Consider the following 141,086-nt stretch of genomic DNA (forward strand, 5'->3'; position numbering starts at 1 on the left):
GACTCTCAGCATCACCGGGTGGGAGGGGGCCTAGAAGACTTTCTAATCCAGCCATAGTTAACCCAGAACATCCTCCACAGCAGCCCCCAACCTCTATTGGAAGTCCTCCAAGAGGAGGGAGCTGCTCCCCCCACCAGCCCTACCCACAGCCAGGCAGCCCCCACCGCTCCAGAGTGGCTCTCTTTGTTCAGAAGCTTTTCCTACTCCCAGCCTAAAATTGCCTTTCTTTAGGCGCTTCTTATTCTGCCCTCTGGGGCCAAGCAGGAAAAAATCCCATCTGAAGGTCCTCCCCACACTGGAAGAGAGCTTTCAGGCCTCCCTCCCCTCCCCTTTCTCTTCTCTGGGCTAAACATTCCCAGTCCCTCAGCCAATCTGGATACGTCTGGGATCCAGGGCCCTTTATTCCCCTGGTTGAATTCAAACAATTTAAATTAAGTTGTTAAATGTTTTTATTGACATCTTTTTCATGTATCATATTCGTTTTAAAAATACATTCTTTCCATCTAATGCAAAAATAAGAAAAGGGCAGTCCAGTGTCTTAGTGGATTAAGGGGCTAGGCCTAAAGATGATCTGGGTTCAAATCTGACCTTAAATACTTTGTAGCTGTGTGACCCTGGACAAGTCACTTAGCCCATGTTGTCTAGCCCTTACCCCTCTTCCACTTTGGAACTGATACACAGTATTGATTCTAAGATAGAAAGTATAGGTTTAAAAAAAGTCACTTGCATCTGGGCTTCTACTAGAAAGAAGATGCTCTTGGAAAGACTTGTACAAACTGATACAAAGTGAAGTGAGAAGAACCAGGACAAGATTGTGCACAGTCACAGCAGTAATGTACAATGATCAACTGGAAATGAAGGAAGGAAGGAAGGAAGGAAGGAAGGAAGGAAGGAAGGAAGAAAGAAAGAAAGAAAGAAAGAAAGAAAGAAAGAAAGAAAGAAAGAAAGAAAGAAAGAAAGAAAGAAAGAAAGAAAGAAAGAAAGGAAGAAAGAAAGAAAGAAAGAAAGAAAGAAAGAAAGAAAGAGAGAAAGAAAGAAAGAGAGAAAGAAAGAAAGAGAGAGAGAAAGAAAGAAAGAAAGAAAGAAAGAAAGAAAGAAAGAAAGAAAGAAAGAAAGAAAGTAAGAAAGAAAGAAAGAAAGAGCTGTTCAACATCGCCAATCAATATGTTAACAAAGTCAAAAAGGCTAAAACAGTATTCCTTACCCACAGACCCCACCTCTGCCAAGAAGATGGAATTGGGGCATTTTATCTGCCCTTCTCCAGGGCCAAACTTCTTCAACAGGCATTCAGGAAGTGCTGCTCCCCAGCTGGGCAGAGGACACAGGCACACACACAGTAGGACCACACCCCTCAGGGGCAAAGATACATAAGGTCAAAATCTATACAAAAAGAAAAGAATTTGGGATGAGGGACTGTCCTGGAGGGGGAGCACAGCCGCCCTCCCCCCCCAGTTGCCTAGCCCTTGCCACTCTTCAGTCTTAGAATTGATCCAATAGAAAGTAAGAGTTCAATCCCTTATAGGGTATCTCCTTGCTCTGGCTTGTGGGTACTAATTCTCAGATGCACATCCCTAATCCTGGCCAGCCTCATTTGTAAATGGGGGTAATTTCTGTGCTTCCTCCTCCCTTCGGGGTATAGAGAGGCTAAAGGGAGCTAATGGAGGGTTCTGGAAGCCTGGAAGTGGCCCACGCACGGCAGCCATTGTTATTTCAAGTGCTGTCAGATGGGAGGGGGGTTCAATTTCATCTGTTTGGTCCCAGAGGCCAGAACTACGAACAAGGTGGGGTGGGGGATGGGGAGCGGCAAAGAGGCTGCTCCAGGCTCCCGTCGGATTCCTAACAATGAGAGCAGCCCCCAAGCTGCCCGGGGAGGCGGGGAGCTCCCCAGCCTTGGAGGGAAGCCAGCAGAGGCCGGCCCATCGCGCCGGGAGAGATTCCTTTCACGTCTGAAACGGACTAGCAGAGGCCAAGGTGCTTCCCGAGTGGGAGCCGCCGCGATCCCGCGAACGTTACTTTGTATCTCTTTGTATCCCAGCGCTGGCCGCATAGTAGGCTCTTGGGAAATACTTTCCCTCACTGTATCCAGCGCCTTTTGCGTCGGAGGGATACGGCGAGTCCCGCCTGAATGGCATCGATTCCTACTTACCTGAGAGCAACTTCCTGCGAAGGGAGGACGAAGCTCTGGGCTCGCCTTTCCGCCCCTGACCACCGTGGGAGACTGGGAGGCTCTCTTTCAGGCTAGGGGGAGGAGATTCCTCCCTTTCCCGGCCTGCCAGGGATGGAGGTTATTTCCTTGTAGCCGCCCGCCCATGTGCGGTCCCTGGCTGCCTTGCCTCATTAGCTTATGTTTCTTTCCCAGGGAGCTCTGGGCCAGGCGGATCCAGGCCCCGAGCCTCAGGCAGAATTCCGGCCTCTGGTTTCACCCAGACAGCTTCTCTCGGGGCTCTGCAAAGCTCAATCAGCCGTGGATTCCCCCGACTACTCGTCCACCCCACCATCGTTCATCTGTTCCCTTTAGGGTCCCCCCAGCATGTAAACTCTTTGAGGTCTGGAAGAATTCTTTTCCCTTTTCCCCTAGTGCTTCCGCACAGTGCCCAGAGCATGGGGAACCTCATGTATCATGGGGATACCTGATTAGATCTCTGTCTATCTTGTCAGGGTAGCTATATATCCTCTCTCGTCCTGTCTGTCCATCCATCCATCCATTGATCCATCAATCTATATAGCTGTCTGTCTGCCTGTCCATCCATCTATTCATCCATCCATCCATCTATCTATCTACCTATCTGTCTGTCTGGTTGTCTATTTGTTCGTCTATCTATCTATCTATCTATCTATCTATCTATCTATCTATCTATCTATCCATCCATCCATCCATCCATCCATCTATCTATCTATCTATCTATCTATCTATCTATCTATCTATCTATCTATCTATCCATCCATCCATCCATCCATCCATCCATCCATCCATCTATCTATCTATCTATCTATCTATCTATCTATCTATCTATCCATCCATCCATCCATCCATCCATCCATCTATCCATCCATCCATCCATCCATCCATCTATCTATCTATCTATCTATCTATCTATCCATCCATCCATCTATCTATCTATCTATCTATCTATCTATCTATCTATCTATCTATCCATCCATCCATCCATCCATCCATCTATCTATCTATCTATCTATCTATCTATCTATCTATCCATCCATCCATCCATCCATCTATCTATCTATCTATCTATCTATCTATCTATCTATCTATCTATCTGTCAGTCCATCTATCTAGCTATCTGTCTGTCTGTCTGTCTATTTGTCCATCCATCCATCTATATAGCTGTCTGTCTGCCTGTCCATCCATCCATCCATCCATCCATCCATCCATCCATCTATCTATCTGTCTGTCTGCCTATCTGTCAGTCCATTCATCTATCTATCTATCTATCTATCTATCTATCTATCTATCTATCTATCTATCTATCTATCTATCTATCTATCTATCTATCTATCGATCTATCTATCTATCTATCTGTCTGTCTGTCTGTCTGTCCATATGTCAGTCTGTCTGTCTGTCCACCTATCTGTCTGTCTGCCTATCTGGCAGTCCATTCATCTATCTATCTGTCTGTCTGTCTGTCCATCTGTCAGTCAGTCTGCCCATCCACCTATCCATCTATCTATCTGTCTATTTGTCCATCTAGCTAGCTAGCTGTCTGTCTGTCTGTCCTTATCAGATCAGGCCCATCTGGAGTTGCCAGCTCCTGCCTTCTATACCGACTTCCTCGGGCCACACCTTTTCCTGCTCCTGCTTCCCTGAGATGAAATGACCTTCCTAAGCAACCCCTCCCCACACACACATTCAAAATCCCCATTGCTACTAAGCTGGACCTTGAGGGAAGGCCTTGAACAGTCTGATAGCTTGTCTTTTTCAACTGACTGGTAAGCCTGACTGGTCTCATCCCTCAAAGACTGGCACACCCCCAACCCTACCTTCCTACTGGCCCCATCCCAGGAATCCTGCCCAGTCTCTTGTTCCATCCTCTCCCATCTCTCCTCCCCGACATCTGGCTCCAGACCTCTCGGGCCTTCCACTCTGCTCCCCGGAATGCTTCCTCCACAGTTCTCACTCTCTCCATCTTCTGACTCTTGTTGAAACCAGAGCCTTTCCTGTTGTTGGAGCTGCCCCGGCCCTTCTAATGCTGCTTAAACCTTCCCCCAGTGGTGGTAAGCAAACCGGAAGCCTCCTTGCCTCCCTTTGCCAGATTTTTCCTCTGCCCCCATCCCTCTCCTCCTTTACATCCATTCAATCCAAATTTACCCTCCAGTGAAGATTCCCGTAGCTGCTCTCTGCTGACCCCTGGGACAGTCTCCTGTATTCCTCCAGGTGGTCACAGTTCTTCCTGTTTCCAATTCCTGACCTCGGCATATGTGCTAACACTCTCTCCCTCAAGCATTTGTTAATAACTCTGACCTTCCACCTTAGAATCAAGACGGTGTTGGTTCTGAGCAGCAACGAGGAGTAAGCGGCTTGCCTATCACAGAGCTAGAAGTATCTCCAATCAAATTTGAACTCAGGACCTCCCATCTCCAGGCCTGGCTCCTCCCTTCTCAATCACTTTTAATTTCCGGGTTCCTCTGGCTTTTGAGTTGGGGATTTTGAGTATTAGAGGAGCCAAGGAAGTGGCATCATCTCCCATAATGTACTTCTGCACTCCAGCTCAGCTATCACAGTTATGAGCATATCCTTGATCTTGCCATCATGTTCTACTTCCCTGTTCATGATACTTCCCAGTTGTGTCACCCTGGGCAAGTCACTTAACCCCCATTGCCTAACCCTTTACACTCGTCTGCCTTGAAACCAATACACAGTATTGATTCCAAGAGCACAGTAGATAGAAAAACAATCCTGGAGTTAGGATCTGGGTTCAAATTTGGCCTCAGACCCTTCTCAGCTGTGTGACCCTAGGCAAGTCACTAGGGCAATCCTAACACTTTCTGCTCTTCTGCCTTGGAACCAATACTCAATACTGATTCTAAGAGGGAAGGGAAGAGTTTAAAAAAAAAATAAAGATGGAGAGAATCACAAAATTGTCCTGCCTGGGGCCAGGTCCTAGACTCTTCTTCAGCAGAATGCACCTCTGTGATCTCTACTCCTTTCTTAAGTTATGTGTCTGTGTGTGGTAAAACCCTGACCTTCCATCTTGGAATCAGTGCCGTGTATTGGTTCCAAGGCAGAGGACTAGTAAGGGCTGGGCAAAGGGAATTCAGTGATTTGCCAGGGTTGCCCAGCTAGGAAGTGTCTGAGGTCACATTTGAACCCAGGTCCTCCCATCTAGAGGCCTTGCTCTCCATCCACATAGCTGGCCCCTCTCTCGTTCCTTAATTTTTAATCTCTCTAATAACCTGCCCATGTATCCACATCCTTAAAAACTCTCGCTTGACCTCAGCATCCCCAGGGACAATGATCCTGGATTTCTTCTCTCTTCCATGTTTAGGTTCTTTGAGAAAGTCATCTCTGACGAATGAACGCTTCCATTTCCCCTCCTTCCCCTTTGACATCCTCAGCCGCCATCAGGCTCCTCTCCCAAGTCACTAAGTCTTTTCGTGACCTCATCTTCTGGCCTTCTTAGTCCTTCTGGACCTCTCTGCAGCCTTTGGCAGCGGCTCCCCTTCTTCTTCATCCTCCTTCCTCTCTAGGTTTTCATGACACTGCTCTTTCCTGGCTCTCCTCCAATATTTCTCTCATGCCTCAGTTTCCCTGGCTGGATCTGCCTCCAGATCATAGCCACAAACTGGGGATTTCCCCCAAGACTTTGTCAAAGTTCCCTTTCTCTTTTCCCTCTATGCCAGCTCCTTTGGGGATCTCCTAGCTTCCGTGGATTCAATTATCCTTTCTGCAGATGATTCCCACAGCTGTATCCAGCCCTAACCTCTAATCTCATATTACCAACTAATTACCCATTGACATCTTGAACTAGATTCCTTGTAGACATCTTAGACTCAGCATATCCAAATAGAATTCATTATCTTTTCCCCCAAAGCCTCCCTATTACTGGGGTTTTTAACCCTTACTTTCTGTGTTAGCATCAATTCTAAAGGAGAGTGGCAAGAGGTAGGCAGTCCGGGTTAAGTGACTTGGCCAGGGCCATACAACTAGGAAATGTCTGAGGCCAGCTTTGATCCCAGGTCCTCCCATCACCCTGAAGACAAGTTGTTGGGACACTATTGTTTGCCTGTTGATTTTCCCATCAGACTGGGAGCACCTTGAGGACAGGGGCCATGAATGGGCTTTTCCTTGTGGCCTCACAGTTTAACACAGTGCCTGGCACCTAGTAAACACATAATTGATACTTGCTTCCCAATTAATCTAAGAATAGGTGACCCCACTGGGATTCTGAGAGATGAACAGCCCCAGAATGTTGCTACCTTGGGCTCCTCAGGCAGAGCTAACTGGCTACTGCAGAGCATTTTGCAAATATTTCCTTCTTAGAAAAGCATAATACACCTGAGCCATGCACTGCTTCATCTATCACAAGATCTAAGCTAGGGGGAAGGAAGCTGGGTTGCTCAATGGTTAGAGAGCCAGGCTTGGAGTTCAAATCTAGCCCCAGACACTTCCTAGCTGTGTGATAAGTCACTTAACCCCTATTGCCTAGCCCTGACAGCTCTTTTGCCTTGGAATCAATACCTAGTATTGATCCTAAGAAAGAAGGTAAAGTTGTTTTGTTTTTAAAGAGAGATCTAAGCTGGGAGGTGAGAGTTGCTGAGTTCTGCAGGGCTGAAGGCAAGGTGTGTTCTAGTTTATGAAATATCACCACCCACTTTGATGTTTGATCCGCCTGCCTTCAAGGAGAGTTCGGAATGACCCCCTTGTGGTTTTTTGTTCATGTCTGCTTATAATAAACTGGCCCAGGATCAACTTCAGAATGCTGCTTGGTGCTCAAAGTCCTTCATCGCCTGCCCCCTCCTCCTTTCCAATCTTCTTACATCTCTCCCCCAGCTCACACGCTTCAGTCTAGTGACCCTGGATTCTTGGCTGTTCCCCGGACAAGACACTCCATCTCTCAGTAGGCAATTGCTCTGGCTAGCCTCCTTACCTGGGACACTCTTCATCTCTTCCTACTGATCTCCCCGCTTCCTTTAAGGCCCGCCCCCAGGAAGCCTTCTCCAACCCCTCTTAATCCTAGTGACTTCCCTTTGTTAATTGTTCCCTGTCTCTCCTCTCTGCAGTTTACTTTGTACATATTTATTTGCATTTTGTCTCCCCCATTAGGTTGTAAGCTCCTTGAGGGCAGAATCTGTCTTTTACCTCTTCTTTTTTTTTTTTAAACAGTGCCAGGCACGTAGTAAGTGCAACTAAATGTTGATTGATCAGAAGTCTTTTGTGTCTTAAAATATTTTTGTATGGAGGAAATAAATAGCTGTCCCATATCTGATCTACAGTACACACGCAATAGCTTTTTCTCTTGTATTTACTTTCTTTTTACTTTTTAAATGGATTTATTGAATGAATGGATTCAGACTAGTTTCCCATGGTTCCATGATTCATGTGCTTCCCCTCCCCTCTCCCGCAGCCAATGAGCTCTTCCGCTGGGTTTTACATGAAGCGCTGAATAGCTTTCAGATCTCTTTGGGGAGATGCTAGACTTGAATCGAGGCCCAGCTTTCCTCAAAGTGCTTTCCCTGGGTCCCTGATGGGAGTATACAGAGCCACAGAAGGCCAGGGAGGAGAGTCTGAGCCCCCTTGGGAGAGGCCTGGCAGCCCCTAAATTGAAGCCAGCTTTCTTGAGCTCATCGAGGCCCCAGCGGGAGAGAACACCCCATCACCCTGTTTCCCCATCTCCAAGGCCAAGTAATGGCTAACACAGACGGAAAAGGAACCGGCTTGCCTGTCCATCTGGATAGAATGGGCCGGCTTGGGGCAGAGCCTCAGGTGCCCAGAGCCCTCCTATGCCGGTACCCATTGGAACTGCTCATGCCTGCAGTTTCCACAGAGCTGTCCTCGGTGCTGCATCCCAGCAGAGGTGGCCTGGGCGCTGGAAGGCTGGAAGGCTGGACCTCGCTGCGGAGAGCTTTCCAAAGCCCTGCCTAGCTCAGACTCTGGGGGATCCCCCCACCCCCAGGCTGGGAGCACTGAGTGATGAATTCTTTGACCAGGGCAGGAAAGCTCTCCGCAGCAAGGTCCAGCCTTCCAGCCTTCCAGCGCCCAGGCCACCTCTGCTGCGATCACAGAGTCATTTAATACATGAATGAAGACTAGCACAAGTCGGGAATAAGTGGGTGGTGGGCCCTCGTCTCTCCTCCCCACAAACCTGGGGGTTCTTAGCCCTGCTGCCACTGCTCCGAAGGCCGGAGGGGAAGAAGGATTGCCTGCCTCAAGTCTCTCATCTTCCATTCAGCCCCTACCACACAGCTCCCCCAGCCCCAATAAACATCAGTGGCTCCCTATTGCCTTCGGGAGTAAATACAGAATTCAAAAGGGCATTTAGAGCCCTCCATGGCCTCGTGCCGCCCACATTTCTAATCTTCTCCCCTTCAGGCTCCGCCTGCATTGGGCTCCTCGATCCAGGGGCTGTTCCACAAACCAGACCCCCCAGCGCTCGGCTCTGGCTGTCCCCTCCAGGCTTACAGGCAGCCGGCCTTCCCCAGCGCCTCTCCTTCCCAGCGCCCTCCCCCAATGCCTACTTCCTCCCTCCCCCCTCCCCCCAGAACGCTGGCTCCCCCCTGGCTCGCTCTGTAGGTGTTTGCTGGCAGACTGGAAGCGCCCCGAAGGCAGGGACTCTCTCAATGCCTGTGGGCTCCAGGGAGATGGAGAGGACGTCCGGGGAGCCTGAGCCTTCCTCCGTCCTCTGTTATCATCCTTATCTCCATCTTCATTCCTAGTGCTGGGGCTCCGGGCATGGACCCGGCCACGCCGGGCAAAGGCCACGAGAGGGCGCTGGGCCCACGGCAGAAACAGCCGCGGGATGCCAAGTCCTGGAAAGGGTGGGCAGGGCCAGGGGCCTCCCCCTTCCCTCCCTCCTCGCCCCCCCCCCCCCCAGGCCGGGGCTCTGGGGGCAGCTCGGCCGGCCCCCACCTCCCTCCCTCTGCAATCTTGCCATCTCCAGCCTGTTTCCTCCCGGCCCCTTCACCCCAGCTTCCTTCGGCCTCAAGGAGTCAAATTTCCTGGGCTTGGAGAGCTGCTCTCTCATTTCCGAGCCCTCCTCCTCCTCCCTGGGGGGCTGGGGCTGGTTCTGCCTGACCCTTGCCCCCGGCCCCCCGCCTCTGCCTTCTTGGGGAAGGGGCTGGGAAGCCCGGCACCTGGGCCGGGGAGGAACTTTATTCTGCTGGAGCTGGGAGGAGGGGGAGGGCTCCCTCGGGAAGCCCCAGGCTGGGGAAGATGCTCCTTTGGGGCAGGGGTCTGGGCCCCTCTCACAAAGGCTCCAGGCTCTCTCTAGGACCTCCCCTCCCCTCCCCCAACGCGCTGCCCTTTGCTCTGGCCCCTGCTTTCCAAACTCCATCCCTGGTCCCCTGGCGGGACACCCCTCCCCCTCTCCTGGCCAGCCGCACGACTCCCCGGTGCTGGGGCCTCCCCTGGACCACCTCCCATCCCCCCTGCATCAATTACCCTAAATGCCCTTCTGTCTGGGCTCCCCCATCTCCCAGCAGGCAGGCAGTCCTCTCTGGCTCCCGAATGGCTCTCCATCTCCTCCTGCAGCCCCCGCCCCTCCCCTCTCCCCCTAATCACCCCGCAGCTCCCCCTCTATTCATGCCCAGCTCCTTCCCGCCCTCCTGGGGGCCCTTCCGGCGTCCCCCTCCCCAGAACCCCGCTTCCACCTCCAAGAGATGGTGCTGTGGAATGGCAGAGGCGGCTTTGGGGGAGGGGGGCCCTGCTGGGCCTCAGTTTCCTTCTCGGCCAGGAAGCCTCACATGGCTCCTGCGGGAAGAAAAGGAGCCAAATGGTGACCCCACAGTAGAAAGGCGCTGGGAGCCGGCGGCAGGCAGCCCGCTGCTGGGCACATGATGGGCCCCGCAGGAGAGCGCTGCGTCGCGGGGGTGTCTGGGAGCCTGGAAGCTCGCTCCTCCTCAGGCCCAGTCTGGGGGCTCCGAGGGGCCGAGGAGAGGGAGGTGATGGCGAGCCAAGGCTGGGGGTGGGAGGGAGCCCGGAAAAGCGGGAGGCGCAGCTTCAGCTGAGATGAGGGGTCCCCGCGCCCCCTCGGGCCTTCCCCGGCCCGTGGGTGGGGTGGCTGGGAGGTGAGGAGGGGGTGCTGTCCCTTTAAGAGCCTCAGGGCTGCAGGGAGCAGATGGCCTGTGCCTGGGGCCCCTTGTCCTTTGTGTGGCTCTGCACAAAGGAGGGGGCCAGCTGGGGGGGCTGCAGCAGGTGGGAAGGGGTGGAGTCTGCCTGCCTCCCTCCTCATCCTCCTCCCCCCCCAGAGTCCCGGCCCCAGATCTCGGGGTGCTGCCCCCTCCCAGCGCCGGGCCCAGGTTTCAGCATCCCTGCCAGCCGCTTAGCTCTGGCTCCACTCTCAGGGGAACAACCTCCATCACTCCGGAGGCCCTGGGGACCAGGAAAAGGCCGAGGTGGCCTCGACTGCTGGGGAGGACAAAGGGAGCTTGGGGGGAGCGGGGAGGGCTTCGCCCATGCCCTGGGGGAGGGGAAGGTGGGGGTGGCCGGAGTCCTAGAGAGCCCCTGTGGGGAGGAAGGGACCCCGGCAGCCCGGCTCCTGGCCGCGGGACACACACGGCAGACCAGAGCATCTCAGCCACCCGCCAGGGAGAGAGGAGGGGTGGGGGTGGGGCAGAGCCAGTTGTTCTTTTTCCCGGAGGAAGAAGCAGCTGCACTTTGCTCTGAGCCCTCCATCTGCCCCTGCTCGCTCCCCCTCATCCATCTTTCCCCGGCCCCCTCCCCCCGCTGCCCCGTCCCTGCCTCCTGCCCCCTCCCCCCGCGCCTCGCTCTCGGACCCGGGCTCGGGATTCTCGCTCTTTGCCAGAAAGGCTGGCTTCTCCCCAATCCCTGTCTGGGCTCTGTCCTGTGGGTGTCCTCCGCGGGTGTAGACATGCCCACGTGGTGGTGTGCGGATGTGGGACGACTGTAAGGCTGCCCGCTGGCCGGGCCGGGCCGGGCCGGGCTGGGCTGGGCTGTGTGTCTGGGCACCTCTCTGGGCACCCGGCCCGGCGCACTCCCTCACACTGGCCCTGTGTCTGGGGCTCCCCTGCCGCTCCCGGGTGGGGCCTCCCTGGGAAATCCAGCGGCCACAGAGGCCGGCCGCAGGAGGGGGGGCGCCCTTTCCAAATATAGGAAGTTGATTATAGTGTGGCCGGGCCCAGGGAAGGGGCGCAGGCGGCACCCACCGAGGCTGGGGGCGGGGGCTTGCCTGAATGTGGGTGTCCTGGGCGGTGGGGGGGGCCGGGAGGGGACATCAGCACCCCTTCTGCGCTCCGTGGGGGGGGAAGGAAAGCCTCGAAAGACCCCTCCGCCGCCGCCCCCCAGAGCCGCCTGCCTTCTCCCCCCAGGAGCCCAGGATGCTGAGCCGCCAGGAATCTTCAGTTGGACAAAAGCTTATCAGGCCCCTCGGAAGGGCCAGCTCCAGGGTTGTCTTCTAGGGAGGCAGATGAGATAGGAAGAGACCCCAGAAGTCATCTAGGCCAACCCCATTTGACAGATGAAGAAACTGAGAGTTCACAGAGGTAAGGGGTGGAAGATCCCAGACGCCCAAAGCCGTGACCTCTCCATCCACAAGCGTTTACGGAGGCCTGTCGCCGGGGAGGGGGAAACTGAGGCCAGGGGAGCCGTGGTCTGGCCAGGACCATACGGGAAGAGGCGCTCTCTGCGCAGTTCATACTTTTCCCATCAGGGTGTCCCCCCTGAAAGCACCCCATGGAGGGTGCGAGCCGAGGACGTCCCCAGGAGACCCTCGTGAGGCCCACCCTGCGCTAAAAGGGTCCGTGGGGAGATCCGAGGGGCAAGGAGGGAAGCCCCCCCCCATCCTCAGGGGGGCCTTCGGGCGCACTAACACGTGTGCCGCTGCTGGGCAGGCGTCTGGGTGGCGGGGTGCCGGTGCGACTTCTTGGCTATTCCCGCTCCCCGTTCTGCGCCCCCCTCTCAGCTCAGACCTCCAGGCGTGGGGAGGCCCTTCTCTTCCCCTAAGCAAAGTCGGGGTGCCTCAAGAGCAAAAGGGGGGAAAGCCATGAATGGAGACACTGCCCTCCCCCGGGCCTGACCCCACCTCCAGAGGAAGGCTTAGCCCTGGCCCCCAGGCCCCGCCCCCGCCCCCCCTCCCAAGCCCTGCCTCCCACCCCAGGGCCAGATGTTCAGCTGGCGGAGGCATCGGCTGGGGGAGGGGTGCTGAGGCCACAGCCGGCACTACTTCCCTGCCAGCAGCTTCATTGTGTGAGCGAGGGAACGAGGGAGCCGGGGAGCCAGGGAGGGATGGAAGGAAGCGGCGGCGGCGGCGGCAGCAGAGGCAGCGGCAGCGGCAGAGGCAGCGGCAGCGGCGGCAGCGGCGGCGGCAGCAGCAGCAGCGGCCCCAGCGGCCGCCTCCTCCCCGGCTCCCTGCAACTTTGCCCCCAGCTCTGAGCGGCGGCCCCCTGGGAGAGCCGCGTCCAGCCAGGTTCCCGCCTGCTGCCGCGCTGCCCTGCCCTGCCCTGCCGGGGGAAAGGGACTGATCTAGGAGGCAGAGGTCCTGCTCTCTTGGGCCAGGGGGAGAGGCAGCCGGCCCGCAGAGCTCTCTCCCGAGGGGCCCCAGGGGCGGCCAGCCGTCCTCCGGGAAGGCGGGCTGGAGCCCGGAGCGGGGCGAAGCCAGGGACCGCCTTCCTCGCGCTTCTGCCCCCCATTTACCTGGCCTTGACCCCAAGGCGGCCGGGACTCGGCTCCCCCGGCCCGGAGGGAGCCCAGAGCCGGGGGCTCGCTCCTTGACTTTCCCGGGCATCCCAGCCCCTCGCCCAAGGGGGAAAGGGAGTCCGCCGTCCGCCCGTTTGGGACCCAGGTAGCCCGGCTCCCCAGCTCCCTCTGGAGTCCTCTGGAAACTTTTTGCTGCCCTCCCTGGCGGGGGCACAGCGCCTTGGCTGCCCGCTGCTCCCCAGAACCCCAGTGGCGACCCCCGCACAGCGGGCCGGGGAGGGACCGGGGAGCCGCTTTGCCCAGTCCTCCGGGCCGACCCTCGGGGACCTGCTCCTTCCTTCCTTCTCCCGCTGCCTCCCCTTCCCCTTAAGCTTGGGCCCAGGGCAGGCGGGAAAAAGCCAGGATGCCGTCCGTGATGGAGAAGCCCAGCTCGGGCTCTGGGATCCTGTCCCGGAGCCGGGCCAAGACGGCGCCCAACGGAGGCCAGCCCCACTCGGAGGATGACAGCAGCGAGGAGGAGCACTCCCACGGTGAGAGCCTGGGACTGCGTGGGGACGAGGGGGCGTGGGGGGGCGGCTAGGGCTCCTGCCGCCGCCGCCGCCGTCCTGGGGGCGGGGAAAGACGAGGGAGAGCTGGCCTGGGGTGGGGGTGGGGGGTCCTCGAGAGGCAGCTGAGGAGAGACACGTGGGCATCCCCCATACCCCCCAACAGACATGGAGCGCGCCCGGGGCAGCCTCCCGGGACCCAGACGGGCCGCCTCCTCTGTCCTGGCCTCCCGGCTTTCCCCAGCCCAGAATGCGGGGGACAAAGGCCGGGAGGGAGCGGTGCCTTCTCCTGGGGATCCTGGCGCCGCTCCCGCCAGGTCACAGAGGGAGCGACCCCTCTGGTTCCCCAAGCTAGAACAAAGGGCTCGGGGGAGACGGGAGAACACCCAACAAGGCTCCCGTTTCTAGACCGCTTTTCCCTTTACACGCTCCCTCTGGGGGGGGGCACTCGCCCCATTTTGCGGATGAGAAAACTGAGGGGAAGGGGGTTCCGGTGACCTGGCCGGGCTCCCGCCTGACCCTCAGAGCGGCCAGCAGGATGGGGCAGGGGGCGCCGCTCTGGGGCCGGAGGCTCACCCCGCCTTTGCTCCCGGCTCCCCAGACAGCATGATCCGAGTGGGCACGAATTATCAAGCCGTGATCCCGGAATGCAAGCCCGGTAAGGAGGCGCGGCGGCGCGGGGCCCCACGTGGCTCGGGGAGGGGGAGGGGGAGCCGCGGAGTTCCTCCCTGGTCCCTGCCCTTCCTGCCGGCCATCAGCGTGTCCTTCCCTCGGCACAGAGAGCCCGGCCCGCTACAGCAACAAGGAGCTCAAGGGGATGCTGGTGTGGTCCCCCAACCACTGTGTGTCCGATGCCAAGTGTGAGCGGGGCTGGGGCCCGGGACGCCTGGGTTCAGGCTCATCCCGGGAGGGGCCTGGGGGCTGGGCTTTGTTCTCCCCTGGGGGGGGCTGCCCTGGATATCTGGGGGAGGGGAGCCCAGGAGGCGCCCAGGCTTGCTCCCGCCCCAAAGGGTCTCTCCTTACCCATGAGCCCCTTCTTCTCCCGCCAGTGGACAAGTACATCGCCATGGCCAAGGAGAAGCACGGCTACAACATCGAGCAGGTCAGGGGGCTCGCGGGCGGCCAGGGGGGCGGGCGGCCCGGGGGGCAGGCCCAGGCTCAGCCCGCCTTTGGCTGCAGGCCCTGGGCATGCTGCTGTGGCACAAGCACGACGTGGAGAAGTCTCTGGCCGACCTGGCCAACTTCACCCCTTTCCCGGACGAGTGGACGGTCGAGGACAAGGTGCTGTTCGAGCAGGCTTTCGGCTTCCACGGGAAGTGCTTCCAGCGGATCCAGCAGATGGTAGGGGCCTGGGGGGCCCTGCGGGCGGGCTCGGGGCCCTTCGCCGGCCCCTTCCCCTGCCAACCCGCAGCCCTCCCTCCGCAGCTGCCGGACAAGCTCATCCCGAGCCTGGTGAAGTACTACTATTCCTGGAAGAAGACGCGCACCCGCACCAGCGTCATGGACCGCCAGGCCCGCAGGCTGGGGGGCCGGAAGGACAAGGACGAGAGGTGGGGCTGCAGGCGGCGGCGAGGGGGGCCGAGGCGGGAGGGAAGCGGGGGCCGCGAGGCCTTGCCTGGGATCTCACCCGCTCCCTGGACCCTCTGCCAGCAGCGATGAGTTGGAGGAGGGAAGAGGAGCCGCTAGTGAGGGAGAACCAGATGCTGGGGACCCCAAGAGAGAGGTGAGGTCCGGCCGTGCCCACCGGCCCCTCTGCCCCGCTCCAGCCCCTCCCCCGTGGCCCGGCCTTCACGCGGCCCTTCTCCCCGTTGCCCCGACAGCCGCCCCCGACTCGACCCCTGAACGCCCGGCCTGGCCCGGGGAAGAAGGAGGCCCAGCTCTCGCAGTACCGCCACCACCCGCTGCGGACCCGGCGCCGCCCCCCCAAGGGCATGTACCTGAGCCCCGAGGGCATCACGGCCGTGTCGGGCAGCCCCGACCTCGCCAGCCTCACCCTCCGAGGCCTCGACGCGCAGCTCATCTCCCTCAAGCGCCAGGTGACCGGCCGGCCGGGCCAGCGGAGAGGAGGGGGGCGCGGGAACCCCACGGGCCGAGTCCTGGCTTTGGGAGTCACTTCTCTGGGCTCTTTTCCACGGGGATCCCCAGGACCTGCTAGCGGACAGACCCAGGGGAGAGGCCGGGCCTTCCCTCCACAAGAAAACGGGGAGACTAGCAGCCAGGGAGCCGGGCGGCCCGGTGGAGACTGCCGGGTCTGGAGGAAGGACCCAAGTCTGAATCGGGCCTCGGGGGCTTCCTAGCCGTGGGACCCAGGCGATGCTTTCTCCCTCGGCCTACCTTTCCTCGAGGGTAAAAGGAGCTGGAGGAGGGCCACGGAGTGGGGCCGACCGAGCAGTACCCCCTCGAAGGGCTGAACGAGACCGTGTGCATGCAGTCGGCACTTAATAAATGTGTGTTCCCTTCCCTCCAGGTACAAAGTATGAAGCAGACCAACAGCAGCCTGCGCCAAGCCCTAGAGGGCGGCATCGATCCACTCCGTCCCCCTGAGGTGAGCCCGTGACTGGGGTTCCGTGGACTGGGGGGGGCCTTGTGTAGTTCCTGTGGGAGGAGAGACCCCATTTCTTGAGTTGAAAAGGGGCTCCTTCCCGCCAGGCCAACACCAAGTTCAACTCCCGATGGACCACGGACGAGCAGCTTCTGGCCGTGCAAGGTGAGGGGCCCAACGGAGCTGGGGTTGGAGGGGAGGCCACTACGGGGCTCCGTGGGGAGAGTGCCAGGAGGCCCCGGGTTCCGGTCTCCCCCAAGAAGGGCTGGGGGGCCTCCGTCTCCTCGGCCGTCAGGTCTCCAGGGCCCCTTCTTTGGAGCACCATCCCTCCTGCTGCTGGGGGGCCGGAGGGGCTTCCTAGGCCCCCCCCCCCCCGACCATTGCTCCTGCCCGCAGCCATCCGCAGATACGGGAAGGACTTTGGGGCCATCGCTGAGGTGATCGGGAACAAGACGCTAACCCAGGTGAAGACCTTCTTTGTGAGTTATCGCAGGCGCTTCAACCTGGAGGAGGTGCTCCAGGAGTGGGAGGCTGAGCAGGACGGGGCCGCCGGGGCCCCGGCTCCCCCAGAGGAGGCCCGAAAAGGAGCCCCGGGCCCGGCCGCTGCCGCCACAGCCACCACCGCCACCACCGAGGAGGAGGAAGAGGTGAGGAGGCCGGAGCCCTGGACAAGTCCCATGTTCTGGGCCCCTTTCCTGCTGTGGCTCCCTATCCCCCAAACCTCCCTTGGAGAGGAGGGCGAAGCTTCGCTAGAAGGGAGGCCCCAGGTTCCAGTCGCAGCCTTCTCTCCTCCTCCAGGTGCAGATCACGGCAGTGTCTCGCTCTGTGCCCCCGGTGCAGCCGACTCCCCCTCCTCCCACCTCCCTGTCCCAGCCACCCCCGCTGCTGCGCCCCCCCCTGCCTACGGCCCCCACCCTCCTCCGCCAGCCCCCTCCCCTACAGCAGGGCCGATTCCTCCAGCCCAGGCTGGCTCCCAACCAGCCGCCACCCCCCCTCATCCGCCCTGCCCTTGCGGCCTCCAGACACAGTGCCAGGAGTGGACCTCAGCCCCCCCCTGCTTTGCTGGGGGGCCCCTCCGAGCCCCTCCCCCCTTCACTCTGAGCCCCTGCTCCCACCCCCACCCTGGGCACCACCTGCTTCAGCGAGGACAGATGGACGGGCACTTCGGCCGGCGTCGGGACGGGTCCTGAGCAGGGCCCTGGGCTGGTGCCCGCTTCCCGGGGCTGCCTGTGGCCGGACTGCTTGTCTGGCATCTGCCCCCTCCCTGGTAGTGGCTGTTAGTGACCGTAGTGTAGAGCTGAGCGAGGGGCCCGGCGGCTCCTGCCTGTGGGGTGGGGGTTGGGGTGGGCGCCGAGGGAGGGAGGGAGGGAGGGAGGCCCCCCGGGCTCCCGACCCTGGGCCTGGGGCAGGCGTGTGTGTGCGCGGATGGAGGATGGACGCGTGTGTGGACGAGGCTGCAAGAGGAGAGCCACCTGAATTTATTTTTTGTCGTTTTTAAAATAAAACTTTTTCAAAGCTCCCTGGGTGAGGCCCTCCCTTGCCCAGCCTCAGCCCAGCTCCCCCTGGGGCGGGACCCCTTTGTGCCAGCCGCCGCTCCCCTCCCTTCCCCTGCATGGCGGCTGCTCCGGGCCTGCGGCCTTGCCGGCCCGGCCGGGACAAGAAGGAGGCAGCAGCCGCGGCCCAAGGCTCAGATTCCAAACATTCTCTTTATTACGTGTGTCTGATCCAGAGGAGAAACTAAGTATGGGAAGGGGGAGCTGTGAGGGCGGGGGAGGGCAAGGGGGGCCGACGGCGGTCCCTGGGCCCCCCCAGCCCCCGCCCCTCAGAAGCTGAGCTGGTCCCACCCTGGGTGGGCTCCGAGGGGGAGGGGGAGGGGAAGCCCTTGGTCTGGAGTCGGAGCCCTCCTCTGGGGCGGCAGGGGGCTTGTGGAGGCGCCCTTCCAGGCCCCCAGAGGCTCTGCTCGCTGCTGAGCCTCGGGCTGGGGGTGACAGGGAGGTATAAAGGGAAGGCATCATAAATCAAAAACAAAAAAAAACAAAAAATAAAATAATAATAATAAAAAATAAAACCCATCACAAAAATGTACAACTCGGGTGCGGGCGGGAGCAGCCTGTGTGCGCAGCCCTCCCTCCCCCACCTCATTTCTCAAGAACAGAAACAGCAGAGAAATAAATTAAGGGATGCAGCGGCCGCCACCAGCTCGCGCCCCGGTCCTCTTCCCGCCTCCATCTGGGGGAGGCTGTGAGCTCGCCCGAGGACGCCCCAGGGCTCAGACCCGCAGCCCGGGCACCCTGACCCCAGAGCTGCAGGGCCCGGGCCAGCAACGAGAAGCAAAGAACCGAGATGGAGAGAGAAGCAGCCGCCGCTGCCGCCGGCCGCCCGGCCACTGCCCACTTAATGCCAATGAGATGGGGGAGGGGCTGTCCTCCCCGGCCCTTCCTGCCGTCCCCACACCCATGTTCCCTAGACATTTGGCAGGGGGGGAGCCAGGAATTGACCCTGTGGATGGCCTCGGAGGCCCAAGCTTCCTTAGGGGAGGGGAGGTCGAGGGAGAAAGGCTCCTCCCCGCCCCCCAACAGCAGCTTGTGGAAAGTGAATGCCCAGCGGAGGGGGGCAGGAGGAAATGGCACCGAAAGTAGACCCCCCCACCTGCCCCCAGCACCGCCCCCCTCCCAGGCCTCGATGCTGGGGCCGAGGCTAGAAAGGCAACCCCTGGTGGTTTATAGAGGAGAAGATGGGGGGCAGGGCAAGACCTCGACTGGCCCAGTCTGGCGGGTGAGGGGCAGCCAACCCCCGTCCCTCTCTGGGAAGAGGGGATCCAGGCGTGAGGAAATGCCATCAGGAGTCTGCACTACCCCAGGAGAAGGGCAAGGAGGTGTCCGGTGCTTTTTTTTTTTTTTGGTAATAAAAAAATTCTTGGTTTCGGCGAAATACTCTGTGCAACCGCAGTACCCGGGGTACCCCGCCCCCACATTCCTTGTTTCTTGTCGGGGGGCTGTGGGGGGGAGGGGGAACAACCTTCCCTCCCCCACAAATGCGGAGGAAAAAACTGGAAAGGAAAGGGGGGGCAGGCCCAGCTCCGGCCCCGGCCCCGGCCCCGGCCCTCTGGTCCTGGGGAGGGGGCGCCGCCGGGGCTGCTCCGGCCCCCCGGCAGCCTGTTAAAGCTTGAGCTCGTTGGCAATCTTGGAGGCGATGTTCTTAAAGGCCATGGAGGTGCCCGAGATGCGCTTGAAGCGCACCCCGTTGAGGGAGAGGCGCGGCAGCTTGCACACCTCCATCTCCCACTGCACGAAGGTCTCGTGGCCGGGCGTCCCGTGCATGCAGAGCAGCATGAACCTCTCCTGCAGCTCGCACTGGCAGTTGTTAGCGTCCAGCACCTTGCGGATCTCCCGCATCATCTCGTTGGGCTCCATGGAGCTGGTGGTCTTCATGCTCCAGGTGAAGCGCAGCGAGCGCGGCTTGGCCTCTCGGTTTTCGTCCTTGTCCTTGTCGCTGCCCCCGCCGCCCACCATGTGCGGTCTGCAAGGGCGAGAGCACAGGGTCAGGCCGTGCGTGCGGGCGTGCGGGGCAGGCAGGGAGGGACGGAGGGAGGGAGGGAGGGAGGGAAGGGCGGGGTGGGCAGGCGGGCAGGGACAGCCTCGGCTCTCCAAGGGGCCAGCGGGGCCTGCCTGCTCTCGGCCCTTTGCACACGAATGTCCGGCTCCCGGCGGTTCACTGGTCTTGGCGAGGCCTGGCTCCCGAGGGCGCCTGGCTCTGGGGCTGTGGCTGGGGGTGGGGCAGGGGGAGAAGACACCCAGGAGCCAAGCGGAGGAAGGAGACGGGCCGCCTGGAGGGCTTTGCCCCGGCCTGGCTGTGGCTCCCAGCTCTCACCTGAGGGTTTCCACTCGGTCTTTGCTTTCGGGTTCATTCAGGTTCCTCAAAAAACAGAGTGAGGGAGAATTTAGTTCGGGGCCTCTCACTCCTTCCGCTGCTGCCAGACCCGAGGTGGGGGGAAGAGAACAGGGAGGTGCCACCATTTTGGCGGGACACAGGACATGGGACCAGGGAAGGCTCTACCACGACGAGGGGTCGGGCCCGAGGAAGGGCTTTGCTCGACCCCAACGTGAAACCGGGAACTGCCTCGACTCTCCAAGGGGCTGCTTCCTCCCACGCCCCCAAGCTCAGGACTATGCTAGAGCTGGGCTGACCGGGGAGCACCGGCCCTGCCTGGCTGCCTGGCCCCCTCCAACTCCTCCGCCTGGCCTGGAGGCAGAGGCGGGGCACGGCGAGGGCTTCTGAGAGACCCGGAAGAACCCGGGCACCGGCCGGCAGTTGGTTTCTGCCATCCGGAGTCAGGGGGAGCCTGGAGCTGTCTGAATGGGCCCTTGGTGAACGTCAGCTGGCAGACAGGAGGGTGGCGATGGAGGGAGGAAGAGAAGAGCAAGCAGCCACCGGCTGTGGCTCCGTGGGAGAACAATCCTCCGAACCCTCCCTTCCCTCTGGCCAGCCTGAAAGGCCATCTGCTGATGCAGAGGGAAGGCCAGGACCCAGGCTGCCGAGGCATCCCTGGGGGTACCCACATCCCCATGGCCTTGAGCCAGGGTTCTTCTGGTCCCGCTGAGCGGCTTCTCTGGGCTGAGGGCGCGGGGAGTGGTGCCGGGGGCAAGGAGAGCAGGGCAGAGATGGTGAGAGGCACGTGGGGGAGCACAAAGACACACAGACACGGGAGACCACACGCAAGAAGGGAGATGGGCAGAGAGAACGGGAACACAGCACAGGCCATCTTATAAGCCGGGCCATCTGCAGGGGATCAGAGAAAGGAAGGCAACGAAACCCACTCCCTTCTCCTCCCCAAAGCCTGGGCTAACCAAAGGCCACACACCGCTCTAAGGGCTGTGGGGATCCTTTCAGGTGGGGGTGGCCCAGAGGGCAGCAAAAGAAGGCCCGTTGGCCTCCTGAGATCTCTGGGACGCCCGCAAGTCCAGTCCCTAAGAGAAAGCGCCGAGCCCTCCCCAAACTGTTGAGCTTGGGTGGCTCCCGCCCAGGGCCATGATGGACTCGTGAGCCTTGGCCAATAGAAGCTCAGGGAGAGGCCATCTAAGTTCAGCCCTTTGCGGATGAGGGCCAAGGAGGCTCCTCCCTACAGAGATGCTGCACGGAGGACATCTAGTGCCACAGGAGGGGGTGGGAGCCAGCCTCTGACCGTGGAGAGGGGCATCAACTCCTGGGCTTTCCACCCCGCCCCCAATGCCCATGGACTGTCTCCTTGGAGCTGCTCCATCTCCTAGTGCTCCCGAAGGAGGTGTCAAGATGGAAGTAAATGAGAGAAAAGACATCTGAAAGTGGAGGCAGAAGTCAGCTGTGCTGGTGCCTCAGTCAGGCTGCTTGTGCCAGCTGCCCAGTTGTGACTGAGATCAGCCTACCAGAAGAGGGTGCTCTTGCTCCCCATACCTCTCCCTCTGTCTCCCACTGGGGTGGTTGAGCATCTGACAGAGCCAGGGGATCCCAGTCCCGTTCCCATGTCCCCATGACCCACCATGGTCCAGACCCTTGGAAAGGGTGCAGGGAGGAGCCCTCTCCAGGAAACAAGGGAGCTGAGGGGTGTGAGGAGGAGGAGGAGGAGGAGGAGGGTACAAACACCGGAAGGAAAGCAGGTCAGAGATGAATGGTCCGAAGCCTCAAGCCTCCTTTCTGCATGCACAGAGGGTCAAGGGGGAGAGAAAAGGAAGCACACACCTGTGGCCAAGAACCAGGGGAGAGCAGGGTGAGACAATCTTAAAGGGAAGGTCCTCCTGGCTGGGCCCAGAAGCCTGACTGATGGCACCTCCGGGGGCACAATGCCTCTCAATCCCACCAGGATCCCAAATCCTATCAGGAAAGGCATGTCTGCACTGGAGCCAGGGACAGACGGCTCCAATGGAATGGCCTTGGAGTTGCTTGGGCCTAACAACTCATCTCCTTGCTCATGCTGACCAGCATGGCACCCGGCAGCCTGGCACTAACTAGTCTTTCCTCCTTTGGAAGCTCGGTCAGCCCAATCTCTGAGAAGTCGGGGCCATTTCCAGGCCACGGTGCCCTTGAATCCTCCACTAAAGTTCCCTGAATGGACTGGAGTCAAGGGCCAAAGAGCGATCGATCCACAGCCCCCAGGGCTCTGGGGCTGGCCTGGGCTGTCCTTCATCCTAGAGAATGAAGCGAGAGCTCCAAGTGCCCAAAGCTCTCCTCTCTCTGGTGCTGGGGGCATCCCTTTAAGATGTCTGCTTGGGAGCCAGGGGCCACACAGACTCCGTTAGCAGATGGCAGAGGAAAGAGGAGCCAGGAGAGGGGAGTTAGTGACAGAGACAGGACACGGGGCACAGACACACACAGCGGGCTCAACGCCTACCTTCTGGCAAACCTGAAAGACAGATTTCTAAAAAAAAAAAAAAAAAAAAGACAAAACAAAACAAAAAAGACAAAATAAAAAAAGAAAGAAAATAAAAAAACCAACAACAAGACATGTGTGGATAAGCAGGTAGGGAGGAGGCCCTTCTGAAGCGGGTGTCGCCTACTCTAGGGAAAGCCACTCAGCGAGACAGACTCCCAGGCCGGCCCTCCCCGAGGAGGCAGCAGCTGGCTGTCTTCAGGAGCCCTTCCCCACGCCTCCCTCTGGGGGCAGGCACTCAGAACTAGGGCCGGGCACGGGCATCCCAGAAGAACCACAGTGGAGAAAACTAACTGGAGACATCCACCTGGCAGGAAGCTCCTTCGGAGGGTTCCCCCATGGCACCTGCCCAGGCCCGAAGGAGGGAAAGGGAGAGAATGGGGCCAAGGCGGTGAGGGGAGGGAGCCCCGTCCACCTCGACCTCCCAGGGAATGGCCAGCTAGGGCCGTGGGGCTGAGAAAGGAGGCCTCTGAAGCAGCTGAAAGCAGAGGCCAGAAGGCGGCAGAGCTCTGTCCCTGCCCCAGCTCTGCCCTGCCTTCGCCTCACGATTCTGCAGCTGCGTCACCAGGATATGAGTTTCCATGGGAACTCGGGAGAGAAGAGGGGGCTTTTATTTTAGCATCCAAGTTCACACTCCCAGAGAGGAGGCGGCATTGGCCATCTGCTTGGGGCTGGGAGTGATGAGTGTGTGAAGGAGGGAAGGGGGTTGGGGAGTCTGGGAGGTCTGGGTGGTCAATGGAGGAGGCAGGATCCTGGGCCCCTCTGCTCAGGCCCGCTTCGGTCACCTGGCCAGGGCCGGGAAGGCACCAGGGGCCAAAGCCGGGCCCCACTCACCTGCGAACAAACTTGGAGGTGAACTTGCTGAAGATGCTGCCCGAGGCCCCTCGTCGGCCTTGGCTGTGGCCGGAAGGAGAGGCAGGGGTGACCCCGTAGGGCAGGTTCTGTTGATCCCGCACCTGGCGCAGCTGCCCGGCGTGGAAGGTGCTTCTGCTTGACACACCCCGGGGGAAGTTGGTCCGTTCTGGGGCTCCCCCACTGCTACTGATGTTGTGGGCTGAGGGGGAGGCCACAGGGACCCTCTGGGGAGCTGTGCTGTAGGGGGAGGGGGCAGAGGGCAGAGTCACTCACCCGAGACCCTTTCCACAAGACCTGCAGCGATGCTTGGGTTGGGTTGACAGAAGGAAGGGCAGCCATTCATTGCAAAGGGCGATGGGGGTGGGTGGGAGGGGGAGGAAGAGGAGGAGGAGGAGGAGGAGGAAGAAGCATGAGCGGCAGGGGGCTGGGGGGACGGATGAACCGAGGAAGCTACAATATGAATCTGTGCAGGGGCTGTAATGGGCACACGGAGAGCTCACGGAGCTGCCTCAAGCAAGGAGAGCAACCTTGCCCGAGAGGACCCACGAGAGGCTTAGGGGTCAGCCTCTACAGCCTGCAGCCTGAGCCGCCTCCATAACCTTGGACTTCGTGTATCTTGCTCGTGACGGGTAGGGGTGGGGTGCTCGGCCACTGGCACGCTGGGGGACTCCCTTCTACCATCTTCCTCAGCCCACTCTGGCCCCCGCCAGTCAGACTGGGACCCAACGGATCCCCCCAGAGCAGCCTCTAGGAGGAGCAGCCCCAGCACACTTGCCTGGGCCTGGGCACCTCACAGTTACTGTCTGTCGGGGGCAGCCCCGAGGCCTTGTTGGGGTGCACGGAGGCTGACATGGACTTCTGGTGTTGGCGGGGCCGGGCCGCAGAGACAGCGGCGGAGGCAGAGGCTGTGGAGGCCCGGGAGCCCGGCATGGTTAGGCTAGGAGACAAAAAGCAGCCAAGATGCGCAAGGTTGGTTAGGAGCCAGAGCAGCAGCAACAGCAGCAGCAGCAGCAGCAGCAGCCCCAGAGCCTGGCCCAGGACAGAGCAAGAGAGGGAAGGGGCAGCAAAGGAAATGGGGGCAGCAGGCAGAATTCCACGCTGGGGCAAAGGAAGAGCATGGAGGCCAAAGATGGCAGCGAGTAGAGAAGCCTTCCTAGAACCATCAGGACCTCTGCTGAGGCTCTGTCCCGACTGGGCCCCGGAGAAGTCAAGTCAGAGCCGATGAACCTCTCTGGCTAGATGACATGGAAAGAAGTGAACTGAAGGGCCTCGAATCACTACAGTCCCAATTTATTCAAGCAAGGACCATCCCCACCCCCTCCCCAGGCTATCCTGTGCACACAGCCAGGGCCTGGGCAGCACAGTCTTGGCCTCCACTCCAGTGTGCCACAAACACCTCCTATGATGAACAGGGCAAGTGGGTAGTGGCAATGCCTATGTGTCAAGAAGGGAAGAACAGAAGGGAAGGGTGCCTGAGGCAGAGCTGGGCAGAGTGGGGACAGGACAGCCAGAAGGGCCCAAGCTGGCTCGGTGGCACACTCACCTGTCCTTGCCATTCTGGACGGAGCTTTGGCCTAGGCTGGCCCGCTCTAATAGCGGGGAGTTCCGACTCCTGTTAGTGCTGGTGGAGAGCACGCTATTCTGTGGGGCACAGAAAGGGCAAGATGAGAGGAACAGAGTATGAGTCTCTGGGTTTCAGGCCTTCACTCTGAGAGAAAGTTTCCCAATCTTGTCTTCAACCCCTAGAGACGACTCCTTCCCCCAAATGAGACAAACCCCTGGGTTCGATTTAATTCCCATTGGTGGAGCCTGGCATGCTTGGGGCCTGGTTAGAGAGTGTCCGGAGATGAGCAAAGAGGGTAGAATGAAGATGCTGACTGACTCTGCCTTGTTGGGGTGGAGGCTCACCGTGGAGGGGGTCGGGGTGGTCTTCTTCCTTTCAAGGCCAGGCAGGGGGCTGGCGGGCACCTTGGCGGTGCTGCTAGCTTTTCGCCCAGATTCTCGCTCCTCGTCAGGCCGCTTGTTCTCTGCATTGTTACTCTGGGTTTTCTTTGAGTAGGAGTTGGAGGTGGGGATGGCAGGACCAGCTGGGAGCCGAGCATGAGGCAGTGTGTGAGTGGGGCAGAGAGAAGATCAGCCCCCACAGACAGCCCCCAAGACCCTCTAGGCACTCACCCTGATCACTGAAGCGCCGCTGCTTTGGGTTGGCAGAGACGCTCCGCTGTACCTTATGGGATGGGGATGGGACACTGCTGTTGGTTAATTCTGCTGACGGTCGTGGCTTCAATGTGATTGTGTCACCCTCCAACTGTAAGCCAAGCAGAGGGCCCAGGGCAAGAGGGACATGGCAAATGACTACAGGAACTCACAGTGAGACAGACCCTGCCTGGAATGTCTAGGAACAAAACTGAGTAGAGAGAATTAACTATTCTATGGCAAGGCCAAAAGGGAATGGATGTCACTAGTAAAAGGAAAGAGAGAGGGAGAGGTTATCTGGATGGGAGCAACTTCCCAGGAAAGAGAGAAGTGAGGGTGGGGAGGGAAGGGAAGGCCACAAGGAGCAGAAGCCAAAGGGGCTCCAGCTCTGGATTCCCAGGGGCAGGCCAGATCATTGGGACATTGCTCCCCGACACCCCAGTTCCAGGGCCTGTGGCTGCCTAAAGAACAGTGAAGCCCACTCACCTCGGAGCTCTTATAGCCCAGGAGCAGGTAGGTGGCCATCACCTCATTGTATTTCTGGCTCACCAGTGAGTCCTGGATCTCTTCTCGAGTGTAGCCCATGGAAACCATCAGCTCTAGAGAGGGGCACAAAAACCCAACGGGTTCAGCAGGTTCCTGGCCCCCTCTTGCAGCAGAGCTGCCCTAAGGTCACCCCCTGCCAAAGGGCCTCCTCACCTGTCCGTCGGGGGTCCTTGTAGTCTGGCAGGGGCTCTACATATGGCTTGAGCTCATCTTCCTCATGCCCCACATTCATCCACCGATCTTTCATGATTTGCTGGGAGCAAAAGAGAAAAAAGGGTGAGAGAAGAAGGCACCTGCTTGGAGAGACCTTCCTCCCACCACCCCCAACAAGGCAGCAGCCCCCTCACCTCTAATGTGCCCCTCTTGCTAGGATTGAGAATGAGGAATTTTTTAAGCAGGTTCTCACAGTCTGTGGACATGTAGAATGGGATCCGGTACTTCCCTCGAAGAACCCGCTCTCGAAGCTCCTGCAAGGGAAGCCAAGGGTCAGGAGGGTGAATTCAAGCTCAGCCAGGACAGCAGAGAAGGCACCCCTCTCCCTGCTCCTCAGCATCCTGGCTGGTCTAAAAAGAGGCCTCCCACTGCGGCTCCCATGCAATGATCCCATCCCCTTAGGGAGGAAGGGAGAGAACAGGGATGGCTGAAGAAGACCTTTGAGTGCTAGCTCCTTGAGAAACTACTGGCTGGCTGGGGATGGCAGAACCTCTGGCTGAGGAAGGGGGATAGGAGCAGCCAGATCTGAGGACACAGAGGAGGAATGACTGCAAGGATGGTTCGTGCCTGCACCTTGCCCCACCTTGAGGTTCTGGCCGTCAAAAGGCAGGGAGCCGCTGACCAGCGTGTAGAGGATGACCCCGAGGCTCCAGACGTCCACCTCAGGCCCATCGTACTTCTTGCCCTGGAAGAGTTCTGGGGCAGCATAGGGGGGACTGCCACAGAAAGTGTCCAGCTTTGTGCCAAAGGTAAACTCGTTACTGAAGCCAAAGTCAGCAATTTTGATGTTCATGTCAGCATCCAGGAGCAAGTTTTCTGCCTAGGAGGGACAGGGAGAGGCAGGAAGAAGGTCAGGATCAAGAGAGGCCTGGGCTGCTCTCTGGAGGAGTGAAGGGGACAAAACGGTGACAGGAGGATGCCAATGGGCAGGATTCAGCACTGGAGACAAGAAGAAACCAGCACAAAGTAGAACTCATTGAGGGAGAAAGGAACAAACCCCCAAGGACAATCTCCAGGGTGTGAAAAGGATGCCTAACACCAAGGTCTGAAGACCCAGAGAATGGAGAAAGACTGGGAGCCAAGAAGGGTGGGGGATGCTTGTGGCCACTTGGTGTGACACGTGCCCCAACAAGAGCTTTTACTAAGACTGTCCAAAGGGATCACTCTAAGACTTTCCAGAAGTAACTGGGATGTCAATCAAAAAAGGCACCTGCAACTTTAAAAAAACTGGCTCCCTATCGGGCCTTTTAGGTGTGTTTGACACTGCTCCCATCAAACCGGCGGAATCACGCCTTGGGAATTAGGAACAAAAGGGGGAACATCTGGCAGCTGAAGTGATGTCTGAGAGGCCTGAGAGATACTGCTGGGGGTAAAGGTGGAAAGCTTGGCTTCTCAGCCATGGCAGCATCTGCTGCAGCCCCTGTCTGGGTCCCATCTGCCCTGAGGTGGCAGAAAAGGGTGCCTTAGGGCTCTCACGCTTGATGGGGGGCTCTGTTCTGAGTCTCCTGGCTACCTCTCAAGGAGTGAGAAGCATGTGTTGGGGTCTCAGCACAAGCAGCAGAGACAGAAGTTTCAATGGGCCCCCCTGCCTCAGAGCTGAGGACTCTTACCTTCAAGTCTCTATGCACAATGAACTTCTGGTGACAGTACTGTACAGCCGACACTATCTAGAAGGGAGAGGAGGGTGAGGTCAGGAGCACCTGAGGCCCATCCATGGCCAGGCCTTGTGGGAGAGCCAAGCTGGGCAGAAGGGGACCATCAACCTAGAGCTGCAGCCATTCCCCCACGGCCCTCCCTACGAGGCTTCGACCGCACCCCAAGGGGCAGGTGAACCCACCTGTCGAAACTTGGCTCGGGCCTCTTTCTCCTTCATCCTCCCATGAGCTACCAGGTAATCAAATACCTCTCCTGAAGAAAACAGAGGCAAGAATGGGTCACAGGTCTGGGAGAGCTCGGGGCAGCAGGTGGGCAGAGGGGAAGAGAAAGAAGAAAGGGCTTGACACTCACCTCCACTAGCATACTCCATCACAAGATAAAGTGTCTTCTCTGTCTCAATCACTTCAAATAATTTAACTGCAAGAAAGGGATAGCCCAAGCTATGGGTCTCCAAAGCAACCAAGTTTGTCCACCCAGTCCAGGGAGCAGAGAACCACCTAAATAAGGCTCCCTCCCTCCTTTCCCAGATTCACAGCTAAAAAAACAACCCTTCACATTGGTCACCACAACCCCATGAGGCAAACAAGGCAAAGATATTTTGATTTTCATTCTACAAATTAAGACAACAGAGTCCCACAGCTAGCCATGGGCTGACAGAATGGAGATTCTTTAGTTGCTGGCCTCCTTCTTGGGGTAAACTAAGCTGTTCTGGCTCAGAGGCAGAAGATTCAAACCAAACACCTGTCATCTGAGGATCTGTACATCCCGGGGTTTCAGAGTCTTTACTTGTCTGTGCCTCAGCTCCCTTATTTGTCAATAAGGCACATCACATCATGATCTCTCTCCACCTCACAGGGCTGAGCAATATGCTTTTAAAAACGAGTGATGCTATGCCCACCCCAGATCAGGCCAACCCAGGAACTGAAACGGTGGAGAAGTGTCTGGCTCTCACCTATATTGGGATGATTCAAAACCTTCATTATTCTTACTTCCCGGAACAGCTGGAAAACAAAATGCTGAGGGTCACCCTTATTCCACATGTGTCAGGCAAAAAAGAGGAAATATTGGCCCCCCTCCCTCCTGGCCTTTCACTCAGCCCTGTCCCCTAGGTTAAGGCTGGATAGCCATATCAGCCACTGGGCTAGGGGTGAAGACAAGCAGCAGACCACAGAAAGACTACTTCAGGGCTCTCTAAGCAAGCTAAGGCCTGTCTTCCTCTCATAGCCTTCTTTGCTCAGAGGCCTTATGTCCAAAGAAAGGTGTTGCCACCCCCTACTATGCCCCATCCTCAGGCCCAATCCAATGGGGGCAGATAAGAGTTTAAAGAGGAATGGGGTGGAAGAGAGAGAAGATGGAAGGGAAGGAGGGAGGGACAGAGATCCACACTCTCAGCAAGAGAGGAGACAAAGACAGAGAAAAAGCACTCAAGCTCACGAGAACACATAAAACTGGGTAAGCAGCTGGCCCTGTCCCTCCCTAGGCCAGTCTAGGAGCAGGGAGTGGAAAGAAATAGGAATTCTCCAAGAGGAAGGATCTCTGATTTTCCCTTCTCATGGTGCCCCACTCTTGGCATTCCCTGACAAGCACAGAACCCTGGTCTGGTTAGAAGAAACTGCTCCTATATATAGCTGGTGCCAATTTTAATTAAATCCACCTGCACACTCATGCTCTCTCTGTGAAACAAAAGTGGGGGGGACTCTAAAACCATCAATTTCCATGAAGAAAGATGAAACGGCCAAGGTCAATTCGGCACAAGTCCAGGTTCCAGGACTGCTTCTAGGAGAGTCCAGCTTGGCTTGTTCCAAGCTAAGCAGCAGGGAGGCCTTGAGACCCTCAATTTAGAGGATGGTTAATGCTGAACCCTTGAAAGGAACCCACAGAGGATTTTCTTTTTGAGTAGGAATCAAAGTGAAAGGGCAGCTTTTTCACGCTTTCTGGCGTTTGCCTCTAATCTGGCCTCACTCTCCAGCTCCTCTCTCCTCCCAGCTGTTTCCCAGCATTCTCCTCTGGTCCCACTGAATGGAAACCAAATCTTGGACAAGGACTCAGAACAGAGAGTAGCAACAGGGACCTGTCACTCATGACTGGGATGGAATAGAATAACAATCCACAGTTATCTGTGGACTCTCATCAAACACCCTCCCCTCCCACCCCTACCCTGGACTATCAGTAACTCAAACCCAGAAAAGCCACTAAAGTGAGAGTCCTCTGGGAGTGAGGGGGTCTGGGATCTTCTAAGGCTGCCAGGAGCCTGCTGTCCAAGCATCTCACCAGACAGATAGAGGGCTAGATTCCGACTGATCTCGGTAAAACAAGGCTCAGAAAAGCCATTTAACTGAGGGCAAGGCCCAACGGGAAGTCAGACCACTCGAACTCTTTAGGAGTTCATACAATGGCAGCCCAAACTTGTCTAAAGGCTGAGGCCACATACCATGCCAGCTACAACTACTTTGGTGATGGGGGGAAGAGGTGAGAGTTAGTGAGGTACAGTCCTACAGGCCAAGTACAGTCCTTCTCTTCACTCCTAGAGAGCCCTTCAGAAAATCCTCAGTAGGGATGCCACTGAAACCCCTGGGGAGGGCAGTCAGCATTCTGAGACTCAAAGAGTAGGAAGTCCCATTTCTTGGTTCTGGCTATTAATGGGTCTGGTAAGCCAACACGGTAATCTGATTCCAATAAGCACCTCTCTTCCTGCCTGAAAACTCTTGCTTTGACCCTGGTTCTGGCTGATCTTGCAACTGTAGGCTTGGATCTCACTCCCTTCCCTTAGATCAGAAACTGAACTCCCCACCCAGAAAGGGACACGGCAGAAATGGATCAGAGCCAAGTGGGCACATTTTGGTGTTCTGGGAAATGAGGCTGCCCAGATTGGACAGACACTGAGCCTCCCTCCCCCCTCTGCCAAGGCCCTGAGGAGAGAGTTCCCACTTCTACTGTTGCTACGACAACCAGCCACTAGCAAGCATTTTCCTTCTGCAAATAAAAAACTGGCTCCCTTCGCTCCTTCCCAACAGCTTCTCAGTTTCTGGGGCCAAAATAACTACAACCTGCTGAAGGGCTCTCCCCAGTGGCTAAGGATGTCCTTAGGTCCCCAACTGCAAGGCAAGGAGGAAACAAATCCAACCCCCTATATCAGAAAAGACTCCAGTAATCCTTAACACAGAGGGGCTGGGAAAGGTCCCTAACCTCCCAGAATCGAGCTTCTAAATTTGACTATCAAGTCATTCACTGCCAGTCCCTACTCAGGCAGTAGTTGTCAAGAAAACAATGTCAACCATTTCCACTACCAGCGCCTCAGACCCACCGAAGTGCCTGGCTTGTGCAAGGAACTAGCTGTGAACTAGATACGAGGGTGCTCTAGAAAGGAGGTCAGGGAAGGAAACCGGATCAGCCAATCAGCCCACCTAAAGTTTTAGGAGAAAGGAGCCCATGTAGTAGCAAGTTAGCCTGAGGATGGAACCAAGGCCAGGTAGGCTCGAGAGGCAAGAGGGAAGGCAAGTTGTTGGTAGAAGGGGTCAAACAAAGAGGGTTTTCTCATCTCCTTTGACCCCCCCCCCCCCAATCTGGGGAGGGCCAGTTAGTGCTATTTGCTTACTTTCTGGAGGCTGGAAGAATTGAGTTGGGTCTTGTCAATGATCTTCACCGCCACCTAAAGAGAATGAGACACAAACTCTTGGCCCAAGAGAACCAAGAAATCCGAACCATCTTATTTCCCATGCCATCTCCCTAATACATTTCCCCTTTGGTGTTCAGACCAGAAAGCAGGAGTCTGAACCAAAGTCAGGGCATGAGAACCCCTGAGAGACTATCATCACCACTTCTGGGGAGAGAACCCATGACCCCTTGGGGCTCCTTCTCCCTATAGCTCACCTCCTTGCCGGTTAGGACATGCCGGGCCAGCTTAACCTTAGCGAAGTTGCCCTTGCCTATGGTCTTGAGGAGCCTATAATTGCCGATATGTGGCTGCTCGTCAGCAGAGGTGGCTGAGTTGCGGCCACGGAGCATGTTGGCCTTACTGCTGGGCTTGGCGTCCAGGTGTCCGAGGGCCGGCTGCGGAAGGAGGTACAGACATGATGAGAGGGAAACATCCTGCTCTGTTTGCTTCCTCCCCTATTCGACCCTCTACAACCAGCTCCATAGCAGGGCTAGGAAGAAGCACCAAGGGAATTTTAAGTGGGAGAATGTGAAGAACAAATGATAGATGCCGTGCCCTCACTGGCATCATGGCCTAGGCCAGTGATGGCGAACCTATGGTACGGGTACCAAAAATGGAATGCAGGGCACTTTCTGTGAGCATGTGGCCACCCTCCTCACCACCACCCCAAGTTAGTTACTAGAAAGGTAGAGGGCCTCGGGTGGAGCTGCTACCCTTCCCCTCCTCCCCCATGCCTGCTGATTTTTTCACATTACCCTCTGCCCAGCAGCCAATGGGAGGGCAAAGGGAAGAGCTAGAGAGAAGTTTAGTGCTCAGGCACTCCCCTCCCCTCCCCCTCTCTACACTTGCTGAGAACATTCTTTCACCTGCCCCTCCGCCCAGCAGTCCAATGGGTGTACTTTCTCCCTTTCCTGTGTGGAGTAAGGGGGAGGGGGGCACGCCTGGCACTGGTGGTGGGGATGGGGGATGGACGGGGATGACAAAAGATTCATCATCACTGTCCTAGGCTGTGTGGCCAAGTGTGACACCTGTGACTGGTCTTCAGCTAGTTACATGGTCTACTAAAAGGCGTTTTCCCACTCCACACTGCTACCAGAGTCATCTTCCTTGGGTACCCATCTGGTTCTAACATTCCTCTTAAGAATCTTGCAATGGCTCCCTACTAGAGCCCAAAGAGAGAAATCCAAGCTCCTTGCTTGCCATTCAGAGTTCTATCCGCTAAGGGTCTAAGTCCAGCTCCCTTCCCAAGTCTAGTCCCATTCTTCTTGTCCTCTCTACCCTGAACATATATGTATTTATGCAGGGAGGTCTGGAATTGGTTGTGCTCCCCATTCTCACCTGGTCACTCAAATCAAGTCTACCCGAGCCTCCCCAAGCTTAGCCTTCCCCCTTTGGGCTTCTAATAACTCCCTCATGCCGAGTGGACTGCATCAAATACAAATACTATAAGTGATTGGTTATATGCCCTCAGCCCACAAGCTCTAGAGAACAGATTCTTAAGTACCTTAAATATATGTAGTCTTTGCACATAGTAGGAGCTTAAATACTTGCTGAATTTAATGTTAAGTAACTAGAAGGTACAGGAAAGAGTCCTGGTTCAAGTTTCAACTCCCACATTCCCAGAACCTCAGGATCTATAAGAAGAGAACCTGCTCCAAGGTGGCACTGAGGTGGAAGAGGAAATCTGGTCCTGGACAGACATCCTTAGACAGGGGAGGTCTCTGCCATCCTGGGAGAATAAGGCCAGTAAGGTTCTCCTCATTCTTTGTATCCTCATACACTTTGATGCCCATGGCAGGGAGAGACCATTTTTCTCTCTGCCAACCCATATGTGTCCAACCCCAAACTCCAAACCACTATATTTCAACAAGCTTAGATTCAGATGGAAAGAGAACTGTCTCCTTGACCAGGCTTCCTCAACATCTGTGCTGCATCCTGGCTGGGAGAGTGGGGCTGAGTAATGGCCTGCAGGCTGGAAGGCTGGTGATTGAATTTAAGGCACTTCCTTAAACTCTCCAAGCTCCAATTCTCTCATTTGAAAAAGGAGGGGACTTGGGGGCGCAATGATTTCTCAGGTTCCGTCTAGCTCTAAATGATTTCCATGAACCCAAGGACTAAATGGGCTAGAAAATCTCTGGCCTCCAAGCCCTGGAAGGAGATTAGAAAGGGTCTGACCAGGTTGGCTGGAGGCCATATTTTATACTAGGAGTTAATTTACCATTTTGTGAGCAGAGCCTCATGGAGCCTAGTCTCCTGTGGTCCCCAACTGGAGACCAATCTGGAACTCTCTTAGTATGAACACACAAAACTGGGGGAAATTAAGAATGTTACAGGGTTCAGTGTGTTCAGTAAATTCCTTCATATCATATCTGTCAAAAAGACAAGAGTGGAGGCCCCAGAAAATGAATTGGGAGATAGGGAACTGTAAACACAAGAAGCAGGAAATGACATGTGACCGAAACATCTTTGAAAAATTCTTCTTGACCCAACCATGACAAATTTAACCAAGCAAATAAATGACTTGTTTAGGTAGAATAAAACACACACACACACATCCAAAGTAGTGGCAGTTAGGTGGCACAGTGGATAGAGAGCTTTGGGCCTGGAGTCAGGAAGATCTGAGTTCAAATGTGTCTCAGACACTTGCTAGCTGGGTCACCCTAGGCAAGTCACCTCATCCTATTTGCCTCTGTTTCCCCATTTGTAAAATGAGCTGGAGAAGGAAATGGCAATCTACTCCAGTATCTCTGCCAAGAAAATCCCAAATAGGGTCACCAAAAGTTGGACACAACTGAAACGATTGAACAACAATCCCAAGTGACCTCTCTGCTTTCCTGCTGTGGAAAAGCAGGTCCATTCTCTCTTACTGGAATAGCCTGCTACTCTGAAGTAAACTGTTTGCCTTTAGGGGAGTGACCTGAGACCCCACCCCTGGGCAGATGGCTGAAGGAATCAGTGACTCCAGATGTCATCTAGTCCTCCCCCTCCCTAGCTCAGGTATGTGCTCCCCCAATAGCTCCACAGACCCCCTCAGCACAGTTGCATCATTTCAAAGGATTGAAATTCACCTTCTTGTCATTTCGTGGTGGTTTTCCCCTTCTCCTTCAGAGAGATTTGGGGGGATAGGGGAAGCGTATGGTATCAGCCTATCTTTCTGGGTTCTGGACTCCTCAGCAGCTTATGCTACTCTTGGAAGAACGAGCCATGTTTCGCTAAATTCTTGATAACATTTCTCGTTGGGAAATTGGATCCCACTTGACTTTCATTGCCCCAAGATAGTCACTCTATCATCTTTTGAGTGCCAGACAAAGCCTCCTCTGGCCAATCAAACCCAGTATTCTCTCCTTCCTCTGGACTAACCATATCCCACACAGGGAGCTCAGTTCTGTGTCTAAAATAAATGTTCCATAAATATTTATTTAATGAATGAATAAAACCAATGAAGATTCCTACCCAGCAGAGAGAATGGAACATTGGGTGCCAGCACCTAGAGAGCTGGACTTTCCAGTTCATGCACAAGTTAGGCTCAAATTTCTCCAGGCTCATTCTAGGAGGATGTGACTTCCTCTAAGGGAGGTCCAGGGCTTCAGTACTCTAGAACCTCCAGTCCCTGAGAGGGAACAGCTTTTTTCCTAATACAGCCCAGAGCTAAGGAAACCACTGTGGCTCAGAAGACACATTTGTGTACTTCCTTAGGGACCTGGGGCAAGTCCCCCTTCTAAGACAACTAGAAATTCATACTAGCACAGGGAGCTTCCTCACTAGGAACTCGATATATAGAATACGAGGTGCATCCTCCCTCTCATTCCCACCTCTTTTTCAAGTATAAGGAATGAGAACAAAGACCTAGCTGGACCCAACCCAGAGAGAGCTGAGGAAAGGGAACAGTAGATCTTTCAGATCTACAAGACTTCCTACTGCTCTAAGAGAATAGCATTTAGAAAGTGCTTTAAGGTTTGCAAAGTGCTTTACATCTGGTCTCATATGATTTGAGAATGAATGAAAAATGTGGTTGGCCCTTGATCCCTCCCTCTTCAACAAAAAGAAAAAAATATATAAATATATAGAACAATAACAACAATCCCAAACAAAAAACCCCAACATCCTACACAGAAGGGGGCTTAGGGCAAGTCCTAGGCCCAAGTACTAGTCTGAACCATGCCCTTTGCTCTCCTGAGGCCAAGCCTGGAACTCCCCAGAGGCCATAGTTCAGCACTTGGTCGGTTAGGTCACAGGCCAGTATTCCACCCCAGATACAGGTTTTTTGGGGGACAGATCTCATGAGCACCCACTCTGACCCAGAAAGTTGAAGTGCCCTTCGGAGGAAACACAGGCCAACCATCTCCTCTGCCTCTTCTCCCTGCTCCTAAACCAGCTGGAGCCCCAAAGGAGAGCTAAACCAGAACTCTGCCCTACTCACTTGGGGTCAAAAGCCAATGTCTGGAGAACTCTCTGGGGTTCCCCATTGGCCCACAAATTACTCCATGCTTCCAGCCTTCATTCCTTCAGGTCAGAGGGAGCAGAACCTCTAGCTACTCAACATGACTACCAACCATGTCAGCTGTGGGAGTTATCAACCACAAAGTCACTGCCAAGTGACTTGGCTGGTGGAAGCCAAGCTACCAAGAAAAAGCTATTTGTGTCTCTGAAGAGACCTGGAGAAGGAGTCCTGCTTTCTTTTCTTTGATCCTCTAGCTTCCAAAGTCACCAGATCTCATTAGGGCTGTACAGCTCCAAACTCCCTCTCTTTCTCAGTGATCTCCAGCTCTACACAAGGGTGCTTTTCACTCTAGGGGCCTTTAGCTAGGAGAGGGTCCACTCAACAGTTTCCAATACTTTCTTCTCATGCCTGGTGCCCTTCTTGCACCCTAAATCTCTGTAAGGAGGGGATAGGATTTCCTATCTACTCTTCCAGCCAAGTAATTCACACTTAAATTCACCCTGAACCTTGACTCCAAAGAAAGTTTCTTTGACGAATCACAAAAAATGTTTGGCTAAGCTGGGCCTGCCATCACTATGAGACAGTAGCCAGAGCTTTGGACAGAGAATCAGAAGTGGATTCAAATCCCAACTCTGGTCATTTACAGGTGTAAATCTCAAGAAAGAATTTCTAATCTCTCAGTTTCCTCATCTATAGAATGAGGGGACTGGAATAAGGTTCCTTTTATCTCTGAAGCTTAGCAACTTGGAGAACATGGAAAACAGTCTTAAAACACCTCTATTCTACTCTCGTGGCTCTTATTTTTTCCGAAAAGAACTAGATTTCTGTTTAATTGTTTAGAAGTAGGACACAAATGGTTACTTTCTCTCAATTTCTAATCTAGGCTATACAGAAAAGGCAAGGGGGCTGGTGTTTCTCCCTCACTGGGAACTCTTTGGGAAACCTGTTTGAAGTAGATCCCAGGCTCCTGAATCAAAGTGGCCAAAAAAAGGGAGAATGCAGGGCCCAAATGACAGAATATAAAGGTTAATTAGTTGAGCTTTAACCAGAATCAGCTTTGGCCTTGCCATAAGGAAGGGGAGGAACAAGGCAGAGGATGAGAAAGAAGGAAAAATCTCGAGCCCACTGGGATCCAAAAGGGCCTATCAGCTTGGGATCCCACACCTCCTTTCAGGCAGGGTGCCAGGCTCGCCCGGAAGCCAGCTCCACCCTAAGAGGACAGGCCCTGACTCAGAGAGGCAGCGCCCTTTCCCTAATGGGAGAAGCTTTCACCGACAGTTCCTCACCTGGGGAACAGAGCTCTTTAGGGTTCCATGTGAAGGACTTGCCCAAGGTATCGTGGGGCATCAGAGAGGGGCAGAGGCAAAAGAAGTATCAGTAGGTAATCGAGGCGGTGGCAGTGATCTGGGTGCAGTATCCTTAGAATGCAAACATTCCTTTTTCTGATTTTAACCATTGTGCTACCTTGTCAATTATCTGCTTAGTAAGCCCCTCTTTTCTCTCTCTGCCTTGCTCACTAACTCCAGTTACTGTGACAGAAGCAGGAGGAGGTATACTTCTCTCTGAGAATCTGCATACCCGCTTTCCTCAGTCACTAAGTTGAACCTACCTTGCTCCAAGAAAGATTTCCCAGTGGCTCTTCCTACCTCATACAGTACCTCTGCCGAGAAAGACTCAATTCTACGGGGATTCTAGGTTGGGAAGAGACAAAAACATACCCGTTCTGAGAAAGGGGCAGGGAACCACAACGGCGACTTCCATTCAGCAGGGCCCAGGAGAACCTGTCAGGCAGCAAGGGCAAAGTACAGAGGCCTCCAAGAGCCAGGCCCAGGGTGGGGGAGCTGGCTCAGCCGCCTCCCAGTGACACCTTCTACCACCTCCTCAGTGAAAAGTGATGAAGCAGCCAGGCTGATCGGCTTCTGCCCGGGAACTTAAACTGTGTCGCAACCGAAACCACCACTAGCCGTGAGAGACCAGGGTTAGCGCAGGGAAGCAGGGGCCCAAGTGAGAGGATTTTCCCAGAGCCCTAGCAGCCAGGAAGTGAGGTCCAGGAGAACTCTACCAGGAGCCAGGTGGGAGGAAAGGGGCGGGAGAGGAGGGGAGAAGACAGGGAGGGAGGGGAGAGAAAGAGAGAAGAGGACTAAGAGCAACTTCCTGCTCCCTCCCCTCCCCCCAGGAAGTGGATGGCCCCACCCTCCTAAGGTGAGTTGCTGGGACTACAGATGACTGAGCCAGTCAGGGCCCATCATCAAGCCCTTATCTCACCTCCAGCAGGTGGGCCCTACCACCCTCGGGCACACCCTAAAGGAGAAAGGGAAGGCCAGAAGATCACAGGTTTAGAATGAGAAAGGACCTGAGTGCCATCATTTTAGAGATAACAAACAGCTGGGGCCTGAACCCAGGCCCTCTTCCTCCCAAACAAGGGATCCTTCTGCTGTACTAAGCTAGGCTATGCCATGCTGTACTGCCTCCAATACCACTTGGCTCAGGTCAGCATTGAAGAGGCAGGAAGGAATTACTTGGAACTCACCAGAGGCTAAGAAATAAGGGCTAAACACAAATCAGAAAGCCTTGCATCTCCTAATTTAGTGGACCAGCTTTGGTGGTCTTATTCAATGCATGGGAATGGGCCCCAAATCCACTCCAAGTCCCTTCCTGGATTCACTCATTGAGTTGCTTCTCTTGGGGCCTCTAATTTCTTTCTCCTCCTCTCCCTGGGCTCCACTAATAACCCAGGTCTCCCCAGATTTAGGGCCCCCATGGAGATCCTGAGGACTTATTAAGTCCCTGGGCCAAGAGAACATCCCCTTCCAACAAGTTCCTCCTGATCTCTCCTTCAGAAGCACTCTGTGACCTGGTCAAGTGACTTAAATTGCTCTCAATTTAAGTTTCCTCATGTGTAAAAATTGAGAAGTTGTAATAAATAATCTCCAACGTCCCTTCTCATAATCCGATACACTTTCCTGTTTGGCCTATTTCTATCTAATCAAGTAAACTGATAAACTCCTCACTCAAATGCCCCTCAACTACAGCCACTAGAAAATGTACAGAAAGTACTCAATAGCCAAAGATGTTCAAAGTCCTTGAGTATACAAATCAGCTCTGATGCACAGAGTTAAGAAGGCAAAGGAATTCTAGACAGCTGGATGAAATGACAGTCCCCTCCACCATCATCTGAGCAGACTCCTTTTACCCAGAGAAAGTGGAGGGAATAACCACCAGGAATAAGCAAAGGGTGGAGACTAGCCATGTTACAAATGGATGAAACTGCAGAGGGGACCCTCAAAGACAACTCATGGCTTTCTATAGAACACCAGACAGATGGAGAAGGGTTCATCTTCTAAAGCCTTGGTTCCAGCCTGTTACCCCCAATTTAACTAGTCTAAATCTTGTATTTACATGGCAGTTGGCATGTTACCTCCATTAGACTGTGAGTTCCTGAAGTGAAGCGACTGTTTTGCCCATCTTTGTATCCCCAGACTTTAGCAGAGAAGCCAACGAATAAATACCAAGTGACTGATCATTCCCATCTCTTTTCTCCAGCCCCATCACTACACTCACCTATCTGTAAAAGGGAACTTCCTTTGGGTCTTGGGCTCAAACTGCATCGTTTCAACCCATCTACGAGATGTGGTGGCCCCATGGATCGGTGTAGGGGAGGAACCAAAGCTGTGAGCTGTGACCCCAACAACTAGCCAAAGTGAAATTCAGAACCTCTACAGAGGTTAGAGGGCTGAAGGGCCCTATTTATCATTATGCTTCTAGCAGTCAAGAGACTCAGGATGGTCCTCTTTACTTTAGGATGACACAATCTGGGAAACAGAAATGGATGAAAAGATCACAGTTTAAGAACGAAGAGGATGGACCCTAGTAATTCATGCTCCAGTTCCCACATGGGGAATCCCAGAATCTCATTAATATCCAAATATAATGGAAGGTTGGGCCTAAGAAAATCAAGAACTTGCCCCTCTCTTAAAAAGGCTCTCCAGTTTCTTCAGAAGGGAAAGGCCTCACAGATGGCAAAGGTCAGGGAAAGGAGGCAGCTAGCCCAAGTAGGAAGCCCACAGCAGCCCTAAGGACTCTCCTAGCCTGAGCCATGTATGTCCTGAGGGCAAAAGTCAGATTCAACCAGAGAAAGCAAGCAGGGAAGAGGTGATCCAAAGAAACAGGGAGAAGAGAACAAAAAGCCAGCTTCAGCTTCAGTTCCAGCTCCCAGTGACCAGGAAGCTATAATGAAATTAAGCACTAAGTTCAGCACCAGTCTCCCAAGCCAGAGGAGCACTGCGCTCTCAGACAGATGTGCCCAGCTGGGGGGCATCTGGTTCACTCTTAACCTCCAGACACCCTGTTTATTGTGGACTCCTACAAACCCACAGTACAGCTGGAAACAATGGCAGCTCAAAATCCCCAGGCACCAAGGGAAGAGGAAAGTACCTGTACAGCTTATGGAGCCTCCTCCTTTGGGGTTTTGGTGCCCGTTTTCACTTTAACTCCAAGCAGGCACTTCCCTCAGGACCCCCCCCCCCCCCACTGCCCCAGGGGTGGGGATGGGGAGAGAACCCCTCCTTGGCTAACTGGCAAATCTGTGTCTGGAAAGATGGGTAAAGAAGACTCTTTCTGGCTGTTGAAAAGAGAAGCCTGAGGCCCAAGCAATGGACCTTGCCCCCTCCTTTGAAGACTTGGTTCTTGAACTCCTTCCTCCTGTGCAAAACGGGCACAATAGCACCACGTGGAACAAGGGGGTTGGAAGGTGCTGGCACACTCGATCACAGGCACTTGCCTTCCTGCACTAGTGGGTTACTGTAACCATGGCAACTACCAAGTTCCTTCATATTACAGTAGACTGCATGCTGGGGGGGGGGGGGGAGAGAAATATCGAAAGAAAGCATAAGTTTGGCTGGCATGAAGAACCTCTGAGGTGAGGTCCCTTCCTATTCTAGGCTCCAGCAGCCTCCCAAATCCCCCCTTCTCCTCCTGCCATGGGGATGCCCACGCTGCCCACCACAGCAGCAGTCTATTCTGGGGCTAAGGGAACAAGGACAACTGTCGGCACGAGGCCCTTTCGTTCTCCTACATTCCAAGGCAAGTAAAGGAAGAGAGGCAGCCTTTGATGTCCACTCAAGATCAGAGAATGTCAAGAGCTACGAAGGCCCTCAGAGATGATGGGCCAAGCCCTTGGCTTTGCCCAGAGCAGGGAGCAGGAACTGGCCCAAATTCACACAGGTGGTGAGAGACAAAGTCACCACTAGAACCAGGGTCTCCTGCCTTTTTCTGGTCTTTGTGGCCCAGCAAGCTGCGATTCAGCTCCTAATCCTATGCCGTAAAATAACCAATCCCATTTTGATGTTGGAAAAGACACTGAATATAGTCTAACCCTAGTAGGTTTTTTAAAACCCTCACTTTCCATCCTGGAATCAATACTATGTCTTGGTTCCAAGGCAGAAGATCTGTAAGGGCTAAGTAATGGGGGTTACCTGACTTGCTCAGGATCACCCAGCTAGGAAGTATCTGGGCTGCATCTGAACCCAGGACCTCCCCTTTCTAGGTCTGGCTCTCTATCCACTAAGCCACTTAACTGCAACCCCATTATTTCAGAAACTAAGGCATATGTACAGAGCAGAGTATATGAAAGCAAACCACAAAACCTACCAAGTATGAGGAATTCAGGGAAATTGGAGAAGACGTTTGAACTGATAAGAGTAAGCAGAAATCAGAGAATACACAAGGACCACAGAAATGGAAAGGAAAACAACCCTGCAAAAGTGTGTCCAAATTCTGATCCATGCTTCAACCAATCCTGGCCTTTGGTTAGTAGCAAGTGGTGGTGGGATGAGACCAGGGAGGGAGGGAGGCATGGTGCATGGTGCCTGGGAAGCATTTTTTTTAAAGGCACTCAACAAAAGGCCTGGCTACAACTCTTAACTCTTTCTCTTTAATTAAAGAAATTGAGAACATTCTCCACATCCAGAGAAAGAACTGTGGGAGTAGAAACACAGATATAGGTTGATAGAGATATGACTGGGGATGTAGACACTAAACGGATCACCCTAGTGCAAACATCAATCATATGGAAATGGGTCTTGATCAATGACACATGTAAAACCCAGTGGAATTGGGCATCAGCTACAGGAGGGGGTGGGGGAAGGGAGGGAAAGAACATGATTCTTGCAACCATGGAAAAATATTCTTAGTCAATTAAATATAATTAAATTTTTTTTAAATTAAAGAAAGAAATTGAGGCTGGGGTCATTTTTAGTGGCTTGTCCAAGTCACAGAATCACGAACTCTCACAGATAGCTCTGAGGCCACCAGGTTCAACTTGATTCTTCAGAATCTCCTAAGAGTTTTCAAGATGCCTTCAAAGTCTTATGCAAAAAGCTCTAGGGGAACTCTTACCCAGTCCTCCAAGCCCATCCCACTTGAAGCTTCCTTAAAAACAATCTGAAATCTGGCTCTCCGTAGCTTCCCTCCCATGATTCTTAAATGATATGATGTCTCTCCTATCTTTCCACTGATGCTGTGACCCCTCAGAGCTTAGAGATCTGCAGGCTGCTTGGTCCCTCCAGTCCCAAATGACCTTTGGGAAGCCCAGCTCAGACAGAGTCAGCCTCCTCTCCATTCAATAAACTCCAGAGCCACCCTATGACTTCCAGGATCTGTTTGGCACTCAGAGCCCCCTTCTTTGGCCTTTCCAGGCACCTTACATCTTACTCCCTAGTGTCAGAGGCCTCTTGGCTGTTCCTTCCTTGCAAAAGCCCCTTCCATCTCCAGTCAGTGACTGTAGCTATTATTTTGACTCCATCCCCTGCACCTTCTTTAAGAAGCCTTTCCTGTTCCGCAGTAATGCTACTACCTCCCTTCCATAGATCATCCCCATTTCATCTGTAGATTGTGGATACCTATGGTTTCCACACTGTCTCCCCCTTAGACTGAGAGCTCCAGGAGAGGGCAGGAGCTGATTTTCTCTTTTCCTTCTTTGGATCCTCAAGTCATCACTAAATATTTCTGTAGCGTCTAGTCTGTTATAGGTACTATACTAAGTGCTGGGGACACAAAGAAATTAAAAGCACAGTCTACCCTCCAGGGGCCCACAATTTAATGAAGGAGGCAATATAGAAATAACAAAGGAGAGCAGACAGAATCTTTCCACGATAAAGAGGAAATCATCAACAAAGAAAAGGCCCTAGAATTAGGGAAGATCAAGAAGATAGTCAGGGGTTGGAGAAGAGTGAATACTAAAACTGGTCAGTAGGTCATTAAGTGCCTTCTGGATGCTAGGCACCAAGGCAAGCACTGGAGACCCAAAGGAAGAGTCAGGCAGAAGGAGATGGGAAGGTAGGAAGGGGTCAGATTGCAGCAGACTTTAAAAGCTAAAGAGAAGCCATGTAGAATAATGACCATCATTCTAGAGGGTACAGCTTTACTCTACCATGCCCAGCTCTTGCCTCTGTCTGGAACACTGTCTTGCTCAGTGGGTTCTGGGCATCCTGTTTTAGGAAGACCACTGATAAACTAGAAATGGCCTGGAGGGGGGGGGGGGAGGATGACTAGACTAGTAAAGGACATGAGAATTAGAAGGGACTGGGATGTTTGGCTCAGGAAAACTGTGAGGGAAAATGCAGAGCTCCTTGCCCCTCCTTCCCCCAAGTTTTGCTTTCTGACGTTTCAGTTACACAAAGCAGAAAGGGGGCTGCTGCCAATGAGGGAGGGAGGAAAATGAGAATGGGAGCCAACCCAGGATTCAGGGACATGTCAGGGACTGACTAGGGACAGTTAGTGGGGCAAATGCCTCCTCTCTCTCACAAGGTCAGTTCTTCTGCTTTCACTAGGAGGCTATTTGTTTTATTAGAGGGGTGGGAGGGGAGAAGCAATGGTGGAAGAGTATAGAGAGTGGAGATAAGGGGCAGGAGTCAGGAAAGGGCATAGTACTACACAGTAAAGTGAACATAGAGTTCAAAGTTAAAGTAAAAAATTGTCCCTGGTTTCAGATATCCACTGGAGGGGTCTTAGAACATATCCCCCTCAGATAAAGGGGGGAAGACATAGACTATAGAATAGTACTGCATAATAATGTATGATGTACTTTATCATTACTGTATTTAATGTTGGTAATGTCTTATTCTGTGTTTATCAATTAAACTTTATTATATATATGTATGTACAAGAAAATCACATTATATATGGGGTCAGCATGTGTTTGCTTATATCTGATTTCAGTAATCCTCTGGGGGTCTTGGAACATATTCCCTGTGAATTCAAAGGCCCCATTTTGTTTGAAAGGTTGGTAGGCTAAGCCTCGGTGTGCTTGGCTGCAGAAGGAAATATTGGGAACACTAGGTAAAAACTGCACGCCACAGAACTAGGAAGCAGTTCCTAACCGAAAGAATGCTACCTTGGGAGGTAGGGGATTCTCCCTTTCCCTTGAGGTCTTCAACCAGTAGCTAGAGATCCACTAGTTGGGATTATCACAGTGGGGGGCCCTGGACTCACCTAGGGATCCAGAGCCCCTCCAACTCTCAGAGCCTCCAGGCCATGCTCTTGTACTCTATAAAATAGCCTCCTTTATCTAAGAATGCTCCTTGGAAGCCCATTGAAAAACCTGGAAGAGAGCTGGTACTAAAAGTCAAGCTTTCCTCAGGACCCAGGACAGCATCCTGAGTTGCCCTTCATTACAGGGCTAGGGTCCACAAGGGACTGAAAAAGCAACAAGAGCCTCAATTCAAGTGTACCTATGCAGAGAGCCAGCAGGGACTGGGAGTAAGAAAGAACCAAGTTCTCCTTTTGGTCTGGCTGAGTAGTTCTGAGGTCACTCTAATGGAGTTACCAGACAGCTGCCCACTTCTTCTCTCTGCAAGGTGCCAAGGGACACAGCACTGGGTTGAGATCCTTTTTCCAGAAGCAGAATTGATTTTACTCCAGTTCTTTCATTTGGAGGGGGTGGGGAGTTCTATATGTCTGCCTACCTTGCTTACCCAATTGTAAAGCTTAAATCTGTCTAGAGTCAAATCTACTAGTCCTGAATAATTTATCCATAAAAGGGCATCTATCTATGCCCTAAAGTGAGTGGGCAGGATTAACAACCACCACCAAACATGGCTGGTTTGAAATTCAACTATAAAACCTTCAAGACTAGCCAAAGCCATGTGAATGGTTGGGCCTTGAATCCTTAAACCTGTTCCTGGGTTTGTTTTTGCCTTATGATTTCCTGTATGATTCTGGTTTCTTTTTGCTAGTGAATGCTAGGCAATCCTGCACTGGACCTAACAAAGGAAATGCTCTCGTCCCCTTTTCCTGAAGCCTTGATTTCATCCTGGCTCCAGGTATTCTATCCTGATTTGGTTCTCCAGGGAAGCACTTCACCTACCTATCCTTCTGAGGACCTTTAAAGTCTTCCTCTAGTTCCAAATCTAAGGAGAGGATGAAAGCTGTTTTCAGTTGCTAAAACTAAACAGAGTTTGTGTTACACAAACTGTGACTAAATATCTGGCTGTGTATTAGGGAGAAAAAAAGAGATGAGAATCAATACATGATCTATTAACTAAAAAGGGCAAAGTTCAATCTCAGCCCCATCTCTGAGCAGGCATGGTGACAAAGAGAAGCCTGATTTCATTTAACCAGAGAGGAAAGGGGGAAGTAGGAGTCTTCGGACTCCCCAGCCTCTTGTCAGTATACAGTTCTTCCTGTATCTATGGAAAAATCTGGACATCAGCTAATCCAACTTCAAGTGAGAAGCAGGATTCATATCCAGCAGTATTAGCCTGGAAGTAAGTGACTGCTGAGGAGTCAAAAGCTGGTTCCCAGATATAGATAAGGTGCCTACTTCTGGGTGTAGTTACTGGAGGGTAACTTAGAAAAAAGCAACTAAATTGGGCTTCTTGGATATTACTGATGACCCACGGCAGTCAAGAGCTCATGGAGATGGCGACCAAGTTAAATTTAAAACAAGCATCTGGAGGACTGCTAGAGCAGCTTAGGTGGCTTCCCTACACTCCCTCTCTTTCACATCACCTTCCGTCTCTGACAATATCGGACCCTACCGTTCAATAAGAACATTTCACTATGCCTTTAAAGCCCCCTTTGCTGTTTTGCTGCCAAATACAGCCTATATTTCCCCATTAGAATTCATAGCAATTCTGGCCTTTCTTATCACTGATGATCTGGAAAAGTGACAGTACCTTGTCTAAGAAATGGAGCAGACATTTATTATCCTTCCACACGTTAAGAGCTTCAAGGCTTTGATATTTCCTGCGCAAATGAATGCTCTGATCATAAGACCTTGTCCACACCATGATGTCCCAAATAACCCCACACACACACTTACACCCCCACCCCATATACCTTCTTCCTGTCCCACTGCACAAGCAAGCACTCCCTTGGTGCCCTCCTCTCCCCACCCCCCAAGCAAAGAACCTTTTCTTACCCAAAGGCAGAAGAACTAAAAACAGCAGCTGGGGAGCTCTGTTGACTCACCCAGCATAATCATCTCCTCCCAGAATCTACAGTCTCCTCCTGGGGCTTTTGCCAACACAAAGTAAAAAAGAAATACAAGATTAAAAAAAAAATCTCAGCATTTCTGAAATAGTTTCTCCACCTGGGTGCAGATTTAACCCCCCAGCCCAACTTTCTCCAGGCAGCCTTCTGTGTGTTGGCTGGTGCTAGCCAATGTATGAGGTTAAATGGGCACCAGGGGATTGCTGGCTTCTACTCATGGCTCTTTCTAGAACTCATTTCATGCTCTGGAGTAAGACATTGCCCCTGTGTACCCTCATCTGTAAAATGGTGAAGAATGATTTATAATGCTTCCAATTTTTCCAGGAACCCTAATAAGAAAGAATAAAAAGAGGCAACAATTCAGCCCTTCAGAGTCAAGGTCAAGAACAACACAGAGGAGCCTATTTATCCTAAAGTTTGTTTATCAAGGTCAGTCGGAGCAGAATTGTCCCCCTGTGCCCACCCACACATTCTGATAACTGCTCAATTTAAGTTACAATTAATATTTCAACTGTCTGCACTTATAAAAGGCAAAATCCCACAGCACAGCTCCTGCTGACAGGCCTGTGGTTTTATCTTCTTCATACAACAAACAGGTCACTGAAAGTTTTACCAATCAAGGGTACCCATGCATCAGGGTTGAGGCTGGTAGAAACCCAGGGCTGTGAGGCCTACCAGCTTTCTAGAACTATTGATGTCATCTAGAACTCCAGAAGTTTTACCTTGTAATGCAACCAGTAAAAATGGTAATGTAGCAATAAGCTTTGGAGGATGAAAACAAGGGAGGGAAAGTCCTTATTAGAGTCTTTTTCACTTGTTGCATCAAAATCCTATAACATTCCAGAGCCTTCTGGAAGTGATCAATAATACCTCAAAAAAAGTCTAGCCTGAAGGACCTATTTGTACAAAAATATTTATAGCTGTGCTTTTTGTGGTAGCAAAAAATTGAAAAATATGGGGATGTCTCTTGATCAGGAAATGGCTGAACAAATTGTGATAGATGATGTCGATGGAATACTACTGTGCTGTAAAGAATGATGAACTGATGGATTTCTTTTTTTTTTTAAACCCTCACCTTCCATCTTGGAATCAATTCTATGTATCCAATTCTATGTTCCAAGGCAGAAGAGGGGTAAGGGCTAGGCAATGGGGGTCAAGTGACTTGGCCAAGGTCACACAGCTAGGAAGTATCTGAGGCCAAATTTGAAACCAGGACCTCCCGCCTCTAGGCCTGGCTCTCCATCCTCTGAGCTACCCAGCTGCCCCCTGAACTGATGGATTTCTGTAAAAACTGGAATGACTTCCATGAACTGATATGGAGTGAAATGAGCAGAACCAGGAAAACATTGTACACAGAAAGTGAAACATTGTGGAACAATCAAATGTAACAGACTTTGCTACTAGCAGCAGTGCAATGATCCAGGACAATTCTGAGGGACTCATGAGAAAAATGTTAGCCACATTCAGAGAAAGAACTGTGGGAGTAGAAATCAAGAAGAAAACATATTACTTTTTGTTTATATGGGTATGTGACTTGGAGTTTTAGTTTTAAAGGATTACTCTTTTATAAAAATGAATAATATGGAAATGGGTTTGAGTGATATATAATGTATGTATGTATGTAGAACCCAGTGGAATTGCTTGTCAACTCTGGGAGAGGGAAGGGAGAAAACATGAATCATATAACTATGGAAAAAAATTTTAAAACAAAAATAAAATATAAAAAACAAACAAAAAAACCAAATACAACTGACCAAATACACAGAGAGGAATGACCAAGTGGGCAAAGAATGTTTATTGTCAAGATGATAATTTGCATTTGGATGGAAAAACCTATAGAGAAATTAAATGAGACAATAGCTGCTCTAAAGTAGCAGGTTACACAATACACTTGCAAAATCAAAAGCATTTTTATAGAGTAATAACAAAACCCAAGGAGGAATAACAGAAAGAGAAGTTTCATTCATAGTAACTGTAAAAGATAATACATGTATAAGCCAGATCAAATTGCTTACCTCCAGGAAGGGGGAGGGAGGGGAGAGGAAGGAGTCAATTTAGATCATCTAACTTTGTAGAAAATTGATAGTCATGTAATTGGTAAAATAAAATATCTTTATAAAAAAAATAACTGCAAAATGTATAAAAATATCAGCGTCTACTACCTACCAAAGCACATTCAATATCTGTATCGCTATAATTCCAAAATGCTCCTTAAAGAAAATAAAGAATTTAAAATTTAGAAGAACAGTCATGGCTGGGCTGTGCCAATATGATAAAAATACTACAGAAATTAAATTACCATTTTAGTATTGTACCAAACTACCAAAAACAAACTTTACAAAATTATACAAAACAACAAAATTAATTTAGAGATAAACGGGGAAAAAGAATGAAGGGGAAATAGCACTTCAAGATTTCAAACTATATTATAAAACAGTAATCATCAAAGCTATTTGCTACCAGTTAAAGAAAAAGAAAAGTAAATCAGTGGAACAGATAACAAAAGAAAAGCAGAAACAATAAAGCCTCAGTTACCTGGTATTCCATAATCCCCCCCCTTCTCCTCCAAAAAAATTCCCTATGAAAAAAATTCCCTATATGACAAGAACTGCAAGGAAAAAAGGAAAGCAGTCTGGCAGAAATTGGGTTTGGACTAACACCTTAAACCATAAATTAAAATAAACTCAAAATGGATAAATGATCTGAATATTACAGCACATATTTAAAAAATTAGAAAAGGTATGTTTTAAAAGGGGCAGCTAGATGGCTCAGAAGATAGAGAGCCAGGCCGGGAGACAGGAGGCCTTGGGTTCAAATTTGCCTTAGACATTTTCTAGCTGTGTGACTGTGGGCAAATCACTTTACTTCACTAGTTTAGCCCTTACAGTTCTTCTGCCTTGGAATTAATACTTTAGTATCACTTCTAAGACAGAAGTTTTGGATTAAAAAGAAAAGAGAGAGAATTTTTTTTTTTAAACACATCCCCAGGGTAGTTTTCCCCAGGGTATATTGTGAGAGCTGTCTCATATAACAAATAGCATTTTTAAAGGTAAGAAAAAAGAGGGGGAAAGCCAATATAATTGATCAATATGATAAAAAGTCCAAAATTCATGCAATGTATAACCCCTATAGATCTCCCACTGTCACAAAGGGGGTTGGGTTTGGGGGCATCCTCTCATTTCTCTTCATTCCTGCTTAATCTTTAATATTTAATCACATTCACTTTTGATTTTTGGTATGTAGCTGCTCTTTTCCATTTCCACTGTCCTAGTTACTATATACATTGTTTTCTTGGTTCTATTGTCTTCACTCTGAATAATTTCTGGAAGTTCTTTACTTACTTCTCTGTTTTCATCACATTTATCATTTCTGACAGCTTAGAAATGTTCCATTTCATTAATAGACTACAACTTATTTAGTCATTCTTCCATCAGTGGGCATCCACTTTGTTTCTAGTTCTTTGCTATCACAAAAAGTGCTATTTTAAATATTCTTGTGGATATGGGGATGTTCTTTTTGTCAATGGGCTTCCTTGGGGGTATAAACCCAGTAAATGGGTCCTGGATAAAAAAAGTATGGCAAGTCACTTACCTCCCCCTGCCTAGCCTTTACCACTTTTCTGCCTTAGAATCAACACATAGTAGTAGCGATTCTAAGATAGAAAATAAGGGTTTTAAAAAAAGTAAAATAGGAATTAATTTTTTGAAGTATGGGCTTTGTCAACTTATAGAATTCCTAATTACTTTCCAAAATGTTTTTATCATTTCAGAGTTCCACCAACAATGTTTTACAACCCCTCCAACATTGATCTTTGTAATTTTTTGGTCATTTTTGCCAATTTGCAGGTCTGAGGTGAAACCACAGGGTTATTTTGATTTGCACTTTTTGATTTAAAGCATTCTTTTATGTGGTTCTGAATACTTTGCAATTGTTCTTTTGAGACCTCTGTGCATATCAATGGGGTGAATTTTTCTTAATCAAAAGAGAAGAGGAAATTACCAAAAAATATCTCATATACTTTGTAACATATGGAATCGAAACTTTTTGCATGAACAAAATTAATGCAACTAGAATAATACAGCAAGTGGTCAAAGAAAAAAATCTTTGGATCAAATATTGGGCATCCCAAAATTTTTAGTGCGAATTTCATCTTTAATACTTTAAACCTGCATTAAGACTTTGAGATATCCATCATTTCTCAAGGGTCTGATACTCTCAGGTAAAAGGCAACTAATCAGAATAATAATAGCTAGCATTTATATAATGCTTAGGCATTTGCAAAGTGCTTTACAAATATGATCTGATTTGATGTTCCTGACAACCTGGGGAGGCAAATGCTATTATTATTCCCATTTTACAGTAGAGGAAACTGAGGCTGGCCCAAGATCACAGTGTCTGAGGCTGGATCAGACCTCACAACTTTGTAAGATCAAATCCTTTGGCCCAGTGCTCTGTGTCCTGTAGAGAACTATGAGCTGATGTCAAGAGAAGGAAGTAGACTCAAGTATTTAACTCCAACAAACCAAAAAAACAACCATGTCACTTTGCATTATCCACTGGAAAACCGGAGAGCCTGAGCTTGGTTCCAAGTTTAAGATCTCTACAGAGGTAGGGGGCCACAGAGATGGAACACTACATGTAACATTCGGTTTTTATGCCCTGCTGGCTTGTTCTGCTGAGTTAGCTTTCTCCTCTTTTTTTAGTATTTGTTTTCTAGGAGGAGGAGAAATGAGAGATTCTGGGGGAATTATAGGTGATAGTAAAAACAAGAATTCAATAAAAAAGATTTTTTTTTTACAAAATTCCATAAAGAAAAAGAAACCTCTAGAACTGGGCAATTATAGCGTGCTATCTGGCCAGGATGGCTGGTCCAGGAGCTGGTTGAGAGGAGTCCAGTGGATTGTCTTAAGGAAATCACAGAGGTCCTTTCCCCGGCTAGCCCAAAGCACCCCACCACCATTCTTTCCCCGATACTTGACACACAACAGTACACAAAGAATCTTCTTTGAACACTATACAGAAAGCAGTCTGAGGGCAGGAACCGCCCCCCCCCCCCCTCCCAGCTAGCACTTAGCATAGTGCAAGAACACAGCAAGCATTTTAATACACGCTTGGTGACTAACTGGGGCTCAGAGGTGTCAAAGCCTTTACTAGGGCAGCTTTAACTCTGGCAAAATCCTTCTAGGCTGGGAAAACTTTCAGTAAAGGTTGGCAATGGACTGGGGTCTGTTGTCGAAGAGCCACTCTCTGACTGCCCACAAAGCTGCTCCCAGAACAAGGAAGTCCTGCTGTACTGTCTCGGCTGATCATCCGGCACCTACTATATGTACACTGCCTCACCTGGCTACGGTGGGGGAGTGGAGGTGGGGGTGAGGCGCCTGCCTCGAAAGAAACTCCCAGCAGCCATAAGAGAATTCGTCTCGCCACTTACAAAGCCAGTTTCCAACTCAAACACTGAAAGTCTCCGTCCCATTCCTAAGCCCAGAGTCCGAGGAGGACAAAGGGAAAAAGAAGGGCCCCACATACACCCGCATGCCACTTTCTGTACCAGCCAAGAACCAGAAGCCAAGTCGGTGCCCATCGTGGGACAATGGCACACCAGCTGTAGAAACAAATGTAAATCCATCCCACTGGAAGGCTAACTGTGAACAATTCAGAGAAGCTGGGAGGATCTGGGGAAGGAGGCAGGGGAAGCAGGCCTCTTGGACAAGCCCTTTCCTCTGATCCCTGTGGAGGTGGGTGGGGGGATACTGCACCTGCTGTCCAGGAAGGCACTGGTTTTGCTGAAACTTTTTTTCTTTCTCTTTAAAAATCTTTGTTATGAGAAGGCTTGAGGGCTGGGGGAAGGAGGACATAGACAAATTCACGTCAGGCAATGACAAAGGCACCCATTATACAGAGCAGAAATAATCATCCCCATTTATGGCACTTGAAGGCTGACAAAAGGCTTAAGACATTATCTTATGATTCCCCACAACCACCCTGCAAGGGAGGAGCTGTAATTCTCTAGACAGGGAAACTGAGGCTCAGGGAGATTTAAGTTACTTGCCCAGTCAGTCACACAGCAGTGCCCAGGTGGGATATGAACCTAGCTCCCAAGTATTTCCTTTCAAAAGGAGGTGACAGCAACAAGAGTCCTAGCAAGGGGCACTAGGTCAGCTTGCCAGGCAACAGGACATCCAGGTCTTGAGAGTAACAATCCGTCTGAGGGGAGGGTCTTGAATGGGGGAAGGGGGGAAGAGCAGAGCAAGGGATAAATGTCTTCTCCCTTTCTTCCTTCTTTGTTCTTCCAAGCTGAGGGAGTAGAACATGGACAGCATCTGGGGGCTAGGCATTCAAGCAGGACAAGAAAGACGCCTTCTACTTGGCACCTGAACCATGAACCTATGCAGCAAAGAGGGCAGCCTAGGACAGGTGGCTGAGGGGATCCTTGGGTGTGCCAGGGAGTGATTTCTCATCCCTTCTGGTAAGACCTACCTCAAGTCAAGGCAGGTAGGTGGCACAGTGGATAGAGTGCCCAGCCTGGAGTCAGGAAAATCCGAGTTCAAATCTGTTCTCACACACTTACTGTGTGACCCTGGGCAAGTCACTTTACCCTGTTGGTCTCAATTCCCTCCTCTGTCAAATGAGCTAAAGAAGAAATGGCAAATCGCTCCAGGATCTTTCTCAAGAAAACCCCCAGCAGGGGTCATGATGAGTGGGGCATGACCGAAATGACGAAATAACCACCTCATGTCAAGTCAAAAGCATTTATTAAAAGACTGCTGTGTGCCGAGCACTGGGCGCCCCACGTGCTAGGGATACCTGTTCAGGCAAACAGCCAATGTCTGACTTCCAAGATCTTCCATTCTAACAAGGGAAACAACTAGTAAGGGGGGGGGGGGGGGGCGGCTCCCGCACGTGCTTGTGACATCTCTAACTCAACAGCTTCAGAAGACTTGCTCCCAGCAGCCCTTCAATTGGGACTCAGAGAGGCTGAGTCACTTGCCAAGTGGCAGAGTCAGAACTGGAACACGGGCCTTCCGACTCTCAACCTAGGGCTCTGGAGTCCTGGACCAAGCTGCCTCTAAAATCTTTAGTCAGAAAGGGGAGAGGGCTGGAACTGGACTCAGATTCCTGCCTCCCAAACTTCCTGGATGTGTAACTATGGGCACTTCCTTGATGCGTCTCTTTCTTCATTGGTAAAACGGCGCTAATATTCCCTGTAGTGCCTCCTTCACAAGGCTACTATGAGCCCCAAAGGAAATGATGTGGGCAAAAGCTCCATGGGAAAGGCAACTCTTCTGACCACCTGTTTGTATGTCCACTTTGATATCTACACACAAGGTACAATAGACTGGAGAGTGACTAAGGTCCTCGAGCCATAAGAAATGCTTTTTGAATACGGCCAACCAGGGGTTTCAGCTTGTGAGACAAGGCATATTGCTTCTGATTTTCTCTTCCTTTTTTTCTTCCCCAAAGGGGGAAGGTATAAAGAAGAGAAAATAATTTTTGTTGACTTAAAAAATGGAAAGGCCAAGTGAGCTACAATTTTTACAGATTCCAATGCTCAGCCTGTGATCTAACAGTTCTATAGCAAGAACTGGGTCTTGATTGAACACTCACTGTGACTCATCTCATCTCTGAGGCCTTGGCCTTTCCCCTACCAGGAGACAGAGACATCTCTCTTTACAATCCCAAGATTCTGAGTTCAAAGGAACCTTTGCAGTCAACTAGCAGACCATTTTACCAGGCCCAGAGAAACCAAATGACTTTTCCAAGGTGACATAGCCCCATACTATTCTCAAAGGTTGCCAGGAAAAGTTTCAAATCACTGTTCTGACCACCCACTTTGGATATTTTATAGGCCCCAAATGGGCTGACTAGTCCTAGGCCTACAACCCCCATTTCCTGCTTATTGTCTACTCTAATACAAACATTCAAAATGAACAACCCATCCCTAGGATGGACCACTGTGCCTACTATGACTTCTTCCAAACAGTATTTTATTTCATCCATGCAAGTCCTCCCCTTCCACTGATAAGATGCATGCTTGCATTAACTACTATGATTTAAACGCACGCATGTGCACGCACCCTGGTAGTCACCCTTCTGGGAATACAGTTCTCTCTCTCCCCACTAAGCTCTGCGGTCCCTTGAGCAGGTGCCATAGAGGCCTGGACTCATAGCCTGTCAGAGTGTGGGCTCTACTGGCATGAAGGTCACCGCCTCCTTGCACTTGGGAGGCAGCAGATAAAGACTCCACCAGATTGATGTCACCAGCCTTGAAATATCCTGTGGCCTGGGGATTCTAGTTCCATGGCTCCCAGTGGCATCAGAACCCAATGGGAAGCAAGCTTATGGTTAAGTTGGAAAGAGCTGGGTTCCAAATTTGCTTCTATTCCTTATAAGCCGTTGACCCTGCACAAGAAAGGTAACCTGAGTGAGCTTCTCTGGTTCCCTTTGTCTGCAAAATAGGGATCATAATTCCCATAGGATTTAACCTCCCCCCCCCTTTGGTTTTTATTTATTTATTTTAAGAGCCCTCACCTTCCGTCTTAGAATCAATATTGTATATTGGTTCGAAGGAAGAAGAGCAGTAAGGGCCAGGCAATGAGGGTTAAGTGACTTGCCTTGCTCACCCAGCTAGGAAGGGTCTGAGGCCAGATTTGAATTCAGGACCTCCCATTTCTGAGCCTGGCTCTCAACCACTGAGCTACCTGGCTGCTCTCCCATCCCCCATGTAGTAAAGCTGTAAGGATATCATTCATGTCAAGTGCCTTGAAGAGTTTAAAGCACTGCCTAAGGATCAGGTATTATTTTTGTTGCTGTTTTCATTTTAAGAGTTTATTGTGAGTGGGGAAACTAGACTGTATTTTAAGAGCCCTGTTTGATGGTTCATGTGTTGGAGCTAAGCTCTCGGTCAGGTCACCAGCTGGGAAGTGGGAGAAATCAGCAAGGAGGTTAGTCTCAGATTCTGGGAGCAGGACAAGCAGGCAGCCCCCAGCCCCACTGCTTAACAGCATTATTGCTTGGGAAGGTTTTTTTTGGCTCCTGTTGGGTTGTGCATTCCATGAACTAACCACCTGTCCATGGCCAGTTTCCTCTAACAGCTGGATGCCTTGGTCCCCTGTAGGGAGACTCGAAGAGCCTGAGGTTTATAGAAGGGAAGGAGAAATGGGACACAAGCTATAGGAACGTAGGACAACACAAGGAATGTGAGAAAGAAAGACGCTGAGCTGCCAGTCCTCCGAAACAAGCAGAGAGCACTATTTGTTCATCCTGAAGGAATAAAAAATATCCCCAATTTTTCCTCCAAATCCAACCAAGGAAAGTTTCCTCCTGGGGTCTGCAATTCTTCTCGCAGACAGCTCCACCCCATCAAGTGACTGCAATCTCTCCAGCTTGGATGCCAGTCATCCTACAAGAGATAACCAGCTCATGTGAGCAGGGCAAACATGGCCTGCTCAGGCTGTTTACAGGCAAGAGGATTAAAACAACCTGTGGAGGGGAGGAAAGGGGCAAACCTGGTACATGGGGAGCCCTGGGAACACAGCATGGAGGCCTCCCACCAAGAAGTTATTGCCCAAATATAAAGAAGAAACCTCCTAAGATGCCAAACCAGCTAACTAGGCCAAATACTGCTTAAGATTGAGTGACCTTGAGAAACTGCTAATTTTTCTGCCATTCAAGGAGGGAGTACGGTCAATAACAGTTTTCAAGGTTCCTGAAGAGTCTCCCCCCCAATCACTTTTTTTTTTAAACCCTTACCTTCTGTCTTAGAATCAATACAGGGTCAAAGAGTTAGGAAGTGTCTAAGGATAAATTGGAACCCAGGACTTCCCAACTCCGGGTCTGGCCAGCCCCCCCCCCAATTACTTTTTAATATCCAAATTGCCTAACCCTAACCCAGACCCAAATCTTTTGGATCAGGAAGGAGGTATGTGGGCAAGCAGGCAGGCAGGCAGAGGAAGAGGTAGCATCAACTACTTGAAAAAAAGCCTTCCCCTTCTGTTGTCAGATGCCTAAAGTCAAACCACAGCTTCCTACACCCAATGTCCATCCTAATCACAGCCCAAGTCAGAGAGAAGCACCACTTCATCAATTAGATAGGTGGCAGAAAGAAGGAAAGGCAAAAGGTGGGTGGATGAGAGGCATGGGGAGAAGGGGAAGGCCAAGGCCTCTCTAAGCTTCTCAGCAGACTGATTGCCCACCCCAGCCCCTAAGTTATGGCCCCCTCCCCATTCAGTTGCACCCAAACCCTGGATTCTTCATCCCTGCAATCTAATCGCAAGCCTTCGGAGGGCAGTTCAGTCTAGGAAGCCTTCAGCCACGGAGGTTGATCTCCCTTAGCCGCATCTCCCACCACAGAAGGAAGCCAAGTCTCCCAAACCGAGGCTGGCCTTCATGCAGCTTAGCTGCGCTTTCTGACTTCTTTAATGCAAGGGGGCAGCTACAACTCCTCTGAATGCTGCCCGGGAGCTTGACTGGGGCAGCAATACTCAAGCTGTGAAAAACTCCAAGTGGCAAGCTGAGAAGTAAGCAATGTAGCTTAGAGAAGATGGACCCCGGGCCCCCTATTCTAGTAAGAGCACCCAACAAGCAGTGGGGAAAGCAACAGAAGCCTCTGCTTTCAGAGCCAAGAAGCCCCTAATTTCACTAGTGCCCAAAGGAGAGCACAACAGTGGCCACAAGCTCAGCCCTGAGGTGATAATGAGCTCCCAAGGGAGCTTCCCTACTCACACGTCCATTAATCTTCCCCCAGATCTCTGCCGTCATGGGGAGCAGCGGCAGGCAAGTCGGGCAAGCTCCTGCTCTCTAACTCCAGTCTGCTTGGCAGGAGGGGATGAGGAGGAGGGGAGATCACGCTTTCCTGTTTCCAAGCACCGCCCTGTCCGTGGGGCAGAGGCCCACTGCACACACCAGAGAACCAACCCACTCCACAGACCAGGCAAAATCAAACATCCTGGGAAGAGGCAGGAATGGGCTGGCTGCCCGCCAGTAACTTTGGTGTTCCCATCATCAGTTGGGCCTGGAACAGAACAGGAGAGGCCAGGAGGCTTATGGTCTCAGGAAGAAGGAAGGAGAGCCAAGAGTCAGTTTTGCTGGGCATCGTGGGAACAAAGCTTATTCACCAACACAAGAGAGGGAGTCCAACTGTCTGTACAGCAAGTCCCCTCCTGTGGTCAGGAAAGAAACTGCTCCACTAGCAGGACTTTCCCAGGGTGAACCTGGAGCCTGATGTTACTTGGGCCAAGGGCTGCATTACCCACATCTCTGGGGCAACCTTCCCAAGCCACTCTCCTTTGGTGATATTTGAGGTCCCATCTTCTCTTCTTCGACTGGGGCACAGCCTCACCCAGGAGCTCTTCCTTGTCACTCGATGCCTGTGAGCCAATGGCTTTAGAGCAAGGAGGGCTTCTCATTGGTTAAGGGTGTGCAACCCCAGCCCCGGAAGGGGGCCTGGCTCTTCCTTCCCTCAGCAGTACCTGGGGCTGCCACAGAATGGGGCTGGTGAACTCTAGAAATGCTTGGGGAGAGACAGAACTTGCCACCCCACCCCCAGACCCAGCGGGGCCAGTGTGGGCCTGTGACAGTCTATACACGCTTCCGCCACCACTTCACTGACTGCAAGGAACACAAGAGGACTGGTCTGCATAAGATCTCTCCTAGAGCCAGGCAGAACACAGCTTTCCCCAAAGCCTGACTTGTTCCACGGGGGAGGGGACAGACACTAGATCTAGAGAATCTCCACCTAAATGAGAAGACTTTTCCAGCATCTCTAATCTGGGCTCCACTGGCCCTGAGATGGATTATGGGGAAAAGCCAGTTTGCATCGTACAAGATGCCAGCTGTGAGGAAGACACCGCAGCCAAGAGTCAACAGGGTGCTTGCTCCTCCTGGCCCTTCCTTTGAGTCCCTTCCCCGGCCCCCCTCATTTTCTCTGATCAGCCACTTCCCTCTGGGTTTCAATCAGAAAGAAGGTGCCACAGGCTTTCAATAAATGCTTCCAGGCCTTCTGGCTTCTTTCTTCCCCTGGAGAGGCAACACTGGGTCAACCGGCAGAATTTCAGAGTAACCGACATCAAGTCATTTGACTAGGGCCCAGTGTTCTTCCCAGTGCCCTTTCCACAAGTTCCCTCTTCAAACACCGCGGCCCAATTCCTCTAAGGTGGCAGACCGCCCATCAGGTATAGTGCAGAGTCCCTAGACTGGGAGGTAGGAGTTCTGAGTTCTGGTTCTGCCTCTCTGTCACAAACTGTGGCACAGATCCCAACCCTGCTGGGCCTTCATGTCCTCATATATAAAGGGGAAGGCTTGGCTAAGGTGACCTTATAGCTTCTTTCAGCCCACCTACTCTATGAGCTATAGATTTCAGAGTATGGTGCACTCAATCAGCATTTTATTTTCTTTTAAACCCTCACCTTCCATCTTAGAATCACTACTGTGTATTGGCTCCAAGGCAGAAGAGTGGTCAGGACTAGGCAATGGGGGTCAAGTGACTTGCCCAGGGTCACCCAGCTGGGAAGTGTCTGAGACCAGTAAATCAGCATTTTAGCCATGGTGAACCAGGAAGCAAAGAACTCTGCTTCTTAAGCCTGGGTGATCAGTCAAGACAGCCCAATAGTCTAACAATGCTTATAAGCAAAATTTTACCTAAAATCCTCACTGGACACAAGGGAAATTATCTGGCCCAAATGAAGGGGAAGGGGGGTGCAGCGGCAGAGGGAAGGTCCAGGTTTTGATCCCAGAAATAAAGAAAGGTTTCAAGAAGCAGAAGGGGTTGGGAATATGGCAACAAATGTCAACACTGGAGAAGCTAGAGACAGAGCTCTTTTAAACCCATTATCTCAGCCCGAGGGAGGCAGGAGAGCTGGCTGGCTCCTATCCTTTCTCTCCAGGACAGAGTTTGGCTTCACATTCCAGCACGGACATTTACCAGGTCAGGGACCACAGAAAAACCATGTAACCTGCTGGGCCTCGATCTCCTCTCTTGTAAAATGAAAAGGCCTCCAGGCTCCTTCCGACTCGAGGCCTCTGATCCTAGGAGCCTCTCAAGAATCATGGGAAGTCAGCAAGGCAGGGATGACCTTTTAATATATGACTTGCTCAGGAAGATAAAGTTAATAAATAGGAAACCCAACACTAAGCCCAGTGTTCCTTTCTGTTAGGCCATCAAGGCCCTCTCTCCTAAGTCAGCACTCTGCTAGGGCTCCAGCCAGTGTCTGCTCTGTGTCTCCTCCCCACCCCCTACCCCCAGCCTTTCTCTCAGGACCCCATGGATCCAGGCACCAAATCTATTTCAGACCCGCCCCAGGCCCCATCAGGCAGCTTTGCCAAAACCCATCCCCTATTACCATGGAGGACACACCCAGCACCTGGTCCTGGCACCTGCCCTTACCCTCCTCCCCACCCATTCCCACAGCAGCCCAGGAGACTCTAGGGACTCTTGGGTGAGGAGCAGCCTCAGGCTGCGTAATCTAGGGGAGAGACTGACTCAGCAGAGCTCAACAAGCAGGGGTTTCAGTCTCCCTCCCCATTTCAGGGAGGGAAAGCAGTGGGCAGGGGCAGACCAGTCTAACAGGCCCTCAGTTCCATTGGACCCCACCCCTTGAAACACACACACACACACACACACACACACACACACACACACACACACACACACACACACACACTCTGAGCCTGCTGCAAAGAGCTCCGAATTAAAAGGTGTGGGAGTGGGCACTGCCACGCCACCACAGCAGTTCTGCCACCTCTGGACCTCAAGGGAACATAAGAGCAGGTCCTCCTGAGCCCTGGTCTTCTAGTTTTCAACAGTCTACACTCTCTCCTGGCCTCCTGGATCTTGAGCTTCTCTAGGAACCCTGGACAAATCTTTGTGATGAAGAAGGAAGCACAGTCTTGCCAATCCATGGATTCTTATCTTGTTTGTGTGTCCTGGACCCCTTGGACAATCCAGTAAAGCCTAAAGAACCCCGGTGACTGACGATTTTAAGAAATGCTGACAGTGAAGGACTGGGCCTTCCCTTTCCAACCCTATTCCCTTTCTCCAGGGAGGTAGACAAGTCCTCTACCTTCACCCATTTTCTCCCTATAGTTTTCTCTACATTGTGAGATCCTGAACCATCAGGCAATAGTGCAAACCCTCCTCCTTTAATTCTCTTCTAAGAGAGCCATATCCCACTAAGCATTAGCACACCTTTACCATAATGACACACGGAGGCTAGGGCAACTTCAATAGTCAAAAAATATCTGAAAGACAAATCAGCAAGAAATAAGCAAGGACACAATTCTATCTAGGAGCTGAGATCATGTTCTTTACAAGCTTTTCCCCTAATTTAGTGACACTCAAGAAAGTTTGAGGGGCAGCTCTGTGGTTCAGTGGATTGAGAGTCAGGCCTAGAGCTGGGAGGTCCTGGGTTGAAATCTGGTCTCAGACACTTCCCAGCTGTGTGACCCTGGGCAAGTCACTTAACCCCCATTGCCTAGCCCTTCCCACTCTTCTGGAACCAATACTTAGTATCAATCCTAAAACAGAAGGTAAGGGTTAAAAAGAAAAAATAAAAGGGAATACAAGGAGAAGGCTTTCTCCTCCTGTGAATACTCTTATTCGAGCTGGCTAGGTTCCTGATATTTCCTTCTCAGATAGTGAGATTCTGGAAAGCCGGGGCTTGTCTTCTCTAGGCATCTCCTAAGCATTCTGGACACAGGAAACATAAATGAATTATGAGTGCCCGTTACTGCTGAGCACTGCCAGGGAGCCCTACAGCCCTGAGGACCTTGAGAATATCACCACTCTAAGACTCCATGTTAGATACCAGATAAAATATGAGAGGAGTCTATTGGTGAAGAAACAGCCCTGGGAGACCTTCCTGAAGAATCGTAGTCTTCTTTCCTCCTATCTCCATCCCACCACACGCCTATAGAATGGAAATCTTACCTCAGCCTCTCTAGAAGGATGCCAGGAACAAAACTGAAAAGGAAAATCTAGTGACCAAGTTCCTAAGACCAGAGGTGACCAATGCAGGGTGACTGACTTATACCTGGTGGCTGACTATAAAGACATGTACTGGTCATTAACATTCCAAATGAAAGGGTGATTTCTGGGTGAGAAGCTTCCAAAAAAATAGACAAAGGTCCAGGAGAGGCCTATCAGTCTATTTTGGTACCAGAGCGAGTGAAAAAAACAAAGTAGTGCCTTTGGAATCCCAAAGGCCCCTACTAGTATTTCCTCTATTACAATTGCAAATAATACCTAACATGTAAACAGACCTTTAAGAGATTTATCTCATTTGGTGCCAACAACCCTAGAAGGAAGGAGATCTTTAATGGGTGAGGAAACTGAGGCAGAGGGAGATGGGGAGATTTGCCCAGGGCCCTGAGGACTGGCACTGCTCTGGTGGGCCAACAATGAGGACAAGGCAAAAACTACTTATTGGTCTTTCTCCCTTCCCTTGTCCTCCACTTCCATTCAGTCAGCCTCCTTTCAGAAGGTCTAAAGACCAGGCCTTGGCACTGGCCCTCTGGCTCTTCCCTCCTATTCCATTTTTCCTCCATCAAACAGGCCATGCTGTCAGTCTTCAGGTCCTTAAGAAAGAAAACCGAAAGGAAACACTACTCTTCCCTAAAGGAGACCGAGTGGCCCCCTAAGAGTGCCTGGAATTCCCCTCCACAATGGAGCTTTTCCTTTTCCTAAAGGGCAGGTCTGACCCTGTCACTCTCTCCTCAAGCTGCAGAGGCTCCCAACTACCTTCTAGTTTCCAACAGCAACTCTTCTCTTTGACTTGTAAGACCCTCACAGCCTGGCCCTGATCATTCTTTCTAACACTCAATGCAGCACACACGCATGCACACGCACACGCGCACACACACACACACACCACCACCACCACCATCCCTGTCCTGTGTCTGAATCCCAGCCAATCCTGTTCTTTCTGCCTCCAAGACTAGAAGAATTCTCTGATACTGCCACCCCAGTGCCTATGACTCCCAGACCATCCTGCCTTTCTGTTTTATTTTTAATTTTTTCTTAAACCCTTACCTTCTGTCTTGGAATCAATACTGGGAATTGGTTCTAAGTAAGGGGTAGGCAATGGAGGTTAAGTGACTTGCCCAGGGTCACACAGCTGGGAAGTGTCTGAGGCCAGATTTGAACCTAGGACCTCCCATCTCTAGGCCTGGCTCTCAATCCACGGAGCCACCCAGCTACCCCCCATCCTGACTTTCTTGACTACGTCCTCATTCTAGATGTCTCTGTCCACACAAATTTCTTCTTTCATTTTCTGGCCATTATCTCTGGTCAAAAGCACAATATGTGCCACACAGCAGATACTTGTTCCAGGCTTGACTATCATGGTCAGTGGGATTTTATTTCTAATTATAAAAAAAAAAAAGCAAAACACCATGCCAAGTACTATCTCAGTTCTTCAAGGAAGCTGGAGACTGTCAGGATCAGTAGTGCCTCTTTGTCCTCTCAGAAGATCTGGTCTCCAGGAATCACTTCCTAGCCTTGGCCAGGATGGTCCTCAGATCGAATCTCTCTGTGGGCCCATAAGCAAACCACAATTTCATCTTGGTAGGGAGAATCAAGAATGTTATGTTTTGTTAGCAGACTTCCAGGGGTTAAGAACATCTCCACATCACCATGCAGCATCAGAGTAGGCCTGGAGATTAAGATTAAGTGTATAATTCTGAAAATGTAGGTAGCTACTCTCAGTTCAGTGTCCAAAGATGAAGAACTGTCACAGACAAAACATCAATGACAACAAACATGTTTGTCATCATGGGAAAACATGGGAAACCAGGGGAGGGGATACCAGCCTCCGGCACTGAAGTTAGTTCCTGTGGGAGCCAAAGTTTAGCTCCGATTCCTCAATCCCCAGATGGGGTGGGGTTAGGAATAGAAACCACTCCAAGGCTTTGCTTTAACCACCTCATCCTCCCTCCCAGCAAGAAAAGGGAAAAAAAGGGGTGGGGATGGGGAGGAGCTGGTCTGTATTTCAGGACACTCCTTACATAATGATGAAACCTTCCCTGAACTATGAGTTGATAACAGACCAGCCACACAAGACACTTTTGGAAGAATCTGCCATTAAGAATGCCTAGAATTCAAGCATCCCAAATACGAAAGTAGAGACTCAGCACCATAACATTTCATTTGGAAGCAAAACCTTCTCTCCACAACAATCCTGCAGGCTTTGGTCCCACATTTGCCATTTTGTCATTAAGGGATTGGTGTTTAACAGTCTGCATTTGGCTCCCTGTTGGCAGCTCGCCCCGTCACTTGTTTCACAAGCAGTTTCTGTGGTTTCAAGAAAGGCAGGGTGTTTGATTTTAAACAATGTTTTAAAAATATATTTCAGAATAGGGTTCATCCATTCTGCAGTGGGAGGTGGGGAGAGAGCAAAGGAAAAATGCAACCAAATCAAATAAAGGCGTCTCCTACTGCCAAAGAGACAGGGCAAAAGGGCTGATCGAAGGAAAGCCAACCAACTGCTCAGCACCTACACCAAGGAGCCAAAGAAATCAACTGAACTGCTTTCTGATTGAGAAGTTGGAAATTAGGGACATAAGAAAATAAAACTTAAGAGGTGCAGAAAGCTTAACCTATACTTGGTTTCACTCTTCCATCTACCAAAATAAATTCACCTGACCCTAATTTATTGGGGGGGGGGTTCCAGCAGTTCAAAATCAATGTAAAGGATTGTCATCTAATCAATTAACAAGCAGCCCTCTAATCAGCCACTATGATCACAGTAATTAAAGTAAAGACTCTCCTCTCTGGGAATTCACTCAAACCCTAGAGAAGGGTAGAAGCCCCAAGGACCCAGCCCATTAGTGAGAGCCACATCCATCCCCAAGGACTCTATATGGAAGCTGAAGCCAGGATTTCCTAAGGAACACCTGGATCTGAAACAGCTGCCTCTTCCTGCCTTATTCCTGGGGAATCTACCCAAAAAGAGGAAAGTCAAATATACTACCATTCCCCAAAGGAAAGAACATTGAACCTCAAGTCAAAGGACTTGAGTTCAAATCCTATTTCTGTTGCTTAGAAGTTCAGTGATGTAGAGCTGGCCAGTCCAATCTGGGGCTTGGTTTCATCTTCTGTAAAACAGATTGGAGGGCAGGGAGAACAACACACCACATGTCTGAGCTACTCCCAGCTCTAAATCCTCTCCCTTAACTAGGTCTCAGTGGCCATAAAGCCAAGAGCTGAAACTAAAGTGACAGAAATGCCAAATAATTCAGAGCTCCTGGGAGGTGAGAAGGGAATTACTTTTTAGTTCAGGAATCCTTCGGAGGACAAGTGCAAGGGCTAAGGCCGCCTCTGACAGCAATTTACAATAGGCTGGACCATTATCAAGGTCCTCAGCTTCTCCAATACAAAGAAAGATAAAAGTGAACAGGACCAGGGGCAGCTGGGAAGCTCAGTGGATGGAGAGCCAGGCCTAGAGACAGGAGGTCCTAGGTTCAAAGCTGGCCTCAGACACTTCCTAGCTGTGTGACCCTGGGCAAGTCACTTGACCCCCATTGCCTAGCCCTTACTGCTCTTCTGCCTTAGAACCAATACACACACAGTATTGATTCCAAGATGAAGGTAAGGGTTTAAAAAAAAAAAAGTGTATAGGACCCACTCCTGAGCACCACACCCAGAACAGACCTTAGGTCAGCCAAACCTTAGACTTGCTCAAAACTCAAAGCTATGGACTGGTCAGCTGCACCCAGCATCACTAAGTTCCAGGCATGGAAGGACGTGGAAGGAAGACCTTGTGGTCTCTAAGAAGCAGGCAATCAGCACCACTACCAGCATGGGCTTTGGAGAAGAGAAGTCCAATAGAAGAAAAAAGACCAAATGAGTACAAACAGGAAATGAGTGAATTATACAAGCAAAAGGATTAAGAGAAACCAACAGGAAAGCCACAGTGCAGCTCCCAGGAATAAACGGGAAGCACCACAGGCACCCAGAGGCCTGGCACTACCAGCTCTCAACCCTCTTGGCAACCCAGGCCAAAAGCCCAACTCTATGTACCTTTTTGTGTACTGGTGGCAGACGGACCCAGCCCAAAAAAGGAACTCAAAGGGAATCCAACCTGCTTCGGTGGGTGCAAAGGTACAATTTGGAACAGTACTCAAATGTCCATTTGTGGAGGGGTCCTCTTAAGTAGCAGAGAATCCCCTATACCCTTGCCAAGGGTAGTTCAGGACCAGACAGACAGGCCTAGGAGAGCAGCCAGGCTGGGTAGCCCACCGCTGTCCAGGGTTCAGACTCTTGGGAGATGGGTAAAAGCAGCAGCAGGGTGCATCATGTTTTAGGATTCCCAGTCATCTCCTGAATCACTGGAGAGCTGAATACATCCTTATGTGGAGCTATAGGGAGGCCCCAGAGGAGAGCTGGAGTTATCCCTGCATTTACACCACTCCTACAGCTTTAAACATACCACCCAAGGATAAAAGGCAACACAAGGATGAGGATCTAGGCAACAGCTCCAGGTCCAAATTCTGAAATATCACATTCTTCACTCAAGACTGAGGCCTAACTCCAAGGATTCCTCCATCATCTCTTTTTGCTGAATGTTCTAATACTTGAGCAAAACTAGATTAGATAGAGAACCTGGGGCCATACTCCTCAGTTCTAGCTCCATATGGCTTAAGAACAGGAGGCTACTAAATGCCAGCTAAGCAATGGGAACATGAGGGCAGAGGCATCCTCTGTTCCTTAGAGATAGAGCCCAAGCCCATTAAGACAATGTTTCCCAATCAACATCTTGGAACACAGAGATGTGCCTCCAGGGCCACACAAAAGATGTCTAAGGCATAATCTGCACTGTAGTGCCTTGGCTAATAGCAGAAGCAAACCTTCTTTGAGGAGCAAGGGTACAAGCAAGAAATGCTTTCTTACATTTCCCACCAGGCAAGTGGATGAAGTCAGGATAAACAATTCTGTGACTAAACCAGAAAGACATGGTCAGAGAGAAACATCCCAGAGTGGGGGGAGGGACACTGATGGGAAACAGAGGTGCAAGTCATAGTAACTTAAGTCAGCCATCATTTAGAGAGAAAGTGATTTTAAAAGATGGGGAGGGGGGGGAGATTCCCAATGAAAATGCTTGTTTAATTTAGCTGAAGTGGCTATGAAGTAAGCTGTCCAATGACCATCCTGGCAAAGGGGACCAAATAAGGAGGGCCGCTGAAACTGTAAAATGAACACAGGCTCAGATAATTAGGAAGAAATAGTTCTTTAAGCTCAATGTATGTCTCCATACTGTACCTGCTTTTAGTTCTAATAAGCGGCATGCGAATTGAGAGGTGAAGTTCATGCTACAACCTAACCCCAAGATCTCCCTTCCATAAAATGTGGTGCTTAGATGGGTAATATTTGGAAGGTGTGCTTCATTAAGAGCCAGTGGCAAAATCAACATAGATCAGAGCAAGCAACTCAACTGGGAAAGCAGAATGTCAGAGTGATGGGTCGGAAGCGCCTGGATCCTACCACCAGCCAGCTGCTAACAGCTTCAAGGTTCTTCAAGGAGAGCCAGTCTTGCAGTTCTCAAATGTAAAACTGACCAACAGCCAGCCAAAAAGCCCTTGAATGCTGCCCTAGGAAAAGCTAAATGAGTCAACAGTGCCCATCAGATCTTTGTAATGCAATCAAAATACAAGACTGATGGTATAGATCCCCAGAATGGAAACACTCATCAAGACAGCTCCAGGTCAGGGAGAAGAGGCTGCTACCAAATCAGCAGAAGCTTTCCTAGTCCAAATGATAAACTGAGAGAAGTGAGAAACAACAGCTTATAGTAAAAATCCCAAGGAGAAATCAACCAGGTGTGGAGATGACTTGTCCTTTCCCATACAGAACACATGGCTACCCCAAATCAATGGGTCTCGTCAGGGGGCCTCTCCCAAGGGAATGTTTGGATGGTTACATCCAGCATCTGTCAGAAGAAAGAGTCCAGTCCAAGGTCAGGTCCTGTCCCTGGAGTACTGTCCAATAATAATGGTAACTCATACCTCACTTTAGGGTTCATACAAAACTAAAAAACTCTTAGAGGAAAAATGAGAGCATTATTGTCCCCATATTACAGATAGGATGCCGAAGCTCAGAGAGGCTATCTATGCCCCAAGGGCACAGAAAGACTAAGTGAAGCGCTGGGACCTGACTTTGATGCCCACATCAATTCTCTCCTTCACAAAGAATTAACTCTGAGAACGGTTCTACAGATCCAGGGGGGAATACCTTTGGTGGGCAATTGGTTTTCTTCCTACTATGTATGAATCAGTGACATTAAGCCTATCATGAAGTCACCACAGCAGGATGCCTGGCATCCTCTGGACCAGAAATGCCTTCCGCAAAGGAGAATGCGGTGGCTAGCAGCAAAGTTCATGAAAACACCTGGATCAGAACACGTCTCCAGCAGCACAAAGGATCCCAAAGGGCCAGCAAACCAAATAATTTACCACACTACCACTAAAAATGAAGAATGATGAAAATGTGGTATTCCCTCTCTTTTATCAAATGATGACCCCCTGAGATTGAAAGAGAGTCAACTCTGTTCCTTGGACACTGAGTGAACTTTTGACTTTATTCATCTGTCTGCCTTCCACCCATCTCTCAGTAAATGTGGTCCTTCTACACTAGAATGTAAGCTTCCTGAGGTCTGGCATCATCTTATTTGTGTTTATCTACCCAGTGATGCACAGAAAGCATTTATAAATCTCTCTCTCTCTCTCTCTCTCTCTCTCTCTCTCTCTCTCTCTCTCTCTCTCTCTCTCTCTCTCTCTCTCTCTCTCTCTCTCTCTCGAGTTCAGAAAGGAGGACAAAAGAAAAAGAGGCCTCAGTTATTTCAAGATAACCAAGATGAGGGAGGGAGGGAGGGAGGGATTTGGAACTATACCTTCAAATGCTACAGGGTCAGCCAAACAAATGGCAGCAGAGTAGAGGACAAGCTGAGGTAGTCTGGAGCATGTCCAGGGGTGGTGGGGGTGGAGGGGAATTTAAAGGAATCACAGAGAAAAAGGGAATGATCAGAAGAGTCAGCAGAAATGCCAGAAGGACCATTAGGGGCAGTGTAATGTCCCTGAACAACTTGCAGGGACCCAGGAGAAAAAAAACACCATTCATAAGCAAAGGATAAACTATGGGAGTGGAAACACCGAGAAAAAGCAACTGCCTGAATACAGAGGTTGAGGGGACATGACAGAGGATAGACTCTAAATGAACACTCTAATGCAAATACTATCAACAAAGCAATGGGTTCAAATCAAGAAAACATCTAATGCCCAGTGGACTTACGCGTCGGCTATGGGGGGTGGGGGGGGGGAGGAAAAGAAAATGATCTATGTCTTTAACGAATAATGCTTGGAAATGACCAAATAAAATATATTAAAAAAAAAAAAAAAAAAAAAAAAAAAGAAATGCCAGAAGGAAAAGGAACATACAATAATCAGCACAAGAGAAATATTCTCACATGTGCTGCAAGTCAACACAGGCACCATGGCAGGCAGAGAAGAGCAAGCCCAGGATTTGGGTAGAAGTCCTGACTGACACTTGCTGGGTAATCATGGGCCAAGGAAAAAAGGCCTTTCATCTCTTCAAGCCTCAGTTTTGCCATCTGTATATTAGAGATCGTACCAGCTCTGTTTTGACCTGAGGAATTCACTTTGTAAATCTACATAAGCATGAGTTCTTATTCTCCCTGGTCATATGTTCAATGTGAAACAATCTAGTGATCTCTCTCCTGTTCTCTACCAAGGAGGATGGGCTACAGAAAGCAACAAGGGGTTAAGGTGACTGAGTACTGTAGGGAAAAAAACCACCAAGGAAGGTCCTGGGAAAGTGATAAAACATACCTCTTGGCAGGGGAGACGTAAAACATATGCACTTCCCAGCCCAGGGGTAGGGGACATGAGAACAAAGGATGATATGTACCAGAGGTTGGCATAAGCCCAAAGGCCGAATCCAGCCCACCACCTGCTAAGAATGGTTTTTAAATTTTTAAATATTATTTAATCATAGTACAAAGCAAAAACAGGAGGCAACAGGCAGGATTTGGCCCACAGGCCATAGTCTACCAACTTCTAAGGTCTATACTGTCAGATATATAATCACAGTATTGGATGTTTTCCATTGTTATAAGGATTCAGTTGGGGAATGAGATGACTATGGCATAAAGCAAATAGTTTCATTGATGATTGCTTTTATATCACCCAGATTTTCCCCTATATTTGTCCCCACCAGTCATCCCATAACCAAAACAATTTTTTTTTTATAAAGAGGAAGAGCGGGGTGGCTAGAATAGTTTGGGGCTTGGAGTAAGGAAGACCCAAGTTCAAATCCAGTTTCAGCTGATTGCTTGCTCACAAGCTGTGTGACCCTGGGCAAGTCATTTAAGCCCGTTTACCTTTTGAAAAAAAAATTTTAAGGGATCTACTGGGTCAGGTAGGTGGCTCAGTGGATTGAGAGTCAGGTCTAAAGATAGGAGGTCCTAGGTTCAAATTTGACCTCAGAAGCTTCCTAGTTATGTGACTCTGAGGAAGTCACTTAACCCATTGCCTAGCCTTACCATTCTTCTGCCTTGGAATCAAGAGTACAGATTCCAGAGGAAAGGGAATGGTTTTTAAAAAACAGAGTAAGAGAAATAGACAGAAAAACCTATCCATGGAGAGGCAAGGCAGTTGATATCCTACCCAATGTGCTACCCTGTAGATCCACCACCCCCTAGCCCGGCAAAGAAGTGAGAAGGAAAGTATACCTCTTCTTTGGAATCTTTTTTTTTGTTAAGGATGAAAGTGATAGTGGAGCTCTCCTCATTCCAGGATATAAAGTCCACAAAGTCACCAATCCTCAGACTGTGGCATATCTTCCAGGTTTCCTAATGACAAATTTCCATGCTACCCAGGGAAATGATCTGAGGAAGCAAGTCCCAACAGTACCTAGAAGTATTCGCTGCCAAACTCCCCATTTACTGCTTTACATGGGGAGAGCAGCACCAAGGCCAAATGGCCATGACTTGGGCACAAGATCCTGCCTTTCTTCTGTTAAAGGTCCTGATCATTGGACAGGAACATGATAAAGGGAACCCTAAGTTTGTCTTCTAGTGTCGGACGATGATTTGTAAGAGGAAGCTTAGGACTGCTCTAAATCACAAGTGAACACTCAGAAAAATGCATGCCCTCGAGATGTGCACGAAGATCTCCAACAGCCTTCAGTTCTCCTTCAGACAGCTGGCTGGGGCCAGCCAACACAAAGGCTCTTCACATCACTCCCAGCCAAAGGAGGCAGCCCCAGGAGGATGGAGAGAGAGACACTAGACATACGATGCAATACCTCGAGTCCTGGGGGCAGGACTAGGCTACCCGAAGTGTTCTGATCCGAGATCTAAAAGCACAATATTCCCAACTCCCCACCAGTCAAGTAGGACACTTAAAGCAGGAAAGTGACCCAGGGCTGACTGAACTGGGAGGCAGGCTGATGGGGTTTCCTCTCAAATTGGTCATTAATCCAAAAACCTGCTCCCTTACTACATACACCCCACTTTCCTCGGAGACTGAGGAACAGAAAAGGTCAAACTCCTGAGACTGCAAGGTGAAAGTGCACAGCCCCCAGAGACAGTAACACTGTCAGCAGAGAACAAGGGGACATCTGTGGCATGTAACCGAAGTGGGGAAGCAATGGAGTGGGGGAAAGGCAGCAGAACCTCCGGTCTGAAGAGGGTGGAGGAAACAGGGGGCCGCCCTGCACACAGGATATCAGTTACCAAAACAAAACCCCAGCGTGAGGGTGCTCAGGGGAAGCAGTAATTAGAGAATCACTTGGAGAGCAGAGAAAGCAGCCTGCTCCCCCACCACCACCACCACCACCAGGCAGGAACTCTGTTCACAGACACTCTCCCACCCCACTCACACTCACACCCTCTCTCCGGACTAGAGCACTTCCTCAATTTCACAGCAACATAGAAAAACAAGCCTAAGTGAGCAGAACTGACAGTTCTGCCCTGGCCCACTGCTTGAAGAGCAGGTTCACCCCTGACTGTAATGCAGAAGTGTGGGGGCAGTGGCAGTCCTAGCAGAGGACCTCTTCTCTTTCCACCTGCTCCCAATTCAAGGGTTGGGCCCAGCCTCACCCATTCCATCCCATCCCACTTCAATATCCAAAAGACAGCCATAGCTTTGCCCCTTTTCCCAACAAGTCTGGACTGGCTACTGTCCTGGCAGCCCCTACCAAAAAAAAAGTCTCCGGCCAAAAAGAAGTTTTAGCAATGTCCAATTATAGCAGCCAGGAGTCAAAGGCTAGAAGTGGGGAACCTGGCCTTTGAGCCAGCTCAACAATGGCGGCCCCCACTTCAGGCCAAGTCCCTTCCCTCTGGCTATGTCAAAATCCTTTGGTTGAGCAGCAAATTGGGAAGAGGGCCCCAGGTTGGAAAGGAGGTGAGCAAAAAGGAAGAGGCAGAGTTGGGAGGGAAGGGGGAGTGCCAGGGTGGAAGCTCCAAACTCAAACTGACTTCTTCAGCACTGGGGGGGGGGGGGGGTTGTAAGTGGGGGCTGTTTGCAAAAGTCATCTCTGCTTGCCTTCAACGAACCTTTGAAAGTCCCAAAGGACTAAGACTTTTGTGTAGCCAACATCCCAGCTAGCAGAGGAAAATAGGCCATTGCTGGAAACCAGCTTAACTGGTTCTGCAAAGGAGCCCCTGGCCAGTTCCACCTTCCTGCCCCAAGTTAAAAAGAAAAAGGGCAGAAGCCCAGAGCCAACCATGTAACTAACACAAATTCTCCCTCTGGGGCTCACCTTCCTGCCAGTATCTGTCCCCCAACCTTGTGATTACTGGGCTTTATAAGGCTAAAATTAGTCAGTTCATAGGAGGAAATATTTATTTCTGCCCCTGGGGAAAATGTATAATATAAAAAATGAAGAATAATGGGAAGGGGGGAGAGAGGAGGAAGAACACACATACCAACCCCCTCCTTCAAGGCAGATTATGTGTAGAGAGAGCTCCCAGCAGGGACTGAGAAACTTCAAACACCCCAGACGAAAATAGACATTCAGATAAAGGGATATAACCTATTTATACCCCCAATGGAGAAGCATGTCTAGTGGGCAAGAAAAGGAAGAGAAGTCAGATTTTCCTTGCTCAGATCTCAAAATTCTGTGTGCAGTCCCAGAGGCTGCTTTAGTCACTCAAACTCTGCCCTAGTCTCAATGGTGATCCAGGATGAGATGAAACCATTTCAACAAATATTCACTATAAAAGGGAAAGTCAGGGGCCCTGGAAACCCGGAAATACTCAGAAAATTTACTCCAAGATTAGAGAATTCCACTCCTAGCAAGACAGGAACCAGGTAGGTAGGATCTCCTCCCTCAGTAGATGACACAGAGTACCTAACATTGCTCTCTTCAGAGGTTAAAAAAAAATTGGTAGGTTTCAGAGGAAAGAAAAAGGTAGATCACTTGAGTGACTCATCTAAGCTTTGATGAGGGCTGGAAACAGGTTTGGAGAGCCCAAGATTCATAAGTAAAATCTCTAAAACCCCAATCTCCCATTAAGTGAGAGGAAAGAGCTGGCTGATCATGTTGGTGACTTTATTAAACCACTATTGTACTAACTTCAAAGGGTCACTTCCCAGACATCTATCACCCACAAAGCTCTTCTTGAGTGGGAAATCAATAGAAGACCCTCAGAGGAATCAAGCCCCCCCCCCCATCTCATTCTCCAAGACAGGGGGGTTCTTTTTAGCTGAGTAGAGCCCTGCTTTGAGGCCAAAAGAATGAAACCTAAGCTGACTGAGAAAGATGTTGCTGGTTTATTCAGTAAAAGCCAGGCATAGAGCTGAAAAGGAAGACCATCTCAAACCTTTCAATCTGCCAAAGCCAGGAGACAGCTCAAGGGTTACCAAGAGGCTCCATCTCACTCCATTAATGGGTTCCGGGAGTGCTGGGCAGCCCATTTCACTGAGCCACAACATCAACAGGGCCAAAGAGGTTCATTTCCCCAATCCCCACCTCACTTGTCAATAATGGGCCAGAGAGCCCAAAGCCTGACTATACTACAGACATGAAATATTTATTCTAGTTGACATAATACAAATGGAAAAGAATAAGGAAAGCTCCTATGAGCAGAGAAGAAATGTCAGCCAGGACAGATGCCCACAGAGCTGGAGCCATTCTGTTCAAAGGGGAACCAGTATAGCCTGGGAAGTTTGGGACTTCCCATAAAAACACTGTGCAAACCTTCCAGAAATGCTCCTGGCCCTGTCCTACCTTACAACATTGAATTTCGCTCACAACAGCCACCAAAAAAAAGAGATTTCCAGTCAATCTTGGTTAAGAGCCGAAAGGCTATCCAGCCCTTGGAGAGGGCTTTAACTGCAGCCAGTTGAATTTCAACTGTAAACCAGTAGACCACATCCAGGATGGCCTTAAATCAAGCTCTGACCTCCCCCTGGGTGGTGGCTACTCCAGAGCAGTGACTGAAGGTGTGACCAAGAACTGACCGAGACTGACTTGGAATTGTTTCCAGAATTACCTTTAACCTGTCCCAGAGCCTCTAAGAAAAGCACTGCCCAGATAAAGGGCCCTTTACCTGAGCTCCAGGGCCTACCTAAAGTGGAGAGGAGATTCCAGCCATAGGACCAACCAGGGTTCAGCCCAGGCCCAGGGTAGGAGAGACTCTCCACAGAGCAAAGGAATATCCTCCTGAGTGTAATCAGTGCCTACCCACAGTCAACCTAGCTTCATGGAAATCATTAAAATATTAATAGCAGCTCATTTATCTATAGCATTTTAAAGGATTACAAGAGGCTTTTCCTCACATCCACCAAGTGGGGCGTACAGCGTAACTATTAACCCCACTGCACAGAGAGAAAACTGGTCAGTGCAACACTCAATCTAAAGCTGACTGGACTAGCCATACAGCAAAGAAGGCAGCCACTCTGATTTAAACTCTACAGAATCCACAGAGGCTAGCCTGTCTAGAGCTATCCTGGTTGGGTCTTTTCTCCAGGGCTTTCAAAGTCTGAGGAAAAAGAAAAAGCAATGCTCTGAGCTTCCTGGAGGGCTGAAAGCAACTTCAATGTGCCCACTGCATAACAGGGACCAGCAGTTTGGGGGGGAAGCCAGGGGAAGGCCTGCTGATTAGCCTGGAGGGTTTCTGAGGCTCAACTAGAGGGACGGGTTTCAGGGCATCTGATCCATGAGACCCCCGCCAACAGCAAGGAGGCTCTGAAAACCATGCCTTACACCCCCCTTTCCTCTTACTGTGGCCACTGGCTAGAAGATAAGCTGTCATTTTGCTGCCTGCCAAACCTCCAATCCAAGAGTTCCATCTGAAAAGCTCAGTCCCAAACACTGCCCCGCCACAGCCTGAGACACCTTCCCCAGGGAACTGACAGCCCCCATTCAAGAAACCCACTGCAGGACTGCAGTCCGGTCTGGACAGAAATGACTTCGGAATCAGGTGTCACCAAAGTCACCTCCAAGGCAGAGGAAGCTACTGACTGTCAGAAAGTAGGCGATGTGGCCACGTAAGGTTTCTTTCTGTTCTTCAGCATTTCCGAAGGTGCTTTCATTTTTCCCCCAGAGCTCCTGGAAAAAGGGCAAGGAAAGAAAGGGGGAAAGCTTGGAGATGCCGATTGTTTGTTTACCTATTTCTGGCAGAACCGGTTTAAGTAATTTCGATGTGAACCTAGTGAGAGAGCCTCTAATGGGGGTGGGGAGTCTCCTCCTACAACAGCCCTGCTGGCAAGAAGGGGAAACCTTAGGACTCCTCTCATCAGCACCCAACTGGCTGCTGCAACTGTCTTCACATGGAAAAGCTGCAGGAAGAACAAAATGGGGGCTTCTCCTTCTTGGCTCTGCTGCCTGCTTGGTCTCCAGACCCTGACGGGGTCACCTGCTCAAGGGCTGTGAATCTGGGATATTCCTAAGCTAGTGGCAGCAGCTCTTCCAAAGAATCCCAAAGGGGAAGCTGCTGTGGAAAGAGATAAAGAGTAACTCATGGGTGGGGGCAGGCTAAGGACGGATAACCAGACTCCTATCAGTCTCTAAACTGGCTTGGAGAAAATAAAATGGCAGCAGGGAGCTGCCAGGCCGACCAATCACTGGCATCATCCACTGGTCCACTCCTTCAGCAAACACCCTGAGATCGGGCTATGAGAATGGCATGGTATTACTGGGGGGGGGGGGGTGTCCAGGAGAAAAAAGCCCCAAAGGGACAAATTCCTCAAGGAGAGACGGGAGGGCAAGTGCCCGGCAGCCTACAATCCCCCTTCCTCCAGAGCAGAAGTTCAAGAGCAGAAGTCCAAAAGCCCCCAGTTCACAGTCAGAAGTTCTGTTCAAGCAGGGTCTGCCTTCTCTTGTTAAGACAAAGGTGGGGGGGGGGGCAAGGAGAAGGGGCTTTCCGTGTGCAGAGAGAAAGGGGGGAAAAGGGGCCCGCCATGGGGTTCCAGAAGTCAACAGCGCCTGTCACTGAAGCAGCATTCAGCCAACAGCCCTCTCCATCCCCGTCTCAGCCCTCAGACACTCAGATTCCGGACAGAGATCTCGGGGGGGGGGCATCCCGGGAGGTGCTCCTGCCTGCCTGGGTGCCGCGGGGGGAGAAGCCGGGCTGGACAGAGCGAGGGCAGGCGAGATTGCAGCAGGTTCTCCGGGGAAGAGGAGGAGGAAAGAAGGGATAAGGCCCCAGGGGAGCGCTGCTCCGGGAGGGGAGCAGCTCCAGGTGTCCAGCTGCGGGGATCAGGGGCGCAGGCAGTGTGGCCGCCTCCGGCCCTGGAAGAGGCAAGTTCGGGTGACAAATGTTACTGAGGGGTGGGGAGTGGTCGGCTGGCCCGGCTACCCCCCGGCTCGTGGCCAGCGTCCAGAGGGTCAGATGTAGAGAGCCTCCTGGGGGTCAGGGCCCAGTCAGGGGCTCCCCCAGCCCGGGGGCCCGGGAGCCACGCGGCCCCGGGCGGCGCGGGCTGAGCCACAGGTGGTCGGGGAAAGTGACAGCGGCCGGGCTGGGGTCCCCCAGGAAAGACAGCTCAAGAGGACGCGCAGGAGGCGAGGTGACAGGAGCGGCCCCGGGTGAAGACAGCCCGGAGTGCTAGAGGCGGCGCCCGGGAGGAAAAGGGGAAGAAGCCGTCGCCGCGGCTTTTCTGTCGGCTCGGAGCCGAAAAGAGTGGAGAGGACGGCAGGCCAGGCCCGCACGGCGTGGGCACGGGCACAAGCAGTGGCCGCAATCGGCGCTCCTTCCTACCTGCTGCTCCGTATCCCTCTCGTTCAGCGTGGGCAGGGGGGTCCGGGCGCTGGACATGGTGCCGCCGGGGCCGGGGGCCCGGGGGCTGCGAGGAAGGGCCGCGGGCACCAGGCGGCTCAGCGCGGGGGCCCCGGCCGCATGGGCCCCAGCCAGGAGTGCGGGGAGGCCGGGCTGGCCGCTCACGCCAGCCCGCGGCTGCGCCGCTCTGGCTAGGCCGCGCCGGCTCCGGGCGGCTCCGGGGCGGCCCCCGGGCCCGGGCCCGGGCTGGGCTGGGCCGCCGCTCGGTCGCGCTGCCGCCTAGCCCGCTTGCCGACCGCGCCGCCCGCGCTGCGCCTCCGCTGCCTTCAGCGGCTCCGCTCCGCGCCCGCCTCACAGGCAGCCGCCGCTGCCGCCGCCGCCGCCGCCGGCCCTGCTGCTCCCAACATGGCCGCCGCCGCCGCCGGCCCTCGGCTCTTTCCGCCGCCAGGTGCCGGAAACAGCCGAAGCGCTGGGTGCCGGGCTCCCGGCTGAGGCGGGCCTCCGGAAACAGCCGAAGGCTGGAGCCCCGGGAGCGCGCGCTACGGCTGAGGGCTCCGGAAATAGCCGAAGGGGCACGGGGCGGGCGCGACCGAACTCTGGCCACGCCTCCGAGATACTACGCCCATCCCTCTCCGCCCCTTACAACTCCGCCGGGGCTCTTCCCTGCAGTCCGGGAGCGGGCGCAGGCCGCGTGCTAAGAACTGGACCCGCCCTCCGCTCCGCCTCCGCAGTAGGGAGCCGGCCCAGACTACTTCCGGAAACACCCAGAGCTGAGGCTCTCTCCAGCCTCGCAGCATCCTTGGAGCATCCCTAGAGTGGTACCCATGCGTGGCTTTGGGCTTCCCCACACTAGGCTCCGCGCGTCTCCCAGGGCCCCAGCTGGCCCAGGGCACCGAAAAAGAAGTCGTCAGGCCGCTTGTTGACCGCACCTCGAACTTTGCACCGCCCGCCCACGGGGCTGATGTCCAGAAAACACTTAAAGCGCCCCAGAAACAGGATGGTGATTTCTGTGACTTGTTCTGTTGGAGACTGGAAGCTAAAGAATGAGATGGAGAGGCAGGCAGAGAAAAAGGGACAGGGACCCAAAAAAAGAGAGACGACAGGTGCAGACCATGCTCCCAGGAACGGAGAGTGCTGAGAGATCTGGACCTGGGTTCACATCCTACTCCTGACCCTCTAGCTGGGTGAAGACAGTTCAAATCCAGACCTTTGTCCCTCAGTGAGGCTGAAATGGGCCACCCAAGAGTGGCGTAGACCCAAGAATGCTGGACTTGGATTTGAATACTGCTTTTGAGCCATACTAGCTGAGTTATTTTACTTCTCTGACTCAGTTTTCTCCTAAGTAACATGGGAATTATGATTCCTGCACTACCTCCCTCCTAAGAGTCTGATGAGGACCTTAACGTTCTAGAGAAATGGAAGATGCTTCCATTGCTTCTACTTCTGCTTTCTTGGGGCAAACAGAACAGTCAAATGCAGTGAGTTCTAGGTGGCAGAGTGGATAGGGCAAAAGAGCCTCTTGCTTCTTAGACTACTGGTGTGATTGTGAATGAGTCACTTAAAGTCCCAGATTCAGTTTCTTCATCTAAAAAATGGAATAAGAATACCTACCTCAGAGTTCTTGTAGAGCTCCAATGAGATTATAAGTGTAAAACTTGTACACACTGCCTATTTTTCTGATGCCCCCTGCTCACTCCATTGTCTGCCCCAGCTCATGCTGTGAGCCAGCTTTGTCCAGTGAAGACTCCCCACCACCTACTTCCACTTTTCTCCTTAGAAGATAAGCTTCTTAAGAGAAGAAACTGTCTCATTTTCTCTTTTTTTTTTGCATCAATGCTTAGCATAGTGTCTAGCATATAGTAAGAATTTTATAAATGCTTTAACCTAATCTAAACCACATATGGAAGCCCTTTAAATACTTGAAGGCAACAATTAGTAAAAGTAATAGTTGTAGTAGTGGTGGTAATAGTGGTGGTAGCAATAGTGATTTTTATTATTATTATTCACTACATATTGGATTGCTAGCTGGGGGCCAGGACCACACAAGTGCCTTAACAGCCACTACGTCCAAGGACACCCCATAATCCTAACCAGCAAAATCGAGAATGGGAGAGGAGAGGAGCAAAGCAGGTAGGATCAGGGGTCTCTGCCCTTCTCAGCGAGGTTGTAATTAATTCCCATTTCCTAAATGACCCTTTGGAATGTCCTGGGTGAGATTGTAATGTGCACCAGGCAAGTGGGAAGAACAAAGATATACATGACGAGCAGAGATCTAGGAGTATTTTAAGGTTTCCAAAGTACTTTGTCCTGTAAGAGAGGTAGTATGGGATTATTAGCCCATTTTAGAGAGGAGGAAACTGAGGAGAGGAGAGGAGAGGAGAGTGACTTGCCCAAGTTCACACAGCTGGTCTCCTGATTCCCAGAGCCCCTCTTCCCACTTGATTGACTCGCCCTCCCTCTATCCTCAACAAGTATAAGAAATGTTTTTCTGTAAGAAAGTGAAGGAATATTTTGATATTTGATAATTCATTGAACCTGCGACTTTCTCTGTGTGGGCACTTCCTCATCCCAGCTGCTAGTTCAGAAGCCCCCCTTCCCCCAGGCTCTCTGCCTACTCAGCCTGTTGGACTTGGTCACACAAAGACCCAGGGGTTTTTCTGGATTGCAGCGTCTGCATTATGAGTCACCAATAGGACATGGCTGCCAAAAAAGCTAATGGAATCTCAGGCTGCATGGAGAGAAGCCTGGATCCCAGAAAGGAGGCTCTGTGGTACCATGGAAAGGGTGCTGGAAGGACAACCAGCGGACCTGGGTTCAAACCCAAACCCTGTAACTTGCCACCTACCTGTGTGAGCCTGGACAAGATGCTAAACCTTACCTGCCTCAGTTTCTTTTTCTGTAAGGTCGGAGATTGGTCTCTAAGATCTAGATCCCAGATCCTCTCTTCTCTATTCTGATCCAGTCATGTCCAGAGTGTTCTGAAAAGGCCCCTGACAAGCTAGAGCTTCCAGAGGAGGGTTACCAGGATGGTGAAGAGCCTTGAGTCCAGCCTACGGCCCTCGGACTAGATGAAGGAAGTAGGGATGTTTAGCCCAAAGGAGAGAAGATCCTGTCTAGGGAAAGGGGAGGGGCAGCATGATGGATGTCTGTTGGGCCACTGAGATCAGATCCGGGAGCCAAGGGCAGGCCTGAAAAGCTGGCTTCAGCCTGGAAGTCAGAAAAAGATGGGCTGCCTCAGGAGGCAGTGGACCACTTGCCACCCACTTAGTGGGTGTTTTTCCAAGTCTGACTAGGATTAAATGGCCTCTGAGAGCCTTTCCAAGCACTAAATCTGGTTGTGATTTAGAATGCTCTGGAGGCATTCATCCAGTTCAAACTGGAAAACAATTGTATTCCTGTTAGAAAGATGGTGCCTGGGGGGCCACTAGGTGAGATAGAGATGCGAGGTCCTGGATTCAAATCTAGCTTCAGACACTTCCTAGCTGCGTGACCTTGGGCAAGTCACTTAATCCCCATTGCCTAGCCCTAGCCCCGCCTTGGAGATCAAATCTAAAACGGAAGGTCAGGATTAAAAAAGAAAGAAAGATGATGCCTGGCCTTTCCTTCCTAGTAGCTAGCTCACCCTTGGGAGATTTCTGTGGATGAACATTTCAGGGACAAGAATCATTTCAAACTGGATGCCCTGCAGGCATCTAAAACTGTGCATTCCCAAACAGAACTCATTATCTTTTCCTCCAAACCCTCCTCCCTTCACCTGACCTCTCCATCCTTCTTAGCTGCTTGCTCTTCCTGGCCCTACCTATCCAGTCAGTCTTGTGTCTGGCCACTGATAAGTTGGATGGTTCTGGAAAAGAAAGTGAGGCCTGATCGGTTGTGTCACCCAGCCTCATTTAAATCCAATTCAGGCCCATCGGCAAGATATCACCCCACTGATGCCATTGGTTCTCCTCTAAAATGAGGAGGAGAGGAGGCGGAGTTAGGTGGCTCTGAGGATTGAGAGCCAGGCCTAGAGAGAGGAGGCCCTGGGTTCAGATTCGACTTCAGACCCTTCCTAGCTGTGTGACCCTGGGCAAGTCACTTAACTTCCCAGCCCTTATCTCTCTTCTGCCTTAGAACCAATACACAGTATTGATTCTAAGTCAGAAGATAAGGGTTTAAGGGAGGGAGGAGGGGAGGGAAAGACCATGAATCATGTAACCATGGAAAAATATTCTAAATTAAATAAATAAATTTAAAAACAGAAAAAATGATGAGTTAAAAAAAAAAGGAACAATTCTTGCTCTTTCTACTTCCAAAAAGACCTCATTCTCCCCATCATACTGCTTACCTTAGCTAAAGTGGCCCCTCATCCTCTCACCTGTACAAGTACAATGAACTCCTAATGGGCCTCATGCCTGCCCACTCCCACCCCTCCTCCCCCAGCTGCCAAAGGGCTTTGCCACAGACTCAAGGCCCTACTACTTCAGGATCAAGTAGAAGCTCGTCCAATCGGCTTTTAAAGCCCCTAATTGCATTTTCCACCTTCAATCTCCATTACTCCTGGCACTCTCCAATCTGGCCAAACTGAATCTCTCCCTGCCCTGAGCTCTCATCTCTTTGTCTGTCCTGGCTCTCCGCCCTCCTCCATGCACAGAATTTATTCCCCCTCAACTCCCCCTTCGGAGTCAGGATTCCTTCCAGACGTTACCTGTCCCCCTCCCTGCTGCCGCTTCCCCAGTTTCCCCAGACAGAATTCCCTTGAATTGATTTTTGTATCCAGTTGGTAGGTTTTCTTTAGCTACACGTTATCTCCCTGTGAATCCCAGTTTCTTTCTCTTTTGGTCTTCTCCTCCCTGGCACACGTCACTCGATGGCTACTTAATTAACGTTTGTGGATTTCTGTTTGTTTGTTTTAAAAACTCTTCCTTTCTCTCTTAGAATCCATACCGAGTATGAGCTCCAAAACAGAAGAGCAGTAAGGGCTGGGCAAGGGGGGGAAGTGACTTGCCCAGGGTCACCCAGCCAGGCGGTGTTTGAGATCATCCTGGAATCCAGGACCTCCTTCCTCTCTCTAAGCTTAGTGCTCTAGCCACTGAGCCACCTTGTCCATTGATTAGAAGGAGATCCAAACTAACAAGGTGGTTCTGAGGGTGCCCAAGACGGAGCGCTTACTAAATGTCGATCCGTGGTTCGAAGACTCCCTTCCCAGAGGCAGACAGCAAAGGCCACCCTCTGTAACTTACCATCTTGGAAATGTACAAGGAAATCAGGAAGGCTAAGCAAAGTGTCCATGACCACCCGGCAGTGAGCTCTCCCCGCCTTCGCTTCCCTACGCCCTGATGCCTCTGCAGGGCATCTTGAGGCGGAGACCACGGAGCAGCCAGGAGGCTCCCGCCTCTCCCTCCTGCTTCCTAGCCCACTCTTCAAGCCTTCTGCTACAGGGAAGGAGCCCTCGTCAAGAAGCCAACAAAGGCCAGGGCTGTCTAGACCGATGTGCCCCTGCCCAGATTAAGGGCGAGCCTCTGGGGGCCAGTGAGGTTCCCCCAGCTGGAAAGTGACCAGGAAGGTCCCTCTCAGCCCTGAATCAAGGCTAGTCCGAGGCTGTTCTCTGTTCCTTTCCCCTGTCTCTAAGGGAGTTGGCACGAGCCCTCCAAGTCCCTTCCCCTGGCCTGTTGGGGCTTGTCTCCTAGGGACCCGCTGCGCCGACCCGGGCTCAGCAAGGGCTTAGGGGGACAGGAGCCTGGGATCTGGCCGGAGTTCAGGCTAAAAACAGATCGGGCCCCGGGAGGAGGCCCTGAATGTTCAGGGGAGCTTTTGCCCTCTGCCCCGTCTCCAGAGCAGAAATAGTTTTCCTGTTGCCATAGGACCAAGAGCTGGCCAGATTTCCTTTTTGACCTTGAGTAAGCGGACGGACTTCCCTCCCCGGCCTGCCGCTCCTCTTCTCCGGGAGGAGTAGCTTGAACAAGCTGCTTAAGCTTTCGGGTCCCTGCCAGCCCGAACTCTGTGACCCGAGAGCGAGATCCAGACAAAAAGGAGCCAGGATTTAGGAATCACCGATGCAGTGCCCGCCCTGGGCTAGGCCCTGGGGAGGCAGGAACACAGGATGACACGAGCTGTAGAAAAGAATGAAGGGGACAGCTAGGTGGCCCAGGGATGGAGAGCCAAGCCTGGAGACAGGAGGTCCTGGGTTCAAATTTGACCTCAGAGACGTCCTAGTTGTGTGACCCTGGGCTAGTCCCTTCACCCCCATGATCCAATACACAGGACTGATTCTAGGATGGAAGGTCAGGCTTTAAAAATTTTAAGAAGGTATGAAGCCTAGAAGCCATCGAGCCCTGGATTCGAATCTCCCCAGAGTTCCTTTGAAATGTCAGTGAATCAGGCCAACTGCTGAGTCTCAGTTTCCTCCCCTTTCAAATGAAGATAATAATCTGGGTCCAGGTATAGATTTCAAGGAGTTCGTGAAACAGGATGAGAAAAAATGGCCTTTATTTTCACTCATTTTGGTTGCCATCCTCATCCGAATGTATCCTACTACAGGGAAAGACCACAGGCTGGATTGGGCAGCTGCACTGCCCTAGGGGTCCACAGCCCAAGTGTTTAAGGGGATCAGTTATCTTGGGGGAGATAGAGAGCCACAAAGGTCATTTCTCCCTGTGCCCAACATTCATCCACCCCATTTGGGGTGACCCTGGACTAGCGCGCCATTTCCTTCCCCAGCTCATTTGACAGATGAGTAAACTGAGGCAAACGGGAGGAAGCGACTTGCCCAGAGTCACACAGCTAGTAAGTATCTGTGGCTGGATTTGAACTCAGGTCTTCCTCGCTCCAAGCCTGATACACTATCCACTGAGCCACCCAGCTGCCCAAAGTCCCCTCATTTTACAGGGGAGGAAACTGAGGCCTGGGGAGGTCTGGCTGGTCAGTCAGGTCCAGGAGCTCCAGATCCCAGGCTTGTTCCCCCTCTTCCTCGGCTCCCTTCTAATCGCCTCTGGCTATTGCGATGGCCTGGAAAAGGGAAAGCCAGCACCGGCTGAGACTTTCCCTTTCCCTCCCCGTCCTGCGCCTTTCTGGAAATCGGCAACTCCGCTGCGCCCCCTGGTGGACGCGAGCGAGCCCACACCCTGCTCCGGCCGCTTTCCCGCCATCCTTGGGAAGGTCCCACCCGGGAAGGGCGAGGAGCCAAGGGAGGAAGACGAGCCACAGCATGCCTGAAGGCTAGCCCAGAGCCTCGGGAGCTCCCCCGAGCAGCCCCCGGCTCCTCGCTGGAAGAGGCCAGACTCCGCCTCCCTTTGCAGCGGAGCGGCCAGGTCATGGGGACGCTGTGGCCCTCCTTTGACAAAAGGGGAAACTGAGGCACCCACCGAGGGCTTGGGCGAAGCAGCCCCGTGCAGGGCCAGAGCTCGTGAGCTGGGAAAGAAGAGGCTTTATTAAACAACCCCCTTCCCTCCTGGAGCCGGGGGCAGCTCGGGAACGCCCGCCATTTTATTTGGGTCTTAAAGCTGGCCAGACGTTTTTATGGCTTTTCTTTAGTTTTTAAAAAAGATTTCGGGGGCAGCCTGGCGGCTCAAGGGATAGAGAAGCCTGTAAGAGGCTATTCACAGAAAAGCAAGCCCCTAAGGTAATCCGTAACAATTTTAAGGGGGCTGAAGAAGGGTTCCCGTCTGGCCGAGTGACCCTGGGCAAGTCACTTAACCCAAAGGCCCAGCCTTTACCGATCTTCCGCCTTAGCACTAATACACGGTGCCGACCTCATTTATTTTGCTGTCCCCTTAGCTTTCCCCCAATCCTTCCCTTCCCAGACAGCCATTGCTTATAATAAAGACTTGGCTTGAAAAAATAAAAGAAGGCAACGAGGGGAATCATTTGTGCTTTCCAAAGACTCAGTTTCCTCATCTGTAAAATGGGGATCTCCCAAGATGCTTGTGAGGATGCGAGCCCCAATGCTTGGTATTGTCTTTGTCCCCCTCCCCCACTCGATGCTGCTGATGAGGGAGGGGGAAGGGGCCATGAGCATGAGGAAGAGAGGTTCCCCCCCCCCATACATCAGGTCATGGGTAGGCAAAGGGCCAAACCTGCCAGAGCTCAGAGGCGAGTCTCAGTCCAGAACACTGGAGCCGAAGGGGAGCTCGGATCCAGAGGTTAAATGACTTGTCCAGGGTCACACAGCTGGGAAGTGTCTGAGGCCAGATTGGAACCCAGGACCTCCCAACTCCAGGTCTGACTCTCTATCCTGGGCCACCTCATTGTCCCCTCCCATCCTTCTGAACCCAGTCTCTCTCTACCTCCCTCTTCTTATATTTTAGACGTCCCCCGACCTCCATGTACTCTGTGTTCTAGTGATACGAGCCTCCTGGCTGGTCCTAGAGTGAGACGCTCCATCGTCCAGCTCCGGACCTCGTCCCTGGCTCTCCCCTCCTTGGCGCTGCCTCCTGGCTTTCTTCGGCCCCAGCTAAACTCCGTCCTCCTGGAAGCTTCTCTGATGCCCCTGAGTTCTAGCGTCTCCCTCCCTGGACCATCCCTGGTTTATCCTGCCTGGAGCTTGTGGGCGCATCCTGTCTGCTCCCTCCTCGTGAGCTCATTTAGAGCAGAGACGGGGGCTTCCTTGACTCCGTTTCCTTTTCTTTGTTGCTCTAGGACTTAGCTCAGCGCCTGGCCTCGTGTCTCCGTCCTGTCTGACTTTTCACGACCCCCTTCGGGGTTTTCCGGGCAAAGACCCTGGCTTGGTTCGCCATTTCCTATTCCAGCTCATTTTACAGAGGAGGAAACTGAGGCAAACTGTGTCACACGGCTACTAAGTAGCTGAGGCTGGATTTGAACTTGAGAAAGAAGACGCCGTTGAACAGACGCTTGCTCTCCAACGGGCAGAGGGAGTCCAAAGCCCAATAGAGAGTTTGGCAGACGTTTCCTGAGCGCCAGCTGGGCACGGAGCACCCCAGGGTGTTTAGCGCGGAGGAGAGTCCAACCCTCGGGCGTATTAAGGGAAGCATCTGTTTGGGAGGGTGTCCCTGCCCTCAGGGGACTGCCTGCTAAAGGGTTGTAGCCAATATTCATTCTGGAGCCGCCCAGGGTCCCTGGATGGAGAGCAGGACAGGGAGGAGAGGAAGCCTGCGCCCACGGAGACATGGATGGACCGCCTGCCCACCGCCACACTTGTTCACGATCTCTGTGGACAACAAGAAGTCCCTGGACAGATATTTATTAAGCCACCCGGAGGGAGTGTCCAGCCTTGCTCTCAGGGGATGGAAACCCTCGTAGAGCATTTAGTCCAGCGTGGAATCCCAGTGGAACACCTTGTTACAATGGTCAGTCGTTTTAAACATGGCGGCCACAGGATGGTGGCTCCCCTTTCTTCCACTTTTAGTTCATTCCATCTGATTAAATCTCTACCTTAGAATGAATTAGGTATTCTACAGCTGCAGAAACACCTAAATATGCTACCTAATTAGAGTTGATCCTGTGTATTGGTGCCAAGGCAGAAGAGTGGTAAGGATTGAGTCACTGGAGTTGTGGCTTACCTGGGATCACCCAGCTGGGAAGTATGGGGGGCAGATTTGAACCCAAGACCTCCCCATTTCCAGGCCTGGCTCTCTATGCACTGAGCCCCCTAGCTGCCTCCAGGAGTTTAGATGAAAGAAAAACGAGTTCCTAGATGAAAAGTATCGACTTTAGTCCCAGCTGCTCTGAGCCCCCAGTTAAGAAATTCCTAACGCCTCTGTTGGGAGAGGCTGAGATGGACGGCCTGGCTAAGTCCTCCCTTTGGAATCTGAAGCTCAGAAAGTGCCCCATTCTGAGACAGCCTCTCCCTTAGCTTAAGGCATACCCCAGGCTCCCCCAATGGCCTGAACCCCTTCAGGGAGGTGCCCAGGACCTGTCCACATTCAGGTCTGATTCATGGAACGAATGTTCTTCCTTGGCCAAGGCACTGGGGGCAAACGGGGTGGTCTCCCCGCTCTTACACAGGGAACATCGAGGAGGAGCACCCAGTGGGTGCAGAGCACCATGGCCAGAGGTGACCAAAAACCTTCCCTCGCACACCAAGGGGACAGCCCTGAAGCTGGCCAGCAGCTGCCCCAGGGGCCACAAAATAAAGATGGTTTCCGACGCACCCCCTGCTCCCAGGAATACACATGTGCACACACACACAAGCAGCCCTCTGTCCAGCACGGGCACAGCTGCTGCCCAGCTGCCTCAGGCCAACAGCTGCATGCAGAGCTCCTGGGACCTCCTAAACCCCGGCTCTGGCTCTCCTCCCAGCTGGGGATGGTTCATGCGGGAACTGGGGCAGGACTGGGACGGTCCAGGCAAAGCCAAGCCCCCAAAATGCCATTCAGGACCCTCCCGCCCAGCTTGGCTCATCATGCCTGAACACACATGTAAATAGCATGTAAGGACAGACAGGTAAGTATCTAAATATCATGTGCGTGGAGGAGCAGAGTGGCCATCCTGGTCTCTACCCTTAAAACCATCATTTTACTTCCTTTTGTTTGTAATAATACTAGCTGGGGTTCACGGGGTGCTTTTTTTTAACTAAACACAGTCTCAGGTCAACTCTGTGGAAACAGGAAAGCTATGATCACCCCTACTTTGCAGAAGAGAAACTGAGGTTCGGTGACTCCCCCAGAGTCACCCAGCTGGAAGCTGGATTTGGACTAGATTGGGTGTTCTCCTGGCACTGTCCACAGCACCACCTCGTGGCCTCTTTGCACACTGTAAACTTTTCGTGTGTGCGACCTTTCCCTTCTCCCCATCCTGTGTAATAAAGATTTTAAGAAAAGGGAAAAAAGCAATTCCCCAGCGTCTGGGGGTTTATACCGCTCCCTCCCCACAGTTCTCCACCTTAGCCAGTAAGCAAGGGGGTTTCTCATCTCTCCTGTGGTACCAACCTTGGTTATTAGAATTCCAGTGTTCAGTTTTATTTTGTATTTGTTTTTCCCATTTACACTCCTTTAGGCATCAAACATATTATTTTCCTCCTTCTGTTTCCTTAAGTCTGCATTGGCTCCCATGTCTTTCTAGGTCTGTATTCTTCACATTCATTGTTTCTTTTTTTTAATGTTCCATTCTAAATTCTTTTCCTTCCTCTAGTCCGCTCCTCATCCACTGAGAAGGCAAACATTTTACATGTGAAGTCATACAAAACATTTCCAAGTCATAGGGGGGAAAGCAAGAAAAGGAGAGTCAAAGATTGTGCTTTGATCTGCACTCGGAGGGCATCAGGTCTCTCTCTGGAGGTAGCGTTTTCCTCATGAGTCTTTTGGAACTCTTAGATGAGAATAACTGAGTCAGAGTTTATCATCAGTCCAATATTACTGTGTTCTCCTGGTTCTGCTCATTTCTCTTTGTATCAGTTCATAGAAATCTTCCCAGGTTTTTCTGAACCCATCCTACTCCTCTTTCTCACAACACAATGGAATTCCATCACAATCATATAGCACAATTGATGGGCATCCCCTCAGTTTCCAGTTCTTTGCCACCACACACACACAAATGTTTGTATATGTCTGTACAGAAATACACAAATATTTGTGTGCATTTAAGTTATTTCCCCTTTTCTTTGGGGTACAGACCTAATAGTGGTATTGCTGGGCCAAGGAGTATGTATAGTTTTAAGGTCCTTTGAGCATAGCTCCAAATTGTTCTCCAGAATGGTTGGACCAGTTCACAACTCCACCAACAATGCATCGGTGCACTTATTTTCCCACATCCTTTCCAGCATCCTGTCAGTTCCATTCTATTCCTAGTCCATTCCAGCCTATCTGGTGAGTGAAACATTAATTGTTTCTTACAGTACATTAACAAAGACTAAGACTCACAAACACTAACATTAACTAAGAGGGAGGAAATGATTTTCCCCAAGGTCATTTGTACAGTTAATCAGCAATTGGAGGTGAAGAGTGGGGAATTAGACCCTAGGTTCTCTGATGGCTATTGCAGTGCTATTTATGCTATACTTCTGCATTCACTTCCAAGCCCTATAGGATTCCATCCCTTTGTTATCATGATGTATTATGAAGAGGAAAAGATACAAAGTTGGATGATGGATTGGGTAACGATGTGGAGGTCTCTGAATAAGGTAGTTTTGGAGGATACAGAGATAAATAAAATGCAGTATCCAACACACAGTGACCTGGTTTTATTATCTTATGTTCCCTACTGTGCTCTGCACACAGTAGGTGCTCCATAAATAACTGTTGCTGAATAGACCAACTGTTAAATCATGAGTAATACTATTGAACATCAACATAATTCATTAACTTTGCCTTGCAACTCTATTTAAATAACCAAAATTCAAGCCATAGAATGCCAACTTCCTTCATCCTTGGAGTCTCCTTTGGGATCCCCTATATTTCCATCCATTCCTGATTATTTTTCTTCTTATATAGTATGATTAGTATGGACTCTGCTCCTCTCGTCTTTCTTGTCTCTTCTGTAATTAATTAAAATCTTGTGCTATTTCTCTAGATTCCTCCAATTTAGGGGATCACAGATTGAGAGCAGAAAAGGACCTTAGGAGTCACTGAATCTAACACTCAGTTTACAAATGAGGAAACTGAGGAACAGAGAGGGGTTAATTATAATATCTTATTGCATTACTGCTATTTCTCTATGATCCAACAAATGGTGAAGAAACTCCTCTCCACCCATCCATGCCCTATGATCTCTAGCCTTAGAGTTGCCTGGGGCACTGAAAGACTGATTGACTTGCCAAGGGTCATTCAGTCACAATTTAGAGGCAACCCTTGAACCCAGGACTTCTTGACTTGACTAGCATATACTGCCTTTCTTACTTGCCAACTTTTCATCCTCCACTCCCTTACTGTTGGACGTTGAGATGGCTTCCTGTTTTTTATCAATCAGTGAATCTTTGAAGAGAGAATTCTTTAAAAAAAATAATAATCCTTACCTTCCATCTCAAATCAACTCTGTGTTTTGGTTCCAAGGTAGAAGAGTAGTAAGGGCTTGGCAATGGGAGTTTACTGACTTGCCCAGGGTCACAATGCCATGAAGAATATAAGGCTAGAATTTTTGATTTGCATTTCTCTAATTATAAGAGATTTAGAACACTTTTTCGCATGCTTTTTTAAAATTTTTAAATTTTTATTTGATTAATTTAGAGCATTTTTCCAGGATTACAAAAATCATGCCTTTCCCTCCCCTCCCCCAACCCCCTCCCATATCCGAAACACAATTGCACTGGGTTTTACATGTGTCTTTGGTCAAGACCTATTTCCATATTATTGATATTTGCACCAGGGTGATTGCTTAGAGTCTACATCCCCAATCATATCCCCACTGACACATGTGATCGAGTAGTTGTTTTTCTTCTGCGTTTCTACTCCCACAGTTCTTTTTCATAGTGTTCTTTCTCATAAGTCCCTCAGAATTGTCCTGGATCATTGCACTGCTGCTAGTAGAGAAGCCCATTACAATAGATTGTGTCACAGTGTATCAGTATCTGTGTACAATGTTCTCCTGGTTCTGTTCCTCTCACTCTGTATCATTTCCTGGAGGTCATTCCAGTTCACATGGAATTCCTCCAGTTCATTATTCCATACAGAACAATAGTATTCCATCACCATCAGATACCACAATTTGTTCAGCCATTCTCCAATTGAAGGGCATCCTCTCATTTTCCAATTTTTGGCCACCACAAAGAGTGCAGCTATGAATATTCTTGTACAAGTCTTTTTCCTTATTATCTCTTTGGGGTACAAACTCAGCAGTGCTATGGCTGGATCAAAGGGCAGACTGTCTTTTATCACCCTTTGGGCATAGTTCCAAATTGCCTTCCAGAATGGTTGGATCAATTCACAACTCCACCAGCAATGCATTAGTGTCCCAACTTTGCCACATCCCCTCCGGCATTCATTACTTTCCATTGCTGTCATGTTAACCAATCTGCTAGGTGTGAGGTGGTATGTTGGAATTGTTTTGATTTGCATTTCTCTGATTACAAGAGATTTTAAACATTTTTTCATGTGTTTATTGATAGTTTTGATTTCTTTATCCAAGAATTGCCCATTCATGTTGTAAATGCCAAAACTGTAAGGATAATTTTAGTGTTTTGAATTAATATCTAAAGTAAGTGGTCACCATGGGAAATTCCCAAATATAAAAATACCCAAGTCAGCTGAGGATTTATGGAGATTTTAATTAATAAAGAGAGAAAGAATTAAGGGAGGGAAAGAGGGAAAGAGAGAGAAAGAGAGAGAGAGAGAGAGAGAGAGAGAGAGAGAGAGAGAGAGAGAGAGAGAGAGAGAGAGAGAGAGAGAGAGAGAGAGAGAGAGAGAAAATTAATTTAAATTGCTCTGGCTCAGGCTAAGCCAAGCAGTAGTTAAAGGCCTAGGCCAAAGTGGCCTCCCTGAGCCTGAGGGAGAGTGAGTCAGTCTTTATCACTCACCACAAGTCTCCAAGCTGGGTTCTTCCAGTCTGGACTGAAATTAGCCTGAACTGACTTTTTACCCTTCCTTTTAAAGAAAATTTTCTCTTATGTCACCTCCCCTAAACTTCCACATCCACCAATCGACAGTAGACACTTTTTTCCAGGACTGCCCACTCTTAGTTTACACCACTCTTTGGTTCTCACCTTCTCTGGTTAGATTATATCTTCTGAATACTTCACACCTCTTTGTTAAAGCTTGCCTTTTGTAAGTTACTTGACCTTTTTGTGATTAATTTAACCTTTACAGGTACTTAATACCTTTTTGTATTAGATCTAAAAATAGACCCATCTTAAGGTTCTAGCTTTACTGTAAGGTATGAGTTAGGGACTTTCATTGTTCAATCAGGACTTTACAACTTTATCTTCCCCATAGGCACTGTCTGAGTAGGGTGGAGTAATTTTAAAAGTTCCAAAGACATTCCTGATTCGTGTTAGACCAAGTATCTCCATTGTTACAATAAGGGAATAGCTAGACCAAATCTTCTAAGGTACAGTCTGAGTAGTTTTTAAGATTCACAATGTCCCTTGCCCATTTATCAATTGAAGAATGGCTTGATTTTTTTGTACAATTGATTTAACTCCTTATATATTTGAGTAATTAGACCTTTATCAGAGGTTTTTGTTATAAAATTTCCCCAATTTGTTGCTTCTAAGACTAGATTTGAACCTAGGACCTTCTGTCTCTAGGCCTGATTCTCAACCCACTGAGCCACCAACCCACTCCCAGGGAGTTTTTAAAGCAGATTGGGCCAAGGAGTATGCTTTCTTTTCATACCTTTTACTTTGGACCTCCATATTCTTCTCCTAAACAAGTTGGTCGTTCCACAGGTGAGAGCACCTGCTTCTCTACAGACTCATCAACACTGAGTTTCCTCGCTTTCTTTCTATTTTTGCTAGTTTGATGGAAGAGAGATGGCATGTCAATATTGGTTTAATCCATTATCATGTATTAATGATGTTCATCAAAAGACTCAGTTGATCACCATGTCTAATAGAAATTATCCATAATTCCCCATAAGTGGAGAACCTTCCCCCCTCTATCACAAGGCTTCTCACTCATTTTAGCTCTAAAAGAAAGGGTTATTCTAGAGCCAAGGGAGTAAGAGCTCAGGGGACAAGAAGTCAGATCAAATGAAAATCGCTATGACTCAACAGAGTGTAGCTGAGGAGAGGTGATGGAGGAGAAAGAATCCTGGGGAGCAGCATACCAGGGTTCTGCCTGGGCTCAGCTCCTCCACTAACAGACTAGGTGACTGCTGAGCAACCATGTCCTTTCCTTGGACTGCCATTTCTTCACTTGTAAAAAACAACAGACCGGATGAATATGACAACAGGGTTGTTATCAAGCACCTACTATGCTCTAGGGGATACCAAGGCAAAACTGGTCTAGAGCCAAGCTCCATACAAACTCTAAAATTCAGTACCTTATGATGCAGGACCCTTACGCGTGGACTCGCCCCATAAGACCACAGTGGATCCAGCCTCTCTTTCCACTAGCTGGCAAATGAGGGGAGTGCCTCATTAACAAAAACCCTCACCTTCCATCTCAGAATCAATACTGGATCGTGATTCCAAGGCAAAAAAAATGGTAAGGGCTAGGCAATGGGCGTTAAGTGACTTGCCCAGGGTCACATAAATATGTAACACATATATGGAAAGAAACCAAGAAGTGTCTGTGGTCACATTTGAACCCAGGACCTCCCATCTCCAGGCCTGATTCTCAATCCACTGAGCTGACTAGCTGCTCCCAAAATGGATTTTTAATCATTTTTATATTGTATGTATTCATAGACATAGTTATAGTAGTTGTCTCTCGGTAACCAAGGATGACTATTGTCTTTGTGTGTTTTTGTGCACAGACACTTGTGCGTGAAGGAGATTTAAGTGGAAAAGCCGATGCACAGAGACAGTCCCACTCTCTCGGTGTTGGAAGCCTGGGTCCAGTGGCACGAAAGGTCGTTACATCTGGAGACTTCCTCAGCTGCACTGGATGGCTGTGTTGTCTTTTGTGCTCCAACACGCCCTGAGCACTCCACAGTGCTTTGCTGCGTCGCCATCTCAGCCGTTGAACCTTCTTATTGGTTTCTTCCACATGTTCAGCCGAAGCAGTCTTCACATGCTGGGTGAGCAAAGCCCTGGTTCACCAGGGGTCGATGACCCGATGGCTACCCTCACAAGGTTTAGCCGGCCTGTCGAAGCCGTTGCCTGGGGTGTGGCCGCTGCCGCATGCTGGCAGCTACTGGGAGCCACAAGTGAGAGCTGGGTGTCAGGTGGGGGTCCGAGGCTGGAGAGCTGCCCTAAGAGGGCACGACAAGCCCTCCATACCAGAGATACTATCCCTCCCTGAGCACCCCATACATAATGTAATATTATATAATTATACACTATATTCATATATACATTTCATTTTTATAACTGATGGATACATACATTGTATAGGGAGAGCCCTTGAAGATTGGTAGGGAGGCTCACACGCACACATATTGCAATTTATCCTTGTAACAATGCTACGAGGCAGGTCTGACAAGTATTACCCTCATTTTACAGATAAGAAAACCCACAGAGGCTAATCCGCGTTATTGGAACCGACTCTTCTTCTTCTGGGGAGATGGCCGGTGGAGCACCAATGAGCACTTCTCTCTGATTTCTGTTTGTTTGGGCCCTTCGCCTTAGTTCTCTTTCAGTCTTCCTTGGTTCTGTGTCCTCGGTTCATGCTTCCAGTGGTCTGGGTCAGGAATCTCAGAGCCATCCGTTAAGCATCTATTTGCACTGAGAACCCAAAGACAAGAAGGAAACAATCCCTGCCCTCAAGGAGCTCCCATTCTAGCTGGGGAGGAAATGTGTAGCAGGGACACAGTACGAGTATCTATTGGGTAGGAGAGCATACAGTTGAGGAGAGACAGGCTGTATGACTATGGAGCCACCCCTTCCTTTCCCTGGACCGCCGCTTCTTCCTGTCAAAAGGACTGCCTGGTTGGATGCGTACAGCAGAGACAGGATGCCTGGCATAGACATTGGCTGGGGATGTCTAGTGTAGACGGAATGGATCCCTGGGAGTCTTGAACCTGGGTTCCTGGATGCGAGGTTGGGGTAGGAGGCACGTTGAGTCTGAGCTATTTATGGGGCATCTGGTAGGAACTGGCCAACACATGATCCGTGATGCTGGACTAGAGCTCAGGAAAGAGACTTCTGCACTGGAGAGTCATCTGCCTAGAGGAGATACACAAACCCAGAGGAGCTGATGAGCTCACCCAAAGAGGGAGAAGAGGGGAGATAGGAGGAGTCAAACGAGTAGGAAGAGAACCAGGAGAAAGATGGCATCAGGAAAATTCAGAGAGGAGAGGAGCATCCACGAAATGCCAGAGAAAGATCAGAAAGAATGAAGATTGACAAAGGTCATGATCATTGGTCAGGGGAGCTGGGTGGCTCAGTGGATGGAGATCCAGGCCTGGAGATGGGAGGTCCTGGGTTCAAATTTGGCCTCAGACACTTCCTAACTGGGTGACCCTGGGCAAGTCCCTTCACCCCCACTGCCTAGCCCTTACTGCTCTTCTGCCTTGGAACTAACACACTGCAGGTTTAGGAAAAAAAAAAAAAGATCATCAGTCACTTGGAAGGGAGTTTCAGTTGAATGATGGACATAAGACTGAAAGTGGAGGCAAGGAGCAAAGACAGCTTTTTCCTCAAAGTTTGGCTGAGAAAGGGAGGAGACATGCAGAACAAAAGTCAGCAGTGACAGTAGAATCAAGTATTTTTTTATTTAAATTTTTTTAATTTAAAATTTAAAAATTTAATTTAAAGATTTAATTTAAAAATTAAAGATTTCATTTAAAGAAATCCCCCCCCCCCAAAAAAAACTTAGTTTAAAGAAGAGTCTCAGGCATGTTAGTAGGCAGCAGGGCAGGACTCAGGAGATAAGGAGAGCCTGATGATTAAGGGAGAGTAAGGATGTTAGAGGAGGCAATCAGGGGAGAAGATGGAGGAGGCTGGGAATAAGGATACAGGTGGAGGGGTTCACTTTGTTAAGAAGGACCACCTCTTCATCAGAGCCTGGAAAAAAGGAGGCAATGTCAAGGAGTTGTGAGACAAGGAAGATTGTTGCATGAAGAGAAGGGGAGAACAAAGCTTGTGGGGAAAGGCTGGAATGTTTTGGTGAATGGGAACCTCAGTGAAGAGAGTTGGGGAGAAGATACCACAAGAGGACTGAAGGAAAAAGCGAAGGCCACTGTGGAAAGTGAAATGGAGAATACGTCAGGGACAAGTAGAAGGATTGTCTTGCTGCCGCGAGGGCCCACTTGAGATGGAATCACACATTTGCAAGGTTCAGTTAACAAAGATATGTGACTTGCTCCAGATCTGCTCAGTAGCCGGAGGGGTAGGAGCAGAGGATAGGAAGTGTCAAATCCAGGACAGGAGACACGTGTTCAGTATAAAATCAAATCAGTTCACACAAGGATTATGACTGGGAAGGGAGAAAAGGGAAGAAGGAAAATGGAGGGATTGGATCAGAGTAAGGATGAAAAGTAGACTTGGAGCAGAAAGAGAGACGAATTGATAGGAGATGGAAATTGGATCAAATGAAAAATTTGTGGATGGTAGTAAGATCAAGGTGACCATCTTTGTGCATCGGGTGGAAAAGGAGCTCCTGGAAATGAAGCTGACTAAGGAACTGGGAGGTCAAGATAATAGGAAGCACTAAATGAATGTCAAAATCCTCTGTCTGAGGGCCAGATGGGGCAGAGCCTTTGAGCCCCGGGGCTGGGAGCCAGGAATGAAGGCACCCATGGGCTGGATTGGGTGATAGATTTCGATCCTGTGAACCTCAAAAGGAGAAGCGGGCGAGAGATCCCCGAGACCAGGGCACATGACGTGCTCATTTGGGGTGCGGGTAGGAGAGATGTAGCTAGCACAGGAAAGGGTGCCGAGGAATGAAACGTCATCTGGGCAAATGGCAACAGACTGGAAACAAGAACTTTATTGACTCAGGGGCTGTCCCCGATACATCATCAAAGGGCAGGCTCCTGGGGCATGGAACGGTGGAGGGATGGGGCTGAGGCAAATGGGGATAAGGGAGCGGCAGGGTTTGGGGGGCAAGGAGGGATCCTGGGCTCCAAGCTCCTGGGGATGGGGAGACTCAGGGACGGGAACCCTTGGGGAAGGAGTGCAGGTACAGGCTCCATGGAAGGGGAGAGAAGTCTTGCCTTGAGGTCTCCGCCATTTTCCTTAGGCCTGCTGCAATGATCCTGGCAGAATGGAGCAGGTTGCCTTCCCTTTTCCGATCTGGTTGACTTGTTGCCAAGTCTCGTAGATTCGACTTCTGGGGCGTCTCTCAACACCGCTCTGGTTCGGGCTCTCGGCTCCTTGCAAGTAGCTTCCTAATTGCCAGATCCGCAGCTGAAGCCTTTCGGGCCCTTCTGGGCTTCCGGCGGCTCCCAATGACCTTCAGAACCGAATACCTTCACGGCTACCCCAGCCTCCTCCTCTCACTATACGTGGCCCACCCGAGCCGGCTCTGCAGGGTTCATACACGAGACACCCCACTCGTCGTCTTGGCCCTGATGGCACCCCGAGCTCTGGGACATGAAGCAGGTTCCCCATCGCTCCCCTCCTTCGAGCTCATGTTTGTTTGAAACCCCCGGACTCCTGTGTGCGGATCAGGTAAGCTACAGAGAACTCACCCCCCCCTTCCTCGAACCCCAGCATCAGGTGTTTTCCGCAGAATCACTGATGTATGGCGGAATGCATTGTGATGGCCCAAGGTCCTCGGTTAATCATTACCCGTAACTATGGATGTGGAAAGCTTGTTGGAGCCTCCACTTGTTTTTCTCCCCGTATAAAAGCAGCGGGAGCAGCCGGGCAGCTCAGTGGATGACGAGCCGGGCCCGGGGGAGGTCCTGGGTTCAGATCAGGCCTCGGACACGTCCCGGCAGGGTGACCCTGGGCGAGTCACTTGACCCCCATGGCCTAGCCCTGACCGCTCTTCTGCCTTGGAGCCAATACACGGTATTGATTCCTAGAAAAGGGAGGGTTTAAAAAAAAAGCAGCAGCTGTAACCCTCCCAACCCCTCTTGGAATCCCAGGTTCTGCCAAGGCTGTCCCCCTGCAGCAAGTCCCTTGCCGTGACTTGGTGACTCCCTGTGCACGTGTCGCCCCACTGCCTCGCGCAGCAGCCGGCCTCCCCGGGAGCTGGGGCCCTTCACTCCCAGGCCGTCCCCCAGAAAACCTGCCCAGACTGAACGACTGATGCAAAGCGTCGGCTCCTGCGCTCGAGGCCTCGCTTGTCACCATGCACGTTCCCACCGGCTCGCTTTGGGGACCTCTACAGACGCCAGGGAAGGGCCGCTCAGGCTGGCGGAGAAAGCAGCCTTCTGGGAGGTGACCAGAGGTGGGGGGCAGGGCCAGGCAGTCAGTGAAAACGGGACCGAGCTGCCAGAGGGGGATGGGCTCCCCCTCAAGCAGGCCGCCGCCGGGGGCTGCAGGTCAGTCTTGCCCTGGCACAGGGTGACCTCGGAGGTCCTTTCCCAATGCTGACCGCCAAACAGCTCACTCCATAAAAAATAATAATTTATTGTCAACAAAGGGTCTGTACAAAGGGAAAGAACCAGGGAAGCGGGGGCCGGGTCAGCAAGGTGAAAGCGGGCAGAACTGGGGGTCCCCAGAGCCACCCCCACCTGGAGCTCCTCCGGCTCTGCTGCGGGGATGGGGGGAGGGGTGACGGGGCTGTACGGACAGGAGGGCCAGGAGGAGGTGGGGGGAGAGGAGGCTCCCCCGAGGTAGTAGGGGGCTCCGTGGGCCCCCCCTTGTGACCGCCTCCTTTGTAAGGCACTATGCCGGCAGGGAAGTGGTGAAGCGGGAACGAGGACGGGCAAACACAGTGGGGCTCGGGAGCTCACTCTCCATCAACACTGAACCCTAGTGCAAGGACGGCGGTGGCCCGGACCCGGGACCCCTTAGCAGCGTCCAACGGGAGCAGAAGCAGACTGTCCCCTCAAGTGCTTGGTTCCATCGGCTTCTTCGGACGGACGGACGGACAGACGGACGGACGGACGGACGGGCGGGCTGGTCTGCCAGGCCAGGGGCGAGGAGAGGTGCCGTGGGCATGACCTGGCAGCCATCACTCGCCGGGCCCAGCCTCCGGCTGTTCCCGAGCAGCAGCCACACCGGACTCTGTCAGCACGGCCTGCCAGCCCGGGGGGTCACCGGCCCCCGCCGTCCGGGGCCCCTGGGGAGCCTTGGGCCAATCCTGAAGCAGGCTGACCGCCGGGGGCTCGTCCAGGTGCACACGTATGACCTGTAGATCCAGCGTCCCTCGGAGCCCCGCCGAGGGAGCTGAGGAGGGATGAAAAGAGAGCGTTAGAGCTGCAGGGCAGGCCGTGCCCCGCCTCTCCGAGGCCATCTGGGCCTCCTCCAACACCCCCGGTGAGTGGCCCTTGGGTCTGGGCGAAGGCCCAAGGAGGGCGCCACCACCCGGAAGGCGATCGGGGCCAGCCCAATCCTGCCCGGCCTGCCCCTCTCCAGGCCCCCCAAGGTGGGCGGGAAGCCCTCCCCAGCCCGGCTGCCCAACGGCCTCCCTAGTGCTGGACGCCAGGCATCTGGCCGCTCCATCCCACCAAAGCCCCAGACCTTCCAGGATGACCAGCCTCCGGTCAGCTCTGGGGCCAAAGGGCAGCTGCCTCTCCAGGCCGCCTGTCCAGCCCCGGGCCCCCCCTCCGGACACCCCGGTTCGTCCCTGTCTCAGCGAGGGCTGGCCCAGAATGCCTGGCTTCGTCCCGAGTGCCCAGGCCAGTCCCCTCCAGAATCCAGAGGCAGCAGTGCTGCGGGCCTGGCCGTCGGCCAGACTCCCCTGTGAGTCCCCGGGGGGGGGCCCCCACAGCTCACCTGGGCTGGGGCTCGGGGGCTGCCCGGGGCTTTCCTCAGCCGGCTCGCCTCCTTTCGAGGAAGACGTGTCCTCCGAGGCCTTGAGCTGGCTGCTGGAAAAGAGCTGGAGGACAAATCCTGGGGGGAAGCTGCCGTCCGTGAAGTGCCGGACCTCCGTGGGGGCCGAGAAGGGCTCCAGGGTGACGTGTGGGAGGGGGAGATCTGCAGAGGGACAAAGAACGATGGAGACCAGCGTGCAGAAGTCCAGATCTGCAGAGGCTTCGCCCTCCGTCCAATGACGAGGACTGCCGGCCATTCTCAGGAGCAGCATCTGTACAACTTTCAGGTTTGAGAAGCACCTAGCGGGGTGCTGGTATTGTCCCCATTTTATAGCTGAGGAAACTGAGGCAGCAGTGAAGTGCCCGAGGCAGGATTCGAACTCTCACCATCCAGCTGCTGAAGCACTTTGCTCCCCACCTCCAATGCGGGGTATCCCGCTAACACTTCCTGCTGACTGACGGCCCCTCGCCCCTATCTCCCCTCCCCAGGGCTTACCGAGGCCCGGGGCTGGCTGGGTCCTCCCGGCTGCCAGGCAGCCCTTTCAGGAAACCTCTCCATGGGCTGGACGTGGCCCCTCTCCCCCCTCTGCCCATGCCCCCCCCCCAAGACGACGCTCCTCTCCATCCACCCGGCCCTCAGTTCCATCCTGAGCTAGATGTCCTTTACACATCTCAACTGGTCCAAAACGGGAGCCTGCTGGATGGAGAGCCGGGCAGGGCCTCGTTTATCTACTAGCTGTGTGACCCTGGGTGAGTCACTTCACCTTCCTTGCCTCAGTGTTCTCAACTGTCAAATGAGCCAAGAAGGAAATGGCGCACCACCCCAGGAGGTCTGCCAAGAAAACCCCCAATGGGGTCACAGAGGGTCAGCGTCTCCTCATTCCCCACCCCAGGGGAGCCTGGACCACTCACTTGTGCCCCACAGCCAATCTGCCAAACGCCTCCCTCAGTGCCCCTTCTCTCCACTCCCCTTCCCCTGCCCTGGAGACTCCAGGGGCTCCCCATCACCTCGAGATCAGGCTCAGGGAGCCCTCCCCGCCTTGTTACACAGAACCCCCCTCCATTCTCCCTGCTCCTCGGCTGCCTTCGAGGCCTCCGCTGGCCAGCCGGCCGCCCCATCCACCCCCTACACTTCTCTGGCACCAGCCACCCACCTAGCCGTGCCCATGCCAGCGGAAGCTCCTGTGGGCGGCTGCCTCGTCTCTGATGCGAGGCCTCAGCACAATGCCGGGCCCATGGTGAGCCCTAACTGCCTTCTCTTCCATCTTGGAATAGGACAGGGGTTACAAGGCCGAGGAGCGGCAAGGGCTGGGCCACAAGGGCAACCCAGCTGGGAAGTGTCTGATTTGAACCCAGGACCTCCCGTCTCCAGGCCTGGCTCTAACCACTGAGCCCCTCACCCAGCTGTTTTCTGATAAAGACAACAGAGGCTGAGCTGTTCTCAACAGCCCAGTGAGCTTCTCTTGCATCAGCACTTTCTGGGGAGCCTCTGAGCCCCTGAACTGAGCTCAGGGACCCTCTCACCCTCTCCTTCTAGTCGTTTTGGGGACCAGTGTCAATAGCAGGGGATGAAACCATACGGGGAACCTGGAGCTTTGGGGGACTCCAGCCAGGGAAGGAGACAGAGACACAGAGCAAAGGCCACACTGTCTGTAGGCCTCCTGGGCCAGGGTGCAACATCCTCCTTGGCTTCCTTAGAATGGAAGAAGCCAGGGGTCCCCCAAAACTCAGTGCAGCATCTAGCTGCCCCTCAGAGAAGACTTCACAATGGTTGTCCACAAGTGGTCATCCCAGTGTTGACGGGCAGCTCACCACCTCACAGGCGTCCTATTCCACCCAGGAAAGAAAGCCCAGAGCATCTGGGGGACGTCGGGCCCGAGTCTCTCTGGGATCTCCCCCTCCTGGGGAGCAGCTCAAACCATCCCCGACGGGCCAACAGGAGCATCCCTGGCCCTCGGGGGTGGCGATCCCAAGGCCATCTTCCAGGCCAGTCTTCTCTTCACCCCTCAGCCCAGAGCCCAGCTGCTTCTCTGCTCTCTTCCCTCCTTACCTGGACTCGGGACCAAGGGTCTGGCCCCGGCCTTGGCCTTGGCCGAACTCCTGCCCCTGCCCTTCTTCTTCTTGGGAGGCACTTCCCCGGGCAGCTCTTTATATCTCTGGTTCCGAGGCTTCTTGGTCCCTACATCAACGGTTGGGGCAGCTGCCAGGAAAGAGCCCCGACTTCATGAAATGCCCCCCGTAGAGTCCCTGCCCTGCCTGCCTGTGCCCTCTTGAAGGGGCCTTACCGGGAGACTGCAGGGGCCGGAGCCCCCGGGGTCGGTTCCGAGTAGATTGTGACTCAGGCTTTTCCTCAGAGTCCAGAAGAACCACGATCTCTGCTGGTGTCTCAGGAGGGTCTGGGGCAGAGAGGAGAGCCTCCTAAGGATCTCTGCTGCCCCCCCCCGGCTGGTCCCGACCCCCCCTGCCCCTCCTACCTGTGCTGGGGGGGGAGGGAGGCCCCAGGGAGTCCAGCAAGGCCACCCCCTCACTCCAGGCCTCGAGGATGTTGCTCTTCTCCCCGGGGCTCAGGCCCAGGGTGTGGGGGTGCTGGCGAAGAATGTGGCGCCGGGCGCTGCGGGCGGAAGGCGTGTGGAGCTCCTGGCCACACACCATGCACAGGGCCCGGCCGCTGCCCCCGGGGCTGTTCCCCACCAAGTATTCCTGCTCCCATGACTGCAGCGGCTCGGGCTCCTCGCTGACCACCGTGCTCGTCTCGGGCTGGCACTGCCCGAGGACGGGGCTGGTCTCGGGCTGTCCCACTGGGGAAGGAGAGAGAGAAGGAGCTGACAGAGCTGGCCCGGGCTGTGGCGCCCAGCGGAGGGCTCGTCTCAGGACAGGACGCCCCTTCAAGCAGCGCTGCCCTCCGGACGTCGGGGCTTCTGGCCTCATCTCTCCTGAAGCGGCCCTCTCGGGAGCAGCCCCCGATCCCCCCGTGCCGAGGCCAAGGGCAAGTCTTTTCTCTGGCCGCTCCTCCTGCCTCCCTTTCCGGATCACACCTGCTAACCGCGGCCCTCTGATCCAGCCCTGACCAAAGGCCTTTTGGGCATCTCGACCCGGGCGTCCCGCAGGCTCCTCACACCCAGCACAGCCTCGGCACTCCCGAGCGGCTGTCACGAAGAGCCCACATGTTCTAGCTCGTCTCCTGGGCAGACCCTCCCGCCGGGCCCTGCCTCCCGTCTGTCCTCTACTCGGCACCCAAAGGAGTCTGCCTAAGCCTGGACGGACCCCCCTCCTGGTTGGCCGGATCAAATGCCAACTGTCCTGCCTGGCCCTGAGCTCCGCACACCGGGCCCCCCTCGCCGTCTCCCCAGGGCAGGGGGGCACCTCGAGCACAGCCTCCTGGACTCCGAGGCCCAGCCCAGAGGAAGCTTAACGCGCCGCCCCTCTGAAGCGATGTGGTCTGTGCCAGGCAGCACGGAAGCCGGGCCAGCGGACTCCAAGGTGCTCCCCTACGCTAACACCCCTGCAGGCTGCCTTCTCGGGCAGCGGGCACGCCAGGAATCCTCACCCCCATTTCACAGCCTAGGAAACGGAGGCTGGTCCAGGGAAGGCTCGCCCAGGGTCACCCGCCTGAGGCACAGCCCTGACCTCGACAGCGAGCTTATCGGGTCAGGGCTTTCCTCTGGAGTCTTCCCCCACGAGGGACTGCGCATCCCGCAGCCAGCGTGGAGGCCCGGGAAGACGCTTTTCGCTGCGGCTCATAATCTTTGGAGAAGGTGGCAAAGGCCGGGCAGCCAGCGTGGGGGCGGCTCCGTGGGGAGGTTAGGCCTGGAGGCAGGGAGGCCCATCCTCCCGGGTTCAAAGCCGTCTCAGACGGACGAACTATGTGACCCTGGGCAAGTCCTTGACCCTGCCCACATCTCCTCATGTCTCACCAGCCGGGCGACGGGGCTCGTCACACGGGGCCGGATGTGACAGCAAATGACCCAACCAAGACCTCACCAGCTTCCTTCCTCCCTTCATGCACCTGCCCTGGCCCACCCTAGAGGGCTTCTAAAGTGGCCGCCTCAGCCTCTTCGCACCGCCGGACCCCTTCCAGGCTCCGCTCTGTCACCTCTTCTACAGGAGGCCCTTCCTCACTGGCCCAACAAAATCTCGTGTCCATCCTGTGCGGCCCTTTATCTGGGGACGTGTCAGTGAGGGAATCCCTGAGCAAAGGAGGCCAGATGCCTTGGAGCGTCCCTGGGCCCAGCACACGGAGGGGCTTCCTGATGGGGGGGGTTGATGGGCCCTGAGCTCCCCCTCCTCCGTGCCTCTGCTGCCCCCTCGGTCCCAGGACCTCTGGCAAATCAAAGCTCACAGCCTCTGTTCATTCCCCCCCTGGCCTCGATGGCTCCAAGATGTCCCAGGAGGGCCAGCTGCTCATCCCCCATGACCCAACCCCCTGGATCAACAGGGGAGGCAGCCAGCAAGACCTTCAGTTTGCTTCGGCTTTTGTTCCAAGGGAGGAGGAACAAGCTTTGAAGACACAAATAGGCGCTGAAAAGGGAGGCCGGTTCTTTCCTGTTCTCACTTCCCCTTGGAGGGCCTGGGAGGAGAGCTGACCCAGGCCTCAAGGGCCAGGACAAGTCTCCCCCCTCCCCCCAGGCCCCAACAATTCCAGGGATTTGGCCCCAGGCTTGCTCCAAGCATACAAAGCAGAGAGGAGGAGGGGACAGCCTCCCCCAGGTCCTCCTCCTCGGTCCCCCTCCCAGCATTAGGGAAAGGAGGCTCTTGGCCCACCAGGCCTCTCCCCAGCATCAGGATGGAGGCCCTCCCTCCTCCTCTCCCCAGAGATCTACTCTATTTGCTCCTGGGGGTGCCCACCTCTGCCAGGGAGGGCAGTGGGAGCCCCCGGGAATAGCCCGCACACAGAAGGCGCTTCAGTCGGGGAGACATCAACCCCCATCCTGGCCAAGTCCCAGGCCTGGCGGGGCCTGCTTCCAAACGAGGGGGCGGGTCTCTGAGGAGCCTCGGTTTCCCCATACTCCCCCCAGACACCCCAGGAGTGACTGTCCGAGGCACAAGTGCCCACAGGGAGGCCTGCGTGTGCCGACACACAGGACTGGGGAACGGAGCCCCGCGGCCTCGCACGTATGCACACACGTGTGTGACATGTACCACACAGAGACCCGCTTCAATAGAATCAGCCCCGGGCTGCGGAGGCAGACGCGCGTGTCGGAAGAAGGCCCTGGGGGGGGGGGGGTATTGCGGCTCCCACACGCGCCCTATGCCCGCGCGCACACGCGTGGAAACCACGGGATCAGTACAGAGCTGGGTGACCCCCGGGTTCCTCCCCCTCTCGGCAGGGGGCGGGCCGCTCTACAGATAGCCGTGATCTTAGGCCTGCCCGGGCAGGGCCCCTCCCCTCTTCCCCCGCGGCCTCACCTCGCAGCACCGGCTCCCTCAGGGCCGCGGGGATGGGGATGGCGGGCTCAGCTGGGGGCCCAGCGGGCGGCACAGTGCGGCGGCGGCTGGGCGACGGCAGCGGGGGCCAGCGGCCCGGGGGCGTATGGGCGCGGGGCCCCAGGGCCTCGGCCCCGTCGTCCTCCACTCGCACCTCCTCCACGTCCTCGCACTTGAGCGTCACCTGGATGCAGTCCAGCGGCGCGGGCTCGGCCTTCAGGGCCATGGTCCTGCCTGGCAGGGGGCGGCCGGACAGCACGGTCAGTCAGCCAGGCCTCGCCGGCCCGACCCCTGGTCCGCCCAGCCCCACCCCGCCCGCTTCCCGGCCCGCCCGGCCTCGGCCCGCGCCCACGACCTGCAGCCGCCCAGCCCGGGTCCTCCCCGCCACCATAGAGTCCCGGCCCCCCGGCGGGGGGAGCGTCCTCAATCCGGGCCCCTCACCCGCGCCGCTCTCCCGTCTATGGTTGCTCATTGTCCGAGCCGGCGCCCGGGGCCCGCCCCTTGTCCCGCCCCGGATGCGTGCGGCCAATCGCCGGCCGCCCCGGGCCGCCCGCGCCCCGCCCCACGACGCACGGCTGGGAAGCGCCGGCGGAGCGCTCTCGGCTGCCCCCAGGCGGCACATGGGCCGCCGGGCTGGCAGAAGAATGAAGCTTGGCGCTTCCAGCTGGAACCCAAATTCCAACCAGCCAGGAAGCCCCGGGTGGGAGGCCCTGGCCTTGGCTGCTGCCGGGGATACAGTGGGCCAAGAGCCTTTGACTGGTCAAGATCTTACTGTATCCAGCCAACAAGCCTTGGTCAGGTGCTGCCTCCGTGCCCAGGAAGGAGGCAGCACCTGCTCTCAGGAGGATTACCTTCCCTGGGTGGGGGAGGGGAACCCCTCAGCGGGAGGACTTTGGTTACTGAAAGTTCACGTGTCCGCGCAGGAAGCGGAGCATCTTTCCTGAGCTCAGGTGTGACCGCGCCCTTCCTCCGAATCAAATGCTCCTGTGTAGAATTACCTATTTAACAAGGCTCTGCTTCCTCTCCCACTCAGGTTCAGGGGACCGAACAGTTTCTGCGATTCCCTGAAGAGGCCAGGCTGGGTCAACGTAAGAGGAAGTGACTCCTGATTGGTTGAGAGAATGCTGAGTATTTGGAGAATTAAGTTTAAAATAATAATAATTTTTTAAAAAGCAAAAGCAAAAACCCAAACCAAATGTGTGTTGTTACCTTTTGGGTTCTGTAGCCTAAATTTCCGACCCAGAGAGCCCCAGAGAAGAGACTTCTAACTTGGATAGAGAGAGCTTGGGTTTATCTGTAGGGATTGAGGCCTGGCGGACTGGGGCCTCAGAGTCACAGGCATGTAGGGGGAGCTGGGCCCGCCTCCATTGTACTTCCAGGGTCTGCAAGCTCTGGATCCTCCGGAGACTACACTCACTCCCCCAGAGCAGTCTGGTAGAAACTAGCTGTAGACCAACATTTCACACCATACACCAAGATGAATTCTAAATAGGTCCAGGATCAAGACAAAGGATGATATAAATTAGAGAGAAGAGAAAGAAGTTCCCCTGGACATCAACACGGAGAATTCACAACCAAATAAAACTAAAGGCTCCCAGAAGATAAAATGGACAATTTGGTGATATAAAATATAAAAGTTTTTGCACAAACAAAATGAATGCACCTAAAATGATAAGGGAGGCAGATAAGTGGGAGAAAATACTGCAAGATTAAAGATCTCAGTTCCAAGATATAAAAGGAACTGATTCAAATTTATAAGTATAAGAGACATTCTCCAATTGATAGTCACCAGGCAGTTTTCCAGGAAGACAGCCAAGCTATCATCAACAGCTATATGAAGAAAAAAAAGCTGCAAATCATTATTTTATATCTATAACCCAGTGGAATTGCCTGTTAACTCCAGGTGGGGGGGGAGGGAAGAGGGGAGAAAGACAATAAGAATCATGAAAACAAAGGGAAATTTTTAAAAAAGTAAAGAAAAAAGATTATTAGATTTTTTTAAATAAAAAATTATTAGAGAAATGCAAATTAAAGCAATTCTGAGTGCTATAGCATCTCCTACCTATCAGATTTGCAAATCTGATAGAAAGGGAAAATGACAACTACAGTGGGGAAACAGGTACATTAATACTGTTTGTAGAACTATGCATTGTCTTGTGCCTTTTTAAATTATTTTCCCAGATTTACTAAACTCTGCCCCCTTTAACTCAGCAATACTGCTACTAGATCTATACCCCAAAGAAAGGATTCATCTGTATAAGAAGTATTTGTGAGGACAACTCTTTTGGAGGCCGAGAAGAGTTGAAACTTAAGGGATGTTCATTGCTTGGAGATTGACTTAATAAGTTATGGTATATAAGTGTGATAGAATGAACTTTTGTGCTGTAAGAAATGATGAAAAGGATGGTTTTGGAGAAACAAGGGAAGACTTGTCTTAAATGATACAAAGTAAAGGGAGCAGAACCAGGACAATCATTTATATAATCAGAACAACATTGTAAAGACACACATTTCTGAAAGCTTTCAGAACTCTGATTAACCAGGTTCCTAGAAGAAACATGCTTCTCATCTCCTGACCAAGAAGTAACGGACTCAGGATGTAGATTGAAGCATGATTTTTGGACATTGCCAATGAAGGAATTAGTTTTGATTGGCTCTGCATTTTTGGTCATAAGGGTTTTGTGTTTGTTTTTCCTTTTATTATTATTCTTTTTTGAAACCCTTACCTTCTGTCTTAGAATCAATACTAGGTATTGTATTGGTTCCAAAGCAGAAGAATGGTAAGGGGGTTAAGTGACTTGCCCAGGGTCACACAACTGGGAAGTGTCTGAGGTCAGATTTGAACCTAGGACCTCCCATCTCTAGGCCTGGTTCTCAATCCACTGAGCTACCCAGCTGCCCCCTAAAAAGCACTCTTAAAAGATAGAGTTGATGGAGCTTACACTCATGAATTTACCTTTTTCCCAAGTTTCTGTTTCATGAAGCATGCTCCTAACTCCACATCACCTTTCTCCTAAAGATTTAACAGATCTGATGTTGACCTTGGTTTCCATATCTCTCTTCTTGGGAAGTCAAGTGTTTGCTTTGGGGGAATCTTTTAGTCTCTTTGTTATGACAATTGATTAACAAATTTGGTTAGAAACACCAAGCCACTTAAACATTAAAAGATGGGTGGGAAGGCAGAAAAGCATTGGCATAGGCCCTGGGGATATGAAAAAAAAATTATTTGCCTCCATTGGTAGGATTATAAACAGAAGGAAATTTCCCTTTCCTCCTCAAAATCTTTTCCAGTTTCCAATAGATTATAAACTTCTGGAGAGCAAAGATTGCCTTTTTTTACCTTTTTAATTAGCTTCAGACTTATTCCAAAGCAGAAAAATGGTAAGGGTGGGTCAATTGCTAATTGACTTGCCCAGGGTCACACAGCTAAAATGTGTCTGAGACCCAATTTGAACCCAGAATTTCCTGTCTCTAGGTCTAGCTCTCCAACTACTTAGCCATCATGTTGCCCCAAAGATTGTCTCTTTTCTATTTGTATCCCCTACCCTTAGTCAATAGTCAACACAGCAAAGTCAAAAGGAAATCATTGTTTATTGGCTGCCTGACTGGAAGGAACCTTATGAATTATTTAGTTCATTCAGCTCATTTGAGATATAGGCTGTAAGGGATGGGTGTGGGGAGGTCACACACAGACTGAGTTTGAAACTTGGAGATGACTCTAGAAGGGTTCCTTTCATTCCATGACTCACTGCCACATCTTAGAGTTTTATTTCCAGGAAACGTCCAAAATAAAGCTTGAGTCCAGGCTTGATGTTCACCGATGGGTAACTATGGGTAGCCAAATCCTACATGGATGCTCAATAGTGTGAATCTTATAATTTCTCAATTTCTCAGACTTGTGAATGTTAAAAATTCTCAGACTCTACCTTAGAACATTTGGTTAAGACCATTCCCCATTTTAAACAATGAAGGTACTTGATCAGGAATGTGAGAACTCTACTCCACCCATACTTAAGCATACTTTAGGGGAAGATAAAGTTGTAAACTCTTTACTGAATAATGAAAAGTCCCTAACTCATACTTATAGTGAGGAAAAAGCCTTAAGCTAAGTCTATTTTTAGATCTAATACAAAAAGGTGCTAAGTACCTATAAAGGTCAGGCAACTTGTAAACTTGCAAGGGGCAAAGAGGTGTGAACTTACTCAGAAGTTTTAGTCTACCCAGAGAAGTTGAGAACTAAAGAAGGTGTGAATTAAGAATGGTCAGTCCTGTGAAAACGTCTACTGTGATTGGTAGATGTGAGAACTTAGGGGAGGTGACATAGGAGAAAATTCTCTTTAAAAGGAGAATCAGAAGGCCTCTGAGGAAAGATTCAGCCTTGGAAGCTGAAGTGGAGCTCAGGAGCTGAACTGGTGGGTCTCTCTGAACACTAGAATCTCGCTTGGGATAAATTTTGTGGTGAGTGGATTAAAGATTGACTGATCTCTCTCTTAAGGCCTGGGCCTAGGCTGGCCTAGCCCTTTTCTCATTGTTTCCTCTCTCTCCCTCCCTTTCATTAATTCCTTAATTTGTATTAATTAAAATCTCTAAAAAACCCAGCTGACTTGGGTATATTTAATATTTGGGAATTTTCCCATGGCAACCACTTTATTTTTGATTTGAAACCATATTTCCACGGTCACAGTTTAAGGCAACCACTCTTTTATCTGTAACAGTTTATGCCAACCACTCTTTTAACTATTACAGTTTATGGCTGACCACAAAGTTGGTGGAAAAAACCCTCAAAATTTTCTGTAAAATCTCTTTCCTTTCTCTCTTTATTACTTGCTCTATCAGTCAGTCTTTTAAAACGTGCTAACTCCGCTTCAAAATTGTGACAAGGAAATCACTTTAAAGGACTGATATATATTAATTTAAGGTCGTCAAGGAATTCAGCTATGTAATTCCTAAATGAAAACTCAAGTCAGCTGTCAGCCTTTTATAGAGTTTAATTACAAACAGGAGGAAGAAAGGAATTAGAGATAGAGAGAGAGAGGGAGAGAGAAAGGGGAGAGAAGGGAATAGGGCTTAAATACCCCTTCTGTTTAGGCTGGGCCACAAGGTCCAAGCCCTTAGATAGCTGGGGCAAAGAAAAGAGATCAGTCCCTATTACTCACGTGACCAAAATGGAGAAACGGTCTCAGAGGCCCCCACCTTCAGCTTCCTTCAGAGCAAGCTTCTCAGAGCACCTCTCCAACCACTCAGAGCCAAAACTCTCCAACCACCCCTCCATCCTCAGACCCCTCTATCTTTAAGGAAACCATCCAAGTTTCTTCCCCTCAGTTCTCACATCTACCAATCACTGTCCATCATTTTCCCTGTGCCAATGGTGGCTCTAGCTTAACCCAGGACCGCCCAGAGGTCTGTGGCTTTGCACATGTCTGTTGAAGGTCATATTCTCAAATAATTAAATCTTGATCTTTTGCTACAGCCCTTCCTAAATCCTGTTACCCTGAGTAGGGTAGAGATTGGAATAATTAAATTTTGATCTATGCTGCAGCCCTTCCTAAATCCTGTTAGGACTGAGTAGGGTGGAGATTGCAATTTCCAAGACCTGATTCTGTCATTCCAAGTATCTCCATTGTATCAATTCTAAAATCAATCATGACTCAAAGAAATTCCTGTTCTATGCTTAAGCATAGGTCAAAGCCCTTTCCATTGTTCAGCAAAAGGTTTCTGTCCTAAAGTAATCTTAAGAAGGTAGGAGGAGGAACCTCCCATGCCAATGGGGTTCACATTCCAATAGACTATCACTAAGAAATTTTCCATGTATGAAATTTCCCAATGGTGAAATTTCCAACATTTATAAGTCTAAGAAATTTTGAGGTTTACAAAATACAGCTGCAAGAGCAGGTGAGTAAAAAAACATTTTGATTCTCCTTCCTTTAGGGAACAACTGCCTAAATTAGGATTAAGAAAAACCTGGGAAAAGCTTTTGGCCTTGTCCTGCTTCCCATGTGTTACTTTAGAAATATGTGGTTATAGCCAGTTCACAACATATTTAACAACTGGCTATTCAGCTCTATGACCAACCTTGTAAAATTTGCATTCGTTGTCTCTGAAATTTCTCATACAATGGGGCTTATGGCAAAGTATAATCGACACGCTACTCCCCCTTGGGATTTTGATTGTTATACCTGTAATATTGTATTTCCTTACAAAACCCACTTCTCAGTCAAACCAACCGAGTGTTCCTTCTACTACTCAACAAAATGCAGAACTAAATACTCGGCTTGAGCTTATGGAGGAAAGGTTGGGGGAGATCATAGCTTTTATGAGGAACATTAAAAGAGAGTTAAGAATATTATCAGAATCTCTGGACATTAACCCTCCTAGCTAACCCACTGCTCCTCTTGCCAACTCTGCTTTAGAAAACCCTACTTCTAACCAACCCACTCCTCCCCCTGCCCATGCTTCAAATCCCACACCCTCAACTCTAAGTTCACACCCCACCCATACTGACCATCCTAATGCCTCACACCCTACTTATTCCTTCAACCCTAACAGCTCTGTATCTTTTCCCCCAGTTACTAGCACTTCTTCCTTTGCTCCTCCTTCCCACCCTGCTCAATTCAATTTCCATTCCTTCCTACCTCTGATCCTTCTGGCACTATGGGACAACAACAAATCCTCTCCCTCAGTGTGCCCAATTCTTCTCTTTATCATAACTACCCCATTGAGAATGGAGCAAGAAGGATAGAAACAGAAACAGGAGTACCAAATAATTCAGATAGGTTATTTCCTTTAAGGGAAGTACCCACTTTTAATAAAGATGGGAACTTGGTATCTGTAAGACATCATACACATTTTAGCCCTGAAGATTTAAATAAATTTAAGGAAGATCTTCCATCATTTGAGGGAGAACCAATATTAATTATTAAAAAATTAGAGAACATATTCAGAACTTTTGACCCCACTTGGATGGATGTTGAAAATTTATTAGAGAAATTTTTAACGAAAAGAGAAAAAAACAATATCGTCTCTCTGGCTAATCAAAAACGAGGTAGAAAAGGACATTATTGGCCAACTGAAGAACCACATTGGAACCCCAATGTTGAACTAGATCACACAAAACTAACCCAGGCCAGAGAAGCATTATTGACAGTCATGAGAGCTTGCTTGGATAGACCTGAAAAATGGTCAAAATTTGAAAGAACCTGACAAGATATTGATGAAACACCCTCCCAGTTTATGGACAGACTTATTGATGTAGGAAATACATATACGGACCTTGATTTATCCAGAGAAAGGGACATTAGGCAAATACGTAGGCAATTCGTTGAGAATTGTTGTTCAGTGGTAGACTACTTTAAAACTAACTGTCCTAATTGGGACTCTATGGACCTTGAAGAATTGAGGAGAGTAGCAACCTATGTTTATAAAGGTTGTGTAAAAAGACCTGAGGAACACAATATGTTAGTGGAAGACTTAAAGAAAGAAATTGAAATGTTAAAGAGACAATTGAAAAATAAGGGAGAGACTCTAGCCCCTTTGCAGGAATTCACGAATAAATCAGTAACCTGCCACTTCTTTGAGAAAAGGGGCCACAAAATGATGGAATGTAGAACCTTTTTTAAGATGATTGGAAGGAATACACAGTTTAATAACAACTTTAGAAATAATAACTATAGAAATGATGATAATAATCATAGAAACCAGAATTTTAGAAATTCTAATAATTATTATGGAATGACTATAATGATTATAGAAATAAGAACTCTTTTAACTGTTACAATATACAATATGGGGATTGGTTGTGGGACTGCCTTGTGTTCAGTTGCTGCGTACATGAAGTGTGTTATTAAAACTAGATCTAAATAATTAGAATAACATTAATTGCTCCTGGGTAGGATGAGCTAACATAATAAAATGGCAATCCTTCCCAAATTAATTCACTTATTTAGTGCCATTCCTACCAAAAAACAATTTTTTTATAGAATTAGAAAAAACCATAACAAAGTTCATTTGGAAGAACAAAAGATCAATAATATCAAGGGAACTAATTAAAAATATGTGGAGGGGGGCCTAGTTTGATGACCACTGCTTTATAAACTGTACTATAAAGCAGTGATCATCAAACCAGTATGATACTGGCTAAGAGACAGAAAGGAGGATCTGTGGATTAGACTTGGGGTAAGTGATCTCAGCAAGATAGTATATGATAAACCCAAAGATCCCAGCTTTTGGGACAAGAACCCACTGTTTAACAAAAACTGCTGGGAAAATTGGAAGACAGTATGAGAGAGATTAGGTTTAGATCAACATCTTACACCCTATACCAAGATAAATTCAGAATGGGTGAATGATTTAAATATAAAGAAGAAAACTATAAGTAAATTAGGTGAACATAGAATAGTATATGCATCAGATCTATGGGTAAGAAAAGAGGTTAAGATCAAGCAAGAGATAGAGAATATTACAAAATGTAAAAAGAACAATTTTGATTACATTAAATTAAAAAGGTTTTCTACAAACAAAACCAATGTAAGCAAAATTAGAAGGGAAGCAATAAATAGGGGAAAAAATCTTTATGATAAAAACCGCTGACAAAGGTCCAATTTCTCAAATTTATAAGAAGCTAAATCAATCCTACAAAAAAATCAAGCCATATTTCCCAGTTGATAAATGGACAAGGGACATGAATAGGCAAGTCTCAGATAAAGAAATCAAAACTATCAATAAACACATGAAAAATGTTCTAAATTAGAGAAATGCAAATCAAAACAATTCTGAAGTACCACCCCACACCTAGCAGATTGGCCAATATGAAAGCAAAGGAAAGTAATAAATGTTGGAGGGGGATGTGGCAAAATTGGGACATTAATGAATTGCTGGTGAAATTGTGAATTAATCCAACCATTCTGGAGGGCAATTTGGAACTATGCCCAAAGGGCTTTAAAAGATTGCCTGCCCTTTGACCCAGTCATACCACTGTTGGGTTTATACCCCAAAGAGATAATAAGGAAAAAGATTTGTACAAGAATATTCACAGCTGGTCTCTTTGTGGTGGCCAAAAATTGGAAAATGAGGGGATGCCCTTCAATTGGGGAATGGCTGAACAAATTGAGGTATCAGATGGTATCAGCAAAATAGAATACTATTTTGCTCAAACGAATGATGAACTGGAGGAACTCTATGTGAACTGGAACAACCTCCAGGAAGTGATGCAGAGTGAAAGGAGCAGAACCAGGAGAACATTGTACACAGAGACTGATACACTATGGCACAATTGAATGTAATGGACTTCTCTACTAGCAGCAATATAATAAACCAGGACAATTCTGAGGGACTTATAAGAATGCTATCCGCATCCAAAGAAAGAACTGTGGAATCAGAAACATCGAAGAAAAACATGATTGACACCAACAATAGGAGTGACACAGGATGCATTGCTAAGCTATAAGTTATAACAATCAATTCTCCCAAAAACAAGAGGAGGGAGAAAACTTAAATTTAAATATATGTATTAAAATCATATATGTACAAAATATGAGTATACATTTAAATCTTATTACCACGAATGGAGAATTCCATTATGTTAGATTGTACCACAGTGTATCAGTTTCTCTAGACATTGTTCTCCTGGTTCTGCTCCTTTCGCTCTGCATCACTTCCTGGAGGTTGTTCACATTTAAATCTTAACAGGTCCTTGATTCACCATTCAAGGCCAATTGAGGTAGCTTATACCCTAACAAGCATGCAGGTACTTTTGTTATGAGATACTGACAAAGTAGCCCTTCAGCTGCCTCTAGACACTGGCTCTTGCCCAGTTTGAACTGATCAGGTTGAACTGATGAGCCTGATGGTCCCTCTCCCCATTCATCCCTATCCCCATTTAGGAGAGCACTCAGATCATTTGGCATAGTCCCTGACTGCCTCCCCCATCCTCACCCTACCCCATGCCACAGGTTCCCCAAGTTCCAAGATACCCAGTTCTTAGACATTCCCCAAATGAAGCCTCTTGAAAGTGGTGTCTTTTCATAGGTGGGCGCATGTGTCTAGAGCTCGCACCTGTGTCCCCGGGTGCACAGGTGGACCAGGAGAGGGCAGGTGATCTTTTATTGCCCTTTGGGCATAGTTCCAAATTGCCCTCCAGAATGGTTGGATCAATTCACAACTCCACCAGCAATGCATTAATGTCCCAATTTTGCCACACCCCCTCCAACATTTATTACTTTCCTTTGTCCTCTCCACAGCTCTCCATTGTACTGCACTGCCTCCTTGTTACATCTGTGGGAGCACTTTGGGGGAGGGGGACAAGGATGGTCTTATTATTCTGTGTTGTTTTGCATCACATAATGCCTGGTGCATAGAAACCATCCCCATTTACTCCTCCTGGTCAGGAATCTCTGCTTTGTGTTGTTTCTCATCTGTGTGACTATGGGCAAATCCCATCCTCTTTCTTAGACTTTACTTATCTGTAAAACAAGGGGGAAGATGGTCCCAAAGGACCTCATCAGTTCTCCCAACCAGTGGTAGGTAGGGGACATCTGGTCCAGTACATTGGGCTGGGCTTGTCAGGAAAGACGACGAGTTCAGATCCTGCCTTGGATCTTGAGGGCTCCAACTCTCTCTCCTCCTCTATAAGATGGAGATGGCAATCATGGTCCTTACCCACTCTAGGGCTCTGGGGGAGGGGGGACTAGCAGAGAGAGCAGCTCCTTTACATCTGATGGAATCACTTCAGAAATGAAGGTCCTTCTCATCTCTGCCAAACTCTGAGGGGGCAGGAAGGAGATGACGCTGGGCACTCTCCAGGAGGATTGATTCCAAGACAGAAGGTGAGGGTTTAAAATATAAAAGGGGGGGGGGCAGCTGGGTGGCTCAGTGGATGGAGAGCCAGGCCTAGAGATGGGAGGTCTTAGGTTCAAATTTGGCCTCAGACACTTCCTAGCTGGGTGACCCTGGCCAAGTCACTTTGGCATGGGTATTGTACCCATGGAAACTCAGGCACCGTTATCAGGAAATTCCTTTGCTCCCTTACACACACCCTCTGACTCCCAACCCAAAACATGGGACCCTGAGAGGATTATCCTCCTTTGATTGTCCCATTGATTTGAGATGGACAAAGAGACCCACCTTATCCATCTGTCCTCCAAATCACACCCCCCCCCCATGCCTTTGGGCAAACCTTTGCCCCACCCACAACCCCTGGCTCCAGAGTCCCATCCTCATTGCTGTAAAAGAATATAAACCCCCCAGAATTAAGGCATTCTGGGAGCCGCCCAGTGTTGCTCCACTCATGCTGTCTTGCTGTCCTCCTGAGGAGCAGCTCTTCCACCCATGCTGTTCCACCTAGGAGGCAGGCTTCCACCTATGCTGCCTCCTGGTCAGATTCAACATTACTTTCCAAATTAATAAATTTCTCTTTATTTTTTAGCCAAGTTTCAGAGTCTTGTATTCTCGCAAAAGGTATCCTTCCTGTATAAATGGAGGTTTTGAACCCTAGGCTGGGGTTCAAAACCTCCATTTATACATGAGGCTCAGGAGAGATTATAGGGAATTCTGGGAAATACCAAGAACTTCTGGGGATTGAAGTCTAGGGTTCAAAACTCCATTTATAGATTCCCAAACCCCAGGGGTTCACCTCTGAACCCCAAAACAACTTGACCCCCTTTGCTAGCCCTCACCACTCTTCTGCCTTGGGACCGATACACACTATCGATTCCAACATGGAAGGTTAATGGGTTTAAAAAGAAAAAAAAAAGAATTCCAAGGGTAAATTTTAGATTGTAGGGGACTGCCATTTTTCACCTTTGCCATAATAATAGGGCATAGAACATTAGAAATCACAGCCTAATTCCTGCGTGGCGTAGAGGAAAGAACAACAGCTGGAGAGTCCTCAGAACCTTCATTGCCTAAACAGAAATAATCATACTTGTAATCCCAACCTGATGTTGTGAGGAAAACATTTTGCTTTGAAAGGACTTCAAGACATCAAAGAAATGAAAGCTAGTATTCCTCAGCATCTTTCTGAGTAGTCTTTATCCTGTTGCCCCAAGGTTCTGTCCTGGGCTCTCTCTCTTCTGTCTGTCTGTCTGTCTGTCTGTCTGTCTGTCTGTCACACACACACATACGTCTCGTCTGCTCTCATGGGCTCAAAATTATTATCTCTTAAGTAGATAATTCTTAGACTTATCTGTACAATTCTGGTCTTTTTTCTGACCTCAAATCCCACCTCACCACCTGCTTATTGGACATTTTTACCTGGATGAAAGCAGATCAAAGCAGAAGAAAGGATCTTTCCCCCACCCTATCTTGAATACATTCCCTACTAAACTTAAGTGTTTCGGTCAAAGGCACCATCAAGCTTCCAGTGTCCCAGCTTCCTTCCTCTTCCTTCAGCATTCTCCTCCATTCCTCACTCTCCCTCACACACCATCCCTCCCTCCAGATAATGATCAAATTTTGCCAGCTTTGCCTCCAACTCCACAAAACATGCCCCCTCGGGGCAGATCCTCATCAGCTCTCCCTTAGATTATTGCCTTGGCCTCCTGGTTGGCCTCCAGTCTCTCCTCTCTGGGATCTGCAAGTCTCCCTTGTAGCCCACAAACAATTCCACTGGGTTTTACATGTGTCGTTGATCAAGATCCCTTTCCCTATTATTGATGATTGCATCAGGGTGATCATTTAGAGTCTACATCCCCAGTCATATCCCCATTGACTCATGTGATCAAGCAGTTGGTTGTTTTTCTTCTGTGTTTCTGATCCCACAGTTCTTTCTCTGGATGTGGAGATCATTCTGTCTCATAAGTCCCTCAGGATTGTCCAGATCAAATTGTTTACCATCACTGGGAGGGGAAGGGGAAGAGAGGGATGGAGATGATTTGGATCTCAAAATTTTAGAAAAGGCATGTTGGAAATTATTATATGTAATAGGAAATAAATGAAAGAGAGAGAGAGAGAGAGAGAGAGAGAGAGAGAGAGAGAGAGAGAGATCAGCTAGATGGTGCCATAGTGCATAGAGTGGTAGGCATGGAGGCAGGAAGACTCATCTTATGTTCAAATCTGACCTCAGACACTTAATAGATATGTGACCCTGGGCAAGTCTTTGCACCTTGGTTGACCTCAGTTTCCTCATTTGTCAAATAAGCTAGAGAAGGAAATGCCAACCCCTTCCAGTATCTTTGCCAAGAAAACCTCAAATGGGGTCATGAAGAGTTGGATAAGACTGAAAATAAACCAACACAAAATCATCTTTGAAACTTATAATACATTACTGCTCCTCACCCTTATAATAGAGTCTCGGTCAGTGCTTTTTAAAGTTTTTGATCTCAGGACCCCTTTATACTCTTAAAAATTATCAAAGAGCTTCTGTTTATGTGGATGATATGTCTTGATATTTGCCATATTATAAATTAAAATGGATAAATTCTTTAAAAATATTATTTCACTTAAAATAATTACAATCTAATGAAAAATAGCCATTTTTCTGAAGTAAAAAAATAAATGTGAAGTGTAGTTAGTGTCTTACATTTTTGAAAATCTCATGTCTAACTTAAAAGGTGTAAAAATAATAGGCAAAGACTGTTTCTTCATTCAATCTGTTGCAATATACAATATGTTTTGGTTGAAGCACATGAAGAAATTTGGCCTTATAGAGATATGTAGTTGGAAAAGGGAAGGATATTTTAACCACCTTTTCAGATAATTGTGAATGTTCTTTGATACTACATGAACTCAACAGATGATAGTTTTGTAAAGGTATTTGCAATTTAGAATTTGAAATATCATCAATGAACTTTTCATATTCTTACACTAAAATTCATTGGTTTCTCTAATGCCTGGAATAGTTTTTTGTCCATATGTGATATTGTAACATTATGCAAGGGCCATTTGGAAAATATTACTTTGCTGAGTTATACAGATTTTCCAAATGTTGACCCATTTCATTACATAATATTTTTAAAAATCATATTCATTAGTATCATTACTGATCTTATCAGAAAGGTCTTTCAATATTGGGAACTTGTAGAGTTCACAGGGGGGAATATACATTTCCCAAAATTCTAACTTTTGCTTGAAAACTTGACTTATCACCGGCAATAAATACTGTCAAAGTACTGAACTTTTAATCATGAGTTATGATTAAATGGATATGAGTTGGATATGAGTCCAAATCCAACCTCAGGTATTCACTAACTATATGACCCTGGGCAGGCCAACCTCTCTCAGCCTCAGTTTCCTCATCTATAAAATGAGGATAATAAAAACACTTATTTCACATTGGAAGATCAAATGAGATGGAGCCAAGATGGCAGAGAGGATACAGGGACCCATCTGATTTCCATAAAGCAATGATAGAATGGCACAAAATGATTCTAGAGCAGCATAACCCTCAAAAAGACAAGAGGAAGTAATTTCTCAGCCCAAAGCACAAAGGTTCTAGTGCACTGAGGTGGAGGTGGAATACAAAGCAGCCCACCAAGGCAGGTCAGGCCTTGGGAACAACTGAAGCTACAGCTAAGACTTCTGGAACGCTCAATCATAAATAGTAAGGAGGAGTTGAAGAACTGCTCAGAAGGAGATTAAGGTGGCCCTTTTATTGGCTTTGGGTACAAGACTCTTTGTAGCAGTGCCCATACATAGATGCAGGAAATAGTTCTGGGGAGTAGTTGTAGGGTAGGAAAGAGCACCAGCATGCACCAGCACCTATAGCCATAGGGGAACAGGGGACACTGGTCATAGTTATAAGGAGTAAGAGTGGTTGGAGTTACTCACAGATCAGAGCACAGACCCAGAGGGTATTAAACATACTTCTCCTTACATCATGCCACCTTGGAAGAATTGAAAGCTTATATATCCCCAGCAGTAGCAAATACACTGAAGTACAAATTAAAAAAAAAAAATATATATATATATATATATATATATAAATACAAATACAAATATAAATACAAAAAATATAAAAATTCACTGAAGAGAAAAACTTCTTGAAAGACAGAACTGGCCATTTTGAAAAAGAGGTCCAAAAATTTACTAAGGAAAAAACCTCTTTATAAAGTAGAATTGGCCAAATGGAAAATGAGGTAAAAAAGCTCATTCATGAAAATCATGTCTCAAAAATTTTAAATGGGCAAGTGGAAGCTAATGAGACATTAAGAAATAATCAAAGAAAGTAAAAAGAATGAAAAAAATAGAAAATATGAAATATCTCATAGGAAAAACAACTGACCTGGAAAATAAATCCAGGAGAGTTAATCTAAAAATTACTGGACTACCTGAAAGCCATGATCAAAAAAAGAGCTTAGATATCTTTCAAGAAATTATCAAGGAAAACTGCTCTAATGATCTAGAACCAGAAGGCAAAATAGAAGTTGTAAGAATCTACCAATCACCTCATGAGAGAGATCCCTAAAGTATAACTCCCAGGAATATTGTAGCCAAATTCTAGAATTCTCAGGTCAGGCAAAGGAGCAAGGATTCAACTAAGAATCACTTTCCCAGCAAAGATGAGCATAATCTATCAGGGGAAAAATGAATATTTGATGAAATACAGAACTTTTAAATATTCCTTATGGAAAGACCAGAGCTGAATTGAAAATTTTACTCTTAAATATAAGACTCAAGATAATCATAAAAAGGTAAACAGGAGAAATCAAAACACATTCAAAAAGGTTAAACTGTACATACCTACATAAGGAGATGTTCTTGTAATGTCAAAGAACTTTGTCATTATTAGGGCAGTTAATAGTGGTATATACATTGACAGTGGGCAAGAGTATGAGGTGAATATATGAATATATGACAGGATGATATAAAAAAGGTAAATCAAATAATTAAGGCATGAGAAAGAGGAATGCATTGGGAGGAGGGGAAGGGAAAAATAAAATGGGGCAAATTATTGCACATAAAAGGCATTAAAGAGCAGTTCAAAGTGGAGGTAAAGATGGGGGAGGTGTGAAGGAGAGCATGTGAACCTTACTGTCATCAGAATTGGAACATATACAATCAATAGGGTATAGAAAGCTATTTTACCCTACAGGAATGTAGGAGGGGAAGGTAATAAGAGAAGGAGGGTGGGGCTTATAGAAAAGAGGCGATCTGGGGGAGGTGAAGGTCAGAAATTAAACAGTAGTAAATAGGATGGAAGGTAAGACACAGTGACCATAATGGCACACAATTTTTTTACACATCTCTCTAATAAAGGCCTCATTTCTCTAATACACAAGAAATAAGTCAAATATATGAGAATACAAGTCATTCCCTAATTGATAAATGGTCAAAGGATATGAACAAGCAAAGTAATTAAAGCTCTCTATAGTCATGCCCCAAAAATGCTCTAAATCACTCTTATTTAGAGAAATGCAAATTTAAAAAGCTCTGAAGTACCACCCCATACCCATCAGATTGATCATTATGACAGAAAAGGAAAATGATAAAACTTGGAGGGCATATGGGAAAGCTGGAATACAAATGCAATGTTGGGGGAGTTGTGAACTGATTCAGTCATTCAAGAGAGTAATTTGGATCTATGCCCAAAGAATATATATATATATACACTATAAAACAGTACATATCTTTTGACCCAGAAATGCCATTATTAGGTTTGTATCCCAAAGAGATAAAAAAAAAAAGAAGAAGGATGTATTTGTGCAAAAATATTTAAAACAGTTTTTTAGGGGGACAAAGTTTAGGGGGAGTAAGTTTTAGTATAAGATCATAATGGAATACTATTGTGCTGTAAGAAAGGACAAGCAGGAGGTGCTCAGAAAAACCTGGAAAGACTTACATGAACTGAAGCAGAATGAAATAAGCAGAAACAGGAGAACATTGTACACAATACAGAAATACTATATAATGAACAACTGTGAATAACAGCTATTCTCAGCAATGCAATGACCCAAAACTATCCCAAAAGACTCATGATAAAAAAATGCCATCTACTTCCAGAGAAAAAGAACTGTCTGAATCCAGACCAAAACAAAACTTTCTTCATTTTAATTCTTTTTCTTTTTGAGTTTCCTTCCACAAAAGGATTAATATGGGAAAATATTTTACATGATTGCACATGTAAAATTTTTATGAGATTGCTTACCATCTCAATTGGGTGGGAGAGGTGGGAGGGAGAGGATTTGTTTTTATATGTAATTGGGGAAATTTTAATTTAATTAATTATAATAAAAACAATTAAAATTAATTAAAATAAAGATAAAATGAGATTTTAAAAATGTTTTATAAACCTTTAAAGCATCATATAAATGAGCTATTGTCATTATTGTTAATATTGTTATTTTTCTTGAGATGAGGTGAGAGATTCACTACATTTATTTTCTGGAAAATGTCTGCCAAAAACCCAAGTCTAAATAACCGTACTTTGTTGGTTTTTCTTTCTTCTCCTCTCCTTTCCTTTCTTTCCCTTCTTTTTCCTCCCTCCTTTCCTCTCTTCTTCCCTTCTTCCCTTCCTTCCTTCCTTCCTTCCTTCCTTCCTTCCTTCCTTCCTTCCTTCCTTCCTTCCTTCCTTCCTTCCTTCTTTCCTTCCTTCCTTCCTTCCTTTACCTTATCTTGAGTCTTGGAATCAATGCTAAGTATTAGTTCCAAGGCATATCAGTAAGGGCTAAAGAATTGGGGTTAAGTGATTTGCCCAGGGTCACACAGTTAGGAAGTGTCTAAGGCCTCATTTGAATCCAGGACCTCTCATCTCTAGGCCTCACTGAGTCACCTAGATATCCTTTGGTTGTTCTTTCATGTAAAAATGACAGGAGAGGGGTGGGGGAGGGGTTGAAGTTAAGATGGCTTAAGAGCAGCAAAACTCTAAACCTCTCTGACCATCCTTCCATGTCAATCTTTAAAAGGTGCTTCAAAAAGACAAGAATTCAAAGTCAAGAACAAGATGGAGTAACAGGGCTCTCCTGCTGAACACAACTTGAAAAGTAGGCAGAGAGAGTATTGATTTCCACAGGATAAGGGGGAGACCTGAAACAAGACTGGGCTGAGACCTGCAATTTGGATGTAGGCTGACTTTGGGATCCTGGGGGCTGCAACCCCAAAGGAGCACCTCAGACCCTCCAATTAAGGTCCTGGGGTTTGACAGAGGCTAGCAGGGAGGAAGAGGTGGACACCTAACTAGGCACCTTCAGCCTCAGTGGCTGGCTGCTGTGAAGATTTGGCCCCAGGGCAGATTAGCTCAACCAGCCTAATCCAGTATACCAGCAGAGGGGCTAGTTTACAGTCCCCAGGGTGGGTGGGGGGGAAGAAAATGAATAAACAACAGAAGAAGAAGGCAATGATCAAAAGCTTTTATGGGGATAAAGTCCAAAGAACAGAACCAATAGAGGATGACATGATCCAAGGAACCTCAAGCAAAACCTCAAAAAAAAAAAAACCAACAACTGGGAATTGGAATCAGGCTCTGGAAGAGCTCAGAAAGGAATAAAAAAATCAAATAAGATAGGTTGTTAAACAATGGGAAAAAGAAAACAATTGCTTAAAAAGCAAAATAGGTCATCTAGAAAAAGAGACATGAATCAAAGGAGGAAAACAGTGTCTTGAAAGTCAGAATTGACCTACTGGAAAAAGAGGTAAAAGAGTCAAATGAAGAAAAGAATGATTTGAAAAGAAGAATGGATCAAATGGAAAAGGAGGATCAAAAGGCCATGGAAGAAATTTATTCCTTAAAAATTAGAGTTAAAAATAAAAAAATAGAAGCTAACTAATTTATGAGACATAAAGAAAATCGAAAGAATGAAAAAACATTAGAATATTAAATATCTCTTTGAAAAAATAACTGACCTGGAAAACAGATCCAGGAGAGACAATTTTGAGAATTACTGGACTACTGAAAGTCATGATCAAGTAAAAATGGCGAGCCATGGAAAAGCTAGCTAGTTCAGCTACACACTCATCCTATGTCCCAAGAGCTTTTCCTGAAGAGAGTTATCACTTCAGTATGCAACAAAATTACTTTATAAGAACTTCTGATTTCATCACACAGAATATTAAAAATATGTGAACCCAAGGGTCAACATTTACTAACCGTAACCCTTTTTATTGCTCCATGAAGGACATTGTTAAGTGAAATTGGCATTTTTTTTTAATTGTGTGTGCCCAGTGGTGCCTCTGTTTTGATTTGTTGGGAAGCACCAGCAGTTTTACCTGTTGTGACTTTTTCCTCACCAGAGCAAATGTCAACTTAGTTAATTGTTTCAGCATAAACCATGAAGCTCCAAACATTCTTCAAATATTTCAGAGTCTGCCTCGAGGCATTCACTTAAGAAAGATCTCCAATGATAAATTGGTGCCAATATTAGACAGCAAGTCTAGCCATGCCTTGGGATTTGGCTGTTTGTAAGTTGAAAGTACAATTTCAAAGACAAAATATTAACTCACGTTTGTAGTTCAATCTTTAATTCACTGGTGATAGAGCCTCTGGAAAACATAATCTACTCATGAGAAAATGAGGATAAAAAAGGCAAATTATGAATTATTTAGTTATGTTGAAACTATTATTATGAAAAGAGTTTGGATCTGTGAGACCACCCAACAGAGTGGTAGAGACCATACTTTGGGAACTATTGGTCCAGGCAAAATGGTGCATCTGTGTGCCTTTGCTTGGATCCCTCCTTGTGTATCCCTTTTCCATTGTCCTTTCTTTTTTTAAACCCTCACCTTCTGCCTTGGAGTCAATTCTGCGTATTGGCTCCAAGGCAGAAGAGTGGTAAGGGCTAGGCAATGAGGGTGAAGTGACTTGCCCAGGGTCACACAGCTGGGAAGTATCTGAGGCCAGATTTGAATCTAGGACTTCCTGTCTCTAGGCCTGGCTCTCAATCCACTGAACCACCCAGCTGCCACCTGTCCTTTCTTTTCTCAAGAAGACTTTAATGGGCTGCTCTCCATCAGGCACAGTGCTTGAGTTTTTGAGGTAACAGATTTACTACATTGATTTTCGGGAAAATGTCTGCCAAATTCCCAAGTCCAAATAACCATAGCTTGTCTGTTTATTGTTCCTTTTTTCTTCTTTCTTTTTTAAAAAACCCTTACCTTTTCGGGGCAGGTGGATAGCTCAGTGGATTGAGAGCCAGGCTTAGAGACACGAGATCCTGGGTTCAAATCTGGCCCCAGACACTTCCCAGCTGTATGACCCTGAGCAAGTCACTTAACCCCCATTGCCTAGCCCTTACCACTCTTCTGCCTTGGAGCCAATACACAATATTGATTCCAAGAAGGAAGGTCCGGGTTTTTAGAAAAATAAACAAAGTTTTACCTTTAGTCTCAGCATCAATGCTGAGCATTGGTTCCAAGGCAAAAGATCGATAAGGGCTAGGCAACTGTAGTTAAGTCCCCAATGGGCTGCTTGTTCTGCTTTCCACTCTTTGCTATCTCCTCTCTTGAATCTATTATTAGCTTTCTTCTTGGCCAAGAGGAGAGGAAATCAAATCCTCCCCTCTACACTGAGAAAAATTCAAGGTTAGGCAGCCTAGCATAGTAGCTAAGGAGGTGGGCTTATTGTCAGTGGAGCCCTTCTCCTGGGGGTCTCCTCTCCACACACAACACTGGGGATAGACATTGACTTCTGGCTTATAAGGCCTGAAGAATTAAAACCAACCATTATCTTTAAATAGGTAATATCTTATGTTATTATGGCCTTATCAGGATTTAAGGAGAAGGCCTCCATCTCCATTTTTACTGAAAAACTGGGCTGGTCCCACCTTGTACTACACTAGTTGATAACCTCACTAATCCTTACTTCTCTCTCTTTTCTACTGGCTCATTCCCTCATTGAGTTTCCATTTGGATTCTAAGACAATACATTTCCTCACAAATTAATAGAAATACACAATATTTCCCAATCATTTTCTGTAGGCAGTTAGATGGTACACTGGATATGGTGTTAGACTTGGAGTCAGGAAGATTTAAGTTCCAGTCCTGCTTGAGACACTAACTGTGTGACCTTGGGACTCAGCCTCAGTTTACCCACTTGTAAAATGGGGATAATAATAGTACCCACCTCCCATGATTGATATAGGAATCAAATGAGATCTATAGAAAGCACTTTAGAAACCTTGAAGTACTATATAAATGTTAGCTATTATTGATTAGTTAGCTCTGAGTTCCCATCATAGTTTATAAATAACTAGAGGAAATTCTTTTCCCATTACCTCTAGTTCCTCTCTCTTTCTTTATCTCAAATCTCTTAATCATAAAAGCATAAAAAACCCAGATACTGTTCACATGATTTGTTATAGTAGCAAATAATAATTCAAAGGACTGACTAAATATTTCCAATATATCAGAAGTGATCAAAGCTCCCATTGAAGGACATCTCCATCCTCTCTGAAAGCAAGAGAAGGAGCCATGGAATGAAGCGTTCTCATCCACCAACCCCACTAAGAACAGTCCTTCTGGAATGGCCATTCAAGGGCTTTAGGAATCCTTCAAAACATCCCATTACAAAACTCATGTTCAACACCAGAGACAAACCTGCCTCACGAGGTCCCTAAAGGTTCTCCAAGGATGGCGGCTGACTCTGGGAGTCCTTCCATATACTCTGCCTGGATGACAACTAATTCCTAGTCCCAACCTCTTCCCAGGTTATAGTTAACACTGGAAGCCTTTTCCCTCAGGAAACAGCACTTTAGGATTAGAGTTCTCTCTTAGGATCTCTCCTGGCCTTCAGTTAATTGTCAATCTGCCAAGATTCTCTTCCCTCTTAAAGGGTTGATAACCATCTCCTAGTTCCTGTGGGAAAGGCTATTAAAACTGGTGTTACCTGAGGTTGACTTCTGCTCTCTGTGCTCAGGAAGAATTCAATTTGATAAAATACCTGATAAGCATCCACCTATGTGAGAGGAAGGCCATTAAGTGGCACTAAGTGCACAGAGTGCTGAGCTACTCAGGAAGACTCATCTTCCTAGGTTCAAATCTGGCCTCAGACATTTGCTAACTGTATGATCCTGGGCAAGTTACTTCACCTTGCTGGCCTCAGTTTCCTCTTCTGTAAAATGAGCTAGAGAAGGAAATAGCAAACCACTCCAGGATCTCTGCCAAGAAAACCCCATGAAGAATTGGAAACAACTGAAATGACTGAACGACAATCCACAGGGAGGGTGACAGAGTAGACAGAAGGCCAGCTTTGCAATGAGGAAGACCAGAGTTTGAGCTCTTCTAATCTTGACTGACTGTATATACATGAGCAAGGAGCTTAGCTAGTTAAGACAGGTAGTCTTGTGTCTTAGAATAATTATGGAAACAGTATGGACCTTTGGGACCCCCTGGCAGCGTTATATAGCTCAGAAAACTCTCTAAGACTGTTTTAGAGCGGTAGCTGATCTGCATCAGTAAAGGATGTTTCCTCAACCAGTGGTCCCACTTAGACCAATGAGACCACAGGTCCAGACAAAAGTAACAATTAAAGGCAGAGGCAGTGTGGCAGAGTAGGAAAAACTCTGGAGTCAGAGGACCTGATCTACTTATGTGACTGTAGGCAAGCTGTTGGTTTGGGCTCAGTTTCCTTATCTGTAAAAAAAGAAGGGTTGGACTAGATGGGACTTTCAAGATCTTCCAAGATGATCCTAGAAGACTATAAATAATAGTAATAATAATAATTTAAAGAATTTGCTTGTATTGTGAATTTTAGTTTTACTTAAACCGGCTTAGTCTTTAGAATCCTAGCAACCAGGAATGTAGACAACCCCACTTAAGGATTAAGTGTCGGGGAGGAAGGCCTATGACCAGCATATGCTAGCAAGTGACAAAATCATAAACAACTGACTGACCCCCTGGGCTGTCCTAAGCCAAGCTTAAGCCACCATTGGCACATGTGAAACACAGGAAGTAATGTAAAGAACTGTCTTTATATTTCACATCACTTCCTGTGAGGAGAGAGCTTTGGGTGGAATTGACCCTGGAATTCCAGCCTGGAGTTGCTCCTCAGACTGCTTCCTTTAGACGGTCACTTGGTGAGTGATTAGACTGACTCCCCCTTTCCCTTGGCCAAGGCCTCTGAACTCCTGACTGGCTCAGCCTGGGCTGAAGCAGTTTAAATTCTCTTTCTCTCTCTCTTATTCTTAATTTCTTCCTTCTATTGTAAATAAACCACCATAAAATTCCATTCTGACTTGAGTGTTTCATTGGGATTTAGAAATTAAATCCCTGGTGACCAACTAAATTTATATTCAGTCTCAACCCTAAATTTACCCTTAACAGTATGCATCAGTGAAGAGTGGTAATAGGAAAGAGTAAAAATCTGAATTTGGAAGTTGTAACTCCAGATTCAATGGGCACCATTGCACCACATAAACACTCACAAATGTCACTTACTAATTCAAATTCATGGGGGAATGACAGAACAAGAAATCATTTTGGGGTGCTGAAATATTTTGTTTTATCAGTGGCTTTTGGTTTTATGTCACTTGTGGTTCAGTTGAATGACCCTTTTCACAAAAGATCTCCATCTTTGGACTAGCTTCAGTCTTGGAGAATCTTGTCTCTGTATCTTCTCCTCCCTGATCATCCACTCCACACATATATTGGTACTCTCTGGTTCATTATGCCTCTACCCTGAAGTAGGAAACGTCTCTTCAACAAAGCTTAGGTATGGCCCATGTCCAGGGTTTCTCCTAAAAGGGATTAATAGAAAAGAATGTCCAAGTAGATATCAGGTATAGGACTATGCATTGGGATGCCTAGAGTGCCTTTTCATTACTTCAATTATTGATCTCCTTGCCTGTTTAATTTGTCTGTAATCAGTAACAGAATTAATATCCATGTCCTCAAAATCTTCAGGCCATGAGGTCAAAGGTGGATTATTTCTGGTCTCTTCAATAAATTGGTTCCTCTCTCTCTTAATAAGTAATTCCTCCATTAGCAAGGAAAAAAATCAGCGTAGTCCCTGTCAAAGATCTTAATTACCCTCTGAAATTCCTTTATGACTTTATTAGGTTCATGAAAAAAAATGAGGGGTTCTATGCTAAATAGTTTCTAGGTCCTCAGGAGTGAATAACTTATGGGTCTTAATTTTAAATACTTCATCCTGAGTGACAACCGGTATATCTCTGAGAGGAAACAAAGTAGCCCGAATCTTATTAAATTCAGCATTCTCTCTGTCTAATCTGGATAGTTTTTTAACATTTAACATAACATTTTCCTGTAAATCATGTTTAAGACCATTATTTAGAATCATTCCATCCTTCATACATTGTTCCATAGCCTCAAGTTTTTCTTTCATTAACATTAGCATGTGCTTCATTTCTGAATCCTTGGTCATCCATTGTACAATTGCTCTTATTTTGTTACCAATTCCAAAAACCAAGTATCTGCATTTGTGTAACACCATCAAACATGAGCATAGGAAAGGTATTTAGGCAAAAATGGTTCTTAGGGTTAACGACATAGTCGGTTCCATCCATTCAGAACCCAGTATCATGTAACACAAATGAGGAAATAGGGTGAAAATCCCATAAGGGTATACATGAAACAGTCATAAAAAAGAATAAAACAACATTTATCATGTCTCCTGACATGATGCCAAATGTATAAATAAAGTTGTTATCTAGGACAGGATACATGTTGTTAGTATCCACCTTGATTACCAATAGTAATAGTTAATAGAACAGAAACAACAAAAAAGACAAAAAAAATTTCCCCCTAGCACATGTGCTTTTTACCCTTTAACTTGTCCTTTTAAATGAATCCTTTTAATTTTTTGAATCCCCCTTAGTGTCAATCAAAAGCCAGTAGTCTATGTTCCAGTACCTTGGAGAGCAACCAGGTACTGACAAATAAAAAGGGAACCTTGCAAGGTACTTCTACTGCTAGGCCTACAGATCCCTCTGAGCTACTCTGGACTAAGCCACTTTTTTGTAGACTCGACCTACTGACTTGCCAACTGAAATAACTATAATTAAAATACTACATAGAACATGTAATTATATCAAACTAACAGTTTATTTAAGCTAAAGGAAGGAAGGGAAGGGAATTGGAAAGACCTAAATTTAACCTCAAAGTCAATGTACTAAACCCCACTAACTAATGATTTTCACTACCTACGAAGCAATCTAACTAGAACTAATTAATTTAGCCCCTTAGTGTTGAAGGTTACAAGAACAGGGTTCCAAAGAAAATCTCACTGACAGTTGTCCTCAGGAGTCTTGAGAAGCTCTGTTGAAAATCACTCTTCAGCAGCAGCAGCAGGGATAGACAGAATCTCAAGAAAAGCACAGGAGAGGGAATATCTGGCTCTCTAGGTCCACCCCAGAATGACCAAACAGAAAACCCTCCTGGATCTTCTGACTGTTAGGGAAAGCAACAGCCTGTCACTCCCCAGCATTCTGGAATCTTTCTGCTCTCAAGGACTTCCTGCTCCTGCCTTGTAGGACTTCTTCCTGCTTTGCAGCAAAGAGCTACATCCTATATTCTTCCAATAATACAGATGCAAAAATCTTAAATAGAATACTAGCAAAAAGTCTCCAGCAAGTGATCACAAGGATTATCCACTATGATCAGGTGGGATTTATACCAGGAATGCAAGGATGGTTCAATATCAGGAAAACCGTCCACATAATTGACCATATCAAGAAGCAAACCAACAAAAATCACATGATGATCTCAACAGATGCAGAAAAAGCCTTTGACAAAATACAACACCCATTCCTATTGAAAACACTAGAAAGTATAGGAATAGAAGGGTCAATCCTAAAAATAACAAACAGTATATATCTAAAACCATCAGCAAGTATCATCTGCAATGGGGACAAATTAAAAGCGTTCCCAATAAGATCAGGAGTAAAACAAGGATGCTCATTATCACCTCTATTATTTAACATTGTACTAGAAACACTAGCAGTAGCAATTAGAGAAGAAAAAGAAATTTAAGGGATTAAAATAGGCAATGAGGAGACCAAGCTATCACTCTTTGCAGATGACATGATGGTCTACTTAAAGAATCCCAGAGAATCAACCAAAAAGCTACAGGAAATAATCAACAACTTTAGCAAAGTTGCAGGATGCAAAATGAACCTACATAAATCATCACTATTTCTATATATTTCCAACACAACTTATCAGCAAAAGTTAGAAAGAGAAATTCCATTCAAAATCACCCTAGACAATATAAAATATTTAGGAATCTATTTGCCAAGACAAATGCAGGAATTATATGAACACAACTACAAAACACTTTCCACACAATTAAAGCTATATCTAAATAATTGGAAAAACATTAATTGTTCATAGGTAGGATGAGCCAACATAATAAAAATGACAAAAATGATAAAAAACCAAATTAATTCATTTATTTGGTGCCATACCTATCAAACTACCAAAAACTTTTTTTATTGAATTTGAAAAAATTATAATACAGTTCATTTGGAAGAAAAAAAGATCAAGAACATCAAGGGAAATAAAGAAAAAATGTGAAGGATGGGGACCTAGCAGTACTGGATCTTAAACAACTATAAAGCAGTGGTCATCAAAACAATATGGTACTGACTAAGAGACAGAAAGGAGGATCAATGGAATAAACTTGGGGCAAATGACTTCAGCAAGACTGTCTATGGTAAGCCCAAAGATCCCAGCTTTTGGGACAAGAACCCATTGTTTGACAAAAAGTGCTGGGAAAATTGGAAAACAGTATGGGATTAGATCAACATCTCACACCCTATACCAAGATGAATTCAGAATGGGTAAACAACTTAAATATAAAGAATGAAACTATAAGTAAATTAGGTGAACATAGAATAGTATAACTGTCAGATCTATGGAAAAGAAAAGAATTTAAGACCAAGCAAGAAATAGAGAATATCACAAAATGTAAAATGAATAATTTTTATTATATTAAATTAAAAAGGTTTTGTAGAAACAAAACCAATGTAACCAAAATTGTTAAGATTAAAATTTTAGTTTCTAGTAATAAAAGTATTATATTTTAGAGGTTTATTAAAGATTAAGAAATGAAGAAAATACAAAATAAGAAAGCACGTGGCTACAAAGGCCAAAAGGCCCATTCAATTTCACTCACTACATTTTGGGAGATGCGTGTCCCTAGAAGTGGAAGCCAAGAGAGAGGGAGGGGCCGTACAGTCCATATAAATACCCCTTCTCACTCTTGGCCCAGGTGAGACTTTTCAGGTGAGGTTACAAGGCATTTTGGGAAGTGGCCAAGGACTTCTGGGAATTGAAGTCCAGGGTTCAAATCTCCATTTTTACAAAATTAGGAGGGAAGCTACAAATTAGAAAAAAAATCTTTTTGACAAAAACCTCTGACAAAGGTCTAATATCTCAAATATATAAAGAGCTAAGTCAATTGTACCAAAAAAACCAAGCCATTCCTAATTGATAAATGGGCAAGGGACATGAATAGTCAGTTCTCAGATAAAGAAATCAAAACTATCAATAAGCATATGAAAAAGTGTTCTAAATTACTCCTAATTAGAGAAATGCAAATCAAAACAATTCTGAGGTATCACCTCACACCTAGCAGATTGGCTAATATGACAGCAAAGGAAAGTAATAAATGTTGGAGGGGATGTGGCAAAATTGGAATGCTAATGCATTACTGGTGGAGTTGTGAATTGATCCAAGCATTCTGGAAGGCAATTTGGAACTATGCCCAAAGGGCTTTAAAAGAATGTTTGCCCTTTGATCCAGCCACAGCACTACTGGGTTTATACCCCAAAGAGATAATAATAAAAAAGACCTGTACAAAAATATTTATAGCCACACTCTTTGTGGTGGCAAAAAATTGGAAAATGAGGGTATGTCCCTTGATCGAGGAATGGCTGAACAAATCGTGGTATATGTTGGTGACGGAATACTATTGTGCTCAAAATGAATAATGAACTGGAGGGATTCCATGTGAACTGGAAATTGATGCAGAGCGAAAGGAGCAGAAGCAGGAAAACATTGTACACAGAGACGGATACACTGTGGCACAATTGAATGTAATGGACTTCTCCATTAGTGGCAATGCAGTGATCCAGGACAATTCTGAGGAACGTCTGAGAAAGAAGCTATCCACATCCAGAGAAAGAACCGAGGGAGTAGAAACAGAAGAAAAACAACTGCTTGATCACATGGTTTGATGGGGATAAGATTGGGGATGTAAACTCTAGATGATCACCCTAATGCAAATATTAATAATATGGAAATGGATCTGGATCAATGACACATATAAAACCCAGTGCAACTGCTCATTGGCTATGAGAGGGGGTGGGAGGAGGGGACGGAAAGAACATGAATCATGTAACCATGGAAAATTTTTCTTAATTAATCAATTAAATAAAATTTTAAAAATATACTAAACACAAAAAGAAAAGAAAATATAAAAAAGAAAAAGAAAAAGCCTGGGAAATAAGCATATAACAAAAAAAAGAAACTCAACAAAGAAATTTAGTATACTGACATGGAAGATCAAAACACAAACTCAGAAGAAGATAACAAAGTCAACACTGCAGCATCGAAAACCTCTAAGAAAAATGTTAATCATTCTCAAGCTCAGAAATAATAATGGAGGAGCTCAAAGATATTTTAAAAATTGAATAAGAGGGGGCAGCTGGGTAGCTCAGTGGATTGAGAGCCAGGCCTAGAGATGAGCGGTCCGAGGTTCAAATCTGGCCCCATGCACTTCTCAGCTGTGTGACCCTGGGCAAGTCACTTAACCCCCATTGCCTAGCCCTTACCACTCTTCTGCCTTCGATCTAATACACAGTATTGATTCCAAGATGGAAGGTAAGGTTTAAAAAAAATTAAATAAGAAAAGTAGAAGAAAAATATGGAAAATAAGAGTGATACAGGAACATCACAAAAAAAGAGTCAACAGCTTTGAAAAGGAGACAGAAAACAAATACTGGAGAAATTAATGCCTTAAAAAAAAAAACAGAATTGACCAAATGGAAAAAGACATACAAAAATGTACTGAAGAGAAGATCTGAAAAAGCAGAATTGGTCATATTCAAAAAAGAGGGCCAAAAATTCACTAAGGAAAAAATCTATAAAGTAGAATTATCCAAATGGAAAAGGAGTTACAAAAGCTCATTCAAGAAAATCATATCTTAAGTATTAGAACAAGTGGAAGCTAATAACTCCATGAAACATCAAGAAACAATCAAACAAAGTCAAAATAATGAAAGAAAAAAAAGAAGAAAGTGTGAAATATCTCAGGAGAAAAAAACACTTAGAAAAATAAACCCAGGAGAGATAATCTAAGAATTATTGAACTGCCTGAAAATCATGATAAAAAAAAAGAGCTTAGACATCTTCTTTCAAGAAATCATCAAGGAAAACTTCCTTAATGGTCTAGAACCAGAGGGTAAAAGAGAAGTTGAAAGAAACCACTAATTACCTCCTGAGAAAGATCCCAAAAGGATAACTCCCAGGAATATTATAGCCAAATTCCATAACTCTCAGGGCAAGGAGAAAATACTATAAGCAGTCAAAAAGAATAAATTTAAATATCATGGAGCCCCAGTCAGAAACAAGATATAACAGAATAACTTCTACATTAAAGGATAGGAGGACCTGGAATCTGATATATTAGAGGGCAAAGGAATTAGTATTTCAACCAACAATCTCTTATTCAGCAAAAATGAGCATAATCCTTTGGGGGGGGGTATGGGTATTCAATGAAATAGAGGATTTTCAAACACTCCTGATAAAAAGACCAGGACTGAATGGAAAATGTGACTCTCAAAAACAAGACTCAAGAGAATCATAAAATGAAGGAATAAGAAATCAAAAGACACTCAATAAGGTTAAACTGCTTATAGACCTATACAGAAAGATGATTCTTGTATCTCCTAAGAACTTTATTATTATTAGGGGAGATAGAAGTAGTATATATAGACAGTAGGCAAGGGTGTGTGTTAAATAGGATGAGATGTTATTTAAAAAAATTAAAGTATGAGAAAGGAATGCATTGAGAGGAAGAGAAAGGGGAAAATAAATTATTTTACATAAGTCATGAAAAAGATTTTACAGTGGATGGGGAAATTGGGGAGGTGGGAGGGAGTATGTGAACCTTACTCTCATCAGAATTGGCTCAAAAAGTAAAGAATATACACAATTTATTAGGTATAGCAGTCCATCTTCCTCTATAAGATAGTGGGAAGCGAAGGTGATAAGAAAAGGGGAAGGGGGAAGCTGGGTAGCTCAGTGGATTGAAAGCCAGCCCTAGAGATGGGAGGTCCTGGGTTCCAATCTGGCCTCAGACACTTCCCAGCTGTGTGACCCTGGACAAGTCACTTGACCCTCATTGCTTAGCCTTTACCACCCTTCTGCCTTGGAATCAACACATAGTATTGATTCCAAGACGGAAGGTAAGGGGTTAAAAAAAAAGAGAAGGGGGAGGCTGATAGAAAAGAGGACAAATTGGAGGACATGGTAGTCAGAAACTAAATGGGGGGAAATATGATGGAAAGTAATACACAGTCATCAGAATGGTTCATTTTTACAAGTTTCTCTAATAAATGACTCATTTCTCAAATACATAGAGAAATGAATCAAATCAGTAATAATACAAGTCATTCCCCAATTGATAAATGGTCAAAGGATATGAACAGGTAGTTCTCAAAGTAATTAAGCTCTCTAAAGCCATCTCCAGAATGTTCTAAATCACTATTAATTAGTGAAATACAAGTTAAAACAACCATGTGGCACCACCCTACACCTGTCAGATTGGGTGTTATGACAGAAAAGGAAAATGATCAAACTTGGCGGGGCTGCCTGTGGGAAAATTGAGACCCTAATACACTGTTGGGGGAGTTGTGAAATGATTGAATCATTTTGGAGAGCAAATGGACCTATGCGCAAACATCAATAAAACCCTTTGACCCAGGAATACTATTATTAGATTTGTAACCAAATAGATAAAAAAACAAAAAGGAGAAGAACTTATTTGAACAAAAGTATTTAAAGTAGCTTTTTTTTTGTTTTGTTTTGTTTTGTTTTTGTGGTGACAAAGAATTGGAAAGTGAAGAGATACCCATCGATTGGGGAATGGCTGAGTAAGTTATAGCATATGATTGTAAAGGCATACTACTATCTTGTTAGAAAGAACAAGCAGGAGGAGCTCAGAAAAACCTGGGCAAAAGACACAGTGAAATAAGCAAAACCAGGAGGACATGGTACACAATGACAAGAATATTGTACGATGACCAATTTCGAATAACTTAGCTAATACCAGCAATACGATGATTCAAAGCTTTGCCAAAACCGCTTGTGAGTCCTGGACCTGGGGTGAGAGAAATGATTTTTGGGATTTCCAGAGGATCAGTGGCCTAGACTTACAGATCACACATGCAGACTGCTTCTTGTTGAGCAGTGACAAAGTTTATTGAGTTGAGGTACACACTTTCTGGGCAAAATGGCACAGGCTAAGGGATGGAAGCCTTTTGCAGGAACAATGATTGGCAATGATTTACAAGATGGAAACAACGGCTGTAGATTGCCTTCATGGCTGTAAACCTCAAAATTTCTTAGACTTTTTCAAGTATGAAATTTCCCAATGGTGAAATTTCCAACATTTATAAGTCTAAGAAATTTTGAGGTTTACATGGCTCTAAACAGAGTTTTCTATAGGCTAATAAATCACATGTCAGCATGTCAATGCATGACCCAATATCGTATGTTCTTCTTCTGCTTCCTTAATTTTCTTGGCATAGCATCTAGAAACTTGGAGAGGAGAATGGACTGGGTTTGAGCAAAGGAGGGAGATTACATGTCTTACTGCCTCTAAGTTAATGGCTACCCAGAGGCCTTGCAATTTGGGGTGCACCGGGCTTGTTTCCACAGCCTTGCTGAAGGGAAAGCCCCCACTTCCTATTTACTCAGTTTTCCGTCCTGGGGTGCATTGGACATGGAACCCCCTGATCTTCTTGTGTTGCTCCCTCATCTGCTCCTTTTTTATTTAAATTAAGCAAGTGAAGGCAAGGTAGGTGAGAGTGGGGTTTGTACAGATGGTGTAAGGCTGGAAAGCTAAATTCTATTTTGCTACATAAAGGACTATTTGCTTGGAAATGGGGCTTTTGAAATTTCTTTTTTCACTTCAGCCAGTTTTTCAGTGTGTGTTTAAGCCTGATTCTGATAGCATCCAATTCTTGGTTCCATGAGCCAAGCAAATACTGACTTCTCCTTTACTTATAAGTCAAATGTGTTTGATTTCCAAGTGGATGGGGTAATATACTAGGCCTGGTGTGTAGCTTTTCTTCCTAATCAAATCTGCAATAAGGGCTTTGTGTAAGATGTTTGAAAACTTATATTTGATACAGAGACAGTTATAGCTACTATCAGAATACAAGGCTGTACATCATTATAAGTTACATTTTTCAAGCATAGTAATAATAATAATAATAATAATAATTGGACGGGAACTAATTAAATAAATTGTTAAAAAAAAGATCAGTCTTAGGGAGGCTTGCCACCTCCAGGGATTGTTCTGCCCTGTGAACTGTTCTTTTGGCTTGTCTCCAAATCATGGGCTTTGGTGCCTTGGGTCTTCTTGGGATGCTCATCTGGATTTTCTCATATTCAGCTGTTCTTGAGAGGTTCTCTGCTGTAGGTGTTCATCTCCTGTGTAAATAAAAACAAAACCTGGACCCCTATATTATAATTGTAGAGAGAAAAAAGACATCTCCTTCCAGAAATTAAAAAACTGATAGTCTGAATCCAGACCAAAGAAAGCATTTTTCACTTTCTTAATTTTTTTAAATTAGAGTGTCCTCCCACAAAAGGATTAATATGGAAACATGCTTATCATAATTACATGTGTAAAATCTATATGAGATTGCTTACCCTCTCAATGGAATGGGAGAGGTTGGTAGGGAGGAGGAGGGAGAGAATTCAAGACTCAATATTCTTTGAAAAATGTTGGAAAGTGTTTTTTCATGTAATTGGGGGGGGGATAAAATAAAACAAAAGCAAAGAGGAAATTAAAAGAAAAGAAAAGGGGGCAGCTGGGTAGCTCAGTGGATTGAGAGCCAGGCTTAGAGACAGGAGGTCCTAGGTTCAAATCTGGCCTCAGACATTTCCCAGCTGTGTGACCCTGGGCAAGTCACTTGACCCCCATTGCCTAACCCTTACCACTTTTCTGCCTTGAAGCCAATACACAGTATTGACTCCAAGATGGAAGGTAAGGGTTTTAAAAAAAAAGAAATGAAAAGAAAAAAATTACCTACTGTCCCAATATTTTAGATCTCAGAAGGTAAAACAGAAATTGAAAGAATATACCCATCACCTTCTAAAAGAGATTCCAAAATTAACTCCTAGGAATATTATAACCAAGTTCCAGAGTCTCCATGTCAAGGAAAAAATATTGCCAACTTCAAAGAAACAATTCCAATATTATGGAACCATAGTCAGGATCACACAAGATTTCAGCAGCTTCCATATTGTGAATTTCAAAACTCCTCCACCCAATTCAGACCATTCTTTAGAAGATCTGATTTAGCTATTCCCCCTCCCCCGCATCAATAACAATAGAGATACTTGGAATAACAGAATCAAGTCTTGGAAACCACATTCTCCACCCTACTCAGGGTAACAAGATCAGGAAGGGCTGCAGCAAAACTCAAGATTTAATTATTTGAGAATATGGCCTTCAACAGACATGTGCAAAAAAAGGACAGACCTCTGGGCAGTCCTAGGTCAAGCTAGAGCCACCATTGGCACATGTGAGACGCAGGAAGTGAAGTAGAGAACAGCCTCTGAAGTTCTTGTGACTTCCTGGGAGGAGGGCTAGAGGCAGTTGGAGGCTGGTGCTTGGAGTTGGAGGAGTCCCGCAGACTGTTTTTCTCCAGATTGGTCATGTGAGTGATAAGGACTGATCTCTTTCCTTGCCTTGGCTATCCAGGGCCTTAAAGCCCGCTTTGGCTCAGCCTCAGCAGAGTGGGTATTTAAAACCTCTTTTCTTCTCTCTCTCTCTCTCTCTCTCTCTCTCTCTCTCTCTCTCTCTCTCTCTCTCTCTCTCTCTCTCTCTCTCTCTCTCTCTCTCTCTTTCTCTCTCTCTCTCTCTCTCTCTCTCTCTCTCTCTCTCTCTCTTTCTCTCTCTCTCTCTCTCTCTCTCTCTCTCTCTCTCTCTCTCTCTCTCTCTCTCTCATACTTTCTTCCTCCTGTTTGTAATTAAAACACCATAAAAAAAAGTTGGCAGCTGACTTGAGTGTTTCATTTAGGAATTACATAGCTGAATTCCTTGGCGACCTTAAATTAATATATATCAGTTTTTTAAAGTGGTTTCAATATCACAATATCAAAGGAGTGGAGAGCTTGGAATATGATATTGTGGAAGGTAAAGGAACTATAAATAGAACAAAGAATCATCTACTCAGAAAAATTGAGTATAATTCTTCAGGGGGGAAAATGGATAGTTAATGAAATAGAGGCCTTTCAAGCATTCCTAATGAAAAGAACAGAGCTGAACAGAAATTTTACATTCAAACACAAGAATCAAAGAAGTATAAAAAGGTAAATATAAAAGAGTAATCATAAGGGACTCAATAGTGTTGAATTGTTTATATTCCCATATGGGAAGTTGAAACCTGTAACTCCTAAGAACTTTATCGTTATTAAAGCAGTAATAAGTTTACATAGAGAGAGGGGATGGGTGTAAATCAATTATGTTGGAATGGTTTTTAAAAATGACGGGGTAAGAAGGAAGGATGAACTGGGGGGAGGAGGAAGAGAGAGATAGAAGGGGGAAATTATCATATATAAAAGAAGTACACAAAGAAAAGTTTTTATAGTGGAGGGGAAATGGCAGTGGTGGCCCTGTTGGGCAAATGCCTGAATCTCACTCTCATTGGAACTGGTTCAAAAAGGGAAAAATGTGTGTGTGTGTGTGAAAAATAAGCACATACACAGCTGGGTACAGAAATCAATCTTACTCAACAAGGAAATAGGAGGAAAAAGGAATAAGAGAAAGTGGAGGGAGATGAGGGGATGATAAAAGGGAGAGCATATTAAGAGCAAAACAGACTTTTGAGGAAGGACAAGAGAGGAAGAGAGTGGGAGGGAGGGGGAGAGAGAGAAAGAGAGAGACAGAGAGAGAAAAAGGGAGACAGAGACAGAGAGAGGAGAAAAGGATAAGCAAAAGAAAACAAGATGGAGAAGAATACACAGTAATCATAACTGTGAATATAAATGGGATGAGCTCATCCTTAAAACAAAAGGAGATATCAGAATAGATTAAAAACTAGAATCCAATATGTTGTTTACACACATGACACACATGAAACAGAAAGACACATACAGTGTTAAACTAAAGGGCTAGGGCAGAATATATTTGCTTCAATTTAATTTAAAAAGATAATCAGGAGTTTTGATAAAAGGTACCATAGAGGCAGCTAGGTAACAAACTGGATAGAGCACTAGACCTGGAGCTGGGAGAATCTGGGTTCAAATTTGGCCTCAGACATTTCATCACTGTGTGATCCTGGGCAAGTCATGTAGCTCCAATTGCCTAGCTCTTTCCAAATGATTTTAAGACAGAAGGTAAGGGTTTTAAAAAAGTACTATAGACAATGAAGTAATAGGAACAAATTTTACAGCAAATTTCTCTGATAAAAGCCTCTTTTCTCAAATTTATAGAGAACTGAGTCAAATTAATAAAAATAAGTTTTATGATACTTTCAGTTTTCAGAAGAAATCAAACCTATCTGTAGTCACATGAAAAAATACTCTAGGCCACTTTCTTATTCAAAGATATTTTATTTTCTCACTTACCTGTAATAACAATTTTCAATATATGTTTTCCAAAATGATAAGATACAAATTGTCTCCTTCCCTCTCCCCTCTCAGAAAAGCTAAGCAATTTGATCTAGACCACTCTTGATTAGAGAAAGGTAAATTAAAATGACTTTGAGGTACCACTTCACACATATCAAAAATGATAAATGCTGGAAGGGATGAGTGAGAATAGGTACATTAATGAATTGCTGAAGTTGTGAACTGGTCTGACCATTCTGGAAAACACTTTCAAATTATGCCCAAAGGGCTATAAAACTAGGTACACTTTTGTTGTTGAAAATTTTATTTAATTAATTTAAAATATTTTCCATGGTTACAAGATTCATGTTCTTTTCCTGCCCTCCCCCCACCCTCCTCCTGTAGCTCACACACAATTCCTCTGGGTTTTACATGTGTCACTAATCAAGACCCATTTCCATACCATTAATATTTGCACTAAGGTGATCACTTAGAGTCTACATCCCCAATCATATCCCCATTGGTCCTTGTGATCCAGCAGTTGTTTTTCTTCTGTGTTTCTTTTCCCAGAGTTCTTCCTCTGGAGTGGATACATTCTTTCTCATAAGTCCCTCCGAATTGTTCTGGATCATTGCACTGCTGCTAGTAGAGAAGTTCATTACATTCGATTGTGCCACAATGTATCCATCTCTGTGTATAATGTTCTCCTGGTTCTGCTCCTTTTGCTCTGCATCAGTTCCTGGAGGTCCTTCCAGTTCACATGGAATCCCTCCAGTTTATTATTCCTTTGAGCACAATAGTATTCCATCACTAACATATACCACAATTTGTTCAGCCATTCCCCAATTGAAGGGCATCCCCTCATTTTCCAGTTTTTTGCCACCACAAAGAGCGAGACTATGAATATTCTTGTACAGGTCTTTTTCCTTATTAGCTCTTTGGGGTATAAACCCAGCAGTGCTATGGCTGGATCAAAGGGTAGGCAGTCAGCTCTTTTTGTGGGATCAAAGATTTGGAAATTTAAGGGATGTCCATCAGTTGGGGAATAGCTG

The 141,086-nt window shown here is 48.7% G+C and overlaps 3 protein-coding genes across 18 annotated transcripts; 1 reads left to right on the forward strand and 2 right to left on the reverse strand.

Annotated features, from left to right (window-relative positions):
• Positions 1 to 10,040: 10,040 nt before the first annotated feature.
• On the forward strand, positions 10,041 to 17,435 carry RCOR2 (REST corepressor 2). Of its 6 annotated transcripts, none has more exons than XM_056801551.1 (14): positions 10,041 to 10,242; positions 11,503 to 11,676; positions 13,201 to 13,359; positions 13,976 to 14,032; positions 14,154 to 14,234; positions 14,424 to 14,476; positions 14,554 to 14,715; positions 14,800 to 14,924; positions 15,025 to 15,097; positions 15,195 to 15,410; positions 15,842 to 15,919; positions 16,024 to 16,081; positions 16,313 to 16,563; positions 16,715 to 17,435. In XM_056801551.1, the coding sequence occupies exons 2-14, from the start codon at positions 11,652 to 11,654 to the stop codon at positions 17,015 to 17,017; spliced, it is 1,641 nt and encodes a 546-aa protein (XP_056657529.1). In that variant the 5' UTR covers positions 10,041 to 10,242; positions 11,503 to 11,651; the 3' UTR covers positions 17,018 to 17,435. The 6 variants fall into 6 exon arrangements, with proteins under 6 accessions (XP_056657529.1, XP_056657532.1, XP_056657531.1 ...); XM_056801550.1 differs by lacking the exon at positions 10,041 to 10,242 and adding an exon at positions 10,926 to 11,080; XM_056801552.1 differs by lacking the exon at positions 10,041 to 10,242 and adding an exon at positions 10,926 to 11,080 and having other exon boundaries at positions 15,028 to 15,097.
• A 168-nt stretch (positions 17,436 to 17,603) lies between these two features.
• MARK2 (microtubule affinity regulating kinase 2) lies at positions 17,604 to 76,977 on the reverse strand. 8 transcript variants are annotated; one of them, XM_056801542.1, is made up of 19 exons: positions 76,582 to 76,976; positions 31,656 to 31,835; positions 31,381 to 31,434; positions 28,738 to 28,786; positions 28,137 to 28,202; positions 27,967 to 28,037; positions 27,740 to 27,796; positions 26,713 to 26,949; positions 26,264 to 26,383; positions 26,070 to 26,169; positions 25,857 to 25,969; positions 25,350 to 25,482; positions 25,083 to 25,261; positions 24,718 to 24,815; positions 23,950 to 24,111; positions 23,154 to 23,411; positions 22,281 to 22,307; positions 19,787 to 19,831; positions 17,604 to 19,435 (listed from the first exon to the last, which is right to left on the reverse strand). In XM_056801542.1, the coding sequence occupies exons 1-19, from the start codon at positions 76,636 to 76,638 to the stop codon at positions 19,075 to 19,077; spliced, it is 2,367 nt and encodes a 788-aa protein (XP_056657520.1). In that variant the 5' UTR covers positions 76,639 to 76,976; the 3' UTR covers positions 17,604 to 19,074. The 8 variants fall into 8 exon arrangements, with proteins under 8 accessions (XP_056657520.1, XP_056657521.1, XP_056657524.1 ...); XM_056801543.1 differs by lacking the exon at positions 76,582 to 76,976 and adding an exon at positions 57,095 to 59,012; XM_056801546.1 differs by lacking the exon at positions 76,582 to 76,976 and adding an exon at positions 37,600 to 38,066.
• Positions 76,978 to 97,571: 20,594 nt separating this feature from the next.
• On the reverse strand, positions 97,572 to 104,889 carry SPINDOC (spindlin interactor and repressor of chromatin binding). Of its 4 annotated transcripts, none has more exons than XM_056801556.1 (7): positions 104,806 to 104,889; positions 104,347 to 104,598; positions 101,415 to 101,738; positions 101,226 to 101,336; positions 100,991 to 101,140; positions 98,903 to 99,103; positions 97,572 to 98,353 (listed from the first exon to the last, which is right to left on the reverse strand). In XM_056801556.1, the coding sequence occupies exons 1-7, from the start codon at positions 104,834 to 104,836 to the stop codon at positions 98,139 to 98,141; spliced, it is 1,284 nt and encodes a 427-aa protein (XP_056657534.1). In that variant the 5' UTR covers positions 104,837 to 104,889; the 3' UTR covers positions 97,572 to 98,138. The 4 variants fall into 4 exon arrangements, with proteins under 4 accessions (XP_056657534.1, XP_056657536.1, XP_056657535.1 ...); XM_056801558.1 differs by having other exon boundaries at positions 97,572 to 98,315; positions 104,806 to 104,865; XM_056801557.1 differs by having other exon boundaries at positions 104,720 to 104,862.
• Between the last annotated feature and the right edge of the window lie 36,197 nt (positions 104,890 to 141,086).

Source organism: Monodelphis domestica, chromosome 6 (assembly GCF_027887165.1).
Source record: "Monodelphis domestica isolate mMonDom1 chromosome 6, mMonDom1.pri, whole genome shotgun sequence".
NCBI classification, from domain to species: Eukaryota; Metazoa; Chordata; class Mammalia; order Didelphimorphia; family Didelphidae; genus Monodelphis; species Monodelphis domestica.

What these genes read in the sequence shown, in the direction of transcription:
- SPINDOC (XM_056801556.1), bottom strand. Translation starts at nt 104,836, where the DNA reads ATGAGCAACCATAGACGGGAGAGCGGCGCGG. An exon ending in GAGGGAGCCGGTGCTGCGAG is followed by an intron (nt 101,739 to 104,346) that starts GTGAGGCCGCGG and finishes CTCCTTCCCCAG; the next exon opens with TGGGACAGCCCGAGACCAGC. An exon ending in ACCCTTGGTCCCGAGTCCAG is followed by an intron (nt 99,104 to 100,990) that starts GTAAGGAGGGAA and finishes GTCCCTCTGCAG; the next exon opens with ATCTCCCCCTCCCACACGTC.
- RCOR2 (XM_056801551.1), top strand. Translation starts at nt 11,652, where the DNA reads ATGAAGAAACTGAGAGTTCACAGAG. An exon ending in GATCCCGGAATGCAAGCCCG is followed by an intron (nt 14,033 to 14,153) that starts GTAAGGAGGCGC and finishes CCCTCGGCACAG; the next exon opens with AGAGCCCGGCCCGCTACAGC. An exon ending in ATCCACTCCGTCCCCCTGAG is followed by an intron (nt 15,920 to 16,023) that starts GTGAGCCCGTGA and finishes CCTTCCCGCCAG; the next exon opens with GCCAACACCAAGTTCAACTC.
- MARK2 (XM_056801542.1), bottom strand. Translation starts at nt 76,638, where the DNA reads ATGTCCAGCGCCCGGACCCCCCTGCCCACGCTGAACGAGAGGGATACG. An exon ending in TTGTGCATAGAGACTTGAAG is followed by an intron (nt 26,950 to 27,739) that starts GTAAGAGTCCTC and finishes TGTCCCTCCTAG; the next exon opens with GCAGAAAACTTGCTCCTGGA. An exon ending in TCTTTCAGGTTTGCCAGAAG is followed by an intron (nt 19,832 to 22,280) that starts GTAGGCGTTGAG and finishes CTGTTTTTTGAG; the next exon opens with GAACCTGAATGAACCCGAAA.